Source organism: Vitis vinifera, chromosome 18 (assembly GCF_030704535.1).
Source record: "Vitis vinifera cultivar Pinot Noir 40024 chromosome 18, ASM3070453v1".
Classification (NCBI taxonomy): domain Eukaryota; kingdom Viridiplantae; phylum Streptophyta; class Magnoliopsida; order Vitales; family Vitaceae; genus Vitis; species Vitis vinifera.
In genome coordinates this window covers 32,814,173-32,924,443 of record NC_081822.1, presented here as the reverse complement: position 1 = coordinate 32,924,443, position 110,271 = coordinate 32,814,173, and the positions used below count along the sequence as shown (strand labels likewise).

At 33.2% G+C, this 110,271-nt stretch overlaps 5 protein-coding genes and 2 pseudogenes across 5 annotated transcripts; 4 read left to right on the top strand and 3 right to left on the bottom strand.

Moving 5' to 3' along the window:
* Positions 1–8,064: 8,064 nt before the first annotated feature.
* On the bottom strand, positions 8,065–9,539 carry LOC104877344 (TMV resistance protein N-like). The gene is made up of 2 exons (XM_010667131.1): positions 9,061–9,539; positions 8,065–8,314 (listed from the first exon to the last, which is right to left on the bottom strand). Exons 1-2 carry the CDS (start codon positions 9,537–9,539, stop codon positions 8,065–8,067), a joined length of 729 nt encoding a protein of 242 aa, XP_010665433.1.
* An 11,972-nt stretch (positions 9,540–21,511) lies between these two features.
* LOC100249850 (disease resistance protein RPV1-like) lies at positions 21,512–24,933 on the bottom strand (annotated as a pseudogene).
* Positions 24,934–39,408: 14,475 nt separating this feature from the next.
* LOC100267042 (abscisic-aldehyde oxidase) lies at positions 39,409–50,740 on the top strand. The gene is made up of 10 exons (XM_059734878.1): positions 39,409–39,686; positions 40,581–42,257; positions 44,972–45,225; positions 45,392–45,601; positions 45,705–45,923; positions 46,143–47,108; positions 48,621–48,716; positions 48,867–48,965; positions 49,201–49,390; positions 50,424–50,740. The coding sequence occupies exons 1-10, from the start codon at positions 39,533–39,535 to the stop codon at positions 50,633–50,635; spliced, it is 4,077 nt and encodes a 1,358-aa protein (XP_059590861.1). The 5' UTR covers positions 39,409–39,532; the 3' UTR covers positions 50,636–50,740.
* Positions 50,741–56,952: 6,212 nt separating this feature from the next.
* On the top strand, positions 56,953–73,748 carry LOC100261850 (abscisic-aldehyde oxidase-like; annotated as a pseudogene).
* Positions 73,749–81,630: 7,882 nt separating this feature from the next.
* Positions 81,631–86,530, bottom strand: LOC100256757 (disease resistance protein RML1A). Its single transcript, XM_002277778.4, has 5 exons — positions 86,028–86,530; positions 84,538–85,612; positions 84,057–84,383; positions 83,146–83,940; positions 81,631–82,713 (listed from the first exon to the last, which is right to left on the bottom strand). Exons 1-5 carry the CDS (start codon positions 86,528–86,530, stop codon positions 81,631–81,633), a joined length of 3,783 nt encoding a protein of 1,260 aa, XP_002277814.4.
* Positions 86,531–93,556: 7,026 nt separating this feature from the next.
* LOC104882770 (disease resistance protein RUN1) lies at positions 93,557–104,071 on the top strand. The gene is made up of 6 exons (XM_019216381.2): positions 93,557–94,029; positions 95,579–96,644; positions 96,797–97,129; positions 97,216–97,691; positions 98,013–98,259; positions 103,289–104,071. Exons 1-6 carry the CDS (start codon positions 93,557–93,559, stop codon positions 104,069–104,071), a joined length of 3,378 nt encoding a protein of 1,125 aa, XP_019071926.2.
* A 1,483-nt stretch (positions 104,072–105,554) lies between these two features.
* On the top strand, positions 105,555–108,196 carry LOC104882771 (disease resistance protein RUN1). Its single transcript, XM_010667134.3, has 3 exons — positions 105,555–105,654; positions 106,324–106,931; positions 107,766–108,196. Exons 2-3 carry the CDS (start codon positions 106,390–106,392, stop codon positions 108,160–108,162), a joined length of 939 nt encoding a protein of 312 aa, XP_010665436.1. The 5' UTR covers positions 105,555–105,654; positions 106,324–106,389; the 3' UTR covers positions 108,163–108,196.
* The last annotated feature ends 2,075 nt before the right edge of the window (positions 108,197–110,271 follow it).

Below are 110,271 nucleotides of genomic sequence, written 5' to 3'. Positions count from 1 at the left end.
TTTTTCAAAAAATTTCATGAATTTTTGGCAAGTTATTCGGAAAACCCAATTTAAAAAAAAAAAAAATCATCTGTGTTTTTTTTTCAATTATTTTTTCCAATTTATCTTTTATTTTAAATTTATACTACCTTTTATTTTATATTATCATTTTATGTTTAATTATTTTTCCTATTTATCTCATTAATCCTATTTTTTAAAATTACTATCACTTCAGTTTTAATTTTTTTATATTTATCCTTCTAATTTTATTTAATTTTAAATGTTTTTATTTTAAAATATTAATTATATAAATTTACTCAAAAATTGATTAAAAAAATAATGAGTTCTAATATTTTATAAATTAAAATTAATTTCATAAAATAAATTATTAGTATAATTTTTTATACTTTTAATTATTTAAATAAATTAATATTAATAGCAAAAAATTATCACCACAAATTTGCAACAAAATTTTAGAAATCAAATCTCAAATAAAATATTTTATATAAATTGATTAAAATTTTTATTTAAAATGTAATAAAATTAATTTTTAATTTTTAAAATAAATAAATATAAATATATTAAAGGAATTTAAGTTAATATTTTCTTAAAAAGATTGATAAACATTATATTTGATCACACCAATGTTAATTACCGTTACAAAATAATTATTCTTTCTTATTCTATCTTTTTTTTAATTTTTTTTAAAGTATTTTCATAATTTTTTAATAATTTTCATGTTACCAAATTTTTGTCAAAATATAGCCGATATTTTATTGATATTTTCGATATATCTAAAAAATTCAAGTATTGATATATTTGTATTTATCAATATTTCAAACTTTATCAATACAATTTTTTATGTTACTAGAAAAAATATAAAGGAAATATAAGTTTTGTTTTAAAAATATTAAAAAAAATTAAAATCTCAATAGAATTTTTTTTTTATCATTTGGTAAATTTTATATTAAAATATTAATATTTTTTAAATAATGTTATAATTTTCTTAATAAAATTTAAATTTGCTTAAATAAATAATGTAAATGAGTTATAAAACTTTTTATTCAATAATTATCTATAATATAATAAGAGATATTATTAATTCATTATTATTTAATTAAATATAAAAGTTTACAATTTTTAAATATCTTAAAATGAATGAAAATCGCTATTAGAGTGATAAAAGGTAAAAAGTTTCATGTAATTTTTTTAAAAATAAAAAAGTTTATTTCATTGAAGAAACGAAAGATATGATAAGATAAGAAAGAAAAAATTAATAATAAATATAAAAATTACATACACTTTATTTATTTTCTCAAAACACACTCAAATATGATTTAAAATATTTCAAATTTGTTATTAAGAAGAAAAAAAAAACTTGATTTGTAGGAGATTCCAAACAAATCCTAATTGATTTTCATCTCAATTCTAAAATTGGAAGAACACTTTGTGATGATCTCCTACCATAATCAGTCTTCTCTTCATACATATTATAAATAAACCAAAATTAATGGTTGAGACTAATAAACATTATATTGGTGGATGATGGGGCATTTTGTCAAATAGAATGAAAGATGGAGTGACTATGTCATATAGGATGTCCGACAATTGTGTTGAAGATAACTGCCTAGTTTGAAAGGTTTCTCACAAACATTAATATTGTCTTTTACAGTTTCTTGAGAACACTTTCAGGATTGAATTTGAATATAAAATCAAAATGAAGTTATTAACATAAAAATTTTCATTAAGTCAAGTAATTAAAACCTTAAATTAAATCCCTATTCTAATAACTGATATAATAGAAATTGAAGGCAAAAGAAAATATTAAAATTTTCATTACTTTTTAGTTTGTTATCATAATTTAGAAGTCATATAAATAAAAAAGATTAAATTCCCAATTAAGTTTATTATGAGTATAGAAAATATTAAATTTTGAAGTACCTTTTAAGTTTATAATGATAATTTAAGGAATAATTTCAATTACGCCTAAATAATTAAAACACTAACTAAATGAAAAGATTAAATTTATATTTAAGTTGATTATTAGTATTGAAAATGTTAAATTTTAAACTACCTTTTAAGTTTGTAATGATAATTTTAGGAATGACTTTCATTACATCCTTTAAAATGATTATTAGTATTGATAAGGGTATTTCTAAAAATAAAAAAGTGAAAAACAACTGGTATTTTTATTAGTACAGATTAGTTGTTTTGCTTTGCATGTTATATTTTATATATTCCATTTAAGCGTGGAAATATTTTAATTTTCTATTTGAACTATTGTAGGAGTTATTGCTCACTTCATTTTACTATGGAGATATTATTCACACTTAATATAGTGTTCAACAAATTTGATCTCTGTTACCATTAATGCACTCAATTTTGGAAGCCTTGCAGCTCTAAAAATGATATTTTATTTTTATTTTTAAAACACATGGATATACAAACTCCTAAATTTTTACGAGGCATTTCAGATATTGGAAAGCCCACTAGTGTTAAAAGGCCCCGAGGCAGAGGCTCGAGGCCAGAGATCCCAATATAAACCCCCATGCTCTTTCTTAATTCTTCCGAGCCCTCAAATCAAACCTAGAAATTGAAATTTTTGTGCAGAGTAGAAAGAAGAAGATGGAAGGTGCAGGCGTCTTGTTGGCAGCCACTCCCCAACGTCTTCTGGCCATCGACGTGACCAAATTGAAAATCAATCACTACGAGTCTTCCACATTTGAGATACCGCCACTACCTGTATTCGAAAACTTCAATTTGGTGGGGGAGGGGTTTCCTTTGGAATGTGCTTTTTCGTAAGAGAATCCAAACTTTACATGGTTGGCGGTGAAAAACCAATCGCAGAAGCATTACCAGAAAAGCTTTGTATTAGGTTCACTGTGGACCTTGATGAGTCGCTTGGAGATAGACAAGGAATTAGTGGATGAGTGACCTGAACTGAGCAGTTATCCTACTTTGTACAGTTTAATGTACAAATACTTTAATTTCATGATAAAACATTTAAATAAATAAACCTCTCACATGAACAATTTTCTAAAAATATTTGATTTACTACGTTAAAATTGCATTTTTTTTCCAAATAAAATGGTTACTTCCTTTGAATAGAATAAAGTTTTCAATAATAGAAAAGAAATAGAGCTATTTAAAAAATAATAATGGAGCTATATATTATGTTTTTTTTAAGAGAAATACAAAAATTTATGTAACAAGAGAGCTCAATGTAACAAAGGACTATTTTAGGAAACAATTAAATTGGTTTATGGAGGATAAAAATTAATTCTAATTAGTAGGAAAAATGATAGAGTTCAACTATGAAGTGTTTGAATTCTTTATGAAATTTCGAGTTCTTGAGATATTGTTGATTCTTTCCAAATTGTTTGGCTTGATTTGTGAATACATTATGAGGAATCTTTTCACCACCTTTAAGGTCGGCAAGTAGTGATAATAAGGCTAAGCTTGTAAAATCAATTTAAAAAAGCCAAATTTGAAAAGATTCTTTAGGTAAATCATTTGTTAATATATGAGCAATTGGATTTTTGGTAGGGAGATACCATATGTGAAGAGTTGGTTGTGACTTTTTTCCTTAATGTAGTGATTTTTCAATCTTGATATGCTTTGTGCATGCATGAAAAACTAGATTGTGAGCTAAGTGAATGACACTTTTTTTGCCACAAAGAATGAGGGTACAATGGTCCAATTTGATGCTGAGATTATGAGACATTGAAGCCACATGATTTTAGTGGTAGTATTAGCCAAAGACTAATATTCAACTTTAATGCTAGATCATGAAATTGTAGGTTACTTCACAAAAGCCCGAGACAAGCAATGTGACCTAAGAAAAATGCAAACTCCTATTGTGCTTTTTCTAGTGATTGAACAATATTTAGCCCAATCTACATCACAAAAAAAAGTGTTCAAGGTAAAACAAAGTTTTAAGATAAGTGACAAGAAGCATGCATTAATGTTCCTTTTATATAACATAAAATACATTTGACATAATGAATGCCCTTTATTTGAAAGTGTTGGCACATGAGAGTTACAATATGAATGACAATAGGTCATGTGAAGGTCGGGTATTTGGGTGAGCCACATAATTGGCAATATTTAGTGACGTTTCTTGGCTCTTGGTTGTTTGGAATAAGGTTGGGTTTTTAAGTTATTGAGACATTAATTTTGGAGGAGTCAAACATGTATTTTTTTCTTTGACCAAAAGTTCATGAATGTATTTGGTTTAATAGAGGGTAAAGTCTACATACCAAGGAAACATTGATTTCAAGGCAAAAGAAGTGATGAAGTTTGTCTAGGTACTTTTTAGTGTCCCTTTTCTCACCTAGTTTTTTTTTCTTTATTTAGAGGTTTCTTGGGTTGGTTTTGGGGGAGTTTTTGTGAGCCTAAACCTAGGGCTTTGGGTCTCCTTTGTTAGGTTTTAATTTGAGAGAGTTTTAAAGAGAAGTTTGAGCTTGGGTGGAGATGATGACATGTGTCCTATTCTCTACCCTCTCATGACTTATAAATATGAGCCTTAGGGCTCATTTTTAAGATCACTTTCTACTTTTTAAGGGAAAACTCTACTCATTTTGAGAGTGAAAAAAGCAAAAGAGAAGATTGGAAGATTTGGAGGTGAACCTGGCTTGAGGAAAAAGATTTGTGCATGCTAAAAGCCAAGTATCATACTTGGGAGGAGTTTCTTTATAAGTCCTTAATTCCAACTTTTTTTTTTCTTTTTTCTTTAGTTTGCTTTTATTTATTTGTCGATTCTTTAGATGATGCTTATATGAGTTGTGGATATTGAAAGATAATGTCATTGACTTTTTACCTATTTCTCTTCATCTTTGGGTCTAATAAGATTTTCTTCATTCTTTTCATATTGGGTGCTTATTAGATGTTTGTTTATTTGCTTACATTGATTTTTGAATGTTCCTCATGCCCTTCTTAACTTTGATTAGTTCATTTCTTGAACTGATTTCCTTTTTTAGGAGCCTATTATTTTGACTTGTGACCCATGGGTTTTCTTTTATTCATCATTTAGGGATTTCAATTTTCCCTTGTTTCAATAATTTTTTGGAAGTGTTTTTAACTAATTTTGGAAAGGAGTATCAAGAGCCACATGTGTTCATTTGTTTTTTTTTTTTTTTTTTTGATTCTTTTTCAAAATTGATTGCCAACTTTATCTTGTGTTCAACTTATTTCTATCTGAAATTCAAGCTTATTTCATGACTAAAAGGTTATGTCCATAGCCATGAGATTTAACCTTGCCATTTTGCTTTAAAACATGACTAGCTTTTAGTCTTTTGTCTTTTTTCAAAAAGGTTCAAAACTGATTTTTATGAGACATTTTTTAATCCTTGTGAATATCATCCTATGATTATTATGAGCTTGAATTCATTACTAATTTATAATTATTAACAATTGTCATATGTCTTGGCATACATAGCTTGAATTTACATGAAAGTATACTCCCTTATGGATACTTTTATATGCATTTGAGTCCCCTTTTCCCTAAATATGAGTGTAATTAGGCATTTCATGCCTTTTGTGATTTTAATTCCATGTTCAATTGAGAGTTGCGATAAGGTACAAGAGTCTTGTAATTGAACTATGGCTCATACCCTAAGCCAACATCACTCATTTTCTTAAATATTTGATTTTCAATTTTTCTTATTTTCTAGAAATATAGATTATCATTGAAGTGTAAGATGAATGAGATTATTCTTAGCCCTTATGAGCTTTTTGTCATGCTTCTTAGAGGGTTGGAATGTTGGATTGTCCATGCAAAATAATTCAGGCTAGTGTTTAGACCTACATATCATGTTTGCTAAATGTCAACTATTTATTGCCTTATTTTTTAGTTTTTTTCTTTTTGGTATATTTGGATTGTTTAGCATGTTCAAATTATTTTTGAAACTTGAAATTTATTTTATACACCTTGAATATATCAAAGATTTTTTTTCCTTGTTGAAAAACTCTTTCCCAAACTTGTTGAATAATCTGTTTTTACATACTAAAATGTTTTTGTAAATCAGTCTCAATATTTCATTTTTACCTATTTTTGAGGCTTGATGTTTGATTGAGACATCTTAAATAAACTTGAGAGTTTTGGTCTAATTAAAAAATCCATTGCTATGCTTATGGAATAAATCAATCTTTTGTGTGCTTGTATGTTGTCCTATTTTTGAGTTATAGAGTATTTCTTGAAATTTGTACCATTTGGTGTTTAGTTGGGCTCCTTTAACTTTTGATATGTATTTGAGACATCTTATACATGTTATATAATATTTGCCCTAATTTTTATCTCACCTCTAACCTTATTAAATAAATTCATCTTTCACATTAACATTTTGTCCTATTTTTGCACCCTTTGTATAACTTGTTGAATTAGTCCTATTTGGTGCACTTTTAGCCTTCTTTGGCTCTTGATTCGTGTAATATACATCTTATACATGTTAAATAAGCTCTCCTCTATAACATAACCCTTTTTAACTCTTTGAAAGAAAGTTATTTTTTAAATTCATGTATGTTATCCTGATTTGCCCTTGTTTACATGTTTGTATGAATAAGTTCCATTTGATCCTAACTTAGCAACTTTTGACCTTTGATTTAAATCATAGACATCTTGTACTGTTTGGTGATCTTTTATTTGTTGATAGATCTCTTTTTTTGTTTGTAAATTAACTCATTCTTTGTTATGTAAGCTCATTCCCCTCTTTTGGGTATTATTGAGATATGTTCCTTTCCCCCTTTGATTGTTTGATTCCTTTACTAGGCATGTTGTGCTCTTGAGTAATCTTTATTTGTTTGGCTTTGATCTTAGGATTTTTTGGTGTATGTAGCTCATATATTCATCATCTTATTCTTATTCTTTATCACCATACCTTATAATATATTTCCACTCTTGTCGTCTTTTGGTACCTATGATCTATTAGTTATATGTCATAGTTTCCTCCACATGGTTGGTAGAGACCTTTTGGGGTTTAAAATAGTCCTATCGATTGCTACATTCCCAATAAGTAATCTCACCCTTGATATACACTTGATTTTTCGTAGATATATATATATATATAAAAGGAGTTACTTTAGGGTTTTATTTATGAATTTTTTTTTCTTTTTTAAAAATAAACAAAAATAAATATTAATTATGACTAATTCATTTTTCTTTTTAAAAATAAAAATGAGTCTTAACATTGAATAGGATACACATGAAATGCAGATGCACGATAGTTAAAGTTGACTCAAATTGCATGTAAAATGATTGATGGATAAACATAAATTATTATATTATATGAATTTATTTAACTAAAAAATTTACTATCAACGTGATATCAATAAATTCAAATTAAGAGTACTAGCATCCATTATACCAAATTAGTATGCTATTTGAATTATCCCTTTTGGATTTGGAAAAACTATAAAATTATCTACTAAATAAAAATGTTAAGAGCTCATGTCCTTGATTATGTTTAAAATCAAGTTTATCATATTCTTTTTCTTTCTTTTTTTTTCTTTTTTCATATAGAAATAATATTTTAACTTAAAAATTTTCAGTAAAAATTTTTAATCATTTCATTTTATGCATAGTATCATATGAAAGATAAAATAAAATTATGGAAAAAAAATCAAAATACAAATCTTGTAAAAACCTCTATTAGGACAAATACATCTTAGAAAATGTTACATACTTACAAAGACAGCATCATAAATTCTTTTTCAAAGGTTTCCTTTATGGAAAATTTATTAAAATAAGAAAGAAAAATAGAGATGTAATTAAATAGAGAAAATATGAATTCGTTAAATATTTATTTTCTAAATTTTCTTTTTAGATTAGTTTAATTTTTTTTTTCTTTTTAACTTTAATATTATCTAGTAGGATTGGCATGGCATATTTTTATCAAATGTAAATAGTGGGTTGGACCCATTAAATATATTTCAATCATGATCAAAGAATAAAATTCTAAACGGAATGGGAAGGGAAAACATAAACTGCACTCTCTTGTTCTGATAAATGAACTGATCACAAATTTTTCCATACTTTTGTTAACATAGATTTGACACCCTTTGAAGTTTAAGTCATCATCTCACTCAGACTCAGATATAAAATGAATCCAACATCTCCGAAACAAGTTGGGAATAATGTTGGGAAATAATGTCATCAACTTCAGTGTAGTCAAAATGTCCTGGCGCAATGTGAAGAGTGCTTGAGTGTGGACTTGGTACCACTTCCGTATTTTGTATAGGAGAATCTTCCTCTACCAGGCACTTAGCATCACCTGGGTATAATCCGAAGAGCTTTTTCAAAACTTCAATGACTATTTCCCTGATAAACTTAGGCTCAGGCCTGCCATGTAATATGCACATGCACGTAGTAAGTCGTGCAGCAATCCAAAGTCAATGAAAATAAAGAACATAGGATTTTCCGTAGTTCTTCTCCATGCAGTTGAAATGTAAATAGGAAACTTAAGTATAAATTAACAAGGTGATCAAGGTATAATGGGTCAAATTTCTATTTTGAGCTTGTTTCATTGTTTGTGGAAGATTTTAAATACCATGTTTAAACAAAATCGGAAAATAAGGTTTTGTTTTATAACTATTTTCAAAAATAGTTTTATGTTCTTTCAAACAAAAATATAGGAAAACTTGTTTAACAATAATAAAAATAAAAATAAAAATAAAACACACTTTTTAAATAGAGTATAAGACTTAATAAACAGTTTTTGAAAATTGATCTTAAATATTTTATGAAACAAAAATTTATTTGAAAATTATTTTTTAATGTTTTATAGAATAAAATTTTGTTTAAAAACTTAAAATGTTCTTAATTTATTTTCTATGTTTTTACAAAAAAAAAAAAAAAAGTATATATTTGAAATGTTATATTTTTAACCATTTTTCGTGTTTATATAATTAGCTTTTAAAATAGTCTTAGAAAACAAGTGAAAACACTTGAAAACTACAAGATGTTATAAGAGAACTTTTTCTAGAACGGTTACTTGACAGGCCTAAATTAGCGATCTCAAAAATAACTATGACAATAGAAGTAAGAACCAAAAGGAAAGGGGAAAAAAAGGAACTTTGAAAGATTACTTCTTGTGTGAATTCCAGCCCGCTAAATTGGCAACTTCACTAAGGGCCTTGCTCCAATTCTTCACCTTATTCATATCCTGCTTCAAAGTCTTTTCATGCTTAACCAAGGCCTCTCCAAAGGTCCTTTCATGTTTTCGCACAACTGATGGATCCACATTGTAGAAAATGGGCAGAACCAGTTGTCTCATGGTATTGCTGCATTCTAGTATCTTGACAAGCTCCTCTAAGCACCAAGTTGAACTCGCATAGTTTTGAGAGAGAATTATGATAGAACACCTTGATCCTTCAATTGCTTTTACAAGTGTAGGAGATATGGATTCGCCTCTCCTAATCTCGTAGTCATCAAAGAAAGTGTTGACTCCTCTCCTGCACAAGGCCTCATAGAGATGAGCAGCAAAGCCTAAGCGGGTGTCTTCTCCTCTAAAACTGAGGAACACATCATAAATCCATTGAGAAGAGGCAAAAGAAGGAGCCGCCATGGAAGCAGAGAGGAGAGAGAGACAGCAGGCAGATGAAGTCCTAGGTTTGAGATCTCAACTCTAAATTGATGTCTGCAAATACAAATGCTAGGGTTGGTTTATATAGTTCCCAATACCACATAGCAATCATGAAATTGAATACTACATCTAAATCTAAATATGTTTACTAATTTGCACAGGAAACAAATAAAGAAATAAATAAAATCAGAAAACATATGACATGGGTGGTAGGTCTAAGGGTCTCCAACGGGCCGGGCCGGGCCGCCCGGCCTTGAGGAGAAAGGCCCATGGCCCAGCCCGGGGTGGGCCACTAAGCCCGTTGATTGGTCAACGGGCTGGCCGGGCCAGGCCCTTGGTATATCTAAGGTCCGTGGCCCAGCCTGTGGGCCCTCAAGCTGGGCGGGCTAGGCGGGCGGGCTGGCGGGCGGGCTTGGGTAAAAATTAAAATATTTTGAGTTTCGAACCCCTTCCCTTATGGATCCATAAGGAGAGCTAGCCACCAACTGAGCTAACCCTCTTTTGTGTAACTATTTTGCATTAGTTATATATATATATATTAGAAATGTTGTATGATTTTTTTTAAAAAATAAAAGTGAGTTGGTTGTTCAATGGTCACATGACCGTTGAACATGCCACTCATAATTTAATATCAAATATATGATTGTTGAACGGTCTTGACATTTAAAAAAAAAAAAATTAAATCCTAATATTTAAATCCCTATAAATATTAAATACCCTCAATTTTTTTCTGTTCTCTCAACTCTTAAGCTCTCTCCCATTCCACAATATTTCCAATTATTGCATTTTGTCTCAAATTATTCAATATTATTGGTGGTGAAAAACAAGCATTGGTGGTTCAAAGAGTTCAAATTTGAAGGAATTTCTGCTTCGGTTCTCCAATTTAGTAACATACTTCACCTTTTCTTTTATTTATTTGTTACATTTTAATTTTACATTTATTATTTTTAGCATAATATTTTATCAATAATTATAATTATGGCGAGTGGTTCTTGTTCTTCATCTAATGCATGTAATAGCAAAAAATTTACTTCAAATATATGGAATTTTTTTATAGAATAGAAATAAATTTAGAAAATAATAAAAAAGAAATAAAAAAAATGTAAAATTTGTAACAAACTTCTTAGTGGTGGCTCAAATGCAGGTACAAGTCATTTAAAAAGGTATCATGAAAATTGTAAAACTAAAAATAATGTAGATATTAGAAATTATATGCAATTAGGTAAAGATGAAAGTGGAAATTTAAAAACATTTTCTTATGATGAATCTTATTGTCGTGAAGAAATGATTGGTTATATAATAAGAGCATAACAACCTTTCAATTTCATGGAAAATCATGATTATACGGGAACAATGCAACGAGCTGTTAATCCTCAGTTTCAAGGTTGCTCTAGAAATACAGTTAAAAGAATTCTTATAAAAAAATTTGAAACACAAAAAGAAAATTAAAATTTTTTTTTTGCAAATTTTGAAGGAAGAATTTGTTTAACATCTGATATTTGGACATCTTTAACTCACAGTGGTTTTTTATGTATAACTGCTCATTATATTGATAATGAATGGAAATTAAATAAAAGAATTATTTCATTTAAAATAATAAATGCTCCACATAATGGTAAAAATATAGCATCTTTAATAAATGATGAAATTATAGATTTTAACATTCGTGATAAAATATTTACAATAACATTAGATAATGCTTCTAATAATGATGCAGCAGATTAAAACGATATTGACAAATAAAAGAAGATCAATGTAAAATATTTCATGTGCGTGGTTGTGCACATATTTTAAATTTAATTGTAAAAGATGGATTAAAACACATTGATGATACATTATAAAAAATTGGAGGCATTGTTGCGGGTCTTAATAGTTCTCAAGCAAAACATGAATTATTTTTTTATTGTTGTAAAATGTTAAATATGAAAAAAAGAAATATAAATTTGAATATGCCCATTAGATGGAATTCCACTTATAAACTTTTACAAACTATTATAAAATATAGAAAAGTGGTAGAACTATATGAAATACAATTAATTAGCAATGATTGTAAAACAGATATTGATGTATTAAATGATTATGATTGACATATTGCAGATCTTTTAAGAGATCTTTTTGAAGTATTTGATACTTCAACAAAAAAAATTTGTGATGTATATTATCCATCTTCAAACCGAGTTGTCATGCAAATAACTAATATTTTTATTGTACTTCAAAAATATTTAAATTTGGATATATTTAATGATGCAATATTTGCAATGATAGAAAAATTTAGAAAATATTGGGGAGAAATACCTTTAATTTTTTATCTTGGTTTAATTGTGGACCCTAGATTGAAATTTGAAACTTTGGATGAATGGTTAACAATTATTTATTTTAATGACCAAATAAAAATTGAAGAAATTAAAAATGAAATAAATTCATTATTATATAATTTATATAACTATTATAAAGAAAAATATGGTACTGATATTAGTTCTATTAAATTACCACCTACATCTACAAGCTCTTCATCCTTTTATAAAGGAGCTCTAGAAATGTTAAAAAGTCGAAAGAAGGCAACAAATAGTTCTCCAAACAACACAACTGATTTAGATAGATATCTCAATATTGATTTAATTTCATTTGAAGATGATGAAGATTTTGATATTTTAATATGGTGGAAATCACAACAACACAAATATCATATACTTTCTATCATTGCTCGTAATGTACTAACAATTCCTGTGAGTACAGTTGCATCAGAAGCTACTTTTAGTGCAGGTGGAAGAGTAGTTAGTGATAAACGATGCAGCTTAGCGCCGGATTCTATTGAAGCAAATATATGTGTGAAAGACTGGGCAATAGCAGATAAAATGATATTTGATTCTTTTCAAGAAGAAAATATGCTTGTCGATATGGAAAAACTAAAATCATCAAGATCTTCATGGATTTGCGATAGTTCGCCATCACCGTCAAGAGATAATGATTAAAATATTTTACTAAATGTATGTCATATTTTTATTTTTATTTTTGTGGTTGACAAGTACAAATGATTGACAAATAAGTAGATGCCAATCTAGTTGGGATGTATTTATTTTGTAGTAATGTAAACTTTTCCCACATTTTCAAATGTAATGTATATATTCAATGAATAAAATAGTTAGCAATGAATATTTTTATTAATGTAGTCTTTTCTATTTCTTGAATATTTTATATATATATATATATATATATATATTTAAGTGGCGGGCCTATGGGCAGGCCAGCCCGTCGGGCCAGACCGGGCCTAAATTGGGGCCCATAGCCCGGCCCATCCAGAAATGGGCTCAGGCCGGGCTTGGGCCTGGGCCATGGGCCGTGGGCTTTTTGGAGGCCCTTAGGTAGGTCTGACTTTTGGATTTTAATTTATTTTAGTCTGTAATTATATATTCATAATTTTAAAATTTTATTTTAGTCGAACTCTTTTTCACAAACCATTGAAACTACTTTATGCTCCCCGTATGATTTGGTGTTTGCAAGATCAAAAATATCAATAAGAGCAATGATTTTTTTCTTCTTGAAACTAAAAAATAGGACAGCCAAACATAATTCTTTAAAATTAAAAAATTAAAAAAAGGAAAAATTTTCTGAAAAGAAAAATCGAAATTTTGTATAAAGAACTTCCCAAAATTTTGTACAAAACTCCCATCTTGTCAAATAGTTGCTGTTGATGAAATATTCGGAACTCAAACAGAACTCTCAAAACCAATCATGAAGTCTTCTCTACAAGTTACAGGTAAAATAGTATAATATGACCATGAATGAAACCCATCTAAAGACCTCATCAGAGTGAAAACTTACAGAATCCAAACCAAGCTTCAATTGAGTTGACGAGTCGACTCCGGCAAAGGGTCGTTTAAGAAATAGAAAGATACATATAGGAAAGACACAAGGAGAAGTGAAATAATATGAAGAGTCCACGCCAAGTCGCCTCGGCAAAAAATTGCGAAAGGAGGCGGAAATTTCAGCGCTGCTACCGTAACGGAAAGACCTGAAAATCAACTCCGTGTGAAAGCTAGAGTCCACGCGAAGTCGCCTCGGCAAAAAATTGCGAAAGGAGCCGGAAATTTCAGCGCTGCCGACATAACGTAAAGACCTGAAAATCAACTCCGTGTGAAAGCTATTGCCCCAGAAGAAAAGCATATCACTATGAAATGATGACATCTAACATCAACATTAAAATAATAATTAATTTAATAGTTTTAACCATATTATAAAGGTCCAGAAATTTACTTTTCCGTACCATATCCAGCCAATAAGATTAAGACACATGGCAGGCAATTAAAAAAACCATCAATTCTTTGCCAAGGGAATTAATCTCATGCACCATAATACACTGCTATGATCTTTAATAATAACCAATTATATAAAATCTTTTTTAGAATTTTTTTATCAAGTGGTAAAATAAAGAAAATTTGGGGGAAATATTTTTGTGAAATGATAAACTTTTACAAAAATGATAAATTTATGATAAAGAAAATTCATAATTGTATAATAACCTTTAATTATTTTAATCTTTGAATTTTTTGGAGATTATTTTCATAAATTCCAAAAACAACTGAAATCATCACACGTATTTTTGTCAATTAAAATGAGAAAAAAATATAAAAAATAAAATTTTCAAAAAATTTATAATATACAAAGAATATGAGGAAGATACGAAAAATATGAAGATCCTCACATTTTTTGTATTCTTCTCACATTCTTTGTACCTCAACCCATTTTTTAATATTTTAATCTTTTAATTTTTTTTTTCAAACATTATTTACTTCAATTGCAAGTGTAATTAGTGTTTTTACACACTATTATCGGCAAGGGAAGTGAAAAAAAAAATTCAAAATTAAAAAAACTTAGAAACTTCAAAAAATTTAGAAGATACAAAAATGTGAGGAGGGTGGTACAAGAAATGTGAGTATAGAATAAATGAAAAAAAAAATCTCTTACCTTTACATTTCTCATACCCTCATCATATTTTTTGTATACCACGAATTTCTTAATAGTTTAATCTTGTAATTTTTTAAAACATTATTTGTTTCAATTTCAGGTTCTTTTTATCGAATATTATCATCTAATGAAGTGAAAATAAAAAATTTAATTAAAATTTTGAAAAAATTTAGGGATACAAAAAATTTGAGGAGAGTATAAGGAACGTGAAGAGGAACAAGAAATGTGAGGATATTAAAAACGAAAAAAAAAAGAGTCCACCGATCCTTTTTACACAAAATTATTAGCGAGTGAAGTAAAAGATAAATTAAAAATTAAAAATTTCAAAAAATTTAGAGGTCCAAAAAACTATGAATAGGGAGGGTAGGAGTATTGTGAGGGCCGGGTGCAAGAAATGTTAAGTCATTTTGTAGCTCAAGTAAGGGGTAGGCTTTTTTATTTTTCTTCCTATTTTAGCTTAGATTAGGTTTTACTTCCTTTCAACGTAGTCTTGCTTAGGATGTTTTCCTTCATCTTTTAACTCTATTTGTAAGCTTTTTTTATCTTCATTTACTTCATTTGTGGATGAATTTACGTGTAAGTACTTATTTAGTTTCTTGAATTAGGAGATGGTTTTATGATGGATGGACACCTACAGTTGTAGCTCCACAAACATTGTGGGCTTAATGTACAAATTTTATATTTTTGTTTTGCATAATAATTTTGCCTTGAAAAATCTCTCTATCTTCAACTCAAATCTTTGATTCATAAAATGAAGTAACCACACATGGATGAACGAATTAAAACCCTAGCACCTAAATTGCATCATAATAATTCCAAAATTTAAAACAGTAATGTGACATGGGACCTATCAAAATCTACAAACCAAAAATTTAAGCTTCCATGCATTGACAACTACATGTTTGTTACAAGATAACCATAGTAGTTTACCCTTTAAGGACCCCTCTCCATAGCACAAGAGATCTAGCTGAATAACGAAATTATAAAAGCTTGTAGATATGAAAACCAACAACAAAAACACATCGAGTAGATATCAAGAAAAAGAGTACTTATGATGGAGAGAATTAAAGTGTAGCCAAACATAGTTGCAACAAGCTTACTTCAATAGAAAATGAAATTCTAAGCTAATCTGTAAGTTAAAACATAAAAATAACATGGAAATCTAAAACTATGAGAATGAACAAAATGGGCATCTTTCTAATGGGAAAGAGACGCCAAGTCTTCGACTACAAAATGAGGCGTCCATACCTTGAGGTTCAACTCTAATTTAGGCCAAATATGACATTTTTAGTCCCCTCAACCAACCTCAAATTTGAAATTGGTCAAAACAATGGAATAGAAAAATCTAACTTCTCTATGCATGCTCCACTTACGTTGTGGGAGAGGATATAGCTCTAAGAGGAATGATAGTATCTTGTACTTGAACCAGTGGCTCATTTTTTTCTAAAGTAGTAGGGAAAAGGACCAAAATATGCCACTGAAAAACTCTAGTGAGGAAAAGATAGGTTGTCAAGAATGTAAAGGAGGTAGAATAGGCAGTCAGTTGATCATTATATCTAGTATGGATCATACATGGATGGAATCGATACCTCTCCTAGGGTTTCCTCATCTAGGATCCCTGTGAAAGAGGATCAAGCCAGCCCTTGCAAATAACTTGATGCACTATATCACCCTTCAACTCTTCAAGAAAAATGCGGACAAAGGATGGAAAATCCATATACCTTTGAACTTTTTCCATTGCTTTATTTATTCCAATATGATATGGCTAGACTTAAGGTCATACTTTTCATTTAAGAATAAAAGTAACATCTACAAAAACATATAAAAAATAAGGGAAAACATCAAACAGTCAAGGATTGTTAGGCTAGCTCTAAAATAACTGGTTATGGGATGAAAACCGCTACAAAATGCATTGGAAGAGTATGAAAGAAAACCAGTTCTATATTGACTTGAGAAAACCAAAGAATTTTTTAGTTGCTAGTACAAAATTCCTTAAAATTGAAACTTTATTCATGTGCAACCCTAGTCTAAGGAAACTCTAAGGTCGTGCTCCCTTAAGAGTTTTTTATTCGATTCTCTCTTGCTCTCATATTGTGGTCTCTCTTGCAGCAACCACAGTCTCCATTTATTTCTGCTGCAACCCGGTTCCCCCATTGCTTCCTGCTGCACCTGTTGTAACCAGAGACTCCCTTACAACAGCCCTAGTGCAGCCTCACAACCATACTGCAGCCATCTTACACCGCACCACTCTCATCCTTTAACTGGAGGAATTATCTTCTTATAGTTATGAGCTGTAGCATTCCTTGTCCATGGTGTGCACATGAAGTCGAGGTTTCTCTGGCTGTTGAATTTTGGAGATAGGACACTGGTTTCCTACTACACCGAGGTTGACACCCGAGGAGGGCGGCTCTACTTTAAGGATAGTGTCTTGTCACATCTCAACCAACTTATTCCAATAAGTATTCTATTCTGGTTTTTTGTTTCTTGTCTGTTTGGTTTTGGGCTAGGTCATTTTCTATGATTATTTGACTCTTGAAACAACATTTGTAAGTTCATCATTGATATTATGTACAAAAATTTATGTAGAAAAATACAAACGAGAAAAGAAGAATCAAATATATAGATCCTAAGGATAAAGAATGAAATAAATTATTTGGTATACTCAAGCAGTAAATCAAGGTGATAATTCGGTGTTGTAGAACTTGATTGGGAGAGTAGGAAGTTGCCAAGTTGAGATCCATAACCACTAGGATGTCAGCAACATGGAAAGTTTCAAGACTAGAAGGAGACTTGGATGGGAAATGTGTGTGTTTAGCTAGGTTGGCAATTCCAGACAAAATTCCTAAGTGCATCCTAACTTAATTTTTCCAATCCTTTTATGGACTACTTGGCTAATGGAGATCAATTTGTTGAATTTTTCAAGAGACCAAGGTTTGTAGTTGAGGTTGGAGTTGGATGAATTTGAATCAACCATTGTATTTAAATGTTTTTTTTTTTTTTTTTGAGGAGTTAGGAAGGTTTAGGAAGCCTTCTTTTACTAGGTGTTCAAAATGTCTTGTTCCAAGATTGATCCAACTTATACTTTTTTGATGAAATCTCATCCGTTTGATCAAAGGTTTCCTTCATTTAAAAACCCAAAACTTACTTCCTGTTCAATATAGAGAGCTAGAGCAACAATCATTCCCTTTGTTTTTTTTTTCTCCTCTCCTTTCTTAATTTAGGTTTTTTGGTTGCCAAGAAAATCCAATTTTCCTAGTGTTTTTCAAACTGATTTATAATGGATTTTCTTGAAAAAAAATGGGTTGATTCTTCATTCATTCATATCTCAATTTCTAATCTATTTGGGTTCGGGTAAAAATTCTTTCACTTCTTGTGTGGATTCAATCAAGAAGAGGCCGAGATCGAGCTTAGTGTGGAATCTAAGTGTGCTCCAAAAGAAAAAAGTAAGAAGCTAAAAGTGAAAGGTACTAGTCAAGTGGTCCGAGAAGGATTAGTAGGTTTGAGTTAGGTAAAACCTTGTATTCAGTTTTTATTCTTCATAGTAGATGTTTTCAATCGATTATAGGCTCGTGGTTTTTTATCTTTTCGGAGGTTTTCCACATTAAAATTCGGTGTCAATTGTCTCTTTCTCTCACTATACTCTTTGATTTATTTTTAGTTTTTTATATCATTAGTTACTTGGGCATATATGGTGAATGGAAGAAATATGAGCTGAAATAAGTGTGATTCTCCATTGAATATTTTCAATAATTTTTCTGTTCATTTCGATTAATGATATCTTGTAGTAAAATGAAATTAGTTAAAAAGATAATTGTTCTTTTGAATTCATTTTGAGGAGTGTTGAAGCATTTGCATGTGAATGCATTTACAAATTGTTAGGAAAGTGTTATTGCATGCATACTTGATTCAGTTTGTGGAACTTGATTGTGAGAGTGGGTTTGTCTTTCCTAATACAAAGAAAAATGAGCAATCTAATTTTTTTTTTTTCATCTTTGAAAAGGCTTCAACAGTAAATGTATCTCTCCTAAATTAGAAAAGCCAAGGAACATGCCTTCAACTCTTTTTTCCCTATTAATCAAGATCAGAGAATAAGTGAAAAGCATGAAAAATCCATTCATAAAAACTTGCATCCATCTTGAATCCATTTTGAAGTAAATCAACATATTGATGATCTCTATCATCCAATTAATTACACAAATTAAATCACTAAGTGTGAAATTGAATATGATAGGAATGATATTAAATCTACATGAAGCTCATCTAGGATTGATACTGTCTCTACTTGCTCAACCTTTTCAAAGAAATTTGCCCAGAGCCCCTATCTATAAAGTTACTAAAAAACAGATTGTTATATAAATTAGAGTTGATAATTTCTTATGAATAGATATTCATACCTAACAAAATAGAAACTCCTAACAACAACAATATAAAACCTCAATGAACCGTTCACATAAAATACTCTTTGAATTTTAAAAACCAGATCTAATTCAATTTTTTTTAAAAAAAAAAAAACTTCTTAAATTAAGTTTAAGATTTCAATATATCCTCTTAAACTTGATTTATAATTTCAAATAACATCCATAATGTTCTAAAATCTTCAAACTTTTGTAAAATATTCGCAATTTGATCATGGGACTTGCAAATTTTAATTGTACTTTTTTTTTCTTCATGACTATCTAAAAAAAAAATGATATCTTGTATCTATATGTTTGTATGGATCATAAAAAATTGGATTTTCTGATAATGCAATAATCATTGATTAATTTGGTTTTTGTGGTGATAAATTAAGCTCAATCAACAAATTTTTAAGCCAATTTGCATGATATATATGCACTGTTGTTAAAATAAATTCCGCTTAAAAGGATCATAATAGGCTGTTTCTTTGATGTATAAGTGAACGTAACATCTCCCACACATAAAAAAACATAGAGTCAATTATTCTCTTTCGATCGTTTAATCTCTATCCCAATCACCATCACCATATCCAACAAACTTGAAATTGTTAAAGAGTGGATAATATAAACCATAATCAAGTGTACTTTTGATGTAGTGAATAATTCATTTGGCAGTTTTCATGCAAGTCACCATTAGTGTTTTCATATAATGACTAGCAAGTTTATATGCTAAAAAAGAGTCTGACCTTGTACTAGTCAAATAGCATTGGCTTCCTACTAAGCTTTTATTTATTTATTTATTTATTAAATCCATGGTTTCTCTTTCATGTCTTTATACTTTAACTCTAGATTTTATTAGTTTGTTAATCAAATTACAAATATTTATGTCAAACTTCTTGAAAATTTCTTTTGCACAGTCTTCTTGAAAAAATAAACACCTTTTTAGTTTGCTTGACTTTTATTCCAAGATATTATACAGATGATTAGAAAAGCACATGAATTCTACCCACCTCACAACAATATAGAAAACATTCTAGATTCTCCAAAATATTGTGATTCAATTCATCAGTTAAAATCTCAAGCAAACATAAGACTAATGACCTATATACATACGTCATCCATTAGCTAAATTAAATTTCAATTCCTACTGAAGGCTTATGTTAAGAAACAAGAGTGGCATACCAAGAAGAAAGATCCAAAATGGACCTCAATGCAGCAAATGAACCAGGTGCCAAGGAATAGATGTCATTTTGACTGGAATTGCCCTTAAGTTGAATGGCGGTATCTGTGGATTCTCTCAGTATCTGCGGAAGTGAATCTTCTCTCAGTGTCTTCAAATCTTCAGGAGTGAATCTACACCCATAACTTCAAAGAGGGCACTTCCACTAAGATTCCCCCTCATCAGTGTAGTAATCACTAGATTCTGATTCCTGCTTAGAGAAACCACTTGCACTGGGTTCCCCCTCATCAATTTCATGAAGGAGAGTTGAAATTTGAGAGAGAGTAGAGATGTGTTGGATAATTTTTAGACTGTCATATTTCACATCTTCCCTACTATACATTAGACCAACCCCACACCTCTTAATCACAGGGAGCATGTGGGTGATCATAAGAAATGAAGCCTGAATGTGGTTCACTTCATGCCACTTGATGGAGCTAGAAACTGGTGCATAGGCCAGCCACACATGGTCTGGCTCAATTAATGCATGTCCAAGAGTATGATCACAGAAAGCATCATAAAAAAATACCAGTCCAGACTTGGAAATCAGGGAGGTACAAATTTGGAAGGACAAATCAGCATGGTTGGCATGAGGCATATCATTGAAATCAATGACAGCGGAAAGAGCAAAACCCAGGAAGTTAGAATTAAACCAATTTGGAGATAGCTTAATATTTACTTCACACCCTGTGCTCTGATGTCCAATCCAATCTGGTATTCCACTTCCAGGGAGAATAGTGTTGAATGGAACTGGCTGGGATAAGGAAAGTTGTACAATGAAAATCATGATGATGTTGAGAGCGATGAAACTCTAGTTCCTTAATTTTATTCTCTACTTTAATGAATACTTGGCATTATACGATATAGAACTTCATATTATCACTCTTTACTTACAATATGGTGCCACTAAGGAGAAGGGGGGAAAATAGTTCTAAAAACTAGGTAACAGTTGATAAATGAAAATGATAGACAATAGAAGAGAACAAACTCACATGAAAATCTGTCTGGGTAGCATCCATTGCCACTGTTAGGAACAAAGTTTCAAGGCTGCTTTGATACTCCATCAGTTTGAAACAATTCATAAATGAGGCATGGTAGAGCGACTTGTAAATTGATTGGTTTGGGATGATTTCTAATGATGTGCAATTATGTGCATCTATTGATTGTATACTTGATGGGAGCTCTAACAATGCTTGCAGGCTTCTGCAATTATGTAGGTCAAGTCTTGTCAGCTGAGAAAGTCGACTCAACACATTTGAAGGCAAACTAACAAAGTTGTTCCCACTTAAATTTAGTTTTTTCAGTGAAGATAAGAGACCAAGTTTACTAAGGTCTGCTTCCTCAGATAGATTGCAGTGACTTAGATCTAAGTGCTGTTAGGAGCATAAGTCTGACAGCAGGAGGAAATCAATGGAATGTGAACTTCTTCTAGGCAATGACCATGAAAGAGATGGTGGTCCACTACATCCACCAAAGGATAATACTACAAGGTTTCTAAAGAGGGAAATAGAAGAAGGCATTCCTCTTATAGCAGTTCCATTTGAATAAAGCTTCTTGAACCATTCTAGGTTCCCAAAGTTCTCTTGAACATCTTCAGATTCCAAGCTACCAGAAAAAATCAGGGTTTCAAGAGATTTCAAATTATGAATACATGTTGGAAAACTCCTGAACTTTTTGCAGTTTTTAAGATCCAATAGAACAAGCCCACTGGCATACTCAATAGAGGAAGGTAATTCCTTTATAGCAGTCCCATCTAAATAGAGCTCTGATAGATGTTCCATGTACCCTCGGATCTCTGGAAACTTCTCAAGTTTTGAGCAGCCTGAGAGAATAAGGATTTGAAGAGATTCCAACTTACCACTGCTCGGAAAATACCTAAGGTTTATGCAATTTCTCAAACTCAAGAAAATGAGCTTGCTTAAACCTCCCAGAGATGGGTGGATCTTATGCAAATGTGTGCAATCTTCAAAAACCAACCGTTCAAGATTGGTGATCCCTGAGAAATCCGGTGTCTCAGTTAGCTGCTTGGAGCTGAGTTCCATGAATTTTAACTTGTCAAGAACCTGTAACAAAGAAAGTGGATAGAACAAATAAGTTTTCAATGACTTGTCTAAAAAACAACAAAAACAAATCATAATCATACCTTCACCCCTTTCCAAAGTTGTTTAATGTGGCTATAAGGCATGCTGAGATCAACAAGACACTTTGAGTTAAAATCAAATGACAATGATCTGAAAGGGTATCCATGTCAATACAAATATCTCAAGTCATCATAATGGAATTTAAAGTCCCTTGAAAACATAACCTTGCACTCTTCCTTTTGTGAAGTACATACTTCATCTCTGGGATCTTGAGATTTATAGACTTTGAGCAATCTAAGTCTATTCATTCGTGCAAATGCTTCAGTAGTAAAGAGTATTTCTTCTAAATTAGACAAGTCAAGGAATATTGCTTCAACTTCTTCAGTTGCCTAATTAACATTGATAAAAGCCAATGGATAAGTGAAGCATGCAAAATGCATAAAAACTTATTAAAGTTATATAGATGTATTATTACTTAAACAAAAACTATATTCCCAACCTTACATATCTTTCAACTACACCTTACCCACGAAAAAGGAATTTAATGTATTTGGCTCTTACCCTTTTTTTGTCAATACATGATAAACATCTTCATGAAACCACAACCTGCTGTGTTTTCCAGGTTCTTTAAGGGATGTTTGACGAACAATTTCTCTGCCCATTTCTTGTAACAAATCATGCATCATCAACCTATTGTCTAAAATAGTAATGAGGGACTTCTCAATGAGAACTCTTATTCCAATATCTGGGAAGAAACCACAACCATTTAGGATTTTCATAACATAATCTTTGTCCTCTCCTTTAAAAAAACTTGCAATGTCTAGAAATATATCCCTCTCTTTGTCATCCAACCCATAAAAACTCACTTGTAGCACATCTTGAATTTCCATATTAGGAATTCTTCTTAGTTTAGCCAGTTCACTTTCCCATTCATGCTTGCTCTTGCTAAATAAAAATGAACCTAAAACTTTAAGAGCCAATGGAAGCCCTTGAGCATAAACCATTACACACTTGGACAGCTCCACATAATCTTCTTGGGGATGGACTTGTTTAAAGGCATAATGACTGAAGAGCTCAAGAGCATCATCATTATTTAATTTCCTAACCTCATATACCTCATCTACTCCATGCATAACTAGCAAGTGCTTATTTCTTGTTGTTACAATGATTCGGCTTCCTTGACCAAACCAATCATGCTTTCCGACTAATACTTTCAATATTTTTGAACTGTTCACATCATCAATGACAATGAGAACCTTTTTGAAATGAAGCCTCGCTTTTATAGAACTGAGTCCTTTAATGTTTAGATTTCTATCCTCCAATAGTTGAGAAAGAAATTTTTCCTCTAATCCAAGGAACCCTCGTTTCTCCAAATCATCTCCTACATTTTCAAGAAAGGAGCAAGCTTCAAAATGACCAGAGATATGCTGACAAATAGCTTTGGCAAGAGTTGTTTTACCTATGCCTGCCATACCCCAAATTCCTACCATTCGAACTTCTCTAGACTCAATACATAATAGCAATTCCATTTCTTGTAAGCTAGAATTTATTCCAACCAGGTTCTTGGCATCACTTGAGGATATATGAAATAATCTATTCAAAATATCTATGACAATTTCCTAGATGAGCATAGGCTCATACCTGCCACATTTGAAAAACATATAATAAGTCCATGGCAACATAAAAGGAAACTAAAATAAAGTGAATAAGATATGATACCTAGGTTTGTGCATTTCAAAAAAATAGGTAGACGAGGAAATAAGTATAAATTAACACAGTGATCATCGTAGTATAATTAATCCAATTTCTCTAATAAATATAGTTCCAATATGACAAACTTCTTTCAAATGATCAACTATATGCATTGAAAAAGAGAATGGGGAATTCCATGTATGGAGGTCTTGTATGTAAACAGAAATTAAATTCCTTAGAAAGGATGCCTATATTCAAGTTTATGACATCTTAATAAGAAACTGAAAAAGCAGTATTCTACAAACCTACTCCTCTCATAACACAATATTAACATGGTATCTGTATAACCTTTTTTTCTTAATAATTAATGGGAGAATTTGGCAAAGAGCATTAAAGTGGGCAACATTGTTAATGTTAACATAACAATAATGATTTAGAAAAGTACTTATTCCTCGAATCCCAGCCAGATAAATTTGCAACTTCAACAAGAGCATCCTTCTAGATCTATACCCTTTTCTTATTTTCCTTCAAATTTTCTTCATGTTCAGTCAAGGCTTTTCCAAAATTTCCCCTTTGTTTCCGCACATCAGATGGATCCACATTATAGAAAATGGGGACAACTCTCTGTCCCCTGGTTTTCATACACTCTAGTATCTTCACCAACTCCTCTAAGCACCAGCTAGAAGAGGCATAATTTTCCAATAAAACAATGATAGAAAACATTGAGTTTTCAATAGTAGTAAGAAGTGCTGGAGATATGACTTCGCCTCGCCTAAGTTTGTCATCGTCGATAAAAGTGTTGATTCATTTGGTACACAACTCCTTATAGAGATGGGCAATGAAGCTTTTGCGGGTGTCTTCTCCTCTAAAGCTGAAGAAGGCATCATACCTCCAATGTTGAGAAGAAGAAGAAGCATCCATTTTGAAGAAGTCAGGGTTCAAAGTATCAGCAGGGTCTGGTTCAAATCGGTCGAGTCGTATCCGCCTAAACACCTGACGCGACGAGACCGACACCAGATACGATATAATGCACAAACTTGGCACGAAATTGTTAAGACTCGGCTGACTCGTCTGAGTTTCCGAGTTAACTCGGTTAGATTACAGAAAAATTTTCAAACATTCTCTTTTTCTTTCCCATCACAATAAAATATCATAACATTTTCAAAAATAAAATAAAAATTAGAGATTCCCCATTCAAAAGCAGACACCCATGATTCTGAAATTGGAGCTTTTAACCCAGAAGATCAAAGAAGGCGAAGAAGAAAAAACCCAAAACCCCTGACCTGTTCGGAAATAAGATGAGAAACCATTGAGGGCATGATTTAGGATTTACTTACCTGATTTTCCTAAAAATTGAGTATTACCGTAGAGTGAAGCTTTGGTGTCGGCGGTGGTAACTCGTCCAGTGGACTGAATCTTACAACGTTGACGTCGGCCAAGCAACCCCTCACAGTCAGATTGCTCCCCTTCAGTGTTGGGTCTTGCATAGTTGCAAATTGCAATTGCAGGTGGTGTCGTGTTGTGGGTCTTGACGGCAACGGCGGTGTGCAAGGGTGGAAGATTGGGAGCTCAAACTGGTAAAGTGAAAAAATTTACATTGATGGTAGCATATTAAATTAAATTAAATTAAATGATTGAGTACCAAAATGATATGGACGGTTTGGGACGAGATTTAATGATAAATTAAATGTATTTATATGGCATATTGAGAATTGAATCCAAAAAAAATTGTCTTATTAATATTTTAAGTTTATTTAATTATATCTACGTTTTTATAATTTATATAATATTTTTATAATTTTTTCAAATTTATAATTATTTTATTTTGTATATCAATTTGTTATCAAATCAAGATTCCAATATGTCTTGGAACTTCTTCGAGTCAATGATCAATATTGTAATTTTAAGCGATGGAAGCAATGGAGAGATGAAAAAGGAAGGTACATAATTATGAATATTAGGAAGAATTCATGAAAAAAAAATGGAAAAAAATAATAAATAAAATTTATAAAATATAAAAAACCAAAATTAATTCTTTGAATTATTAAGGAAATGAAAAGAGGATACATTTAACTTTAAATGATAGGAATTCTAGAATTGTCGAAGTTGAAGTGGATGGATAAAAGGAAAGAAAATAAAAACCAAATAAAAGTGATGCGGTAGAGCGAACATAAGTTAATTAAATTATTTTTAAGAGGATATTTGGTGGGTCAACTTACTCCCCTTATTAATAAGCATGCTAAAATAAGAATTAATTGATTAAAATATGAAATAAGTCTTATATTTATAAATCTAACCCTTTTTATATTTTTATTTGAAAAGTAACATATTTTTAATAGAAATATTTTTTACAATTTCAAGTATTTACATGTAGTTAAAAAATGATTATTTTTACCAAAAAAAAAAAAAGTAAGGATATTTTTATGAACAAAAAACGGTATCAATTAAATTTCAAAATCTGGGTTTTCAATTACTCTTTTAATCAAAGAACCCCTAAATAATTTAATACGATATCTTAAAATAAAAATAGCCTCTAATATTAAGTCGAAATAATTAACTTATTATTAATTTTAAATATTTTTTCCCTCATTTGTTCATGTTTAATGAGAGCATATTTTATGACCTTGACTTTACATTTACAATTCATTTTTTGTAGTAAATACTTTGATAGTTATCTTATTGTTGTAAAATGAGAATAAATGTGACTCAAATAAAAGTAGAGATGGCTATGTATTACTTTAATAATATATATAGAGAAAAGAAAGAAATCAAAGAAAAGAAATGTTGAGAGAATGAAAGAAAGAGAGAGAGAATGAGAGGAAGAGAATATCTTTCTTCTGCTCGGGATGCTTCTTACATGGGGTGTAAAAAGCCTTTTATAGGCTTAACAATATAAACTCCCATTACTCATCTTAAAGATGAGTAAATGGAGTTCATAAATAACCATCAATGTAGTCATTCACCATTATATTTACAACACTCCCCCTTGGATGATCACCATATTAAAAGAATATGTCTCATTAAAACCTTGCTAGTAAAAAACCCTAATAGAAAAACCTAGCGAAAGAAAATAGTACAATATTCTTTTCTTGGTATGTTAGGACTACCTTGTTAAAAACCTCGCCAGTAAAACCCAGTAGGACAAAACCTGGATAAAAGAAAAAAAAAGTACAGTACACTAACACCTTTTTACAAGCATACTCCCCCTCGTGTTGATATCATTGAGTTGACGCATTTTAATCTTGTGTATTAACTTCTTGAATGTTGAGATTGACAATGATTTTGTAAATAAATCTCATAGATTATCACTTGAGCATATTTGTTGCACATCAATTTCACCACTCTTTTGGAGTTCATGTGCATAAAAGAATTTTGGTGAAATGTGATTAGTTCTATCTCCTTTAATATAACCCCCTGTTATTTGTGTAATGAATGCAACATTATCTTCAAATAATATTGTCGGGTCACATTTGATAAAGAAAAGTCCACATGATTCCCGAATATGCTGGATCATAGATCTTAGCCATATACATTTATAACTTGCTTCATGAATTGTCAGTATTTCTAAATGATTTGATGATGTGACCACCATTGTTTGTTTGACAGATCTCCATGAAATAGCAATACCATTGCAATTAAACACATACCCTATTTGTGACCTACCTTTATGTGGATCTGAAAGATATCCTGCATCTGTATGTTCAAGCAATTGTTGTTTTGATTCCCTTGAGTAAAATAAACTCATATCAGTGATTCCACGAAGATAACGCAATATATGTTTGATACCATTCCAATGTCTTCGAGTTGGAGCAGAGTTGTATCTTGCTAATAAATTGACATAAAAAGGAATGTTTGGACGTGTATAATTGGCAAGATATATAAGTGTACCAATTGCATTAAGATATGGTACTTCAGGACCAAGTAACTGTTCATCTTTTTCACAATGACGAAATGGGTCATTTTTCACATCAAGTGATCGAACAACCATTGGAGAACTTAAATGATGCTTTTTATCCATATAAAAACGCTTCAAAACTTTCTTAATGTATGTTGATTGATATATTAAACTCCATTTGGAAAATGCTTGATCTGTAGGTTGAGACAAAATTTTGTTTTTCCAAAACCTTTCATCTCAAATTCATTTTTCAAGTAATTTGTTGTTCTTATGAGCTCTTCAAGAGTTCCAACAAGATTTAAGTCATCAACATACACTGCAATAATTGCAAATTCGGTTTTTGATTTCTTAATGAAGATGCATGGGCATATAGGGTTATTCACATACCCTTCTTTTAGCAAGAATTTGCTAAGGTGATTGTACCACATGCGTCCAGATTACTTTAATACATACAAAGATCATTGTAACTTGATTAAGTACATGCTACGAGGCTGTATAAATATTTTGGAAATTTAAATCCTTCAGGGATTTTCATGTATATATCATTTTCCATGGATCTGTATAAATATTTTGTAATAACATCCATGAAATGCATATCCAGTTCTTCTGAGATTGCCAAACTAATTAAGAAACGAAATGTGATTGCGTCCACGATGGGAAAATATGTTTCCTCGTAATCAATACCAGGTCTCTACGAGAAACCTTGTGCTACTGATCGCATTTTATATCTTATGATCTCATTATTCTCATTGCGCTTTCATACAAATACCCATTTGTACCCAACAAACTTTACATCTTCAAGTATTTAGACTACAAGTCCAAAAACTTCTCGTTTTATTAATGGGTTTAACTCTGTCTGTATAGCTTCTTTTCATTTTGGCCAATCATTTCTATGTCAACATTCTTCCACATTTCGTGGTTTGGGATCTTCATCATTTCTTATGATATCAAAGGCCACTTGGAAAGGAAAAATATTGTTAATAATAATATTATTTTGATCCCATTTTTCTCCCGTGTGTACATAACTTATTGAGATCTCACAATTTTCAAGTACCTGTGCCTCATCAGGAACTTCTCATTCAATATGTGGCTCTTCAGGGGTTTCTTGTTTAATATGTATCTCTTGAGAGGCTTTTTGTTCAATATGTGGCTCTTCAAGGGCTTTCTGCATTATTTGTGCCTCTTCTAAGGCTATAGATTTATCAATTTTAAATTGATCAGTCATTTTGATGGCCTCTTTTAGAGTGCCAAGTTTTTCTCGGGTTCTCCTTTTCTGGGGAGTTACATCCTTTGAGCCGACAAGTCTACCACATTTCAGACATATCTTAGATTCATTTGTTAACTGTCATACAGGGACATCAATCCGTGCTGGAGTATTTGCAATCGGGATATGTGACTTTGTCACTTTCTTTGTATCAATGAATGCATCTGGTAATTGATTTGCAAGATTTTGCAAATGAATGATCATTTGAACTTCTAGTTCACATTGATTTGTACGAGGATTAAGATGGGTCATAGTAGATGTCTTCCAACTAATTTCTCGTTGTTCTTTAGGAATCAACTTTTCTCCTCCTAATGACGAGAAAACACTCTCATTAAAATGACAATCCACAAAACAGGCTGTAAAAACATCGCTTGTCAAAGGTTCAAGATATCTTATGATAGATGGAGAATCAAAACTTACATAAATCCCAAGTCTTCGTTAGGGACCCATTTTAGTGTGTTGTGTAGGTGCAATTGGTACATATACTGCACAACCAAAGATTCGTAAGTGAGAGATATTTGGTTGTTTTTCAAGCACAAGTTGTGAAGGAGAGTATTCATGGTAAGTTGTAGGTCAAATAAGGACTAAAGTTGCAGCATGCATAATAGCATGTCCCCATGCGGAAGTATGTAATTTGGTTTTCATTTGTAATGGTCGAGCTATTAATTAGAGACATTTGATGAAGGATTCTGCTAAACCATTTTAGGTATGAGTATGAGCAATAAAATGCTCAATATTTATCCCTACTGACATGCAATAGTCAATGAATGTTTGAGAAGTAAATTCGTCAGCATTATTAAGACGTATTGTCTTAATTGGATAATCTGGAAATTGTGTTCGTAATTTGATTATTTGTGCAAGGAGTCTAGCAAAGGCAACGTTACGTGTAGAAAGAAGACAAACATGTGACCACCTAGTAAAAACATCTATTAAGATCATAAAATAATGAAATGGTCCATATGGTGGATGGATAGGCCCACATATGTCCCCATGTAATCTTTCCAAAAAGACTGGTGACTCGGATATGACTTTGGTAAAAGATGATCTGATTATCAATTTACCTTGTGAGCAGGCAGTACATGAGTATTCATTGGGCAAAAGAATCTTCTGGTTCTTTAGTGGATGCCCATGTGAGTGTTCAATTATTCGATGCATCATTGAAGACCTTAGGTGACCTAGTTTGTCATGCCAAATGACAAAAGCTTTTGGGTCGTTGAACTTCTGGTTCACAACAACATATGATTCAATAGGCTTTATAGTTGCATGATACAACCTAGAGGAGAAAGCCGAGAGTTTTTCCGTGATAAGCTTCTGGCCAAATATAATGGAAGTAATGTAAATATATTCTATATTATCTTCATTCATAGTTTCAATATGATATCCATTTCTGCGAATATCTTTAAAGTTGAGCAAATTTCTTTTGGATTTGCTAGAATATAAAGCGTCATTTGTTCAATATGTGCGTCTTCAGGGGCTTTCGGCATTATTTGTGCCTCTTCTAGGGTTATATATTTATCAATTTTAAACTAATCAGTCATTTTGATGGCCTCTTCTAGAGTGCCAAGTTTTTCTTGGGTTCTCATCTTCTAGGGAATTACATCATTTGAGCTGACAGGTCTACCATGCTTCAAGCGTATCTTAGATTCATTTGTTAATTGTCCTATAGGGACATCAAGACATCAATCTGTGCTAGAGTATTTGTAGTCGAGATATATGACTTTGTCACTTTCTTTGTATCAATGAATGCATCTGGTAATTGATTTGCAAGATTTTGCAAATGAATGATCATTTGAACTTCTAGTTCACATTGATTTGTATGAGGATCAAGATGGGTCATAGTAGATGTCTTCTAATTAATTTCTCATCGTTCTTCAGGAATCGACTTTTCTCCTCCCTAATGACGGGAAACACTCTCATTAAAATGACAATCCACAAAGCGGGCTATAAAAGCATCGCCTATCAAAGGTTCAAGATATCTTATAATAGATGGAGAATCAAAACTTACAATCTCAAGTCTTTGTTGGGAACCCATTTTAGTGTGTTGTGTAGGTGCAATTGGTACATATACTGCACAACCAAAGATTCGTAAGTGAGAGATATTTGGTTGTTTTCCAAGAACAAGTTGTGAAGAAGAGTATTCATGGTAAGTTATAGGTCGAATACGGACTAAAGTAGCAGCATGCATAATAGCATGTCCCCAGGCAGAAGTAGGTAATTTGGTTTTCATTAGTAATGGTCAAGCTATTAATTAGAGACATTTGATGAATGATTTTACTAAACGATTTTGGGCATGAGTATGAGCAACAGGATGCTCAATATTTATCTCTACTGACATGCAATTGTCAATGAATTTTTGAGAAGTAAATTCGCCAGCATTATCAAGATGTATTGTTTTAATTGGATAATCTGGAAATTGTGCTCGTAATCTGATTATTTGTGCAAGGAGTCTAGCAAATGCAACATTACGTGTAGAAAGGAGACAAACATATAACCACCTAGTAGAAGCATCTATTAAGAACATAAAATAATGGAATGGTCCACATGATGGATGGATAGACTCACATATGTCCCCATATATTCTTTCTAAAAATACTGGTGACTCAGATATGACTTTAGTAAAAGATGATCTGACTATTAATTTACCTTGTGAGCAGACAACACATGAGTATTCATTGGGTGAAAGAATCTTCTGGTTCTTTAGTGGATGCCCATATGAGTGTTCAATTATTCGATGCATCATTGAAGACCCTAGGTGACCTAGCCTATCATGCCAAATGACAAAAACTTTTAGGTCGTTGAACTTCTGGTTCACAACAACATATGATTCAATAGGCTTTATAGTTGCATAATACAACCCAGAGGAGAAAGTCCAGAGTTTTTCCATTATAAGTTTCTAGCCAAATATAATGGAAGTAATGTAAATATATTCTATATTATCTTCATTCATAGTTTCAATATGATATCCATTTCTACGGATATCTTTAAAACTGAACAAATTTCTTCTAGATTTGCTAGAATATAAAGCGTCATTTATATGGAATCTAATTCCATTTGACAACATTATGTTTGCTCTTCTAAAGCCTTCAACTAAGTTTGTAGTACCAGATATGGTACTTACATTAGCTTTTTTAATGTCAATTCGATGAAATATCTTTTATCTCAAAGAATTGTGTGCGTAGTCGCATAATCTGTGAGACATACATCATGCTCATTCATCTTAAGATCAAATAACACATGGATTTCAGATATAACTAAAAAAAAAAAAACAAGGCATAATGTAAATAACAAAAGAAAATCATATGTAAATATAAGACATAATAATATATTATTTCATATATAAAGTAACATCAATTAATGTTAATTTTCTCATCATTTATCAAATGGTCTGTTTTTTCATTGGGACCTCCAAAAAAAATCAATGTCATAGTAGGTTAGGTCCAATCTATCACCATCGGTAAAGTTCATTTCTATCTCTTTTTCTTTTGTTTTTATCAATGTTTTCAGAACCGGACTGGTCATTGAACCGGAAAAGTTATCGGTTCACGGTTCACTGGTCGGACCAGTGGTCGAACTGCGGTTGAATCGGTGACGTCATAAATATATATTTTTATATATTATTAAAAAAAAATTAAAATATAATTTATAATATTATTTTTTATATTTTTATTAATAGATTAAAAATAATTTAAAATAAAATAATTAAAATTAAAATTTTTTTTTAATGATGAACCTTAACAAATTTAAATTAAATATATATTATCAAAGACTAGTCCAATGGTAGCATGCATTGAACTCAAGCACGGTTTTGATTTAATAAAAATTAAGATGAATTATTAATAATTAATAATTATTTATACAGAGGAATTCTCGCACTCGAGGCAAAGAAGCCCTTTTCAGTTTTCTCTGAAGGTGCCCTCCAGACGACACAATCCCTAAAAGTAAAAGGTAAAAAGCCCTACTTTCCTCTGCCACTCTCAATCCTCGCAGTTACTAATCTAATCATGTTTTTGATTTTTTTTCTTTGCAACCCCTGTTTGATTCCCAAGAAAATCCATCCCCCATTTGATTTCCAGGAAAATTCATCCTCGTTTGATTTCTGAGAAAATCCGTTCAAAACCCCCAAGGAAAACCAACAAAATTGCTATTTTTTTTGCTCCTTGTGTTTTCCGGATCTGTTCTAGGGGTCTCTTTGCTTTTATGCCAATGGATTTAAATTTCACAAACCCTAACTCCATGATTTTTGAGAAATATCGCCAAATTTTTTCGATATTTCAAACACTGTCGGCGACAATGGGAACAACCGCGGGGGAGGGGGGAGTTGAGTGGTCGGCGATGGAGGGAACCGGCTAGTTCGGCGGTTCGATCGTCGGTTCAGCTGGTTCGATTCCGGCTCAACTTCTTTACGGGCCAAATGGTCGGACCGGACTGGAATGGTGACTGGTCGACGGTCGAACAGGCCGGTCATGTCCGGTTTTTAAAATATTGGTTTTTATTGATGCTTAGTAAAGGTCGACCAAATGTTTGGGCCTATGACAGGTATGCGACCAATGCCCCTTCATACCACATATATAACAATTATTTTCATGGTTCTTAGGAGGTTTATCTTGTAAACGCTTCCCATTTTCTTGTTTTGTCTCAGTATTGTTCTACTTCTAGTGGTGCAATGAGGCTTTCATTTTCTTAGAATTATTACTATAAGAATCATGGTATCATGGATTTCTTCCACAACCACGACCACGTCCTCGTCCTCGTCCTCGTCCTCGTCCACGAGTTTAGGACGATATTGCATTCACTTCAGGGAATGGTTCAGATGCAGTTGGATGAGACTGGTGATTTTTCATCAAAAGTTCATTATTTTGTTTAGCATCAAGAAGACATGATATTAATTCAGAATATTTTGTAAATCTACGCTCTCGATATTGCTGCTGTAGAAGCACATTTGAGGCATGAAACGTAGTAAAAGTTTTCTCTAACATGTCTTCTTCTGTGATTTTTTTCTCCACACAACTTTAATTGAAAGTTGATTTTGAAAAGTGCGGAATTGTATTCACTAACAGATTTAAAATCTTGTGAAACCTGAAGTACATCCAATCATATTGAGCTTTTGGGAGAATTATAGTTTTCTAATGGTCATATCTTTCCTTCAAATTACTCCATAGAGTAAAAGGGTCTTTTACCATAAAATACTCATTTTTTAAACCTTCATGGAGGTGATGGAGGAGGAAAATCGATGCTTTTGCGCGATCCTACAGGGATGCTTGATTTCCTTCTTTGATCGTAGCTTCAAGGTTCATTGCATCAAGATGTATTTCAGTATCAAGGATCCAAGATAGATCGTTTTTTCCTGAAATGTCAAGTGCCACAAATTCGAGTTTTGTGATATTCGACATTGTCAAATAACTTCATATATGTGACAAAACAATATTATTAGAATCAATTATAATAACTTGATAGAATTGGTATAACTTTGATTATAAACAAAATCAAATAATTTGTTTATAACTTTTAACAATTTGTAACAAAACAAATCAACAATGATATAAATATGTAAAATTTTATTCTATATAAATAACTTTAAGTTTAAGATATAAGAATTACCTTTAGAGTAATTCATGCTGGTAACGTGTTGTAAAATGAGAATAAATGTGACTCAAATAAAAGTAGAGATGACTTTGTATTACTTTAATAATATATATATATAGGGGAGAAAGAAATCAAAGAAGAGAAATGTTGAGAGAATGAAAAAAAGAGAGAGGGAATGAGAATAAGAGAATATCTTTTTTTTGCTTGGGATGCTTCTGACATGGGGTGTAAGAAGCCTTTTATAGGCTTCACAATATGAACTCTCATTACTCATCTTAAAGATGAGTAAATGGAGTTCATAAATAACCATCAATGTGGTCATTCGCCATTGTATTTACAACACTTATACATATATAATCCTTTAAATATGGATGTTTAATAAATAAATTCATTGTTTAAGAAGTATAAATATTAGTTAAAATTAATGAGGGTAAATATGTCAATTTGATGATTTAAAAAAATTATAACTTAACTTTATTAAATAACTTTAAAGTAAAATTCAAATAATAAGTTTTAAGATAAAACTTAATATTTATTACTTAATTACTTAATTTTTACTTTAATTATTAAGGTTGTTTGATAAAGTGAACTCAAAATATATTCTAAATAATCAAAATTAACATATTTTCCCTCGTTAATTTTTATTAATATTTATATTTTCACTAATCTTAAGGAATAAACTTATTTGTTACATATCTATATTTAAAGAATTATAAATATATAAGATAATTAACTACAAAATATTTACTATTAAAAGTGGCGGTTGAATATGGAGTAATCACTATAAAATATATTCTCATTGGACATAAACAAATAAGGAAAATGAGATTTGAGATTAAAAATAAATTCACTATTTTGATTTTATACTTAAAATTATTTTTGATTTTAAGAGAGTATCTGATAAATCAACTTAATGACTTAAGAACTTCATTTAAATTATTAAATAGATTAACCTTGTTTGATAAAATAATTTAATGTTATAACTTAAAGTTATTTTTAACTTTAAGTATTAAGTTAAAATGATTAGTTTATTCTTAATCTCAAATCTTTTTTGATTCATTTTCCCATATTAGTAAAAGTATATTTTAAAATTAAATTCCACACCCATGACTCATTTTTTTTATAATAAATATTTTATTGTTATTTTATATATCTATAATAATTTAAATATAAATATTTTATACGTACATGTATTTTTAAAAAAATAAATATGAATTAAACTACATAAGGATAAAATATTTCTTAAAATTAACGAAGGTAAATATACCAATTTGATTATTTAAATTTATATTCACTTTACCGAACAATCTTAATATTTAAAGTAAAAACTAAGTAATAATTTTTTAGCTAATGACTTAAGAATAATTCAATTTAAAGTCAACTTAAATCATTAAGTAATAAATATTAAGTTTTATCAAATACCCGCTAAGTTGTGATATTAAATTATTTCATCAAATATGTTTATTCTATTTGATATCTTAAATTAAATTATTAAGTCATATTAAGTTATTAAGTTGATTTACCTAACACCCTAGCTCGTTGTATTAGTATAAAATTGTATAAGTAACTATTAGTGGTGGAAAAGATGAAACTAAACAATTTTATTTCATCTGTGAATCAATAAAAAATGAAATGTAGTTATTCTGAAGAAATTTGAGATCTAGCAACTCTAAATTATTGGAATATAATTATTGAAAATTATCCTTTAACTAAGGTCACCCCACTAAACAAGCAAACCAGAATATAAATGTAAAAGACAAAATTTGAACAATGAAGAAATGAAAATTAAAATATGAAAAATAAAACTTATCATGATTGGTTGAGGTTTATAATCACTTTCCTTGGAGCAGATGTTGTGATGTCCCACATTGGATAAGGAAGAAAGTTTCTAACGCTATATAAGTATGAACTTCTCTTAATCATGTAGAAGTGTTTTAAAGTTGTGAGAGTCCCTTTAGGTGTAGAGCAGACAATATTTTTACAATTGGGTGCGGGTCATTACAAATGGTATTAAAGTTGATCCTTGACCTTGGTGTGGACGAGTATATTTGACCTCGTAAGATGTCCCACATCGAATAGAGGAGAAAGTTTCTGGTGTTATATAAGTATGAAATTCTCTTATGTAAACACATTTTAAAGTCGTGAGAGTCCCCTTTTAGGTGTAGAGTAGACAATATTTTTATGATTGAGTGCGGATCGTTACAAATGGTATTAAAGTTGATCCTTGACCTTGGTGTGGATGGGTTTATTTGACCTCGTAAGATGTCCCACATCGAATAGAGGAGAAAGTTTATGGTGTTATATAAGTATGAAATTCTCTTATGTAAACACATTTTAAAGTCATGAGAACTTCTTTAGATCCAGAATAGACAATATTTACACGGTTGGGTGTTGATCATTATAAATGGTATCAAACCCAATTCCCGACCTTGGTGTGGGGATTTCTTTGGGCCTATGAGGGATGTTTGTCTATTTGGCCTCGTAATCTCATAAGACATACTGTCTTTGTTCTGTTTGCATGGGGAGGGGGGAGGGGGGGGGGGGGGGGGGTGTTTGTGATGTAGTAGAAAAAGTTATTAACACTATATAAGTATAAGCTCTTTTTAATCATATAGACATGTTTTAAAGTCATGAGGGCTCCTTTGGGTTCAAAACAAACAATATCTACACAACTAGGTGCAAGTCGTTACAAATGTAATCCTTTTTGAGATAATATCTTAGTAAAGTCAACAATGGTGATCCAAGTATCCAACCATGAATAGTAACACAACTACTCAAGAGTGTTCTTTTTAAAGCGATTGATTTTAGACTTGGTATTTTGGACACTATACTCAATATATATGAATTTTTTGTCAGTTTACTTGTTTTATTCATGTTGATTATAACCTATTGTGTTTCTACATGTTTAGAATTTATCATTTTTAAGAAGTCTTGTTGGGTTCCCTGGGTTTTAACTCCTAGAGGATAAAACACTCTATCTTATTTGTATTTGAGAAGTAAACCGATGATGCAAAAATCCCAAATATATATATATATATATATATATATAATTAAATGAATGTTAAGTTATCTTAGAGTACAACATGATCTAATGAAATAAGTAAATCTATAAATTGAATCATTTAAATTAGATCACAAATATATATATATTCTAAACATGTAGAAACACAATAGGTTATAATCAACATGAATAAAACAAGTAAACTGACAAAAAGTGACATAGGTTTCATGATCATATGCCCTTAGGATTACCTAAGGAAACATGTTACCTCAAACCAATGAGATATCACGATGCCTATCTTAAGAATACTTGTTGTCATTTACCATAATCAAAAGTGACATAATCCTAAGGGAATATATAACTGCCTTAGAGTCTGACCCATAGGCTAAAGACATTGAAGACCTTAACACTACCTCAATACTCTCAAGATTGAGATCTCATATGGCATAGTAGCTTGGTTAATATGACTATTCAATAGCCAATGTCATGATTCACTATAAGTCTTATTTAATATGTAACCATATATACTTGTGCACTCACCATAAGAAACCTATCATGATGATCAAGACAATCACTAACTATGTGTCATAACCTACCACAGTTGTAAAGTATTCAACTTTTTTTTACCTTTGGTGATCTCTAATAGTATATTTAAGTTTCTTAGAATCTTTGAAGGCAAGTCCCTATGGCTTTTGAGAATCAAGTGGGACATTTAATATGTTTGAAAGGATGCTACAAGTTTGTCATTACTTAAAGAGTCATTTTCCTTACTTTTTCAATAGTTGTAGCCTTGGATTCGAATTTTCTAACTACTTTTGATTTGGGAATTTTTTTTCCCAAGGTTAAAAGTCAGCTACATCACTTAACTGTGAATAAAAATCAAACACAATCACTTTTTCTTTTGCTGTCATGCACATTGAATTTAAAATAATAAGGAAAAAAACATTATTATAACTATCATAATTTAAGAAATAAGGTGTAGAAACACTTTGTATAAAAAGTAGCTAAAAAAATTATCTTAATAAAAACTAGCTCTTCTTAAAAAAAGTATCCTAACCTTCTAAAAAATTCTTTTCAAAATTACAAAATTTGAACAACTTACAATATTTTACTTTTTTAAATTTTAAAAAACAATTTTAAATACACAAGGTATCTACCCATTTTTATCTAAGAAATTTGATATTGTATATATATATATAAAAAAAAGGGAAATGTCATAAAAGATTATATATAAAATTTTTTATTTTTAAAAAAATAAAAAATGCATCTAAACCTTCATTAAAAATTTATTTTAACTTAATAATTTGTACTCGAAGAGTACATTAATTTTAAGGTTTTTCCGATTAAAAGGATCATTAAAAACTCTATTTTAAAATTTAAAATTTTTATCATTTTTTTATTTTATTTTGATAAAAATATTTTATTTCTTTCTTATAAAAATAATTTATTTTTTAAAAATATATATGTATATACTTAAAATATTAAAAAAAACATTTACATCAAATCCCTGTATGATTCTTCTATTCCTCGGGATTCCAAGTAATGTGAACTACTCTTCGAATAAAAATATCGAAAGTGTTAGATTCACAATTACAAGGAATACCCCCCCTTTTAACTAATTAATTCTTAATTTTACAGGACAAAATATTTAAAGACAACGTTTTTACGTATTAGCAAAGACGCACCAAATCGGTCAATGGCGTGCAGAGATTGATTTCTTTCTTCTGTTTGTCTGGTTGAGTGTTAAGTCAAAAATGGACACGTCGGAAATCGTATAGTTGTGAGTGAGTTTCCTAGTTTCCCCCGTCCCCAAATACAGGATAGAATAATATCTGTACATAATCTTGACTGTGATTTGAGTTGCAGACTTGCAGTGGAGAAATGGAGCAGTCTGAATCAACTGTAAACAACTGTCTGGTTTTTGCTGTTAATGGAAAGAGGTTTGAGGTCTCCACCATCCACCCTTCCACTACCGTGCTTGAGTTCTTGCGTTCTCACACTCCTTTCAAAGGTCCCAAGCTCAGCTGCGGTGAAGGTATCTATCTTTCTTCTCCTCTGTACTCGCGTTTTTTTGTACTTTATTCAGTGTACATATATATGTTTGCTTTGGTCATATGCTTCTCTCTTTCTCTCTGCTTGTTGGTTTCCCAATTTGGGTTTTCTTTTTCTTTGATGGGTATACGGGTTTTTCTTCTCTGTGTGTTGACTTTCCTTTATCATGTTCTGCTTTTAATTTTGTTGTCCATGTTTTTGTATATATTTGTACACACATACCTGTAATCGTATGAACCTCTGTTTCTCTGCACTCTTGGATGCCCAATCTGAGCTACTTTTTTCTTTGACGGATAAAGTTGGATATTCCTTTTTCCTTCATGTTGGGTTTTTCTCCATCATGTTCCCTTTAATGCTCCTTTTAATTTTTCTTTATTTTCTACATCACCCTGTCATATCACTCTGTCTTTCCTCTGGTTCTTGGATTCCCAATCCAGGTTTCCTTTTCTTCAATGATAGATGTATTTTCTTCTTCAGCGTGTCTAATTTTTGTTTCCTGGTTCTCTTTATTGCTTGTTGTCAATTGTATTGTCCTGTGATTCCATTTTTCTGTATTTTGTTGTCGGATTTTATTTTTTGGTTCCTACCTATATTTAAATCGATGGGGGTAATGGGGTCCATTGCTCTTGTAGTGGTGTAGGCTTTCTCTTTGTTTTTTGGGAGGATGAACGGCAAGAAACATAAGATTGAAAATTTAACTATTTGACTAATGCCTATGCTGATGATTATGCCGTTCAATTATTAAATAATTGTCCCATTATTCAATTAGTTCCTAATATAGTTTAGCCATTGAAGATTATGATTTTGTATAGCCTATCAAAATCTCAAAAATCAGGCAGCTGATACATTGAAATGTTTGCTAACTTCATTGTTTCAGGTGGTTGTGGTGCTTGTGTTGTTCTACTGTCCAAGTATAACCCTGTGCATGACCAGGTGGATGATTGTACGGTGAGTTCATGTCTTACCCTGCTTTGTAGTGTAAATGGATGTTCAATTACAACAACTGAAGGCCTTGGGAACACGAAAGATGGATTCCACCCAATTCATGAAAGGTTCTCTGGATTCCATGCTTCTCAGTGTGGCTTTTGTACTCCTGGAATGTGCATGTCACTCTTCTCGGCTCTTGTCAATGCTGAGAAAACCCCCCGGCCAGAGCCCCCTAGGGGATTCTCCAAGCTGAAAGTTTCTGAAGCTGAAACGGCTATTGCAGGAAATCTCTGCCGCTGTACTGGATACCGGCCCATTGCTGATGCCTGTAAAAGTTTTGCAGCAGATGTTGATATGGAGGATTTGGGGTTTAATTCCTTTTGGAGAAAGGGAGATAGTAAAGAAGTGAAACTAAGCAGCTTACCCCTGTATAACCATAATGATGAGATCTGTACATTTCCTCAGTTCTTGAAAAATGAAACTAGGTCTACATTGCTTTTAGACTCTAGTAGATATTCCTGGTATAATCCTGTTACCATTGAGGAACTTCAAAGCTTATTGGGTTTTGTTGAGGATGGAAATGGGACTCGGGTTAAATTAGTGGTTGGTAACACTGGTATGGGTTATTACAAGGAAGTGGAAAGCTACGACAAATATATTGATCTAAGACATATCCCTGAATTCTCAACGATTAGAAGGGATAATACCGGGATAAGCATTGGAGCAACTATAACAATATCTAAAGCTATTGAAGCTCTAAGGGAATACAACCAAAGTGGATTTTACTCAGAAGGAGACATGGTCTATAAAAAAATTGCTGACCATATGGAAAAAGTTGCTTCAGGGTTCATCCGGAACTCAGCTAGTTTAGGTGGAAATCTGGTGATGGCACAAAGGAATCATTTCCCCTCCGACATTGCTACAGTACTTCTTGCAGTAGGTTCAACTGTAAATATAATGAATAGTCTCAAAAGCGAAGAGCTTACATTGGAGGAGTTCTTAAGAAGGCCAGAGTTAGATTCGAAAAGTATACTTGTAGGCGTCAAAATCCCAGATTGGGATCGGATTATGGGCATTTCTTCAGGGACCGAGATGAAGTTACTGTTTGAAACTTATCGAGCTGCACCACGGCCGTTAGGAAATGCATTGCCCTATTTAAATGCTGCTTTAATGGCTAAAGTTTCTCGCTGTACAACTTCTATTGGCATTATTGTAAGTAACTGTCAGTTTGCTTTTGGTGCTTATGGGACAAAACATCCAATAAGAGCGACAAAAGTTGAAGAATTTTTAACTGGAAAAGTGCTAAGTGTTGGTGTTCTATGTGAGGCTGTTAAATTACTTAGAGGCATTGTGGTACCTGATGATGGCACTTCAAGTCCAGCTTATAGGTCAAGCTTGGCTGTCAGTTTTCTTTTTGAGTTCTTTAGCCATTTGGTTGAGTCTAATGCTGAATCACCTGATGGCTGTGTGGATGGATATAGTACTTTGCTGTCTCCTGCAAAGCAGTTAGATCATGGTAAAATCTCAACCTTGCTATCTTCTGCAAAGCAGGAAGTGGAATTGAACAGACAGTATCGTCCAGTTGGTGAGCCAATTGCAAAGTCTGGGGCTGCCATCCAAGCTTCTGGTTCGTTACACTAACTTGGTTTTATATTATGAAAAACAAGAGTTGATTTTCTATTTAATTTTTATTTTACTCTTACAAGTACCATTCTGTTGTTGGTTTCATGGATATGGTAGGTGTCACATGCACAAATTTGCAACAAGGCTCTTTTTTTTCCTGTTTTCTGAAATGAGCGGCACCACCCCCAACCCCCACCCCCCAATCTCATACACCTCACCGTGTGTCTCTGTTTAGGCAATAGAAGAGCCCCACAACCCCCTACCACCATTTATACCCAGAGGCTACATTCTCATATTTAATTTGAATTCCAATTCATTTGAATTCAAGTTGGTAGGGGGTAGTTACAAAACCACCCAACTGACGAGACCATCTTCCCTTGAGGTGCCTCTTTATGCCACACAATCACTCACAAGCCTTCTGATGCCTTCTCTTCCTAAAAGGTGCCAAGTAACCACCCATGAAACCAATCAAACCTACCCTCTGATGGAATCAGCCCTTATGCCATGTCCAGCCCACTAAGTTGCATGTTAGCCCACATCAATGTGGTCCATGTGCGCAAGTCTGCCCACCCATGCATGCTAGCTCGTCAATGCATGTTCAGCCCATCTGATTGCATCTGTGTGCCTTAGCCCACCATGTGATGTCCATGCATCAGGTTTGTCTCCTTATGCCTTTGGAGCATTGGAGTTATTTCCCAAGTTGCATGTCAGCCCACATCAATGTGGTCCATGTGTGCAAGTCTGCCCACCCATGCATGCTAGCTCGTCAATGCATGTTCAGCCCATCTGTGCATCTGTGTGCCTTAGCCCACCATGTGATGTCCATGCATCAGGTTGTCTACTTATGCCCTTGGAACATTGGAGTTGTTGCCCATGTCTTAGGCGCCCATGGGACAGCCCCCTGCAAGGTCTTGCCTTACAGGCCACGAGTCAGCATGCCATACCCTTACTCTTGCCTCCCATCAACCATGCACCACCATGTCTGAGGCAGCCTTTTGTTGTTGCAGAAGCACCCTGCCATGCCCAATTCTCACTTCAATGCAACAATGCAGGGGTGGAGCCACCTTGTGCCTAGGAGGGGCAAACATCCCCCCTGAAATTTTGGAAAAAAAATATGTAGCAGAAGGAATTGTGGTCATAGGTTGCACACCACCACATGTTATTGAGTCCATGTGTCGGTTCTAGCAAGGCCCACCTAAGTGTCTTGCCCATGTCCGAGGCTTTGCATCATACCCCCTTTGTGTGGCCAAGATTAAGCCACGTTGCCTTAAATCATGCATCCACCCTCCTTAACAATCATTTTAGGCCATTCCCAAAGTGCCAATATAAGACACCAAGGGTCTTAAGGAGGCATAATGATTTTTCATTAATTCATGAAAATCCAAACAGCCACAATTCCACTTGGAGACTCCCTTTTGAAGGTTCCTCTTCAAAGGAAAAATATAAGCATGTCAAAATTCAACACTTGAATTTTACCCGAGTTAGGTCATGCCACCTAGTGCATGTGTGCTAAGCCATGGGCTACAACTGCTACATCGCATGCAACACCCCACTACATTGCATGTGGTAGTGGCCTAAGTAGCGTGTGGTACTTGCTATGTTGCCTGTGGCACCTGTTATGTTGTGTGTGGCACTTGCTATGTCAAGTGTGATACCTGTTGTGTCAGTACCTACTATCTAGCTTGCGACACCTGTTGTGTCACGTGCTACTTGCCACCTCATCGTGCCAGCTCATGTGTTGTACCACCAAGCTCGCGCATATGATGCATTGAACCTTGGTTTCAATTTGCCTCACTCTCCTAGGGTCTTTATGGGTGCAAGGTGCCTACCCATGAGACCCTTGGCACTGTGTCACTTGAGTCAAGGGGCTAACAATAGGAGACATGAAACTAGTTAAAGATAATTGATTTTATTGATGGCCTAGAACTTTAGAGCAATTTATTTTTCAAATAGTAAAATATTTGGCTACATTCTTAAATTTAATTTTCTGTTCATTTATATGGTGAAGTTTATATTGGTTATATTATGGTGTGTGATGTTTCTTTTTTAAGGGAATTTATTGTCATCAAAACTTTATATTCAAAAAATCAATACTTTCTTTCCAGCCTTGTGAATGATCTTTCTTTGACTTTTTGTTTGTGCTTTTTGTCATGTTACAACCACGCTAGATTCAATTTATCTCACTTACTCTATTTTATTCACCAATTACCACTCTGGCGGGGCATTTGTAGCTCAATAAGGCCATGTGTTACTATATAATCCATGATAATGACTACCTTTGGTCACATATATCTTTAGCACCATTTGGAGTATATAAAGTTCTAGGGAAAGGAAAGAAATAGGAAGGTATCTAAATTTTCTTGTTTGGTTTATTGCGGAAAAGTATGAATAAATATCAAGTATAATTAAAATTTTTACATTTTCAAATTCTTCACTCTTCATATAAAAGAGAAGAAAAAAAATGTGGATAAACATAAATGAAAAATCTATCCAATTTAAACCCATCCGTTTTTTTTTTTCTTCATTTTTCTTTCCTTATATTTTCTTTTCTTCCTACCTACTCCCAAACTTTTCAAGTTTCAGAAGGAGCCTTGATTTTTCCTACTTTTTATGTTTGTTTTTCTCCCCACATGTCCTTTTAGACATGCTTATCCATTACCATAGGCTCCTGATATTTCCTTTTTCTAGACAACTGACATGAGTTAAACGATTTCGTAGGGGAGGCTGTTTATGTGGATGACATTCCCTCTCCAACAAATTGCCTACATGGGGCTTTCATTTATGGTACAAAGCCTTTGGCTCGAGTAAAGGGTATCAAACTTAACCCCAAATCAGTGGCAGCTGGAGTCAGTGCACTTATTTCTTTTAAAGATATCCCAGGGGAGAACATAGGCTGTAAAACTATGTTTGGTACTGAACCTTTATTTGCAGATGATTTTACCCGATGTGCTGGAGAGTATATTGCTTTTGTGGTAATTCGATGATTCTGTCTTTCTCGTCCACCAATATATATATGCATATTTTGCTTTCTGTTGGGTTTATTATAAATTTTCTTTTAATGGGCGTAGCATACAAACACATTTGATTAGTTTATGAACTGAGAAGCCCAGTTCAGTCACTGGTCGTATATGTGTATAGGTTGCAGACACACAGAAACATGCAAATATGGCTGCAAACCTTGCAGTGATCGATTATGACATGGAAAATCTGGAACCACCCATTTTATCGGTAGAAGAGGCTGTTAGGAGATCTAGCTTTTTTGAGGTTCCTTCCATCATTAGCCCAAAACAGGTTGGTGATTTCTCTAGAGGAATGGCTGAAGCAGATCACAAGATTCTCTCTGCTGAGGTACTTCTCATTTACTTGTTATACAATTTTTTTCTATTCCTATTAATGTTTTTCTTTCTTGTTTTGGTTTTATGATAAATGCTTTCTGAATTGTCACATCCAGATCAGACTTGGGTCACAGTATTATTTCTATATGGAGACACAAACTGCCCTTGCAGTTCCCGATGAAGACAACTGCATTGTGGTTTACAGTTCAATACAATGCCCTGAAAATGCACATACTACGATTTCGAGATGTCTTGGTATTCCTGAACACAATGTCCGTGTGATCACAAGAAGGGTTGGAGGTGGTTTTGGTGGAAAGGCCATGAAAGCAATTGCTGTGAGTATATAATTGATGGTTACATTGTGTGTTTGTGTCCATATGGCCAAAAGAGTACGGCCATTTGAAGGAGAATACGAGGAAAACACACATACACACAAATGCACACATAGTTCTTCCTTTATCTGACTCTGTTTCCTCTGATGGCCTATCTTTTGTACTGTTCCTTTCCCTTAACAATGGCTTCTAAGTGAAATCACTCAATCTATGGTGCCTCAGGTAGCTACAGCATGTGCACTTGCAGCATACAAATTACAACGCCCTGTCCGGATATATATGAATCGCAAAACTGACATGAAAATAGCTGGAGGAAGACATCCAATGAAAGTAACCTACAGTGTAGGGTTCAAATCGAATGGAAAGATTACTGCCTTACACGTTGATATATTAATCAACGCAGGAATGGGTGTAGATATAAGCCCAGCTATGCCTATGCTCATGGTTGGTGCCCTTAAAAAATATGATTGGGGTGCTTTTTCTTTTGATATAAAGGTTTGCAAAACAAACCATTTGTCTAAATCAGCAATGCGTGCTCCTGGGGAGGTACAAGCTACATTTATATCTGAAGCTGTAATTGAACATGTCGCATCTACTCTTTCCATGGATGTGGACTCTGTGAGAAGCGGAAACCTCCACACTTTCAACAGCCTCAATTTTTTCTTTGAGGGCTGTGCTGGTGAACCTGTGGAGTACACTTTACCTTTAATCTGGGATAAGTTGGCTACTTCTTCAAGTTTTAAAGAAAGGACTGATATGGTAAAGCAGTTTAATATGTGCAATAAATGGCAGAAAAGGGGTATTTCTCGAGTACCAATTGTGCATGAAATTTCATTAAAAGCAACTCCAGGGAAAGTAAGCATTCTTAGCGATGGATCTGTTGCTGTGGAAGTTGGGGGGATTGAGTTGGGGCAGGGACTGTGGACAAAGGTGAAACAGATGACTGCATTTGCCCTCAGTTCAATTGGATGTGATGGAATGGGAGACTTCTTGGAGAAAGTAAGGGTCATACAATCAGATACCCTAAGTTTAATACAGGGGGGGTTGACTACTGCAAGCACTACATCAGAGTGCAGCTGTGAAGCTATTAGACTCTGCTGCAATATGTTGGTTAAAAGACTGACTCCTATCAAGGAGAGATTGCAGGAGCAAATGGGTTCTGTTGAATGGGGCACATTGATTCTTCAGGTAATTATGTGCACATTTGGTATATTTTACATTTTTTTTCTTTTGCTGCCTTTGTTGGAATTATAGGGTTGAAAGAGAAGTATAAATAATTAAATAAATGAACATACAATTGGGTAGAATTAAAAATTTACTATCTCCTATCACTCTTATTAAAATATCACGTCTCTTATTTATAGATAATAAAATCAATAACTTTCAATCATAAAATTTAAAAACTTTCTAGGACTTAACTACTCAAATATAGAAAATAAAGCAGCACTCAAAATAATTTTTTTTTTCTTTAACTTGACCAAATCTAATTCTAATCTTTAGAAACTTTTTAAATAAAGTTTAACTTTCTAACATACCCCCTTATAAATTTGATTTGTAACTCCAAGTAGCATCCTTAATTGTCTAAAATCTTCAAACTTAAGAGCTTGGTAAAAATATCAGCAATTTGATCTTGAGATTTTGCAAATTGTAATTGCACTTCCTTCTTCATAACGCACTTTGTAATAAAATGATTTCTTATATCAATGTACTTGCTTCAATCATGAAAAACAAGATTTTTTTTATGATGCAATTGTTGATTTCGTATTCACATGGTGTATACCTTATTGTTGCATGTAACCCTTAGTCATGAACCTTGCTTTGTATATCTCTATTTCTCCTTTCACATCCTTCTTTGCCTTGTATGCCCGTCTTGCTCTGATTACCTCTTTTCCTTTTGGAAGAGATTCTAGTTCTCATATGTCATTCTTCCTTATTACTTTTATTTCCTCATCCATAACATCTTTGTATCATTAATTTGTTTTGAATTGCTCTTTCAAAACTTTTAGGTTCATGTACGGGAATAGAAAATCGAAGTGATCTAACCCTCTTTTGTTTTCTCTACAAATTAGAAGCTTAAGGATGAGTCACCAAAATAATAATGGTCTAATTCCATAAAAGGCCTCCTATGATACTATTGGGAGAAACCTTTTTCTAGATGTAAACCACCAATTCATATGATATTTATTGTTTTACAATTAATTCTTCTTGTATTCATGTTGGTCATCATTTTTTGGGTATTGAAAGAGCATTATGTAGGAATTCAGAAACAATCAAAATCAAACCATCAGTATTAGTATCTCCAAAGAAAAAAAAAGCATTACTTCAGAAACAATAACTACTCAAAACTATGACTCCTATAGTTAAAAGTACTGATCGAAGAATATGACAACATTGATCATACTAAACTGGGGTTGAGTTGATTCCATCCATGATTATATAAATTCTGAGTGGTACTTAAGGCATAGACCTTATGGTATTCTTTTTGATATTTTTCCCACTAAAAGAGTTCTTAAACTAGATTTATGGGAAAGCAATATGTAACAGAACTTCATATGTTTAAATCCAAATTAAATATTAAAGACATTTGCCATCTTTTCCAAAGAATTTTTTTTTTTTTTTCATTTTACTTTCTTCAGACTTGCTCAAAGTTAGATGTTGAATATCTCTTACCATTTAGCAATTTACTTCATCAAACTGCAGGCACAAAGTCAAGCTGTGAACTTATCAGCAAGTTCTTACTATGTCCCTGACTTTTCTTCCTTTCAATACCTAAACTATGGTGCAGCAGTGAGTGAGGCAAGTTTTTCAAGATCCCTTTAATTCCTCTCCATAGAGTTTTTATTGAAATTAAGTTAGTATTCTTCAGGTAAACTTGGAGGAGACTAGGCTTTCATGCTTAACCATGCTTCAATTTTTACTATAATAATGAAACATTGGGTGTCACAGGTGGAGGTAAATCTTCTCACTGGACAAACCACAATTTTGCAATCTGATATTATATATGACTGTGGTCAGAGTCTCAACCCTGCTGTGGATTTAGGACAGGTTAGCCCAACTACAATGTTAAACTATTTCATCTCCTTCTCTACTTTTCTATCCCTAAGCTTTGGCATTCAACCTCTTCCCTGATTTTATTCTCCACATCCACATATTAATGCAATGGAACTTTTTCATTGATAATACTAAAGGATGTTTATAACTGTTCAATGTTTCCTTATCCTTAAAACTTGTGCTTATTAGATCCATATGCCTCTAATATTCTTTCTGAGTTGCTTTACAGATAGAAGGAGCTTTTGTTCAAGGAATTGGGTTTTTTATGCTCGAGGAGTACACAACTAATTCAGATGGACTGGTGGTCACCGAAGGCACATGGACTTACAAGATCCCAACAATCGACACAATACCCAAGCAGTTCAATGTTGAGGTACTGAACAGCGGACATCATAAAAATCGTGTTCTTTCTTCTAAAGGTATTTCTCTTCAACTCTTCATTGAAAATGCATCCTAGTTATGGAGAAGAAACTGGATAATTTGTTTTCTAATTTTACATGGTTGCTAAGAAAATGTTACAAAATTGTATCGAATACATAAAGCAATAGACCTGCTTGCAATAATGCATAATTAACACTTGTTTCTATGAGATGTTACGAATTTATGAATTTGTGACCAAAATAGATGTTTCATTATTAATTTGAGAAGCTCTCTTGTTGGAAAACAAGAAAGGGTAGAGCAAAGGTGTGGGTGAGGAGTTAGAGGTAAGAGGGTGTTGGAGAGAATAATTCAGATCAAAAGCACACCTGTTGGGAAATGCCAAATTGTCTTTGAATCTTTGAGAATCTAGAAGAGTTTGCTTTTTCTTTTTCTTGGGTTTTCTATAGAAATGGAGTAATTTGCAGTATTCATTAGAAGTAACTCTTGTTGAGATCAATGGAATGATATTCATAGCATGTGAGGCAAGGCTAGACACCTTTCCTTTTCATTATGGTTAGTGTTTCATTCATGTTAATGCCCATAGTGGTGAACCTCTATCTAACTCTTAACCATTAGACCAAGATCTTTAACCCACTTCAATTTACCTGATATTATGAGGGCAAGCTCTACAATTAAGGGGATTAAGACCGGTATTGGATCCCCACAGCAAATATTCCAAGCTGTTTCAACATAAGATACCATGTCAAGGTTAGGTAAATTTAGGGGTTTATACCCTGCGGAAGGTCGGCAGCCAACTAGATAAGAAGTGTTGTTGATATGGTTTTAAACCAAAAAGGTGAATGGTTAGTAACTCGTTACAATAGCATGAGACATACCAGTAGTAGTAACAGCTTAGTACTGGCTAACTATCAGCAAAAACTTGCTTTATTTGCTACTAGTGCAATTCACTATGCAATTCATTTTGAATAAAATTCACTAGTAAACCTCCTCTGTAATAATTCCAAGTTTCCAACACACTGCTTTATGTAGATCAATGAATCATAATCAGCAAGGTAAATATGTTTTGCGCAGCTTCTGGTGAACCACCGTTACTCCTAGCTGTTTCAGTTCATTGTGCTACAAGGGCAGCTATTAGAGAAGCCCGGCAACAGCTTCTTTCCTGGACTGGGCTAACCAAGTGTGATTCAACATTCCAGTTGGAGGTCCCGGCAACAATGCCTGTTGTGAAGGAGCTCTGTGGACTGGAGAATGTGGAGAGTTACTTGCAAAGCTTGCTCTCTTAATGCTGGAAACCATTTCCTGCCTTTGATTGAATCCATATGTTTCTAGTTTATAATAGTATGTATATGATGGTAGAAGTTGTGGTTGTATATATGCATTGGTCTAAAGAATGCTCCTAGCTCACAGGCACGGATGATCATATAAATAAATTAAACCCTTTGAAGAAATGCACTCAAAGAACAAAGTAAAAGCCCTTTTCTCTAAAGAGATGAATGATTTTCGACAGTTGTAAACATTTATATGAAGTTCAAGAACTCTCGACTACATGTTAGAGAATTAAAGGTCACTGTTGGAGGTAGAACATCAACCACTTGAGCAACCAATCTACTAGTGCCTAAACCAGTTGAAGTTCCGCACAATTGATTGTGCTACTGTTACTTACTACCCAACACGTTCCACAATTTATATTATCATTTTATTTTTAATTATTTTTCATATTTATCTCATTAATCATATTTTAAAAAATTACCATATTTTAATTTTTTTTATATTTATCCTTCTAATTTTATTTAATTTTAAATGTTTTTATTTTAAAATATTAAAAATATAAATTTATTCAAAATTTGCTAAAATAAAAAAATAATGAGTTCTTATATTTTATAAATTAAAATTAAAATTAATTTGATAAAATAAATTATTAGTATAACTTTTGATACTTTTAATTATTTAAATAAATTAATGTTAATAGAAAAAAATTATCACCACAAATTTGTAACAAAATTTTAGAAATGAAAACTCAAATAAAATATTTTATATAAATAAATTATATTTTTTTCATTTAAAATGTAATAAAACATGTTTTAATAAAAATAGTTTTTAATTTTTAAAATAAATTAATACAAATATATTAAAGGAATTTAAATTAATATTTTCTTAAAAAGTTTGATAAACATTATATTTGATCATACCTATGTTAATTACCATTACAAAATAATTATTTTTGCTTATTTTGTAATTTTTTTTAAGTATTTTCATAAATTTTTAATAATTTTCATGTTATTGATATTTTCAATATATCTATAAAATCCAAATATTGATATATTTGTATTTACCAATATTTCAAATCTTGTCCTTACAATTTTTTATGTTAATAAAAAAAAGTAAAGGAAAAATAAGTTTTGTTCTAAAAATATTTTTAAAAAAATTCAAAATAATTAAAATCTCAACAGAATTTTTTTTTTTTATCATTTTGATAAATTTTATATCAAAAGCTTAATGTTTTTAAAATAATGTTGTAATTTTCATAATAAAATTTAAATTTGTTTAAATAAATAATGTAAATGAGTGATAAAACTTTTTATTCAATAATTTTCTATAATATAACAAGTTTTATTATTAATTCACTATTATTTAATTAAATATAAAAGTTTAAAAGATTTAAATATCTTAATATTTATCACTTGTCTATTATGGAAAAATAAAATCAAGAAATCCTTCAAACAAAGCATGTCTGACTTATTTATGTCTTCTTTACAAGCTTCACGGATGAAGATGTATTGCTAGAAAATTAACGTTAGCTTTAGGTGGTGTTGGGGTTAGGGTTCAAACTTCATCAAACGAAAAGGTGTTTTCCTCTTTCTTTCTCTGTTATCGTCTTTACATTAAGGTATTGAACCAAACTTGGGACCTCTTGTTCCCTAGTTTCTCTTCCATTTTTGAAGGATGAGCAAAGTAGGATACTCAAATGCCAAGAACCAAATGCTTAAATTCCACCTCATTTGCACCTTGTGGGTTGGTTGCACGACCTGTTAAAAAGCACCACAACAATCTGGTGTTGTCTATGGAAACCGTTTTAGCAAGTTATAGATGGAAGGTGGGCTACTTGGCATGGCATCTAGGTATCTCGCTCCTTAAGCGTCAAATTTCCCACAGTGGAAGATCCCATGAAGACTTGGAGCGTGTCGTGAAAAGGGAAGTCTTTTTTGTGATGTTATTTTTACATGTTTAACTCAGTTGTTTAAGTTGTGTCATTGCGTTAATTGCTTGGAATTATTTAGAAAACTTTAGATCTTCCACTTCCCTTTGTCTTTCTCTAACTCTGTTTAAAACACGACAATGGTGTAACCCATTAGCTTAGGCTTCTGCCTGCACTTTCCCATTGCCATGATACCAACATAATTACACTTCAACTTAACTATTAGACTAACAAGTATATTTCGCCATTACCTATAATGATTTAGATTGAACTTTAAATCCTCCATGTCATAACCAACCTTCTTTCACTCGGACCTAGTTAGTTACCTAATTTCAATGAATTTGCCTAACACTTTAATGGTATTTGTTTTTTGGTTGAATAAAAAAAGCCAAAATATTTTACTTTGATATCATCGTAAATAATTAAATTGAACTTATTATCAATAAGTTCAATTTAATTATATTAGTTGATATTAATAGGTTATTTTTATCTTAATAAAAAATTAACTAAAAAACAAATACCACCTTTGAACAACCTCTTTTATTTACTCTTCCTAATATTCCTTCTCATGGACAACATTATTTTATAGGCACTTGGATTTATAAATAAAATAAAATCATATCATGATAAACTTTTCATACATATTTTGAAAACTGTATGTCTATTGCTTTCACCACTCAACTACATAGCTTCTTAAATAAATAAATAAATAAATTTTGATAAGAAGGACTTAGGATTTGTTGATGGAAGTGCTGCTCTAAGTAATAGAAAAACAGTTTTTGTTAAACCTGAATGGTGCATATAAAAATATTTAGCATATGAATATCTCCTCAACGATCTTTAAATTGTTGATTGGTTAAAATAAAATTGTGTCATTGATCTTCATTCAACTTTAACCCATTATCTCTACTTGTACTCTCATCTTGCCTTGCCTCTAAGATATCCCAAAGAGGATCCAAGACCATCATTATTCATAAGAGGCAGTAAAGATAAAAAACTAATGAAAAATATGAGAAAATCAAGCATATGAAAGATAACATACAATTAACTAATTTGAGATTGTATTTAATGCTATAATCAAGCTTAAAGATATTATTTTTGCCCTCATTACCATGCAATTTATAGCATCAATCAGCATCAAACATTATTTTATTCAAAACTTGGTAGAAGACAATGTAATATCATCAATGTATGTTCCTATAAATTGTTAACATTTTTACTAAACCTTTGGAGCTTTCTAGGTTTAAGTAACTTAGGAGCACCATTGGCTTGTGTACTTTCAATTTATTGCCATTAGAACTTTTCTAAGACATCATGAATATCCTTGAGTCCTAAGTGTCTTCCCAATTTCCAAAGTGTTACTATGGTGATGTTTCTTTTTTTTGTTCCTATTATTAATTTGTTTTTTTAATCATAATTGATAGTTCGAGTGAGTGATTTGCTTGTCATTTTATAAGAGTTAGATTGATTCATTACAATCTCAAAAGCTCTAAGATGTAATCATTTACATGAGTTGATTGATGAGCATGATATTAAGTCTCTTACTATTTTGATTTGCTTGGATAAACTGCAAAAGATTAATAACATGTCTTTTAAGTGAATAAGTTTAAAGAAGAAACTTGTGGTTTCATTAAAGGTATGTAATGATTTTAAAGTCCAAATGCAATCTTATGTCTATGATAGCTTTACTATCCACTATTATGCCTTGTAAAGAAGGTTGAGAAAGATTAAGAAAAGGAGCTACATAAAAAGAAAAAAAAAATGAAAAAGTGATGTTAGAAGAAAAAAGGTCTTTCATAAGAAACTGATGACAATTGATTTGGTTGTGACATTTGGGAACGCCAAAAAGCCTACTTAGCTCAAAAACGTGTTGCCTAAAATTATATTTCCCAACTCATCTATTAAAAATTCTCTAGAAAAATAGGGGGCAAATGTAAGGGTAAGATAATCTACTAACATGTGGAATAATCTAGGATGACATATTAATTTGAGATGCCCACTTGCCGTTTTAATAAGTCATAGCCTCCTATCATAGCATATTGAATATGAGTTGATCACCTTCATCATTACATTAATGAGACATTCCCCACTACAAATTGTAGTACACCTCCACCTAAGCGATAGCAAATGTTATCCTAATAGAAGAAAGACCCATGATCAAAACCCTCACCAATTGTCAACCTCTCATTAATTAGTAACAAACAAATTGAATTAATTAATGGTTAATGAATATCTCCAAGGTTTAACAAATGCCACTTTAATAATCTAATGGCTTTGCCATTACTCTCCCTCTTGTGATACATGCTCCTAAAAGGGTAAATATTTTTCATTAAAAACCAATAAGAAGAAAGGAGAAAAGTCCCGGAGTGAGGTAAGTGAAGGATCATTCTTTTATATGTAAGTTCTTTAAGTTTAGAATCATAGTTAAGTTGATTATGGAGATGGCTCTTGTAGAATAATGGAAAAGACCAACAAAATGGTGACAAATGTAGAAAAAAGACAAAACAAATGGTAAAATCACTAATGGTACTAAATTCTTACTTTATTCAACATAAAATTGAATTTGATTTCGAAACAAAAAGAAAAATTAAAAAATTGCCTTTTTTCTTTTAGTTTCATATATTAAATTTGAAATAGTGAGAAAAAAAAACACTATTATAATTGTCATAATGAATTAAGGTAGTATATGGATAAATTTTCTATTTTTTATTTTTAAAAATAGAAACTCCTACATAAAATATAAGCACTCTTATTCAAAAATGAAAATTTAATTTTTGTTCTCAATAAATCTTTTCCAAGTTTTAAAAATTTGAGGAGATGATTTTTTTTTTTTTTAAATTTTAAAAAATGTTTTTAAGTACACAAGGTATCAAAATAATTTTATTTAAGAATTCTTATACTCAACTGCCAAAGAGGGTTAGTGGCAGGCAGAGATTGACTCCTTATCCCAAAGTGTCTCTTCGAGAGTGTGAGGCAGAAATGGACAAGTGGGAAATGATTGTCCATTTTTTTAAATTTATTATTTTGTTGAAGTTCTTCGGCTTCACTGAGAAGAATGCGTCTTAAGAAATTTTTGTAAAAATATTTATTAAAATTAACACTTTTAAAACTATTTCTAAATCTAAGGGCATTTTTTATAGAATACTTTTTTCTTTTTTAAATGTTTTTTATTTTTTTTGAATTATCTTTTTTTTTTTTAAAATCTGAAGAATGAAATATTTAATTTAATAATGTATTTATAAACAAGGTAACCAATTAAATTATGTAATAATTTCTATAAAAAATATAAAATCTTTTAAAGATTTACATTAAAAATGTAATGATTTTTAAAAATTAATATAAATATTTAGATATTAAAATATTTTTACTATAAATTTTTAAAATTTAAAGTAATTTTTTAAAGATATAAAATAAATTTGTATTTTTGTATAAGATTTTTTATATTTTTTATATAAAATTTTTATTAATAAAAATAAAAAATAGAAAACGAAAAATATAGGGATTCCTTCCCTCCACAAAACCTTTTTAAACCCAAAGAACGGATCATTGCATAACACCTTCTAAAACCCTTATAACAAAAAAAATTATTTATTTTTAAAAATAATTTTTAGAGTTAATTTCACACGTCAAAGTTTTAACTAAATATAGGTAATTACTAAACCACTAGGCTATATTTACTATTTCATATAACAAACAAAAGAAATATATTTTTTGCTAAAAAAATTGTAATATTAAATAAAAATAATTTAATATATTTTCAAAACTATAAAATTAATTAAAATTAAATAATTGATTTATTTTTCATTTTCAATATATTTACATTTAAATATTTTATTTAATAAAATTTAAAATATTAATATATTTATAGTTATACATACTACACAAATGAAATACTATTGATTTTTAATTTATTTATATATATATTTTAAAATTTAATAATATATGATAATATAAACATGATGTCATCAATTTGATTGTAATTCAATTGTTAGTCTAAACAATAAATCGATAACTTTTTTAGTTTAATAATCGATTTGGTTATAAAAACATTAATAATTACTAATAATTTGAAGTATTATCAAATATTCAGATTTTTTATTTGTTATTTATATTTATATTTTTAAGTATTTATTAAAAGTTTAAACTTATGATGGTTAAGTGTATTTATCTTAAACCCTTAAACAACTTAAATTTACATGAAAGGGGAAAGAAGAAAATTAAGAAAAGAAGGAGAAAAATGAGATTGGGTTTTTGGAAGGAGTGGTATTAGGAGGTTGAAGACTCGTTTACATGAAAATTTTTATTTAAAAGGAAAAAAGTGAACATGGCGAGATTGAATATTTAAAGGGTAGTTTTTTACTGGCTAAATTTTTTTATTTTTTATTTCAGAAGGTGAGTGGCGTAAGGAGATATTCATTTCTGTGCTCTGACAGTCTTTGACTGTGAGTTGCTGTTGATATGAAGAAAGCAGTGAGTTGAGTTGCAGACTTGCAGTGGAGAAATGGAGCAGTCTGAATCAACTGTAAACAACAGTTTGGTTTTTGCTGTTAATGGGAAAAGGTTTGAGGTCTCCACCATCCACCCTTCCACTACTTTGCTTGAATTCTTGCGTTCTCACACTCCTTTCAAAGGTGCCAAGCTCAGCTGCGGTGAAGGTCTCTCTCTTTCTTTCACCTCTGCACTCTTGCTTGTTTTTGCTTCACTGTACATGCATATATTGCTTTGGTCATATGCTTCTCTCTTTTCCCAATTTGGTTTTTTCTTTTTCTTTGATGGGTATATAGGGGTTTTTCTTTGTGTTGAATTTCCTTTATCATCTTCTCTTTATTGCTTGCTTTAAAGCTTTATTGCTCGTTTTTAATTGTGTTGTTTATTTTCTATATATACACACATGAGCTGCAGTCATATCACTCTCTCTTTCTTAATAGTTCTTCGATTCCCAATCTAGGTTTCTTTTTCGTCAATGATAGATGTATTTTCTTCTTCTGCATGTATAATATTCTTTATCTGGTTCTCTCTATTGCTTGATTTTGATTGTATTGCCTGCGATTTATTTTTTCTGTATTTGGTTGTAGGATTTGATTTTATGATTCCTTGCTATATTTAGGTTTGATTCCTTGCTATAAGAAAATTTCATTTTCTTATGCTCACTACTGGTTATGCTGATGATTATGTGGTTCAAGTATTACAGATTTGAATAGTCTCATTATTCAATTGTTTCCTAAAATTTTTTACACATTCAAGATTATGATTCTGTATAGCCCATCAAAACCCTAAAAAAAAAAAGAAGGTTGCTGATATCTTGATATGTTTTCTAACTTTATTGTTTCAGGTGGTTGTGGTGCTTGCGTTGTCCTACTTTCCAAGTATAATCCTGTGCTTGACCAGGTGGATGATTTTACCGTGAGTTCATGTCTTACCCTGCTTTGTAGTATAAATGGATGTTCAATTACAACAACTGAAGGCCTTGGGAACACGAAAGATGGGTTCCACCCAATTCATGAAAGGTTCTCTGGATTCCATGCTTCTCAGTGTGGCTTTTGTACTCCTGGAATGTGCATGTCACTCTTCTCTGCTCTTGTCAATGCTGAGAAAATCCTCAGGCCAGAGCCCCCACTGGGATTCTCCAAATTGAAAGTTTCTGAAGCGGGGAAAGGGCTATTGCAGGAAATCTCTGCCGCTGTACTGGGTATTGCCCCATTGCTGATGCCTGTAAAAGTTTTGCAGCAGATGTTGATATGGAGGATTTGGGGTTTAATTCCTTTTGGAGAAAGGGTGATAGTAAAGAAGTGAAACTAATCAGCTTACCCTTGTATAACCATAGTGATGAGATTTGTACATTTCCTCAGTTCTTGAAAAATGAAACTAGGTCTACATTGCTTTTAGACTCTAGTAGATATTCCTGGTATAATCCTGTTACCATTGAGCAACTTCGAAGCTTATTGGGTTTTGTTGAGGATGGAAATGGGACTCGGGTTAAAGTAGTTGTTGGTAACACTGGTATGGGTTATTACAAGGAAGTGGAAAACTATGACAAATATATCGATCTAAGATACATCCCTGAACTGTCAGTGATTAGAAGGGATAATACTGGGATAAGCATTGGAGCAGCTGTAACCATCTCTAAAGCTATTGAAGCGCTAAAGGAATGCAACCAAAGTGGATTTCACACAGAAGAAGACATGGTCTATAAAAAAATTGCTGACCATATGGAAAAAGTTGCTTCAGGGTTCATCCAGAACTCAGCTAGTTTAGGTGGAAATCTGGTGATGGCACAAAGGAATCATTTCCCCTCTGACATTGCTACAGTACTGCTTGCAGTAGGTTCAACTGTAAATATAATTACTGGTCTCAAAAGTGAAGAGCTTACATTGGAGGAGTTCTTGAGAAGGCCAGAGTTAGATTCAAAAAGTATACTCATAAGTATCAAAATCCCAGATTGGGATAGGATCATGGGCATTTCTTCAGGGACTAAGATGAATTTACTGTTTGAAACGTATCGAGCTGCACCACGACCCTTAGGAAATGCATTGCCCTATTTAAATGCTGCTTTAATGGCTAAAGTTTCTCGCTGTACAACTTCTAATGGAATTATTGTAAGTAACTGCCGGTTTGCTTTTGGTGCTTATGGGACAAAACATCCAATGAGAGCTACAAAAGTTGAAGAATTTTTAACTGGAAAAGTGCTAAGTGTTGGTGTCCTTTGTGAAGCTGTTAAATTACTTAAAGGCATTGTGGTACCCGATGATGGCACTTCAAGTCCAGCTTATAGGTCAAGCTTGGCTGTCAGTTTTCTTTTCGAGTTCTTTAGCCATTTGCTTGAGGCTAATGCTGAATCCCCTGATGGTTGTATGAATGGATATAGTACTTTGCTGTCTCCTGCAAAGCAGTTAGATCATGGTAAAATCCCAACCTTGCCATCTTCTGCAAAGCAGGGAGTGGAATTGAATAGACAGTATCATCCAGTTGGTGATCCAATTGAAAAGTCTGGAGCTGCGATCCAAGCTTCTGGTTTGTTATATGTAACTTGGTTTCATATTATGACATTCATAAGTTAATTTTCTATTTAATTTTTATTTTACTTTTACAATTACCTTTCTGCTGGTGGTTGACATGGCAGGAGACATGAAACTAGTTAAAGATAATTGATTTTATTGATGGCCTAGAAGTATGGAGCAATTTAATTTCTAGTAGTGAATGTTTGGCTATATGCTTAAGTTTATTTTTCTGTTCATTTTTATGATCAAGATCATATTGGTGATATTATGGTCTCTGATGTTTCTTTTGAGGGAATTTACTTGTAATCCGAGCTTTATATTCATAAAATTGATGCTTTCTTTCCTGCCTTGTGGATGACCTTTCTTTGACTTTCTGTTTGTGCTTTTTGTCATGGTACAATTCACTGATTACCACTCTGCTAGGACATTTATGGCTGGAAAAGGCCATGTGTTATTTTATAATCCATGATAATGATTAGTGTTGGTCACAAATTCCTATTGGCACCATTTGGGTTATAGAACATATGAAGGAATATCAAATATCATGAAAAATTATGAAGAATTTATACATTTTAAAATTCGCCATTCTTTACATAGAAGAGGAAAGAAGAAAAATAAATTCTGATAAACATGTTGGAAAAATTTATTAAATTCAAATTTATTATTTATTTTCCTTCATTTTTTCTTGCCTTCCATTTCCCCTTCTATTTTCTTTCCTTCCTACTTTCTCCCGAACTTTCCAAGATCCAAAAAGAGCCTTTATTTTTCCTACTTTTCTTTTTTTGTTTTTTCCCCAAATTTCCTTTTACAGATATCTATCCATTACTGCAGGCTACTGATGATAAACCTACTAGTTTTTTTCTGTTTTTAGACAACTTACATGAGTTAACCAATAATGTAGGTGAGGCTGTTTATGTGGACGATATTCCCTCTCCAACTAATTGCCTTCATGGGGCTTTCATTTATAGTACGAAGCCTTTCGCTCAAGTAAAGGGTATCAAACTTAGGCCTAAATCAGTGGGGGATGGAGTCAGTGCACTTATTTCTTTTAAAGATATCCCAGGGGAGAACATAGGCACTAAGAATAGATTTGGTACTGAACCTTTTTATTTGCTGATGATTTCACTCGATGTGCCGGACAGTATATTGCTTTTGTGGTAATACCATGATTCTGTCTTTCTTGTCCACAAACAGATAGATATATATATATATATATATATATATATGTTCTGTTTGGTTGATTATAAATTTGCTTTTAATAGGCATAGCATACAAAGATATTTGATTACTTTATGAACTAAGATTCCCAACTTGGTCACTGATATATGTGTATAGGTTGCAGACACACAGAAACATGCAGATATGGCAGCAAACCTTGCAGTGGTTGATTATGACATGGAAAATCTGGAACCACCCATTTTATCTGTTGAAGAGGCTGTTAGGAAGTCAAGCTTTTTTGAGGTTCCTTCTATCCTTAAACCAAAACAGGTTGGTGATTTCTCGAAAGGAATGGCTGAAGCTGATCACAAGATTCTCTCTGCTGAAGTACTTCTCATTTACTTGTTATGCAATTTTTTTCCTATTTATATTATTTTTTTCCTTTCTCTTTTTGGTTTTATGATAAATACTTTCTAAATTGTCACATCCAGATCAAACTTGGGTCACAATATTACTTCTATATGGAGACCCAAACTGCCCTTGCAGTTCCAGATGAAGATAACTGCATTGTGGTTTACAGTGCAATACAATGCCCTGAATATGCACATGGTGCGATTGCAAGATGTCTTGGTATTCCTGAACATAATGTACGTGTGATCACAAGAAGGGTTGGAGGTGGTTTTGGTGGAAAGGCCATAAGAGCAATGCCTGTGAGTATAATTGATGATTACTTTGCATGTTTGTGTCCATGTGGCCATAAGAGCAAGGACATTTGAAGGAAAATACAAAGGAAAACACACACACACACACACACACATATGCACACATAGTTCGTCCTTGATCTGATTCTGTTTCTTCTGATGGCCTATCTTTTGTACTGTTTCTTTCCCTTAACAATGGCTTCTAAGTGAAAACACTCATGATGTCTTAGGTTGCTACAGCATGTGCACTTGCAGCATACAAATTACACCGCCCTGTCCGGATATATATGAATCACAAAACTGATATGATAATAGCAGGAGGAAGACATCCAATGAAAGTAACCTACAGTGTAGGATTCAAATCTGATGGCAAAATTACTGCCTTACACCTTGATATATTAATCAATGCTGGAATAGCTGTAGACGTAAGCCCAGTTATGCCTCAGCACATGCTGGGAGCCCTTAAAAATTATGATTGGGGTGCTTTATCTTTTGATATAAAGTTGTGCAAAACAAACCATTCGTCTAAATCAGCAATGCGTGCCCCTGGGGAGGCACAAGCTATATTTATTTCTGAAGCTGTAATTGAACACATTGCATCTACTCTTTCTGTGGATGTGGACTCTGTGAGAATCAAAAACCTCCACACTTTCAACAGCCTCATTTTTTTCTTTGAGGGCAGTGCAGGTGAACCTTTTGAGTACACTTTACCTTCAATCTGGGATAAGTTGGCTACATCTTCAAGCTTTAAAGAAAGGACTGAAAAGATAAAGCAGTTTAATATGTGCAATAAATGGCGGAAAAGGGGTATTTCTCGAGTACCAATTGTGCATGAAGTTTCATTAAGACCGACTCCAGGGAAAGTAAGCATTCTTAGTGATGGATCTGTTGCTGTTGAAGTTGGAGGCATTGAATTGGGCCAGGGGCTGTGGACAAAGGTGAAACAGATGGCTGCATTTGCTCTCAGTTCAATTCAGTGTGATGGAATGGGAGACTTCTTGGAGAAAGTAAGGGTCATACAATCAGATACCTTAAGCTTAATACAAGGAGGACTTACTGCTGGAAGCACGACATCAGAGTCCACATGTGAAGCTATTAGACTCTGCTGCAATATGTTGGTTGAAAGACTAATTCCTATCAAGGAAAAATTGCAGGAGCAAATGGGTTCTGTTAAATGGAGCACACTAATTCTTCAGGTTGTTATGTGCAGTTTTGGAATATTTTACATTTTCTTTGCTGCCTTGCCTTTCAGTGCTGAATGACTTGATAAAGTCATGCTCCCTTTATTAAGTTATGGTGCAGATGCATGCTGCTTCATATCAACGGAGAGAATATCCTCCAATCTTTGTTGAGTCAGTGACTTTTCATCATGCTCTTCAACTATGGAGAGTGTAAACTTCCAAAATGGTTGAAAAATCCCATTTTGAATGTGTCCCATCTATGGGCATATAAGTATTTAGCTTTTCAGCATGAAAACAAAGAGATAGCACAACAGCTTTCAAAATTTAGAGTCATGGATGAGTATGTATGTGATTATGGATTAGATAAACTTATAAATGGCCTTGGATTTGGTTCATCATAAACTATTTGACATCTTAAACTCTTTCAAAAGGTAGGAGATATGCAATGACCCCAAAGAATTGAAAGGAGATGTTAATGTGGAGATATATAATAGTGCTTGGTCCAAAATGCAAAGAAAAGCAAACATAAGTTTGTCTCTAGTACTTAAAATTATTAGTTAATAATGATGGTAGAAATGCATTTGAGTGGGGTTCTAATACTGAAATGACTTGCTTTATTCAATCCATTTTGGAAAGAAATAGATGTAGGCGTATGTATACTTGATCTAAATGGTGTCAATATATCTTGATATCATAATTATTTTCTCAACTCCTAATCCACCTTATTTGGGTTAAACTGGTGTCAATACAATTTTTTTTCCTTAACTCCTTTGATTATTTGTTGGATATTAGATTTTTTGCAATCCTACAACTGGAAATGAAGGTGCTTTTGCTTTGACTGAAAGCATATAACCGTTGCATGTGCTTCTCATATCTAAGTTGGCCTTCTATGATACTATTGGGAGAGTCTTGCACTTTAGAGAAGCGTTTTTCTGGATATATACCACTGATTTATGTGATATTTATTTTGCAAGTCATCAGTAGTAATATCTCAAAGAGGAAAAAAGGCATCAAGTTACAGTGACCATATTCAGAACTATGACTCCTATAGTGATACTATAGGACAACATTGATCATCTTGCATTCACAGTTGATGAACTAAATTGGGGTTGAGTTGACTACAAGATCATATAATTTGTGAGAGGTATTCCTAGGCATTGAGCTTATGGCAAAGTATTCTCGTTGATATTTTTCAACAATGTGTAGCAGAATTTCATATACATATATATATATATTTCATTTTTTTCGTACTTGCTCAAAATTAAATGTTGAAGACCTTTTCCATTTGATTCTTTTACTTTATCAAAATCCAGGCACAAAGTCAAGCTGTGAACTTATCAGCAAGTTCTTACTATGTCCCTGACTTTTCTTCCATGCGATACCTAAACTATGGTGCTGCAGTGAGTGAGGCAAGTTTTTCAAGATTACCTTAATCGCTTTCATTAGTGCTTTTGTTAAAATTAAATTAGTATTCTTCAGGTAAACTTGGAGGAGACTATAGCTTCCATGCTTAAACATGCTCCAAGTTTTACTATACTAATTTAACTTTGGGTGTCACAGGTGGAAGTAAATCTTCTCACTGGAGAAACCACAATTTTGCAATCTGATATTATATATGACTGTGGGCAAAGCCTCAACCCTGCTGTGGATTTAGGACAGGTCAGCCCAACTACAATCTTAAAATATTCTGTTTCCTTCTCTGCTTTTCTATTCCTAAGCTTTGATTAATCACAACTTGAATTCAATTTTTACTTCCATTTCCTTTTCTTTTCCATCCCCTAAGCCTTGGCATTTAACCTCTTCTCTGATTTTGGTCTCCACATCCACATATTAATGCAATGAAAATCAAATTTATCTGGATAGGTGTGTCTTGTCCATGGGTCCACCTGTCAATTTTTTATTTATTTGAGAATACTATAGGATGTTTATAACTGTTCAATGTTTCCCTATTCTTAAAACTTGTGTTTATTTAATTGATTATTGGTTTATTTGATCCATGTGGCTCTAACATTCTTTCTGAGTTGCTTTACAGATAGAAGGAGCTTTTGTTCAAGGAATTGGGTTTTTTATGCTTGAGGAATACACAACTAATGCAGATGGACTGGTGGTCACTAAAGGCACATGGACATACAAGATCCCAACAGTTGACACCATACCCAAGCAGTTCAATGTTGAGATAATGAACAGCGGACAGCATAAAAAACGTGTTCTTTCTTCTAAAGGTATTTCTCTTCAGCTCTTCATTGAAAATGCATCCTAGTTGTAGAGAAAAAAACTGAATAATTAATTTCTGATTTTCTTCGACTGGAACAAATATAACATTCCTTGCATAAATCATAAGTAAAATAAAATTATGAATGACATTGCATCATTTAGCTTGGGCTCTCCAAATTCCACCATTTTATTTTTACTCTATTAATAAAAATCAAAACCTTAAGCACCCTTCTAATTTTCTTGGTAGAATTCCTATTATTCTAATGAGAAAAAATTTGTTTGAATATGGAACATTGTGGCAAGACTAGTAATTTTTGTCGTTTTTAGAATTTTGAATTAGGGGGCATTTGGTAAACGAAATTAGCTTTTCACCTTATACACCCATTTCCAACCACTTTTAAGTGTCTAGGGTGCAGGTTGATAAGATCTTAAGACTTCCTATTTCGTATGACTTGCTTTTTACCAATGTTGATAAAGATCACATTCAATAAAAAGACTTTGATTTAAGATGAGACAAGATTGTTGACATAAAACAATAAAAATCACTTAGGAAAAATTGGGACCATATCATTCTTTGTGGACTTAATATTAGGATTAGGCTCCTTAGGTTTAAAGGTGAAATCTACTTGACCTAACCTAGAGATACATGGTGGGTTATGAATTGGGAATTGACCAATTCTTAACTTTTTAGTAAAAATTTGAACAAAGATAAATATTATTATTCTTGGTGAGAGCCACTGGGAAGGATCTACCACGGTCATTGCAGGTGGTGACCAGGCATACTTATTGTGCGGTTCATCTTTGGTGGGAAACACCTCCATGGGTTTCTCAGGTAATGCCTAGGTCTGAATTTTACAAAAGTGCAGGGCGTGAGGTTAGGAATGAAGGTGTGGGTTGTGCACATGCTGGTGAAAGCGTGCGGGAGACTCAACTTGGTGATCAGAGCTGAGGGTCAGAGGAGCAGGTTGAGTGTGGTAGAAGGAATAGGGGTGCAGTTGGTGTAGTGGGTAGGCCGGCTAAGGGCATTGATTTGGACTTAGTTTTAAGTGGGCTTGGGCTTATGACAGTAGGCTGGGAGTAGTTTAAAGGAAAAGAAACGTTGGACTCAAGTGAGTGGGTTCATGAAAAACCCACGGGTGGAGTGGGCTGGGTTGTGGGCTCTAACCCCTTTAGCCCTATGGGTGTGGGCTTGGTTAAGAGCTCTAAGGGGCCTTTTGGGCCCAATTTAAAAGAGGCCCATCCCCTTGTGTTTCTTTTTGGGCGGCTCTTTTCCTCTAAGGCTCCCCTTGAGTCCGTTGTGGGAGCATTAGGGCTAGAGCAGGTGGTGCTGGCCGACAAAGACTTCAATGCCGGGGGGTTGCTTCCTAGTTGATCGACGCTCACCGACAAGGTATTGATGGACGAAACATCCAGGTATCCCATTTCTCACAACTGCTCTCTTTTTTCTTTGGGGCTTCGGGCAATTCTTCTTCTACTCCTTTCTTAGGGCCTGACAAAGCTTTGTTGGTGTCGGAAGGGGCTTCTAGTGGGTCGGAAGGCTCAGTGGTAGTGGCGATGGACTGGGATCCTCTATGAGTAGTGCCAATTGAAGATTTCTTGGTCCTCAATGACCAGAAAGAGCCTTCTTGGGGTTTGGTTGGCAGTGTTGGTGCAATTGAGCTAGCGATTGTCCCAGTTGGATCAGGTTTTGCGAGTCCAATAGTGGAGAGGATTGACTTTCAACTGGAAGAGGGGGGACAAGATGAAGAGTGGAACTTTAGCTGTCTTGCAAAGTTCATTCGTTGCCTTGGTATGCCGACGGAAGGGTTCGAAGAGGATATTTTGTATCTCTTGAGGAGGATGAAGGGGAAAATTGACCAAAAGGGGCAAGATGAGGTGTCTAGAAAGATGAAATCACTGCCTTCTAAATCTAGTAGGGAACTTAAGAAGTTGGAGTGGACAGTGAGCTATAAAAAAACTAGGGTTGATACAAGTCTGGGTATTTCTGAAGGGGCTTCAGTGTCGGGGTGCAAATGAAGATAAGAATTTTATCCTGGAATGTGAGAGGGGAAAATGACAAAGATAAAAGATAATTAAGATAGTGATAAAATCTCAAAGGGTGGACGTGGTTTGTTTGCAGGAAACCAAAATTAAAGAAATGACTACGGGGCTTGTTCGTAGTCTTAGGGTGGGAAGACATCTAGACTAGAGTGCAGTCAATTCAAGGGGTGCAGTTGGAGGCATTCTAGTGTTTTGCGATAATAGAGTGTTTGAGTTGGTTGACTTGGAAGAAGGGGAAAGCTCAATTTCATGTTGCTTTAAGAACTATGTGGATGGGGTTGTGTGGGTGTTTACTGGTGTGTATGGTCCGGTGTGCAGTAGGGATAGAGAGGACTTTTGGGAGGAGCTTGGGTCAATAAGAGGTTTATGGAGTGACCCTTGGTGTGTAGGTGGGGATTTCAATATGATCAGATTTCTAGAGGAACGTAGTAGGGGAGGAGGGCTTTCTGCATCAATGAGGAGATTTTCAAAAGTGTTAGAGGATTTGGAGCTGAGGGACTTTCCTTTGCAGGGGGGTCCTTTTAATTAGAGGGGTTAGTTTAATAACCAATCCCAATCTAGGCTTGGCCGGTTTTTAGTGATAGATAATTGGGGCAATTTGTTTAATGGGTCTATGCAGGTTGTTTTACCTAGACCAGTTTCTGATCACTTTTCCATTTTGCTAGAAGGAGGTATGAAGAGGGGTTCAAAGATCAGATGAAGATGTGGTGGGGGAGCTTCAATTTTACTGGGACCTTCAACTTTGTTTTAGATGCAAAATTGAGAGCCTTAAAAGCTATTTTGAAGACTTTGAATAAAGAAGTGTTCAGTCTCATTGAGGCTAAAAAGGGAGAAGCTTTTAGCCAGGTTGTGTATTGGGACGAAAAGGAGAAATGTTTAGCTCTGAATCTGGAAGATTGTGAAGCCAAAAAGGAGGCTAGGGAGTCTTATAAGACTTGGGTGCTGAGAGATGAAATCTCTCGGAGACAGAAGTCTAGGGAAGTGTGATTGAAGGAGGGAGGTAATAACACTAGATTCTTCCATAGGATGGCGAATGCTCTTAGTACAAGAAACTGATTGTCCAAGTTGAAAGTGAATGGCTACTAGCATACCGAGGATATTGATTTAAGAGATAGTATGGTGGGGGTGTTTCATAACCTGTATTAAAAAGAAGGGGGGTGGTGTCCTTGTATCGATGGGCTGACTTTTATGGGACTAGTTAGCAGCGAGGCTGAGAGGTTGGAGATTCTTTTTTCGGAAGAAGAGGTGTTTGCAACACTCTCAGATCTAAGTAAGGACAAAGCCCCAAGTTTGGACGGCTTCGCCATGGATTTTTGGCTTTTTTGTTGGGTTGTTGTGAAGGTAGAGGTTATGGGTTTTTTTATAGACTTTCATGAGAGTGGCAGATTTGTAAAGTCTTTGAATGCTACTTTCCTGGTTTTAGTCCCTAAGAAGGGAGGTGCAGAAGACCTGAAAGATTTTAGGCCAATTAGCCTTGTGGGTAGCTTTTATAAGTTGCTGACCAAGTTGTTGGCTAATAGAATTAAAAAGGTAATGGGCAAAGTGATTTCGGAGTCTCAAAATGCCTTTGTGGAGGGTAGACAGATTTTGGACACAGTATTGATTGCAAATGAGGTTGTGGACTCAAGGTTGAAAAGCAATGAAGGTGGTGTGTTGTGTAAGTTGGATACAAAGAAGGCATATAATCATGTCAATTGGAAGTTCTTGATTGCAATGCTTAGAAAGATGAGCTTTGGGGAGAAATGGATAAATTGGATAGAATGGTGCATTTCTACTGTGAAATTTTTTGTTTTAGTAAATGGTTCTCCTTCCGATTTTTTCTAAAGTTCGAGGGGATTGAGACAAGGAGATCCCCTCTCCCCTTATTTGTTTGTGATAACCATGGAGGTGTTTAGTTGTTTATTGAGGAGGGCTATTAGTGGGAGCTACTTATCTAGTTGGAGGGTGAGAGATAGGAGTGGTGAGAGGATTCTAATCTCGCACTTGTTATTTGCTGATGATACATTGGTGTTTTGTGAGGCGTCTCAAGACCAGATGACTTATCTAAGATGACTTCTCATGTGGTTTGATGCTTGCTCAGGTTTGAGAATCAATTTGGAGAAGAGCGAGTTAATTCTGATGGGTAGGGTGCATGATATAGAGGACTTGGCCTTGGAGTTGAGGTGTAAAGTGGGTGGTCTTCCTTCCTGCTATTTGGGTTTGCCTTTGGGGGATCCCTTCAAATCAATGGTTGTGTGGGATGGAGTTGAAGAGAGATTTCGAAAAAGCCTAGCAATGTGGAAGAGATAGTATATCTCAAAAGAAAGGATACTCACTCTAATTCGAAACACTTTATCTAGCATGCCTATCTATTTTGTGTCCCTATTTTACATACCAAGAAAAGTGAGGTTTAGATTGGAGAAGATTTAGAGGGATTTTCTTTGGGGTGGTGGAGCTCTTGTGCAAAAACCGCACCTTGTTAGGTGGAACATGGTTTGCTTGGTAAAAAGGAAATGTGGTTTAGGTGTGAGAAATCTTGCTCTAATGAATATAGCTCTCTTAAGTAAGTGGAATTGGTAGTTTGCCAATGAAAGAGAGGCTTTTTGGAAGCAAGTCATCAGTCGCAAGTATGGTGAAGAGGATGGGGGGTGGAGCTCCTGTGCAGTGAGTGAGAGGTATGGTGTGGGATTGTGTTAGCCTACCAAGTGGGTAATGGGTAGAGAGTGAGTTTCTGGATAGACAAGTGGTGTGGTGATGAGCCACTTTGTGAGTCATTCCCTTCCTTATTTTCCATTTCTTTGTCTAAGGAAGCTTGGGTATTGGATGTTTGGAACCCTGATGGTGATGGGGGTGGTTGGACCCCTCTTTTCTCATGGGCGTTTAATGATTGAGAGGTAGAGTTGGTGGAGCGTTTTTTTGCAAAAGATCCAAGCATTTAGGGTGCAAAGGGAGGTGAAAGATAGAGTGATTTGGACAGTTTCGAGGTGTGACACCTTTACAGTCAAGTCTATTTATTTTATTTTGGAGTCGAGAGATTCTTCTTTGTTCCCTAGTGGTAGTATTTGGAGGACGAGTGTGCCTCCTAAGGTGGCTTTCTTTGCTTAGGAGGCTTCTTGGGGTAAAGTTTTAACTTTGGACCAACTTCAAAGAAGGGGGCACTTGTTGGCAAATAGGTGTTTTCTATGCATCTTTGAAGTAAAGACAATGGATCACCTTTTACTTCATTGTGCAAAGACTCGGATTCAGTGAAATCTTCTTTTCTCCCTCTTTGGTGTGGCCTGGATTCTCTCTTGTTTAGTGAAGGAAACTCTTCTTGGGTGACATGGGGCTTTTGTGGGGAAAGCTCGTAAAAAGGGTTGGCAAATGATTTATGTATATTTTGGACAGTCTGGAAGGAAAGGAATATGTTAGCATTTGGTAATGAGGAACTTTGGCTCCAAAGATTGAAAAATCCTTTTGTATGTAATCTTTGGTCTTGGGTTAGAGTGTCTATAGTTTTGAGCTCTTCTTCACTTGTAAGTTTCATTGATTGATTAGGCTATAAATAAAGGTAGGTGATATTTTTTGTTTCTTTCCCTTCCCCTTCGGTTTGAGCCTTGAGGCATCTTTTGTATGCTCCCTGTATACTCCGAGGGCACTGCTTTTGGTACTTCCTTTTTGCTTTATATACGTCTTTTTTATCTATAAAATAATAATAATAATAATAATAATAATAAAGCGTAAATGCAAATTTCTGCAAAATAAAAGGAGATAGAGGGTATGAGAGATTGCAAACAATGATTTATGGTAGTTTGACAACCGCCTATATCTACTTTTTCCTGCTTCTTCCCAAGCGTGGAGGTATATCCACCATATTAAGAGTTTCCTCAACCACAACTTTTTTGCAGCTGAACTTGCAAATCTATCATTTCTTTTGCTGATTATGTTGATCTGTCAGCCTAATGAGGCATTTCATGCTTGGATAGTCTAAAAAGGTTCCACAATGGTCCAAAATTGATTCCATCTATTTGACCATGTCTTTAAGCTACAATGCCTGAATTTCAAGGAGATTTTTTAAAGTTTAAAGCTCAGTTTTGGCAAGAGGACTTTTAAGTATTCTTTAATGATTTTTCATGAAGATGAAGGGTCATTGGTGGCGTCCTAAGCTAGGTTAAGATTTTTCATCCTAAATAATTCATAAGTACTAGTTTATAGGAGGAAAAGACTAAAAACAAACCCATCCTGGGAGCTTTCCATGGTCTTCAACTTTAAGGCCTTCTCTTGAATTTCTTTAAATAATGGCATTGCCTTTAATATGATCTTGATAACCTATTCTCCTAAATAAAATTCAACTATTTGTCCCATAATCCTTGTTTTATAATCATCAAAACTTAGGATTACTCATGCATGATGTTTAACATTCAAAAGAATCATCTTCATCACAACCATTTATTATTGAAGAAGTTGGAGGGTGGTTGTCATATTGACTTTTCTATTTTTGATTTTTTTTCATCTTAATATTGTTAAGCCTTAAACCTATTTATTTTTGCATGTTTAAAACATCTATAAAATTAATTATTATATTTCTTATTTTAATTTGAAATCTAATGAAAAAGTAGTAATTTAACTTATTAATTAGCACTTGTTTCTGTGAGATGCTTTTTTGAATTTATGATTTTGTGATGGAAATAGGTGTTTCATTATTAAAATTAATTCATTAATATTAGGAAATTTCATTTGGGAAAGAGTATGAAATCCTAGCTTTTTCTTTTTAGAAAAATAACTAGGAATTTTTATTCAAGTTGATATTTAAATGAATGTGAATGTTTTAGAAATCTAATAAAAAAAATTTGATTAGTATAAATGATGGTATATTTTGGTTATGTTCATTGGATATTTAACTGGAATTGATGGTTGTTCATTGAAATTGTACGATAGAAGGCAGAATTTTGAAATTTGTAGTAAATGTATTTCTATTCCAAATTATATGATTTTAATGGTGCTATTTTTAAATTTGAATGAGGTAATTTCACTGAGAATTGAATGAATTGTGGGGTAAAAATAGTAGTTGTATGTAGTAGAATTTCAGTTTTAGTTTTCAAATTCTGTTGATTTAATTTAGATTAATTTTTCATCCAAATTTAGCAATTTTTATGTGGCTAGTTTTGCTCGAGTAACATGACAACTCAAAAAAAATTTAGATCTAATTTATTTTGAGAAACAAGAGGAAAAATAGATAAAAACATAATCTACTTAAGTCATATTTTGTTTTTCTTAATAACAATTTTTCTAATTTATAGTAAATAAATTTCTCATCCAAATTGCATAAAATATACATAATTTAATTCATTTTCAAGACGAGTTGTACAAAATTTTAAAAAATGATTTGGTTGATTACCATACAATAGGAAAAAGAAAATGGAAAAACATGACGAATGCACTGGTATGATTGCTTGGGGAGTTTTATTGAAAAGTATCAATATCTAAATTTGGTTCCAATACTAAATTTATGATAATTCCTTTCAAAATAGAATATTGTAAAACAAAATTCTCGTTTCCTTATTTCTTTATGTTAGTAGATTTCCCAGTAGAATAAGGAAATATTCAAGGAAGATCTCATATGAGGAGCTCTCCTGTTGCGAAAAATGAGAAAGGGTATAAGTTGGGAGAGATGGGGGTGGTGGAGTAAAGGTAAGGGCGAGAAGCCAAAGGTGGGAGGTTGTTGAAGAGAATATATATCTATTGAAAAATGCTAAATTCTCTTTGAATATTGACAATCCAGGAGGCTTTGCCTTTTCTTTTTCTTGAATTTTATACAAATGAAGTAATTTGCAGTATTCATTAGAAGTAACTCTTACTGATCTCAATGAAATGATATGCTAGTTAAGCTCTAATGTTTTTTTTTGCCTTGTTATGCAAGTCTAATGTTTTATAATGCTCATAAAAAGTAATTCTAATTAATCACAATGTGAGGCAGACTGTTTTCTTATAAATCTTGGTAGGATCTCTCTTCCTTCTGCATTCTCTAATTCATAGCATGTGAGGCAGGGATAGATACCCTTCCTTTCATTATGGCTAATGTGTTTGATTCATGTTAATGCCCATAATGGTGGACCTCTAACCCTAGCCATTGAACCACAATCTTTAATCCACTTGCAATGTATCTAATGTTATGAGAGAAAGCTCTACAACCAAGGTGATTAAGACCAGTATTGGATCCCCACAGCCATGATTCCAACTCTACTAGGTGTTTCAACGTCAAGATACCATGTCAAGGTTAAGTAATTTAAGGGTTATAGAACGTCAGCAGGTGGCCCCTTAGGGAAGGTTTTGATAGGAAGTGTTGTTGACCTCGTTTTAAACCAAGAAAAGCATATTAATTCAGCCTAAATGGGAATGTAGGAAAATATAAGCAAAAATAAAGGTAGAAGTGAAATAGCTCACTGCTGGGGTAGCATTAACTGTCCTGTGTTAGAGTAACATGAATAATTAGTAACTCGTTACAATAGCATGAGAAGTAGCTGCAGTAGCAGCTGGTTTGTACTGCTATTGTTGTAACTACCTGAAAAAACTTGCTTTATTTGCTGGTAGTACAATTGACTAGAAAACCTCCATTGTAATAATTCCAGCGCACTGCTTTATATAGATTGATGAATCATAATCAGCAAGGTGAATGTGTGTTGTGCAGCTTCTGGTGAACCACCATTACTTCTAGCAGTTTCAGTCCACTGTGCTACAAGGGCAGCTATTAGAGAAGCCCGACAACAGCTTCTTCGTTGGACAGGGCTAAACAAGTCCGATTCAACATTCCAATTGGAGGTCCCAGCAACAATGCCTGTTGTGAAGAAGCTCTGTGGATTGGACAATGTGGAGAATTATTTACAAAGCTTGCTTTCTTAATGTTAAAATCATTTCAAGCTTTTGTTTGAATGTATATGGATCTATTTATTGTATAGGATGGTAGAATTGTGGTTGTATTTTAGAGTAATTAGTTTGAAAGAAACACAAGCAATTATATAAAGGAAGATAAATAATTAAGAAGAATTAAAAAATTATTTTTTACTACTCTTGTTCAAATATCAAAGTACATAATATCTTATGAATAGATATTAATACCTAACAAAATAGAAACTCCTAACAACAACAATATAAAACCTCAATGAACCTTTCACATAAAATACTCTTTGAATTTTAAAAACCAGATCTAATTCAATTTTTTTTTTTTTAAAAAAAACTTCTTAAATTAAGTTTAAGATTTCAATATATCCTCTTAAACTTGATTTATAACTTCAAATAACATCCATAATGTTCTAAAATCTTCAAACTTTTGTAAAATATTCGCAATTTGATCATGGGACTTGCAAATTTTAATTGTACTTTTTTTTCTTAATGACTATTGATTCGACTCATGGTAGCTTAGCTTTAAAGGCGTATCAACAAAATTTATACCTTGAATACTATTACTAAAGTAGCCAAGCTACTATAGCATAGTGGTTCTAGGATCGTTCACTGGGAAGGGTTTTCGCAAACACAAGTGATATTCAAATTAGGCAAATAGGTGATTTTCTTAAGGATGTTAGCTTTAAAAGAAGATGTAAATGTTTTAGAAAGATTTAAACTAATCTAAACTAACATTAAAGACTAAAATGAAAGGGTGTAAAAACAAGTTCCTCAAAGATAGGATAACTATGCTCTAGCTCTTATGCAAATTGGAAATCTCAGGATAGGCTCCTCGCGTTGGGGTTGCAACTATGGTGATGCTTGCTTCCCGAACCGGTATGGATTTAGCAAATCAAGTTTTAATCCTTTAAAATGACAAAACAGATGGTAGTGAATTTCATAAATGGTTATTCACCTTAGACTTCCTTTGAATGGCTCGTAAGAAATAACTAATGGTCTAAAGTCAAAAGCTTACCAAATATTGGCAACTCAAAGTCATTCCAAGTGATAAACTCACCTTTCAATGGCCATTGAAATCGGTTCTAATGGATTAATGCAAAACTTGGAATTGAAAACCTCACCTTCCAATAGCTCGTAGGAGATAACTAATGGATAGAAATTCAAAAGCTTATCAAGTATTGACCATTGGAAGTTGTCCAAAGGAAATAAAAACCAAACTTTGCATTAATGAACCTTTAATGAAAAACGACTACCTTACCTTCCGGGTGCGAGAAATTTCCATGGGATTGCATCCAACCCATCACATAACATCCATACTTTGAGAAACTAAAAGTTTTAGCCAATCATCCTTTGAGGAAAAGCCCTCAGAGACTGTTTGGCTTCCAAGAAAATAAAATAGTAAAGAGAAAAGAGAAACGAGAGAGCTCTGTATATATTCTAAGTGTAAAACGTAACCTATGTTCTATATGTTCCAAGAGGTGATCTCCACCCCTTGTATAGTCTTTACAAAAGCAAAAGCTTGTGATTGGTTAGTTACAAGGATAAGAAAGGAAATTACATCAAAAAATACATAGGAAAATATCTAAAGTGGAGTCGGCAAAAACAGAGGAAAATTCGCACCACGCATGAGCTGTGCGAATTTGGAAGGTGTTGTGCGAAATTTTCGCACAAGCCTGGAGCAGTTATCTTCCGAAGGCCATATCTTCCTCATTTCAGCTCCAAATTATACACGGTTTGAAGCGTTGGATTCTTGACTTCCTGAGCTTTGAAATGGTATATAGCATGTAGAAAATGGACTTCGGGAAGTGCTCCAAAAGTGCGAAAGAAGACTGCAGCTGCTATCCTCTGTTTTCTTCACTCTGTTTTCCTCTTCTCCATTGTTCTTTCCTTGCATACTTTGAACGACTTTGGCAAAGGGCTATGGAGCTCCAAAGCTTGGTTCTTCATGAATTTGAGCTTCCAAAAGCTTTGCCATGACTTGTCCTAGTAGCTCCTCCATCATTTGGCATGCTTGAATTGATTTATAAGCTGATAAAAACATGTAAACTTGCCACAAAATGGTTAAAATCAATTACTAAGGACCTTAATGAATTAATTGGGTTAAATGAATATGATTACTACTCAAAGGTGCTTAAAACCATTATAATTAGGTCTACAAAATAGCACTTTTTGGTAGTAATCAACTATCTAAAAAAAATGATATCTTGTATCTATATGTTTGTATGGATCATAAAAAATTGGATTTTCTGATAATGCAATAATCATTGATTAATGTGGTTTTTGTGGTGATAAATTAAGCTCAATCAACAAATTTTTAAGCCAATTTGCATGATATATATGCACTGTTGTTAAAATAAATTCCGCTTAAAAGGATCATAATAGGCCGTTTCTTTGATGTATAAGTGAACGTAACATCTCCCACACATAAAAAAACATAAAGTCAATTATTCTCTTTCGATCGTTTAATCTCTATCCCAATCACCATCACCATATCCAACAAACTTGAAAAGAGTGGATAATATAAACCATAATCAAGTGTACTTTTGATGTAGTGAATAATTCATTTGGCAATTTTCATGCAAGTCACCATTAGTGTTTTCATATAATGACTAGCAAGTTTATATGCTAAAAAAGAGTCTGACCTTGTACTAGTCAAATAGTATTGGCTTCCTACTAAGCTTTTTTTATTTATTTATTTATTAAATCCATAGTTTCTCTTTCATGTCTTTATACTTTAACTCTAGATTTTATTAGTTTGTTAATCAAATTACAAATATTCATGTCAAACTTCTTGAAAATTTCTTTTGCACAGTCTTCTTGAAAAAATAAACACCTTTTTAGTTTGCTTGACTTTTATTCCAAGATATTATACAGCATGAGACCAATATTGGCGGTCTTAAACTCATAAGTCATTACTTCTTTGAACTCATCAAACATGGTTGAATTTTTTTTTAGTGAAGATCAAATCTTTCACATATAAGCAGACAACTATATATATATATATATATATATATATATATTACTTTTTTTTGTTCACCTTTATGTAGAGAGCATGTTCATGAGGGTACTTAATAAAATTATTGTCTTAAAATTAATATTTGTCAATTCTATTATTCCATGCTTAGTGTTTGATTTAGTCCATAGAAGGTTTTTTCAATTTTAGAACTTTGCTCTCATCCCCTTTTATCACATAACCCATGGATTCTTTAGATGTCCATTTAACAAAGTAGATTTCACATCCACTTGAATTTTTTTTTTCAATTATTTGAGTTATCATAGTTCTCATGTGTCATACTTCCTTATTGCTTTTATTTCCTCATTCATTGCATCTTTCCATCTTTTATCTTGAATTATTTTTTCAAAATCTATTGCTTTACAATTTTAAAAAGGACAAAAGAAAGTTACAATGTTTTGATTTTTCATTACCTCATAAATATCTTGTAGACTCCTAAATCATGCATGGTATCCTTTGGCCTAAGATTTCTAATGAAGATGATATTGTTGAAATTTCACAAGTTGATGAACTTGGGAGTAGTGATCTCTTGTAGTTCTTTATCCATTTCTTTTTAATAAATTTACAATAGTCAATTCTCTAGAAAAATAATCGAATATTGGTTCTAATTCTTCCACACTTAAACTTTCAAAATCTCCTTTAAGAGTTTGAAGACAAACTTTTTGTACCTTATCAACTGCTTTATGTGTGCTTTGTGTAATATCTCTTATGCTTCTTTGGCAATAGTTGCACTTCAAATCTTCCCAAAAGTACTTTCATCCATTATTTGATAGATGAGGGTAAAAGTTTCCTTATCTTTCTTATATATTTCAAAAGATTCCTTTGATTTTGTCATAGCATGGTTTCCTCTTAAGGCTTCTTATTTTGGGGTAATGCGGTTTCATCTTTTGGCTTCTTATAGCCTTTATCTACAACCTCTCATGCATCTTGCAAATCAAGTAAAACATTTACATTGATACTCTATTTATCACAATTGTCTTTGTTTAATTAGATAGGGACCGGAAATGGATATTCACTTATCATTTTTTTTCATATGACTTTGATGGAAATTTGTTATGGCAATAGGGTTGAAAGAAACATATATATACAAACTGTTATATAAAGAAGGATAAATAGTTGAAGAGACTTAAAAGTCTATTATCTTCTAGTATTCTTGTTTAAATATTATATAATGTCTTATTTATGGATACTTACATCGAACAAAATAAAATCTCTGAAAAAAAAATATAGGAATTCACTCATCACTCAAAATAAAATATTATTTTTAACATAGCTAGAACTAATTTTCCTTCTTAGATTCTAAACAAGTTTAACTTTTCAACATTGTATACATGGCTCTGATTAATGTTCCTTATAGGTAGTGACATATGATCATATAAATAAATTAGATCCTTTAATTTTTATCACTTATCTATTATTAAAAAATAAAATGAAATAATCTTTCAAACGAAGAATGTTTGCCTGATTTATGTATTTTTTACAAGCTTCATGAATGAAGATATATTGCTCCCAGAAAAGCCAAATGTGTAGTTTCAGGTTGCAAAATGAGCATGACTCTTATAGATGACAATCTTTGGAAAATGATTTGTTTTTATTTTTTCAAATTTAAATTGTTTTTTTCTAGGAATATTTTAATAGGGAAAATTGCCAAACCACCTACAACATGTTTCTCCTGCTACCACTTTACAAGAGCAACACTTTACCTCTATTAACTGAACTACATTTGCAGCCACCAAAGGTAAGCATAGCTCACCATGCTCGAAAATAATATTAAAATGACCCTTCTTTCATACAGGGAGTGGAATGGGGTGGGAGGGTGTTGGGTTTGGAACTTCATAAAAAACAAAGTGCTTTTCTTTTTCTTTCTCTTTATTGTCTTTATATTGAGGTTTTGAACTAATTAACTTGGGACCTCTACCCTAGTTTCTTTTCTAGCTTTGAAGGATGAGCAAAGTAGTAGACTCAGATGCCAAGAACGAACAGTACTTAAAAGCCGCCTCATCTGCACCTTACGGGTTAATTGCACAATCCTATCAAAAAGCAACAACAGTCTAGTGTTGTCCGTGGGAACTGTTACAAAAAGCCATGAGCAAGTAATAGGTCGATTGAAGGTGGGTTGCCTGGAATTGGGGTCTCCTCACTCCTTAAAGCCTCAAATTTCCGATGGTGGAAGGTCCCTGTAAAAACTTGGAGGGTGTCCTGAAAGGGGGAGTCTTCTTTGTGTTGCTTGGAGTTAATTTTCATCTTTGTAATTATTCCACTTCCTTTGTTTTTCACCTTCAATATTCCATTCTTTCTCAACTTGATTAAAGAAAATATGGGGAACCCATTAGTTTTAGGCTTTTTCCAGCACTTTCCTGTACATTTTTTGGCTGGCCAAGACTCCAACATTATCACACTTTAAGTTAGCTATTGGACTAATAGGTATATCAAGCCAATAACTTTATACTTTGGATTACAATTTAAATAACCAATGTCATGACCAGCCTTTTTTCACTCGCACCCAGTTGGTTACCTAATTTCAGTGAAATCCTACCTAACACTTCGTCTCATGGACAACCTCTTCTATTTACTCTTTCTAATATTCCTTCTCATGGACAACATTCTTTTGTCGGCACTTAGCTTAATGAGTAAAACATATCATGATAAACTAGCCATCCATATTTTGAAAACCGTATGTGTACGTGTCTATTGCTCTCTACACTCAACAACACAATATTAGTGGAGTGCTTGTTATGCAGTTCAATAATTCACCTATGAGCTATCAATCACTTTCTTTGAGATTTTTTAGAAGCATGCCTCCCATATATGGCAAAAGTTGAAGTCCATTTCCAAGGAAAAAGAGAACCCCACGATGTTGTGGAAAGAGAAAAAGATAGAAGAAGCCGAAAAAGAAATCCAAGGGAAGAATAAAGGATGTACAAGAAGAAGATCCAAGAAGAAGAGATGTATCTCAAGGGCACCATAAATATTCTCTTCAATTGCTTCTTCTTTGGCTTAAAAACTCAACTATCACGAGGCCCACAAATAAAAATTAAAAAAAAAATAATAATAACACTACAAGAAAAAAGGTCATTGTTGACATATATTATCTTGACTTAAGGTGATATGTGTCAATTTTGCTTATTTTAATGAACAACTATGACATATATAACTTGTTTAAACCAATAATGACATATATAAAATTTGTTGAATTCTTTCATGACTTATATAATAGAATCTTGACAGATAATTTATAAGTCAATGTATTCAAGGTACTTAAATAAAAGCAATAATGATAATAATTTGTTTGATATGTGTATATCTAATTTACTTACTAAGTATTATAAATTGAAGTGACAACAATCAATTTTGATTAAGGAAGTTAATATTTAATAATTTTTTTTAGTAATGTTAATATCAATTTTCATTATGAGTTTAATATATAAAAATTATTATTGGAAGATGAAATAAAGAATACTATTTTTAATTTATTGAAAAAGGACATGTGTGGTATTTTGGAATTTGCTATAAAGTCCTATAAAAAGAGAAAGGAAGGGACGGAAAGACATATTTCATACTTCAACAGGCCTTTACCATTTTCTTTACTGAAAACCCTAAATTTTCACTCTCCATTGAAAACCCTAACTTTTGGAAGACAAGAAAGAAGGGAGAAAGAAGGGAGAGAGCCACCGTTCTTAGAGAGAAAGAAGAGAAGAGAAAAATGCAGGTTTTTTTTCATCTTGCCCAGATTTCATCAAAGGTCTGATCCCACTTCGTCCGTGGTCCGATCGAGCTAAAATTTGGAGGAAAGTTTAATGACTCATTCATCTTAAATCTGAACAGTGAGGATCGGATTTGGAGTTTTGGAAAGTCATTAGAAAGAAAGAGGAGAAGAGAGAAAAACGCAGGTTTTTCTCATCATACCCAGATTTCATCAAATGTCCGATCCCGCTTCGTCCGTGGTCGGATCGAGTTGAAATTTGGAGGAGAGGTTCGTGGCTTATGTATCTTCAATATGAACGGTGGAGATTGGATTTGGAGTTTCGGACAGTCATTAGAGAGAAAGAGGAGAAGAGAGAAAAACGCAGGTTTTTTACATCATGCCCAGATTTCATCAAAGGTACGATGCCACTTTGTCCATGGTCTGATCGAGCTAAAATTTGGAGGAGAGGTTCACAACTCATTAATCTTCAATTTGTACGGTGAAGATCGGATTTAGAGTTTTGAAAAGTCATCTTTCGGCCAAAAATAGAACCTTTGTTTTGGTGGGCTTTTCTCTCCGAACTGTTTTGATCATTAGCTTTGATCGAGGTCAATTCGTGGTCCGATTGAGTTGCAATTTTAGGCGCACGTTTAGGACGCATTGATCTTCATTCTAACAGTGGAGATTGGATTTGGAGTTTGGAAAAATGGTATTTCAGTCCGAGAACCTTGACAAAAGTGAAAGAAACATTGACATATGTCATAGTAACAAAGATTTGATCATTGGTAAAAATAGAAACAACCTTGACATATGTAAATGTCAAGGTAGATTTAAACTTTTCTTGATACTGGCATAGATGACATATATAAATAGTAACATACCTTGACAGATATACCCTACCTTGATGGTGAAAAACTGTCAACGAAAGGCTTTTTTCTTGTAGTGTAATTTAGGCCATCATATGTTGAATATTAACCCACCTATGAAATAAATACTAACTAAATAAAATCACGTATCCCTAGACTTCGGTTGGGTCATCACACAAGAAGTATCTTAAGCAAAGGTCTGCCTGAACAAAAACTCTACCCCAAATGGAAAAGAAGACGATTATTATTAGGACAAGAAGGAATACTTAGAGAAATAGAACAAATAAAACAATAATAAAAGGTGAAGCCCATGGGCTTTGCCACGTGTAATATTACTATTATTATCATTATTTTTCTTTATCTGGTTCCTATAGCCGACTAAAGATAAAAAGCAAGAGTAACACGCCGAGAAGTGGCGAGATCCGAAATGAAGCGGAATGGAAAATGTGAGCAAGAAAGAAGAAGCTAAAAATAGTGATACAAATCCAAAACCCAGTCTCACTGTTGGATATGGGAGGGTTTGGCTGCCTCCCAAGCCTTTCTTGGTCCCAGGAGTGTGAGTCAGTAGGAGAGAAACCAATTACTCCGGGGTACTCCTCAAGAAGGCTTCTCATCCTGACTATGCCATCTTCAAATGTGGATTCATAGCGATAATCAAGGACACTTTTAGCAGGATTCCTTTCATGAGTGTACTGGCCATAACTAGTCTGTGCTATGAGAGGGTTTGGCTGCATCCGAAGCCTTTCTTGGTTCCAGGCATGTGTGCCATTCGCATCTTCATAGACCTGTCCACTGGGTTGGTCATCTTCAGGGCTTCTCCTGATTATGATATCTTCTAATCCCCATTCACGTAGATCATCAAGGACACTTCCACAAGCATTCCCCTCATCATCAATGTTGTTGTCACTACTAGTCTGCACTCCAAGGCCCTCATTCAAGCAGCATCTCCCACTGGAATAATCGCCATCACGGTTATAGTTGTCATCACTGCTACCTTCAATGTACAATGGACAAACTCCCCAATGCTTCACAATGCAGGACTTCCTGCTTGTACTAAATGAAAACTTAATGCGACTCCATTTCTTATCATTGAAGCCCAAAAACGATGGTACATAGGCCAGCCACAGATGATCTGAATTAATTGTCGTATCTTCAAGTTGGCAAGTACGAGCATCAGTAAAGGAACATACCCAACTGGATTCGGATTCGGATTCGGATTCGGAATTAAGATCATGTAAATCCAAGTTACAGTAGGTGGACCAACCCCTTGTAATGGACCCATCCTTGGGTGCTATAACAGCAGAAAGTGCAAAACCCAGGAAACTACTATCGTACCAATCTGGATCTACATCTATATCGACTTCATGCCCCTTACTATAATGCATGAACCAATCAGGTATTGTACTTCCAGGAAAAACAGTACTGAATGGCACCTGAACGTTTGGGTATTGCTGCACAACAAAAACCATGATGCTGCTGAGAGAAACCTACACGCCCTATTATTTTTGGTAATAAAAAATCAATTGTTTTTTTCACTTTATTTACAAATATATTTGGCGACTGTCTCTATGATAACATATCAGATGAATCGTCTGCAATGGTAATAACATGCATGAAGAAGTCAATTGTGTGCAGTGGTGATTTTTTGCTAATAATATTCATGATTAGGATATTGAAGGTGTATACTAAAAAATTAATTAATATTATGTCGTTATATATATATATATATATATATATATATATTTTTTTTTTTTTTGAACTACAAATTTAATTCTTTTTAAACATTTCTTCATTGGTTGGGTAATATAAAAAAAAAATTGTGTTTCAAATAACATTTTTTGCAAATGGAAATCATGATGACATGAAACCAGAAGAGGACTTACTTGATCATAAGCGGACTTCCATCTATCTTGGTCAAAATGGGTTGCCATTCTCCGTAAATGAGGCCCCATCTTACTTTGATACTTGGTCAGTTGGAAGCAATTACCAAATATAGAGCCTCCAAAACATAGGAAAACTGATTGAGGGGAGATGTACTCAAGTGATGTGCAATTATCACTTGCATTTATAAGTTCCATACTTGATGGAAGTGGTGGCAATGCTCGAAGGCTCCTGCAATCTTGCAACTGAAGCTCCCGTAGATGAGAAAGTCGATCCAAGATCCTTGGCAAAGCATCCAAGTTGTCTGAGTTTACTTGAGGTTTTCCAAGTCTTGAGCAGCCAGAAAGAGAAAGGGTCTCAAGATGTGCCAATTTACAAATGCTGCTTGGAAGACTCAGGAGCTTTTCGCAATTTTGTAAATCCAGCACAACAAGCTTGGTGGCATAAGCAATTGAGGAGGGGAGTTCTGTTATAGCAGTCCCGTCAAAACAGAGCTTGGATAAGCAATGCATGGGCTGTGAGATAACCGGAAACTTCTCTAGCTTTGAGCAACCAGAGAGATTGAGAGCTTCAAGGGATACCAACTGATCCAGGCCTGGAAAATGCTCAAGATTTATGCAGTTTTTGAAATTCAAGCGACAGAGTTTGTCCAAATCTCCAAGAGACGAGTGAATTTTATGCAACTGTGTACAACCTTCAAAACTCAACATTTTAAGATTGGTGACCCTTGAGAAATCCGGAGTTTCTGCCAGGTATTTAGAGTCACTAAGATCAATATATTTTAAGTTTTTAAAAACCTGTAACAAAAGACAAGTGATTATAAATAATTAAACTTTATTATTTATATAACATATTACCCCCCCCCCCCCCCCCCGCCCCCCAAAAAAAAAAAAAAATAGTAGATCAACCATACCTTGTTTCCTTCCCAGAGCCGAGTAAGGTGGCTTTTAGTCATGGAGAGGTACACAAGATTCTGGGACTTAAAATCAGATGGCAATGATTTCAGAGGATATTCTTCCCACAGTAGGAACCTCAACTCATCATAATGAAATTTGAAGTCATCAGAAATGTGCACTTGACATTGCATCAATCTGGAGCTACATTCAGAGTCGTCGGATAGGCTAGATTCATGGATCGCGAGCAATCTAAGTTTGCTCATATTGCCAAAGGCTTCAGTGGTAAAACATATTTCCTTTAAGCCAGACAAGTTAAAGTCTATGACTTCCACTTCATCAGTTCCCTAACAATATTGATAGGAATAAGTGAAAAGCATGCAAAATCTCACAAATAGTTTTTACTAAAACCAAACAGAAGAATAAATAGTTAAAGAAAAATGATATTTTTGAAGCTTAAATTTTCCTATATATATATATATAACAATATATTTGACTCACCGTATTTTTTTCCAGTACATGACAGATATCTTGTTGCTCCCATAATCTAGTACGTTTACCAGGCTCCTTAGGAGAAGTTCGACGAACAATTTCTTTACCCATTTCTATTAGTAGATCATGCATATGTAACTCATCATCCAAATTTCCTATTAGAGACTTATCAATGAGGGTTCTTATTCCACTGATTGCAGAAAAACCAAAACTATTGAGCATTTCTGTTGTAAAATCTTCTTCCACCTCATTAAAAAAAATGGCAATATCCAAAAATATATTCTTCTGGTCATCATCTAACTCATCAAAACTTGTTTGAAGCACTTTGCGAATTTCCATGTCAGGGATTTTTTCTAGTTTATTCAGTGCACATTCCCATTCATCTTTGCTTTTCTTGCATAAAGAACTTCCTAAAACTTCAAGAGCCAATGGAAGACCTTGAGCATAAGCTATTACACGCTGAGAGAGCTCCATAACATCTTCTGTAGGAGGGTGGTTTATAAAGGCATGATGATTAAAGAGCTCAATGGCTTTATCGTCTTGTAATTTCTGGACTTCATAAATAACATCCACTCCATGCATGGTTAGAACATGTTTATCCCTGGTTGTTATAATGATTCTACTTTGTGGCCCAAACCAATCAAGTTCTCCTACTAAAGTTTTTAATATTGACCGGTGGTTCACATTATCGATAACAATAAGGACCTTTTTTGAGTGAAATCTTGCCTTCACCGAAGTGATTGTCACATCTATGTTTTTATCCCTTAGTACCTTTGAAAGAAGTTCTTTTCTTAAATAGTCATCACCTTTACTTGCCAAATGTTCTACATTGGGAAGAAAGCAACAACCTTCAAATTGGCCAGAAATTTGTTCATAAATAGCTCTAGCAAGGGTGGTCTTACCGATGCCACCCATACCCCAAATTCCTACCATACGAACATCCATTGACGGAAGACATAATAACGATTCCAGTTCCCTTATACAAGAATCCACTGCCACTAGGTTTGGGGCATCTTTCAAAGGTACAGAATATAAATCTTTGGAAATATCTGCAATGATTTCCTCAATAAGTTGAGCCTCAGGCCTGTCAGTTTGAATTTGAAAAACAAATAGTAGTAAGTTTGATAACCCATAAATAGTTCAAAAAGTAGTAAATTATTTGACGGCTTGAAAGGAAACATGTGAATGCATAGTCTTGTTTATTGCGAGTTCAGCTGGGGGGAGGGGGAAGGAAAGGTTAATTGAGTATGATAGAATGGTCAATTAAGATATAATTGAATCAAATTTTCAACTGATTCCAATCATGAAACAGCAGGAATTTGAATGATTAGATAGAGGTAAAAATAGATTTAGCATAATTGTGTTATTTCAGCACTTCTGTTCCTTTTTCTTATTCTGTTTAAGATCTAAACCAGGACTCTAGATAATAATGATGATAATGACAATGTAATGAATAACAAAAGCAATGAATTAAAAACAGTTTGGCTTTAGAAAATTACTTGTTCTTCACGGAATGCAAGCCAGATAAATTGGCAACTTGAGTTAGAGCCTCCCTCCACTTCTGCACCTTCTCTACCTTGATCTTCAAATTCTCTTTATGTTTAGCCAGGGCTTCCCCAAAACTTCCGGTCTGGTTCCGAACATGTGATGGATCCACATTGTAGAAGATAGGCACAACCTTCAGATTTTTGGTTCTTTTGCACTCTAGTATCATCACAAGTTCCTCTAGACACCACTTGGAAGATGCATAATTTTCTGACAGAACAATGATAGAGCACCTTGATCTTTGGATTGCTGTAACAAGTGTGGGAGATATCTCTTCACCTGTTCTAAGCTTCTTATCATCCATAAAGGTTTCAATTCCTTTTTGGTCCAAAGCTTTATAGAGATGGCCAGTAAAATTATTGCGAGTATCCTCTCCTCTAAAGCTGAGAAACACAGCATACTTCCAATCAGAAGAAGAAGAAATTGAAGAAGCCAGTGAAGATGAAGAAGAATCCATTGAAGAAATTGAAGAAGAAGCCAGTGAAGGAGAAGAAGAAGAAGAAGAAGAAGAAGTTGAAGAAGAAGAATCCAGTGAAGAAGAAGAAGAAGCCAGTGAAGAAAAGGAAGAAGAAGAAGAAGAAGAAGAAGAAGAAGAATACAGTGTAGAAGAAGAAGCTAGTGAAGAAATTGAAGGAGCCATTGAAGAAATTGTCGAAAAAGAAGAAGAATCCAGTGAGGAACAAGAAATTGAAGAAGAAGCCATTGAAGAAGCAGAAGAACAATTTTAACAAAGAGATCTAAGTTGTGAAACTCTCATTGACAGATTTTGGTGCTAAAGAAGCGCATCTGAGTGGGGCTTAAGAAATTGAAGAAGCAGAAGAATAGGTTTAACAAAGAGATCTACGATGTGTAACCTCTCATAGACAGATTTTGGTGCTAAAGAAGCTCATCTGAGTGAGGGTAGGTTGCTTCCAAGTGAGCAAGTTGTGCAATGAACTCTACAAAATGATTCAATTTTCTTTCTTTTAGTCTATCGAAGCATTTGTTCAGAGATTCCACCGAATTGCTCGCACCAAAGCTTCTCAACCTTTTAGTTGTGTCCACGTTCAAAGATGCCTCTGAATATTTAATTTTTAACATTTTTTTATAATGCAAAAGAGACAAATGAATGCAAAAGAGACAAATGAATAGGATATATATATATATCAAACCCATCCTGTATGTTCAATTCAACTCTACAAAATGATACAGTATACAAAGACTTTCCGCGTGAAAGTCGATGGTCAACTGAAGTCTGCAAAGAGTCGACCAAACTGTATAAGATCTCAGCCATTGGTGCCCTCTGAGAAACTTCATCCTTTTTCCTGGTAATATATATATATATAGTAGATGGATATAAAAAAGAAAAAAAATAAGGAAAAAAATAAGGATTTTTATATTTTTTCCGCTTGCTTTGGAGAAATTTATTTATTTATTTTTTTTACTTTTTTTCTTATTTAGTTATCTATATAAAAAAGTTTAAAAAGAAAAAATAAATCATCAAGAATGCATTTTTCTTAAATTTGGTTTGACATTTTTTAAAAAGTGAAGAGAATAAATTTTAGGTATTTATTTATTAGTATTTTTTCTTATCTTTTTCTATATTGGTCAAATATAATTTAAAAAAAATATTTTTTAAGAGTCTATTGGATAATATTTTTTAGAAAACACTTCTAATATATATATATTTTAGAAGAAAAATCATATGTTTGATTTAATTTAAAAAGCACCTTCAAAATATTGAACAATTATTTGTAGTGTTGTTCAATTATCAGAAACAGAATTTCCGCAAAACTGGTTAAGAGACGGTATTCAAATAAAGATCCTGTTTCCTTTCTGTCTGAAACCTTGGCACATACCTCAAGAAAGGTCCCTTGATAAAGATTCAATGAAAGATAAAGTAAAAAAATTTTGTTTTTTAACAGTTTGGGGAATGGAAACTGATCTGCCTTTTGGTTCTCCCCGAAAACGACCTGCTACCTAAAAAATATTTGATTGATGATTATTCGAAAACATCTCTACTAAAAACACTTCAAATATAAACACTGCAAAAGACATTCTAAGAATTTGTTTAATAGTGTACTTTTAGAAAACACTTCTAGTGTACAAAATGTTTTTGAGAAAAAAAGCCTTTAGATAAAATTTAAAAAACATTTTAAAAAAGTTAAAAAATTATTTATTATAGTGTTTCTCAAATAAACACTTGATAAATGATTTTTTAAAAAACATTTTTATAGAAAATACTTATATTGAAAACATTTCAAATAAAAATATTATTAAACATACTCTAAATTTATCTTAATTTTTTTCTTAAATCAAATTTTATAGCATAAGAATAAACTTATTCCATTTTAATTCAATTAAGGTGGACATTAGAAATTTCCATAGTACAATAATAACCACTTAAAAGAGTGGGTTTATGGGATTGGAAGCGAGGAATTGAAATTAGTATACCTCAAATAAAAAATAAAAGGAGGATGACTTTCTTTAAAGTAGAGATGACAATTCATGTTAATGGGTCATGTTCATATCATGTCAAAACTTAAATATTCTATTATATAGATTAACCCAAACCTAACACAAATAATAATTAAGTTAAAAATATAAATTTAAATATTACCTATTTATTAAACAAGTAATAAACCAGGTAAATCATTTAACTCATTTAACTAATTTAATAATCAGGTTCTCCTATTTAAGAATTAGGTTGAGTTAGGTCTTTTATTAATCTATATGATTTATTTCTCAACCAAACATATTTATGACTCAATTGACTTATTTATTTTAAAACAAATTTAAAATAAATTAAATATTAATTAAATAGTTTAAAGTTTGATTAGGTTAATTAGCATGATTATTAAATAGGTTAGTTCAGGTCAAACTAATGTTATGTAGGCTAATCCAAAAATTAACTGCCAACTTATCAAAGTTTTAGAAACTGGAGTAGTTGATCCGATCCATTGAATTGTCGACCTTTCTGGTTAGAGTGAGTTCTATTTCTTTTATCAACAAGTGATTTTTGGATGCCAAGCTCTTTTTGTTTTTTTTTTTTTTTCCTTTTTGTATTTAATGCATACTACCTTTTTAATATTGTAATACCACTCATATCATGTAGAAAAACACAAGATTTAACTTAATAATATACCTATTTTACATCTTTCAAATTTATTATCTCATTCAGAATATATATTTTAAAAGTTTGAATAAATTTTTTGATTGATCAAACAATATCAAGGGATCAATTAAGCCCTCATGTATAGTATATCAAACATTATTTCAAAGAAAAGTTTGAATATTTTGTTTTGTATTTCAAGTTAATGATAAATTATCAAAGGTTATCACGAAGGAAATTTAAAGAAGTAAGATTAATGAGTTTGTTATAAGTCAATCCTCTAATAGTCCTAATTAACTTGTTTGATGTAGTTAAACCAATATTTTTGGGCTATACTTGTTAATCGATTTGTCTATAACATACTGCTTCTTAAAATTAAATAGAAGTGATTTATCGTGACTATATGGTAAAATTCAATGGGTAAGGTGGTCAAGGTAACACACACGGTTAACCTGGTACATTTTATACTTGTTAACCAACCATGTCCCTTACAAGCCTCCAAACCTAATTAATTTGCACTATGATTTTCCATGGTTTCCATATTAGCTATCAAAATAAAAATGGTTTTATTTGGTTTAAATTTTACTTATTGCACTGGAGTAATAGAGAGACACATGGCTGATACTAAAAAATGTTTTTACTTAATATTATTTTCTTCCCACAAAACATAAGTATTATTTTCCCATGCTAGAAAATTTTCATTTTTTATTTACCATAGTTGTTGACGTTTTACTATATGGTGCTTGAGTATTGAAAAGCAACATGCACAAGGAAAGCTCAAAAGGAAGGAGGGAAAGCTCAAGAGGATGGAAGATGTTAGAGTTTCAAAAGTCTCCTTATGGAGAAGTTACTTTTGATTTTGATTGTACATGTGAATAATAGAAAATAAAGAAAATATAAGATTTTTAATATAGTTCGATGATCAATGTGATCCCTATTATGTTCATGGAGTGCATAAACACTCAAGAATTCACTAATAAAAAGGAACGAGAAGGGTTACAATGGTAAAACTCTCGAAAACATCTCTCAATTGCAGCCACACTTTCAAAATAACAAAATCCTAAAATATAAAAAAGTTAAATATATAATAAGGGTAAATTCATCATTCATCATATAACAAAAATTTCTCTAATGGGTGTTGCCCTCTTCAACCCCCATGAGTTGACCAAGTAGATCAATCTTTATGAGTTTAATTAGGAACTTGACCCTCGACATTCCAAGCAAAATATAATAAAATTGATTCAAACTTCACAATCCAATCGACTACTAATTAGAGCCATAATTTTTTAACAATAAAGGTTATAATACTTTGTTGTGTGGTAAAAGAATCACTTGCAAGACAAGTGGCAAGTGACATTGAATTACTTTATTTTTCATAAGCTTCCTTCAAAGAACAAAGCCTTTTTCCTTTGTCCTAAAAAAGCTCACGTATAACACTTTTTTTAAAATTTTATTTTATTTTAGAAAAAAGACCTCTATTTTGATACATTTCCTCTTGGAACTAATCTAGAACCATAATTAGACTCGTGGTACAATCTCCCACTTATGTTTGTTTATATATTGCATTTAATTAACTTGATTTGATTTCTTTTAGTTTACCTTTTGAGTCAAAGTATGAATTAAATTAGTATAGAATCAAATAATTTGATAATTAGATACATTGAATCGAGTGATCCAATTGATTTTGAAGTATGAGTTAAAATCGATATTGAATTGAAATACTCTGATGATTGGACTATCATATCAAGTGACCCAATTTGTTTTTTAGAAATGGTCTTCACTCTTTGGTTTGAACCCATATCAATTTTTTAAAGTTTTTTTAAAAAATTTAATTTTATTAAAATAAATATATTTTATAAATAAATAAATAGTATAAAATTTTAAAACTTATTTGAAAGAGAAGTATATTTTTATTATATACGTGTTAAAAAAAATAAATTAAAATATATTTTTATTAATTATATATTTAAAGGAATGGAGGGATAAGGTAATACCTAAACTAGATTTGGGTTATAAAAAAAATTCCTTAGCCCATTTACCCTTTCCCAAACTGAGAGGTACCTAAAAACACATGCTCCATTGTTATCCTTTAAGTGTGAAAAGAATATGCAAAATAGAAATAAACCTCAAATGCTTAAATCAGATTTAGAAGGGGATGGAAAAGTGTACTTTTGTTAGATGGAAAAAGTGTTCTTATCATGTAAATATCAAATAATTTCATATATCAAAGTAATTATGATATTTTATTATAATACAATCACCCTAAAACGAAAAATTTAGGTTGATAGTATCTCATTAGCGAGAAGAAGATATTCATGTTGAGGGCTATGTTATTTGCCTCATCTAAGTATGTCAGTGGTGTATATTTCATTTCCTAACCAAAAAGTGCGTGTGCAAACACGGTGGAGGGCCTATCAAGTCCAAAAGAAAAAGGAAATTAAGATAACCGTAGGACTAAATTTTTTTTAACCTTATTGTCTTATTTAAAAGATGTCAAATTAGTTCACGAGGCTTCCTACATTTCCCTAGAAAAAAAATTGAAGTTTCTCAGAAGCCACCAACATCTTAATGGGGTTAAGATTGAAGGAAAAATACAAAGAGATAAAAAAGATAAAACATGGTTTTTCACACAAGAATCGAGGAAAATAAAATAAAATATTTTTAAAAACGCTTTATTTAAAATAAAATGAGGATGTTGTTAATGAGCATAATATATACATTGAATTTAAATCCTACAAGTTTTAACTTTTGTGAAAATTAAACTTTAACATGGTATCAAAGTTTGGTTTGACAAAATGTCTCTTTTATTTGTTTGTTGCATATGATGTCCGTTTCTCTAATAAAATATTTTAGCACAAAAAAATATATTTTTTTTAGCATTTTTTATTTTATTTTTCAAGAACTTAAGATGTCATAAAAAGGATATTATTAAATTAAACATATCAAGACACGTTTCACCGATTTCTTAATGGCAAAAACTCTTGGCAAAGCTCACGCACTTTTTGTATAGAGAAAAAATACATTATAATATTAGCTCACTCACTGACCCATTAAAAAAATGCATTGTTATATTGACTAATGTCAGACATTTTAAACAAACATTAAAAGATCAAAAAAAAAAAAAATGGAATCTTGAAAGTGAATTGGCTCTCTCAGATTTAGTTTGATTAGTTGTATGTATTCCGCCTCTTTGCCATGTTAAGTTTAACCCGGCACCGGGAGAACACATAACAAATGAAATTTCACAAAATGAAATTTTAAAACTTAATTTCATTAGGGAGAGAGAGAACTGAACAGAAATTGAATGAATCTCAATTGAGTATATATGGGACAAATTTAATTAATTAAAATTGTTTGGGGTGTTGAGTTTGATATATCTCATTCATAGGCTTCATTTGCATGATCAACTTCAATTTTAGACTATTAAATATATATGATGAAATTTAGGCTATTGAATGAAAGTTCAATTAAATGAAATCGAGTTACAATAATATAAATAAATGAGTTTGGGTACAAACAATAAGACTTGAAAATATATTTTTTTTCATATATACCGAAAAAGGTACACTAATTGCCTCATTTGCATGTTGAACTCCTAAAAAGGGTACATTAATTGCCTTATTTGCATGTTGAACTTCAAATTCAAATCATTAAATATGTACCGTAAGATCTAAGTCATTGAATAAAATTACAAACAAATAAAATATAAAAAAAGATTAAAAATTAAAAATAGAAACAAATAAGATTGGATTACAAATAATGAGATTTCAAAACATATATTTTTTGTTATCTATCCAAATATATATAAAATTATATTTTTCGAGAGAAAATGAGCTGCTGGTTTATTTCAATAGAATCTGAAATCCGAATGAGAAGATTGGGGGTGCAGCAGGAAGAAATTGAATTCGGGAAGTATAAACTAGGCTTCCCGACTGCTTCATAGAATCAGGGCTGGGTGGCACTGAAGATCACATGGTCACGTACTGGTCAGCTTTGAGCTATTGAGTTACGATTGGCTGAGGGGCACTTGGGCTTAAGGGTATAGATTTTAGCTGGGTACAAATAGGCCGGCTAAAGACGAGTAGGTAGGGTATGACGAAGCCCGCGAGGTGACACATGGTTGAAGACACCGTGGCGCATGTGCTCTCTTGAATTGTATAATTCGAAAGTCGGCATCGAAAAAAGTAATTCAATGGCGGCTTTGAACAAATGCATAAAAAAACTGAAAGAGAAAAATAGTTTAATCATCATAGAGAGTTCATTTGGACTATTGTCACGCGTGACAACCTGTTCTCACTCGTCTCTAAGTTGGGGATCTTTAACATAAAAATCTTTAGATTAGGGTTCATACAACTTATCTCTCTCTCTCAAACCTATTCTTCTGCCTCCAAAATGGCGTCTTCTTCTTCTTCTGATCGGGAGTTTGACGTGTTTCTTAGTTTTAGAGGAACGGATACTCGCAATACTTTTACTGGTCATCTCAATACAGCCTTAAAGAGTAAAGGAATTAGGACCTTTATCGATGATAAGGAGCTCAGAAGAGGGGAGGACATTTCTTCAACACTTTTTACAACAATAGAAAAATCAAGGTGCTCAATAGTTGTTCTGTCAGAAGCTTATGCAACTTCCAAATGGTGCTTAGAGGAACTGGTAAAGATATTGGAGTGCAAGAGAACCATAAAACAGAGGGTTGTGCCCATTTTCTACCATGTGGACCCGTCGGATGTTCGGGGACAGGGCGGAAGTTTCGGACAAGCCATGGATGCACACAAAAAGAATTTGAAAATCGAGGAGAAGCAGTTGCAGAGGTGGTCGGCGGCTCTCACTGAAGTTGGCAATTTATCCGGCTGGGACTTGGGAAATAAGTAATTTTCTAAAGTTTAGCTATTTTCTAAATCCTAGCTAATTATTATTGTGAGTAGTATTAGTATGTTTATGTTTATTATCCCAAGTTTATTATTATTATTATTATTATTATTACTATATTGTTTGAAGAAATATGAATATGAATAGCATGTTAGGAGCCTCTACTTAAATCAGGTGTGAACTAAGACCCTTATTATGACTAATGCTACAACAAATAAGCACCTCCGGAATGTATGGCATTCAAAATGAATTTAGTTATAATTAAGCACCTAAAACATGTCAACCTAAAGTAAGCACCTGCCTGAGACCTACCTCTTGTGAAAAGGACAAACCTGAGTTCAAAAAGGTTAATACCTACCCTTGACGTTATCCCAAAATGGCTGCAGCACCCTACGTGAAGATCCGGCCGTAATCCAAAACCTTCACACAAGCCATAAAAAGCAGAAAAACAAAAAGGAAGAATAAGAAGAGGATATAGAAAAGAAAAAGAACTAAACTTTTCTCTCGTCTTCAAACCTTTGCCAACTGTTTTCAAAACAATTTTTTTTTGTTTTCTAATATAAAAATTAAAAAACATGTTTAAAAATTAATAACTTGTTTTCTATTTTCTATTAAGAATAGAAAACATGATGTTTTTTAAGGGATGATTTAAAAAATAATTATATAAACATTTGTAATAATTAAAAATAAAACATTAAATATAAAATTATTTTTAAAATATATTTAAAAATATTACAAATAGATTAAAAACATTTCAGGTTTTCAAATAAACTTTTGTTCTACCAAACATTACATAATAGTTTTCAAAAATTAATTTTTAGAATTGTTCTTGAAAATAGCTATTAAATAGAACCTTAGATTTCTTTTTTCTTCTTCCCTTTTTTTTTAAAAAAAAAATTATAAAAATAAAACCTCAAATGTGCATTAACATGTTAAGGTAACTGCTTAGGCTTGGAGATGAAGAAGGAATAAGAATTCAAAGAAAAAATATAGTAAAGAGGAGTATGATTATTAATGGAAAATACAATAAATTATACTAAATGTTTGTAGAGCATCCTCTAATAAGAGAGAAGGGGGTTTTCCAGTTTCCAATTTAGATACTATGGCGCTTTTTATTCAAACTATATATGGGGTATTCCCTTTTTTTTTTTTTTAATATGTTTGATTATGGATGAATATACATGTTCAATTGGCTTTTTCAATATATTTAATTTCTTGTTATTAAGTACTTGAATATCATACCATGTATCATAATATAAAATAAAATAAAATAAAATAAAATAAAAAGAAAAGAAATTGGGTTTAGATATGATATACTTTGGATGAATATTTTGACATCTACTTATGCTTAATATTTTATGACATCTACTGATGCTTAATTTGTCTTTTTTTTTTTTTCCTTTTTCTGAAGCTGCCATAAATATGACTATGTACCTATCCACGTATTTACTTCATTTTCCTCTGTCCATTTAACATGCTTTGTCCAACTTACTACGGTTTGAACATTAATGGGCCATCAAGGTAACTATTATTTGTTCAAACTGGCAGGTCTGAGGCTCAGCTCATTCAGGATATTGTTGCAGATATTTCAAAATATTTAAATTGTGCATCCTCAAATGATGCTCAGAACCTAGTGGGAGTTGACTCCTGCATAAAGGAATTGGAATCACTCTTGTGTTTTGAGTCAACTGATGTTCGCATGATTGGAATTTGCGGTATGAGTGGCATAGGCAAGACTGCCCTTGCCAGAAGTATTTATGAACAGTTTTCGGACAAATTTGAAGGTTGTTGTTTTCTTACTAATGTTGGAAATGTGGAAAGAGAAGGAACCGACTATTGGAAAAAGGAACTTCTTTCAAGTGTATTGAAGGACAATGATATAGATGTGACAATCACTTCAATAAAGACAAGACTTGGCTCTAAAAAAGTTCTTATTGTTGTTGATAATGTGAGCCACCAATTGACAATGAAAACGTTAATTGGAAAACATGATTGGTTTGGTCCTCAAAGTAGGATCATTATAACAACTAGGAACAAAAGGTTTCTAAGTGGAATGGATGCAGTGTATGAAGTCCAGAAATTGCAGGATGATAAAGCGATTGAGCTCTTTAATCATTGTGCCTTTAGAAAGGACCATCCTGCAGAAAGTTTTAAGAGGTTCTCTCTCCGTTTTATAGCTTATGCTCAAGGTCTTCCATTAGCTCTCGAGGTTTTAGGTTCTTCTTTATATAAAAAGGACCAAGACTATTGGAAAAGTAAATTGGATGAGCTAGAAAAGACCCTTGACAATGAAATTCATGGAGTACTTCAAAAAAGTTTTGATGAGTTAAATGATAATGAGAAGGATATATTTCTAGATATTGCATGTTTCTTCAAATGCAGCAACAAAGATCATATAATGAAAATACTTGAGAGTTGCAACTTGTTTCCCGGGAGTGGAATAGAAAATCTCATTGATAGATTTCTCATAACTATTTCTTGTGAGAAGTTGGAGATGCATGATTTATTACAAAAAATGGGATGGAAAATTGTTACTCAGACTTCGAAAGAGCCTGGGAAACGTAGCAGATTGTGGATGCAGGATGATATTTGTCATGTATTGGAAAAAAATACGGTAAGAACAAAAATATTTAAAATTTCTTTTTCTTCGGCAATTTAAGCTTCAGAATTATCATTTATCTAAATTTAAGCAGTTATGCATCAACAGCAAGTAAATTTTACGTTTCTTTGCATTCTTTTCACTTATTCCTTGTTCTTGATTGTTAGGGAACCAAAGAAGTTAAAGGCATATTCCTCAACCTGTTTGGTTTGAAGGAAATACACTTTACCACTGAAGCCTTTGCGAGGATGAACAGGCTTAGATTACTAGAAGTCTATGAGTCTAACCTGTCGGATGACTCTGACTCCGAAAGTACCTCGAGGAAGAGGAAATGTAAAGTGCGCTTTTCTGATGACTTTAAATTTCATTCCGATGAGTTGAGGTATTTATATTGGCATGAATATCCTCTGCAAACATTGCCATCTCATTTTAAGCCCAAGAATCTTGTCTGCCTCTGCATGCCTTATAGCCAGATTACTGAGCCCTGGAAAGGAAGTCAGGTATGGTTGTGCTAATCTTCTTCTTGGATAATATGTAATATTCATAATGAAATCTAATTGATTGTAACCATTTCTTTTTGTTATAGGTTTGTGAAAATTTAAAATTTTTGGATCTCAGTAACTCCAAATTCCTAATGGAAACTCCAGATTTCTCAAGGATCACCAATCTTGAAGAGCTGGTTCTGGATGGTTGTACTAATTTATGTCACCTTCACTCGTCCCTTGGACGCCTGAGGAAACTCGCTTTCTTGAGTGTGAGCAACTGCATAAAACTTAGGGATTTTCCAGCCATCTATAAGTTGGTATCCCTTCAAACTCTGGATCTCTCTGGTTGCTCAAATCTACAGAAATTTCCAGATATCTCACAGCATATGCCATGCTTATCCAAGTTGTATTTAGATGGGACTGCTATAACAGAAATCCCAGCCTCAATTGCGTATGCCAGTGAGCTCGTTCTATTGGATTTAACAAACTGCAAAGAGCTCAAGTTTCTTCCAAGTAGCATTCCTAAATTGACACTTCTTCGTATCCTTACGCTATCTGGCTGCTCAAAACTTGGAAAGTTTCAACAGAACTCAGGGAACTTGGACCGCCTAGTTGATCTCAAAGCAGAATGATCTACTATAAGGCAACCGCCTTCCTCTAGAGCTGTCTTGAGAAATCATAAAGCATCTGCTTCATCCTTGCCAAGAACTTCAGAGTCCATCAGTTTCTTGTTGTCTAATTTAAATTTAGTTCGACTAAATTTAAGTGACTGCAATATAAAGAGTGGAAAGCGCCTTAGTCATCTTGGCATCCTTTCTTCACTCAAGTCTCTGAACTTAAGTGGAAACCGCTTCATTCATCTACCTTGTATCTTCAAAGGACTTTCTAATCTGTCCAGGCTTGACTTGCACGATTGCAGGAGGCTTCAGACATTGCCCTTGCTTCCACCAAGTGTACGAATTCTAAATGCAAGTAATTGCACGTCCCTGGAATCAATCCTCCCTGAATCAGTTTTCATGTCTTTTAGAGGCTGTCTATTTGGTAATTGCCTCCGACTCATGAAGTACCCAAGTACAATGGAGCCTCATATACGAAGTATGGCAACCCATGTTGATCAGGAAAGATGGAGGTCCACTTATGATGAAGTAAGTTCTCTTTTGCTTCATATCATGATTTCGATTTTGCTGAAACTTATTTATATATGTTTTTTCTGTTAGTTTTTAATCTAGAAACAACTACAAGACTGACAATAATTTGCAACAGGAGAACTATTGCAAGGTTAAACTCAAGAATGGATGCAGAGGGGATTCATTAATTCATTCAACTGAATTACAATAAATAGAAAGTGAAAAACAAACGGAAACAAAGATCATGATCCTACATTTCCTAAAGACTAGGACTTAAAACTTTTAAATAACTGAAAAATAAAACAACAATTAAAACACATGCATAAATAGCCAAAATAATACTCCTTGCATTAGGTGCTGCAAACCCCGAGCTTTTCCCTTAGAGCTTCAAACTTGCTGACAAGTAGTGGTTTTATAAAAATGTCTGCCAGCTGATTTTCAGACTTGCAGTAAATGAGAGCAATTTCTCCTTCTTTTTGCACATCCCTCAGAAAGAAAAGCTTGATTTTGAAGTGCTTGGTTTTCCCGTGAAAGACTGGATTGTGAGAAATTGCAATTGCGGCCTGATTATCAACAAGAACTTTTGTATTGTTCCATTGCTTCAAGTGCAAATCACACAGAATTTTTCTTAACCATAATGCCTGATTGACAGCTGCAGTAGCTGCAATAAACTCTGCGTCTACAGTGGATTGTGCAACTATCTCCTGCTTCTTAGAGCACCACAAAAAAAATCCCTGAACCAAGACTAAAACGATACCTAGAGGTGTTTTTCATGTCATCAAACGATCTTCCCCAATCAGTGTCAGAAAATTCCTGCAACTTGAAACATTGATTCTTCTTAAACTCTACACCAAAGTCGATTGTTCCTTTAATGTATCACACCACTCTTTTTGCTGCTTTTAGATGCAATTCATTGGCACAATGCATGAAACGAGATAAGAGACTCACAACAAACAAAATGTCTGGTCTTGCAGTGAGATACATTAGGCAACCAATCAAGCTTCTAAAATCACCTTATTCAACTTTGTCAGTCCCATCCTCCTTGCTTAAGCTCTCCTTTTGGTCCATTGGTGTGACTATTGCTTTGCAATCCTCCATATATAATTTCTTGAGTATTTCCTTGGCATATTTTCTCTGACATATAAATACTTCATCTTTAGCTTGCTTAATTTCCATTCCAAGGAAGTATGTCATTAATCCAAGGTCAATCATTTCAAAGACCTGCTTCATTTCTCTTTTGAACTCCTCAACCAGCTTGACATTGCCTCCTATTACCAAGAGATCGTCAACATAAAGGGAAACTATGAGCAATTCATTTCCCTTATGTTTTACATAGAGAGTAGCTTTAGACTTGCTTTTTTCAAAGCCTAAACTTGATAAATGCTCATCTATTCTACTATACTAGGCTCTTAGTGCCTGTTTTAAGCCATATAGAGCCTTCTTAAGCAAGTAGACTTTCTCCTCTTCACCTTTTTCCACGAATCCCTTGGGTTGCTCCACATAAATCTCCTCCTGCAATACACCATTTAAGAATATAGATTTGACATCTAGCTTAAGCACCTTCTAGTCTTTTTGAGCTACAATTGCTAGCAAGAGTTGTATAGTGTCCAATCTAGCTATGGGTGAAAAAGTGTCCGAGTAGCCAACCCCAAAAATCAATGCATACCCTCTAACTACAAGTCTAGCCTTGTATTTGTTGATGGAACCATTTGCTTTTAGCTTGGTTCAAAACACTCATTTTACTCCAATAATCCTATCCTTTGGTCGGTCAACAAGTTCCCAAGTCTTTTTTTTTTTTTTATCATTGACATCTCCTCCTCCATTGCCTTATTCCATTTCTGGTCTTTAATGGCTTCTTCATAACCTGCCGGTTCACAAATGGCCACATTGCATCTTTGATAGATATCATAGAGTGGTCTTGTTCCACAGATTGGTGGATCATCTTCCAATACTTCTTGCCACTGTTCAGGAGCTTGCACTTCTTTTGTTTGGAAGGGGAGACTTGATTTAATACTTGCTTATGGATGTCTCTTATGTCTGTTCCCAGTTCCACTTCTCATCTTCATTGAAGAACACATCTTTACTAACAATTAACTTCCCTGTTTGAGGTTGATACACCTTGTAGGCTTTAGAGGTGGAACTATATCCCACGAAGATGCCTGGTTCTGACTTCTTGTCAAGTTTAACATGTTTGACTTGTGGAATGTGAGAGAAACACACACAATCGAACACTTTAAGGAAATTGAATGAAGGCTTATAGCTATACCATGCCTCGAATGGAGTTTTATTCTTCAATGCCTTGGTAGGCAATCTGTTTTGCAAGAAAACTACAATACTTATCGCTCCAGCCCAAAACTTCTTTGGCAACTCTTTGTCATGCAGCATACATCTGGTCATCTCCATTATGTATATGTTTCTCTTTTCACTAACTCCGTTTTGTTGCGGAGTATATGGAGTAGTAAACTGGTGTTCTATGCTCGCTTGCTCAGAAAACAAATTAAATTCTTTTGAGGCATATTCTTTTTCATTATCTGACCTTAGAACTTGAATTTTGCAGCCACTTTGGTTTTCCACCATTTTCTTGAACTTCCAAAACACCCTAGCCACTTTTGACTTGAATTTTAAGAAAAAAATCCAATATAATCTTGTAAAATCATCAATGAAAACCATGTAATACGGACTACCTACTAATGATACAGTTCTTTGAGGACTAGATACATCTGTGTGGATTAGATGCAACTTGTGAGTGGCTCTCCAGGTTGACTTTGGGAATGGTCTCCATTTTTGTTTACCGTATTGACAAGCATGACAATTCGGTAAGTGATTTGCAAAGGCTAGTAATCCTTCTGACAACTCATTTTTCTAATTAGCAACATTCCTTAAAGGTGGAAATGGCCAAGTCTCTTGTGCCATTTTTGAGTAACGTCCTCCTCAGTGGAATAAGTAGCTTGCTCCTCCTCGGTTGGATCAAGTGAGAAGCTTTTGTATCTCATTTTTACTCTGAAAACTTTTTGTCCATTTGCATTGTGAATGAGGTAATGCTTGTCTTCAAAGGACACTTTGAATCCTTTTTCTATGAGTTGACCAACACTCAACAAATTTTGATCAAAATCAGGTACAAAGAGAACATCTGAGATTGTCTTTGTGTCTATGTTTGTTGAGATGGCAATGGTTCCCTTTCCTTTCACAACAATGTGATCACCATTTCTGATCACCATTTCCTATCCTAAGCTTTGTGATTGTTGTGGGCTTTAAATCTTTGAAGAGAGCCCAGTCATGGGTCATGTGATTTGTACAACCACAATCTATAAACCAACTTTCACTTGATTCCCTACTTGAGAAACAAGTGGCAACAAAAAGCTGATCTTCTTCTTTTTGGTCAGCAACTTGAGCATCTGCTTCCTACATCTGATTTTTATGCTTGCATATCACAGCCTCATGTCTGAGCTTGTTGCATACGGAACATTTGGCATCGGGTCTTCTCTAGCATCTAAATAGAGGATGGCCTTTCTTCCCGTAATGCTGGCAAGGTGGATATTTTCCTTTGAAATTTCCATTTTGGCTTTTGTTGCTGCTCAAGGTTGTAAAGTCACTATTTTCTTCCTGGTCTTTTTTTTTTTTTTTCTTATTTTTCTTATTTTTCTTCTTGTTCTTCTCAACTCCATGATGTTTTGCTTGTAGAGCTCCATCAGTGATGACATCTTGCCTCATAAGCCTCCTTTGCTCTTGTGCTTGCAATGAATTAAGCAATTCTGCCAAGGATATCTTTGACAGATCCTTAGTGTTCTCTAACGTTGTAACAGTTGCTTCATACCTTTCAGGCACCGTGACAAGGATCTTCTCTACAATCCTTGAATCATTTAATTCAGAGCCGAGTAACCTTACTTTGTTTGCAATACTTAGAGGTCTATTTGAATAGTCTTTAATTGTTTCAAATTCCTTCATTTTTTGCAACTCAAATCCCTTATCAAATTCAAAACTTGCATACCTTTCATCCTTTCGTCTTCTGCATATTCTTGTTTGAGATAATCCCATATTGCTTTTGCTGTTTTAAGGGACATGATTCTTGTGAAAATCGTGGGTGACACCGCAGCGAACAAGCAAGCCTTAGCCTTTGATTTCTTCATTTTTTTTTTCTCCTTATGAGCTTTGATTTGAGCCATGGTGGGATTATTCGGTAAGGCTGGGATATCATAATCCTCTTTTACAGCCTCCCAAAGATCCAAAGCTTCCAAGTACGTTTCCATACTTGCTGCCCAAGTCTGGTAATTATCTTCATTAAAGACAGCCAGAGTAATTGATGAAAAATTGGTCTTTGCTTCCATGACGTGTCGTACTCTAACACAGATCCCTCAAGAAGATTGCTCTGATACAATTGTTAGTTTTTAATCTAGAAATAACTAAAAACTGACAATAATTTGCAGTAGGAGAACTACTGAAAAGTTAAACTCAAGAAATGATGTAGAGGGAATTCATTAATTCATTCATCTAAATTACAATAAATAAAAATTGAAAAACAAACGGAAACAAAGGTCATGGTCCTACATTTCGGCCATGATTCACAACATGGAACAAACTAACCAATAACTTCCTAAAGACTAGGACTTAGGTGGTGTTTGTTTTTTTGGCTTTTTGCTAAAAGCAATTTATTTTTAAAATTTAGGTTGTTTGTTTTTCTACTTTTTCATAACTTATTATAAACTTTTTACTAAATAGAAAAAGCTAAAATATGTAGCTTTTTCTAAATAAAAAAAATAACATATTGGTTTTTTTACTTTTTAATACTTAATAGAAGTAAAATACTATAAAAACAAACAACCTAATATATTAACACTATTAAGCATTAAAGTTCTATTTAGAATTAAGTAAAAAAACAAACACCACCTTAAACTTTTAAATAACTGACAAATAAAACAACAATTAAAACACATGCATAAATTGCAGTCCTAAGGCAGCCAAAATAACACTTTTTTCTTTTATTACCAAAAATGATAGTAGTGGTGGCTTTTCTCTCTTAGCTTCGTCATGGTTCTTGTTGTGTGCGCAGGAATACCCATCTTTTGCTGGTATCCCATTCAGCAATGTCGTTCCTGGGAGTGGAATACCTGATTGGTTCAGGGATCGTAGGGAAGGGCATGACATAAATATAGAGGTACACCAAAATTGGTATAGCAGCACCCCAGGAAGTAATAATAATTTCCTGGGATTGGCTCTTTCTGCTGTTGTAGCACCCCAGGATGGGTTCCTTGGAAGGGGTTGGTATCCATACTGCGACTTGTACACCCAAAATGATCCTAAATCCGAATCCAGTCACATATGTTCCTTCACTGATGGCCGCACTTACCAACTTGAACATACTCCAATTGAGTCAGATCATCTATGGCTAGCGTATGTACCATCATTTTTTAGCTTCAGTTGTGAGAAATGGAGTTGCATTAAGTTTTCATTTGGTACAAGCGGGGAATGCGTTGTGAAGAGCTGTGGAGTTTGCCCAGTGTACATTAAAGACACCACAAATGATCATAACAAGCCCATGGGAAGTGCCTACACAGATATGAACGATTCAGTATTGCAAGCTACCAGAATCCGAAGCGTTGGAAACTCTCGTACTGACTCACATGCCCCGGACCCAGAAAGGCTTGAGAGGCAGCGAAATCTTCCAAAATCACGGACTAGAATTGACCGCAACATTCAAGTAAGCATTCCGAGTGGAAGTGCCCGCAAATTCGAAGTAAGCATTCCGAGTGGAAGTGCCCACGAATTCGAAGTAAGCATTCCGAGTGGAAGTGCCCACGAATTCGAAGTAGAAGTTACCGTAACCTTGTCATAAGGCTGAACGCAGAGGAATCGTTCTTGAAGATCACAACGAATCAGTATGGAAAGACGCCATCAGGAGAAGCCTTCATCAGAGGCAACACAGAGGAAGTGGATATTCTTATACTGACTAACTCACATTCCTGGTACCAAGAAAGGCTTGAGATGCAGCCAAACCCTTTCACATCCAACAATGGGTTTCCTTAACTATTTGAAACTAATAATTGAAATTATATGTTTTCATGGATATGATTTCCTTAACTATTTGTTATGTTAAGGATGATATTAAAAACAGATCTTGTTCCAATCTTGGATTCTTCCAATGTATGATCCAGAAAGAAATGTGATGGATTCAAATATTTTAACCATGCCTTAATTTATATACTTTTTAATTCACACATTTACATATTAACCTTATATAAGTAAATATAAATTTATTTATGAAAAATTCATCGCAAGGTTTACTTTAAAAGTCCAAAGCTACTTGTAAGAGTATTCCGGTCAATAGATTTTAGGTAGGTGTGTTTAATAATTCTCTAAAAATAAATTTTACTATCTAAAAATGCATTTTATGAACAAGATACATTTATAGAGGTGTTATTTGATCAAATTTGAAATTAGAAATGACTTAACGTAACTGCTCTAAGCTTTAGGGAATGTGAATGAAATTAACTCATAAAGTACATGCTATCGATATAATTTTTTTACAATCTCTAGTAATGAGTATTACTTAATTTAGGTGTTCATCTTAATTCATAAACATATTTATTCTGACTCAAAGAGAGCAATGCATTGGTGTACCAATGTGTACCATGCACCTGAATTTACATATGGTAATGTTCATCTATTACCAAAGAATTGCATTTTCTATAATTACTTGTTGGAGCCTACTGATATTTCTTCAAAAAACTGTTTCTCCATAATCCTTCTTAGTATATTTTAATAGCAAAATGCCCTTAAATATTTGCAAAATCACATACCTCGCGGCAAGATATTGAAAAATAAAAAACAACCCAACTGTCAGATCCCACAAGAAACCATGGAGTATCGAAAGTGGGGCACACATAGACCAAACCGAAAAAAGATATACCCAAATCTTGTAGCCATGTAATCCCTTATCAAGAGGCTTCACTCCAATCATTTTCTCTTTCCCTCAAGACCTACAAGAAATACATTAATGTCATTGACTCTTATTGTAAGTACATTTCAGTGTATTCACAGTATGGTTATAACTATAAATTGAATTATTATTCTAATGTCAGTGACGTATCTCCATACTTTAGTGTTAGGTGATATCACTTCATTTTGCTATATTTTTCTTTTGCCTTTCACACGGGATTGACTTTCATGTCTTTCCGTTTTGCCGGCTGCGCTGAAACTTCCACCTCTTTTCGCAATCTTTTCCCTGAGTCGAATACGCGTGGACTCTTCATGTGTTTCCCTTCTTCTTTCCCATTTGACTATCCTATATATCTCTCTGAATCACTTTCTTCAATTGCTGTGAATGCATGTCTATTTCTTAGACCACTCTTTTGCCAGGAGTTGTTCGTCAGTACTCAATTGAAGCTTGGTTTTGATTCCCTGGGCATCTGCAATCCTGTAAGTTTTCACCCTTCTCATGAGGTCTTTAGATGGGCTTCATTCATTATCATTATGTGGTATTTTACCAATACCTTTTGGAAAAGACTTGATAGTTGGTTTTTGAGGGTTCTATTTGAGTTTTAAATTAAATTGAAATCAATAGAATATATCATTTGCAGCAACAGCTGTTTGAACAAGATGGGATTTTTGTAGATTCCTTTCAAATAAAAAAGGTTTTTATGCATTACATATGATATTTAATTTGGGAGATATTTGATACAATATTATGTTTTTTCTTCAAAATTCTGGATGCAAAATTTTTAATTTTTTTTTTTTTTTTTTGTATGAATTATGTGGGGCTGTTGTATTTTTCAGTTTCAAGAAGAAAAAAGTCATTGTCATTGATATTGTCTGTTCTCACAAATACCAGATCATATCTGTATTAATTCAAATGGGTGCAGAAAGATAATAGTTTAATTGGTTTGTGAAAAAGAGTAACTAAAATAAAAATTTTGTATTATCATGAATGAATTAATATTTACTATAATATTTGTACAGTAAAGAAATTAAATTTATTTATTTATTTGTTTCTTTGCAATTAGTAAACAAATTTAGATGTATTATTCAATGTCATTGCTGTTTGGTATTGGGAATTATTTAAACCAACCCAAACATTTGTGTTTGCAGAGATCAATTTAGAGTTGAGATCTCAACCCTAGGACTTCATCTGTCTGCTATCTCTCTTGTTCCAAAATGGCTGCGTCTTCTTCTCAGTTGGGTTGTGATGTTCATCTCTCTACTGCTCTATCTGCTTCCATGGCGGCACCTTCTTTTGCTTCTTCCCAATGGAGTTATGATGTGTTCCTTAGTTTTAGAGGAGAAGACACCCGCTTTACCTTCGCTGCTCATCTCTACGAGGCCTTGGACAGGAAAGGAGTCAACACATTCTTTGATGACCACAAGATTAGGAGAGGCGAATCCATATCTCCAACACTTGTAAGAGCAATTGAAGGATCAAGGTCTTCTATCATAATTCTCTCTCAAAACTATGCGAGTTCAACTTGGTGCTTAGAGGAACTTGTCAAGATACTAGAATGCAGGAAAACCATGGGACAACTGGTTCTGCCCGTTTTCTACAATGTGGATCCATCAGATGTGCGAAAACACAAACAGAGCTTTGGAAAGGCCTTGGTTAAACATGAAAAAACTTTGAAGCAGAATATGGATAAGGTGAAGAATTGGAGGGAGGCTCTTAGTGAAGTTGCCAATTTAGCCGGCTGGAATTCCCAGAATAAGTAATCTTTCCACCTCTTTTTTTTCCCTTTCCATTTTTACTTTTAATTGTTAATTTATATTTTGATCACCTTATGTTACCATATGCTTCCAACCAAATAAATATTATTTACTGTACATTCAACAATACTCCGGACTTTAAAACAAATTTACAAACTTATGAAAAACATGTGTGTGTATATGTATATGTATCTATCAATTTTGATATCTCATACTAAATAAGAGAAAAAGTTTTGATATTGTATATGTATGTGTTCTTAACCAAGTAAATGTGTTTTAAAGTCGTGAGGATTTATTGGGTTCAAAACTAATAATATCTACATGGTTGGGAAAAGAATGTTACACATGGTATCAAAGTTTATCACTAACCTTGATGAGAGCCTCTATCTATTTGATCTCACAATCCTATGGGATATGAGGATGTCGTGTCTGCATGGAAGGTAATTATGATATTAATCATATAAACACGTTTTAAAACTTTGAGGATCTCATTGGGCCCGAAGGGAACAATATCTACACAAAAGGAATAATATCTATACGAAAGGGAGCAAACTGTTACAAATGGTATGAGAACCAATCATCGATGTTGGTATGAGAGTTTGTTTAGCCCCATAAATGATGTCTATATGTCTAATCTTGCAATCCTATGAAACCAATTAGGATATTGTATTTGCATGGATTGGGCGTGATTTCACACATTAGATAGTGGGAATATATATATATATATGTGTGTGTGTGTGTGTGTAAGAACTATGTAGAATCTAATTTTCTTTATTTTTCACTTACGTTTAATGGATTGCTAGACTAACTACGTGTATCTACATAATAAATGGCAGGTCTGAGCCTACGTTTATCGAGGAAATCGTTATTGATGTTTTGAAAAGATTGTTCGAATTATCCTCAATTGATGCAAAGCGCCTAGTAAAAGAAGATTCTTGTATACCAAAAAACAAAATGGTACCAAATCCACACTTAACCACTTTCCACATTGCAGGACATTTTGGCATAAGTGCTAGAGGTAGGAGGCCACTCAAAAATGTTAATAAATTAGTTTCCCAAAAATATTCCGAAGTTTGCTCACTCATTGAAAATGTTGGGGAAGAATTAATTGAGTTACCAGAGAAATTTGTTTCTGAAATATTTGACTCATCAAATGACTCAGACTTAGACGATGATGACTTAAGCTTAGAGAACGTGAAATCCATGTTAACAAATGTATGGACAAATCTATGAGTTTATAAATGAGAACAAAAGAGTGTAATTTTTATTTTTCCTTCTATAAATTAATTCAAGATTGAATGGTATAAAGGTTGTGTACTTTTATTAATGTTCAAAATTCCAATATATACAGGTTATAGTGTTGTTGATAAGCAAAACAATACTCATAATTGCGACAGTAATGGTATGGTGAAAGTAGTACAAAAGGATAAGGAAACTAATTGTAACATATCTAGAGTAATAAGGAATGAGTGTTCCTATAATGATGGTCTATCATGCCCCCACAAGATGGAAATTCCATTAGGGAGCCCAATCTTGGAGTGATGTAGAAGGAAAGTCTTGCAAGCCAGGGGCTTGGTTAGAGAATCTGCAAGTTGGTCTGTGGTGTGAACATGTGATACCCAAAGTTGTTGGTTCACAACTTGATCACAAATGAAGTGAAAGTCAATTGCAAATGGACGAGATGTCGATCTCTTGAAATAGGCTTTTGACCTAGTTAAGCTCAGCTGCAATGGATGCAAGCACACGATGTTTAGCTACCATGGATGACTTGACAACTATTTTCTGTTTCTTGGATGACTAGCCGATAGAATTGCTTCCTAGGAAATTATATAAGTTGATGTTATGGTCTGATCATCAGCATTTCTAGCCCAATCAGTATCGATAAATGCATCGAGACTGAGGGGTGAACATCTTTTAAGTAATAGGTCATGGTGCATGGTGCCCTTGAGATACTTGAGAATGTGCTTCACATCAGCCTAATGAGAGGTGGTCAGTTTGTGCATAAATTATGATAATTTGTTTACTATAAAGGAGATATCTGGTCTTGTGAATGACAAGTATTGCATGGAGCCAAGAAGTTGTCAATATTTTGTCGGATTAGTTAGAAGACTACCTTCAAACAATCTTAGATTTGCCATGGATGCTAATACATGGTCCAAAATCGATAATATCTATATGGTCGGGAAGATACTATTACACATGGTATCAAAGTTTATCCCTGACCTTGATGAGAGCCTTTACCTGTTTGGTCCCACAATCTTGTGGGACATAATGAGGATGTTGTGCATTTCTACATGGAAAGTGATTATGATATTAATCATGTAAACACGTTTGAAAACTATGAGGACCTTATTGGGCTCAAAGGGAAACAATATCTACACAAAAGGAATAATATCTATATGAAAGGGAGCAATCTATTACAAATGGTATGAGAACCAATCCTCGATCTTAGTATGTGAGTTTGTTTAGCCCCATAAATAGTGTCTATCTATTTGGTTCTGCAATCTTATTGGACCAATGAGGATGTTTTATCTACATGGAATGAGATTGTGATTTCACACATCAAATAGAGGGAAAAAATTTCTAACACTATATATATATATATGAGAAGAAACCAACCACTACACCTCGTTGATTTATATTTAAGTTTTTCGATTTGTATTTCAATTGCAAACTGAAGAACTATGTAGAATCTTATTTTCCTTATTTTTCACTTACATTTAATGGATTGTTAGATTAACTATGTGTGTCTGCATAATAAATGGCAGGTCTGAGCCTATTGATTCGTCCCTAGCAACGGCAGTGGCAATGGCACCATTTGATTCGGGGTTCGATCCCCGGCAACGGCGCCATTTGATTCGTGCCCACTTGGTGTCTCAACTGATTCGTGTCCATCTGGTGCTCCTTGATTGAGGGATTAATCAACAAAATTTATAACCTATAACACCATATACTAGGGTAGCAAAGAAAAAGCTACTATAGTATAGCGGCTCTAGGATCGTTCACTGGGATGGGTTTTCACTTTGCAAATGATATTAATTCAAAGCTGAATTGGTGTCTTTTCATTTCAAGGTTAGCTTTAAAAGAAAACATAAAGATGCTTTAATGAAAAAGGTTTAGATTTAAACTAACCACAAATAGTAACTGATTTTACTTACAAAGAAAGATGTTTCTTGGAGTTCAGATCACTAGGCTCGTTCCTCATACAAAATGGAGAGTTCCGGTCACTTGTTTATTTTCCTCGCATTAGAGAATTAACATATAGTTAATTCTCTAACCGGTGTTGTACAGATGCTTCCCATTAATGGGTTCAAACACTAAATCCCTCTCACTGATGCACTT

Coding starts and splice junctions, on each gene's coding strand:
- LOC104877344 (XM_010667131.1), bottom strand. CDS start 9,539: ATGGCGGCTCCTTCTTTTGCCTCTTCTCAATGGATTTATGATGTGTTC. Junction 8,315..9,060: donor GGCTGGAATTCACACAAGAA/GTAATCTTTCAA, acceptor ATTACATGGCAG/GCCTGAGCCTAAGTTTATCA.
- LOC100267042 (XM_059734878.1), top strand. CDS start 39,533: ATGGAGCAGTCTGAATCAACTGTAAACAACTGTCTGGTTTTTGCTGTT. Junction 45,924..46,142: donor AGGCCATGAAAGCAATTGCT/GTGAGTATATAA, acceptor ATGGTGCCTCAG/GTAGCTACAGCATGTGCACT. Junction 48,966..49,200: donor CTGCTGTGGATTTAGGACAG/GTTAGCCCAACT, acceptor GTTGCTTTACAG/ATAGAAGGAGCTTTTGTTCA.
- LOC100256757 (XM_002277778.4), bottom strand. CDS start 86,530: ATGGATTCTTCTTCATCTTCACTGGCTTCTTCAATTTCTTCTTCTTCT. Junction 83,941..84,056: donor GGCTCTGGGAAGGAAACAAG/GTATGGTTGATC, acceptor CTTTTGTTACAG/GTTTTTAAAAACTTAAAATA. Junction 82,714..83,145: donor GGAAGTCCGCTTATGATCAA/GTAAGTCCTCTT, acceptor TTTGTTGTGCAG/CAATACCCAAACGTTCAGGT.
- LOC104882770 (XM_019216381.2), top strand. CDS start 93,557: ATGGCGTCTTCTTCTTCTTCTGATCGGGAGTTTGACGTGTTTCTTAGT. Junction 94,030..95,578: donor GGCTGGGACTTGGGAAATAA/GTAATTTTCTAA, acceptor TCAAACTGGCAG/GTCTGAGGCTCAGCTCATTC. Junction 97,130..97,215: donor AGCCCTGGAAAGGAAGTCAG/GTATGGTTGTGC, acceptor TTTTTGTTATAG/GTTTGTGAAAATTTAAAATT.
- LOC104882771 (XM_010667134.3), top strand. CDS start 106,390: ATGGCTGCGTCTTCTTCTCAGTTGGGTTGTGATGTTCATCTCTCTACT. Junction 106,932..107,765: donor GGCTGGAATTCCCAGAATAA/GTAATCTTTCCA, acceptor AATAAATGGCAG/GTCTGAGCCTACGTTTATCG.